This window comes from Sorghum bicolor, chromosome 2 (assembly GCF_000003195.3).
Source record: "Sorghum bicolor cultivar BTx623 chromosome 2, Sorghum_bicolor_NCBIv3, whole genome shotgun sequence".
Lineage (NCBI taxonomy): Eukaryota > Viridiplantae > Streptophyta > Magnoliopsida > Poales > Poaceae > Sorghum > Sorghum bicolor.
Genome location: NC_012871.2, coordinates 65,478,480 through 65,618,507, shown reverse-complemented (window position 1 = coordinate 65,618,507; position 140,028 = coordinate 65,478,480). Strand labels below are relative to the sequence as shown.

The following is a 140,028-nucleotide window of genomic DNA, read 5'->3' as shown; positions in this document are numbered from 1 at the left end:
CTCTGTCTGCCCCGCGACAGCGACGCGCGGGCGCGGGGCCGCGCGGCACAGCGCTCGCTCGCTAGCTAGCTATAGAGACCAGGGGGGGAGGAGACTGGAGAGGGACAGGCCGCGCGCGCGCACGCCACCGCGCTCCATTGGCCACGCCGTTGCCATCAAGGCGATTAAACTAGTCGATCTCGCCCAGCTCGCCTTCGCCTGTGATCGATCGGGCTAGCTGCTGCCTCCCTTCCGTTCCTCCTCCTCCTCGTCTTGCCCAGCAGGCAGCAGCCTACTACTAGCTACTTCAGCGAGCTAGCTCGAGCTGAGGGAGTGAGCTCGTGATCCGAGAGGCGTGCGTGCGTGGCCATGGACGGCGAGGACGACGTGCCGGAGTGGATGATGGAGGTGGGCGGCGCTGGAGGCAAGGGAGGCAAAGGCGGCGGCGGCGGCGCGCTGGACAAGAACAAGAAGCGCTTCAGCGAGGAGCAGATCAAGTCGCTGGAGTCCATGTTCGCGACGCAGACCAAGCTGGAGCCCCGGCAGAAGCTGCAGCTGGCGCGGGAGCTCGGCCTGCAGCCGCGCCAGGTCGCCATCTGGTTCCAGAACAAGCGCGCGCGCTGGAAGTCCAAGCAGCTGGAGCGCGAGTACTCGGCGCTCCGCGACGACTACGACGCGCTCCTCTGCAGCTACGAGTCCCTCAAGAAGGAGAAGCACGCGCTCCTCAAGCAGGTCAGGATCGATGGTGCCAACCTCGTCGTCACTCATCTCCCATCCCTCTTTCGCGCGCGCGCCCCCCGTGTTGATCCGTTGCATATATGCTCTCAGATGATCATACATACATGTCCTCAAGTTCATTTTTTCCCCTAACGATCGATCGGTTCTTGAATGCGTTGCGTGCAGCTGGAGAAGCTGGCCGAGATGCTGCACGAGCCGCGGGGCAAGTACGGAGGCAATGCGGACGCCGGCGCCGGGGACGACGTGCGCTCGGGCGTCGGCGGCATGAAGGAGGAGTTCACGGACGCCGCCGGGGCCGCGCTCTACTCGTCCGAGGGCGGTGGCGGTGGCAAGTTCGCACACTTCACGGACGACGACGTGGGAGCCCTCTTCCGGCCGTCCGCGCAGCCGACCGCAGCTGGCTTCACGTCGTCGTCGGGGCCGCCGGAGCACCAGCCGTTCCAGTTCCACTCCTCCAGCTGCTGGCCATCGTCGACGACGGAGCAGACCTGCAGCAGCTCGCAATGGTGGGAATTCGAGTCCCTCAGTGAGTGATCGATCATACGACGATCACAAGCGGGTCACTCGGTTCAATTCCGTCCAAGCACGTAATTAAGGACGAATACGAGTTCGTAGCAGATCATCAGCACAGAGCGACGATGTACATAGCTTCAGTAGATCAAGGTCCAGGTCTGTCCATCAAGCAGTTTCTTTCTTCGATCTCGTCATCGATCATCATGCATGCAAAAGAATTTTTCTCTCCCACACGTCTTCCATCCTTGTCGTCGCTGTCAGATCATGTAATCCAGGAACATGTAGAGAAAGATCAAACGAGCTTATAGAGAAGGTCACATGCGAGCTAGTCAATTTTATATATTCGCCAAGCATGTTCAATGGCTGCTTTCTTGGTCCGTTCTTTCGCCCAAAGATAGTAGCAGATGAACAGCTAGCTAGCTATTAGATAGAGAGAACATGAAAGTACAGGTTGCAAAAAAGATGCCGACGTGGATGGAGAGATTCTTAATCGAGCAGGAGAGGGAGGGGAAGGGAATCGAACAGCAAGGCTCAGTACAGTACGGGGGGAGGGTACAGGGTGGCACAGATCACACAAGTAACATGCATGCAGCCATTCTTTTATGCACATGATAAGGAAGGCGCGTTGTTTAGCTAGGTCAAGCCGAAATGCATTGTATATTTATTTTTAATTTGATTGGTAAGAGATCTCTAGCTAGTGTAGTTTAGTGAGTTTAGTCTGGATCGCACTCATGTTAAGGGACGGCAAACCAAGGTACAACTGCAAGCAAAATTTGAATGAGCGTTCATCGAAAAAGAGAGGGAGGATAAAATACATTTTCAACCTCGAACTATAGTAGTTCAATTTTCAACATTAACTACTCTAAAATAAAAGTTATTCTCGCTTCCTAAGAGCTTATGACCGACTGTAAACGGGTTGAATCCTAGCTGGCAGAGAGATTAAAGGAGAGAGAATGCGGAGCGGACATCTGGTAAAACGCCGGTAGAGAATGCGGAGCGGACGTCTGGTAAAACGCCGGCTTGAAATGAGCGGTATGCGCAGGCGTATGTTCCCATTTGTTGTTCTCCTGCTCCACTTATTCTCCATTGGCTGCATGTGACTCTGCATACCGATGGCGCATTAAATGAAATGCCACGATGGGGTTTATTTCGCCCGCAGCGACCTGTGTCATTGCCCTTGCTCAAAGTTAGTTTTTTTACTTTGACCAATTATATATAAAAGAGTAATAACATTTATAATACATAATTAGTATCATTAGATAAATCGTTAAATATACTATCATAATAAATTTATTTAAAGATAAAAATATTGCACATATTTTTTAAAAATTTAATCGAAGTAGAGAAAATTTAACCAGCATGTATCCTATAACGTCATCTTTTAGAGGGTGTACTCTAAGGCTCCAACTATAAAAATTAGATAAATTTAATCCTCTTGCTGGTATCAATGGTGATTTTCTATTTTATAAAAATAATATCTAATTTATTTTCTAAAAACCCACAAACAATTTATTTGAAATCAAAAATATGAAAATTGTACCAATTTGTTTTCCAAAATTATATATACCTATTTATGATTTTTATATATAGTTATTTGAACTGATTTATTCATATTTCTATTGTGTTATTGCTTGTAGTCGTGTTTATTATTTATTTCAATTAAATATAAGTCATAACTCTATACAAATCACTATTGAACTTTATGTGTCACTTGAAGGTTGAAAATGTATTTTACCTGAAGAAAATACCAAAACGACTTCGGAGTTGCGGCAAACATATAAATATATCATATCGTGCACTACTCCCTCTTGCAAGCAAATTAAAGGAGCCAAGGCACACTCAAATAATTTTGATTGAAATATGATAAAGTTTGGTTTGCCAAAAGAAATGATTCGATAATATCGTAACTTATTGTGTATGGAAATATATATGTTTGGTACATGCGAGTGAAGTTTCCCGTTGTTAATTTATGTCACTTCTCGTTGCATTGACTGAAATTCAGATCGTGTAACGATCAACGGCGGACATGCGCGCTCATCCTCGTACAACAATCCCTAAGGAAGGGTTATGTTTCCGTGATTGTACTTGAATAAGCTTATGATTCGAGGCCGTGTCGCATCGAACGAGGGAACTGATGTTAAGTAAAATCATGCATGCTGGTTGATGCACGAGCACGACTCTGCCAACTCCATGTTGGATAGTCAATTTTTATCAATTCTAAACTTGGAACCTCGACGACTCCGTTGCAAATGAAGTCAACGCGTGACGCTTGACACTAAGATCGACCTCATCTGGTCTACCCTAGCCCTAATTTACCGAGACGTACGTACTTATCCTAGGTAGAAGCGACAAAACTTTTACCCCACAATAGTTATCCTAGGAGTCCTCCTGTCAGCGACCAGTGTACACATGCAAACGTGGTAAAAAGAGCTCTCAGCATTTTTTTTTTCTTAAAATAAACGTGGTAACTGAGCCTATTTTGCCAATGCTGATTTCGCCTTCTTCGCGAACAAGGAACAGGTTACACACTCGAGCAAGTTACTGCCGGTAATTAATATAAGACCAAATCACCCGCTGTTTGTTCGGACGCATACGCAACCCGTCGAATTCAAGCTGATTTATTCGGCGAGGCGGTCTCTTTCTCTCGCCCTCAGCTGCTGCCGCGCCGGCCCCATGGCATATAGTGACATGTCACACGGTGACAATTTAGAGTACTTTGATACTAGAATTCCAGGACCTAAAAAAAAAAGAATCCAGAGAAGGGTCTATATACAGGTTATATATATATTTGTATGAGGGGAGGCTCCAGAATATCACAGGCGCTTGTCGTGTTATCGTGAGGGTGGTTAGCGTTGCTTCCATCTAACCGATATGGGTTCCACTCAAACGTGACAGCTCATGATCCACGTATTATAAGCAACGCGTCCCTGTCAAAGCGAAAGGCCCCCCATCGGAGAAGGGGAAGGCCAGGCGGGAGCGGGAGAGATAATTTAATGCAGATTAGTGGCATGGATTTCCTAATCCAGCGACAAATGGAGCCACATGTACAGCCTGCTCTTGATCGAGTGAAAAGGTTTCTGGCGTAATCAGATGTACACGCGGCCGCCTTGGGTAATATATATAGCTTTTTTATTTTATTTGTTGAACCCACGATAGTAATATGCCTTGTACAGCTAATAACATCTACAGACTATATAGAGATGAATTATTAATCAGAGGATGCTGCAATACATTCAAATCAGAGAGGCTCGAACACGCAATTAGTATGACTCTCCCATTATAATAAGAGTGTCATCAGATGGCAATAGGTGTCGACGCTAAACAAGTTACGGAGCACTCACACAAGTAATGGGCGCACATGGTACGGCAACGTACAAGTAACACTGTTACTGCGGAGTACAGTTTAGCAAGGCATCAAACAACTGCTACAAAATTTTCTCATTCGTAAGTGGATACGATTACCACCTTCGACTTGTTTAGTGATCCATTACTTGCTAATTTATTGGTCAGGAATTTGTTCACTGATTAGAAGCTCCAGCGCCTTCGCGTTTGGAACAATCAATTCAAAGTATCAGAATGATCTTATAAAAAAAGAAAAGAAAATGATCTCAGCTATCCATATTTGGATGTACCCACTGAATATCTTTCAAAACAAACCCATGTCATATGGTTGCTCATGAGTCTTTCATACGTCTAAAAGATCCTCTGCATCTTTGATAAGTTTTTATATAGACTATATCTATTCGCAGCAGACATCAATGTCAAGCTTACTTCATCAGCTAAGCACAGTGACTATCACATTTTTTTTTTGAAGGGATTGATTACTCTCGTACTCACAATGCATGACAAAGATAAATCATCAAAAGGCAAATCAACCACCTACCTAAGCATAATGGCAACCATTTTTCAGTTATATTATTCAGGTGAGAGTAAAGAAACAATCACGAAAAAGGAAATCTATCCTATGTAGTATATAGGGTATAGGCTAATTCATGGAATTAATCTAGGGACAACTGCCAACTGGCTTAGCATGTGAACAGAGTACAAATTTGTACCCTGTATGTCCATTCTCTTGGGCCTCCAACCAAAAGCCCCCATCATGATCTTAGTGGGCTAAAATTGTACTCTATGGGGTGTTTGTGAGGGTAGTCAGCCTAGCTTGCTCGCTAGGCCCAGGCCATGTTAGACCAGTCCTAAATACTGCAACAACCCATGTTTGTCTTCCATTATGCAAAAAGTCCGGTCCAGATGAGACTGTGTTTGTGAACTATGTTAGAGCCGGGCCAACACAAAATACAACTATCTTGCTCTCCACTTGCCCCCTGTTATGCGCCGCGAGGAGCCTGGCTCCAAAACAACGTCTATCCCAAGCGTATCTCTAGAGCCAGGCTAAGAGAGCTGTTTTGACTGCAGGGGGCCAGGCTACGCGCTGGGCCAAGAAGTGCGTAAACACGCGCACTTGCAGCCCGGAAGCGCAGAGCCCAACTGAGCCACCCTCACAAACACCCTCTATGTGTCCATTCTCTTCGGCTCCGGCCGAAAACCTAGCCACGATCCTATCATGATCTTAGTGGGCTGGTAGCCCGTTACTCCATCAAATTCCAACGGCTAAATTCAGCCTACCAACGGTTGACCCGACGCTCTGTGTGTTTACATAAAGCTGCTACTCGTTGATAAGTTCCCTATAGCGCTCCCAGAGAAGGACATGAAAAGAAAATTGCACCCATAGAGAGTGCTATGCAAGCAGTTGGATAGATATGAGTTATGATTAGTCTCGTGATTTTGCTTATCGATCTCTCTTCTGCTCGTTACTGTGATCCGACCGCATCAGACGACCTCATGGTGTCGCACGTCGGCATCCCTGCGACGCCGTCGCATAAAACCTTTTTCCCCAACACGCCCCCGGAATTAGCGCCTAGCGGAGTTCTCGTACGGAGCAGGTCAGCCCAAGCGCAGAAGCAGCGGAAGATGAACAGTTTTAAATATTAAGGAAAGTGTTTTACCTGATTTTAGAGTTCAGGAAAAAATAAAACAAACTTTCATGAAGGTTGAAGGAGGTAACATGAGTTTTTTCTCCGGAGAAAATCACATTGCCCGTCGTTAGGGTCCAGCCGGCCGGACATAACCCCGCGTCTCCGGGCATCCAGGGTTGGGGCTCCAACACCTTGGGGAACCAAAAGTGTTAATGAATTCGCCTTTCATACCCGTAAAGAAAACCGTTTAGAAAAACAACACGGTCTCCAAAGCTTAAATTTGAATGCTTATTTTTATAAAAATATTTATCAAAAAATGGCATTTATATATTTTTATGAAAATATTTTTCAAAACAAATCTATTCATATGATTTTCACATTTCCAAACTCAACAACTTAAAATTTATTCATGATTTATATTCCATGGGAGTATAATTTTTTTAATTGTGACTTGCATTATATCACTATTCACTACACTGAGTAATTATGCAGCACTCCCCAACCCTAAGAGTAGTTGTTCTTGAAAAAATCTACCAAAATAGAGCAAAACATTTAATTATATCCCGCACTGTCATGGTTCACATTTCTTTTCTCGAACACACAGGTAAAACCGTATGTATCCCTCTAGCTTCATATCGTATATTGAGCTAGCAGAGCACATAATGAACTAGATATGACAATGCAGCAGAAAGAAATTAATTTCAGTCATTGGTTAGTTTTTTTCTTCTTCTAAAAGTTATACGTTAAAGTTGAATACATTGTGCCACACTGCTATGATAATATGTACAGATTCACTGATCAATCGTATGAAGGGAAAGTGCAATAAAAAGTTATGCAAGTTTCTCGTTAACAAAGCCATCCCCAAACTAAACAGAGATAGTAAACTTGCCCTCTGTAGTCGTACCCTTCCCTCAATGCTCAGCTTTCACTTTGACATCTCCATTAGGCAGAGTACCCTGGGACTGAGCCAACCGTTTTGCCTCCTGCACATAAATGGGGTTTATGAAGTTATGCAACAAGAACAAATGAGGAACCACCGAAGCAACAGCTGAGGCACATCTGCGGATGTTACAATTACCAATGTTTGACAAAACTTGGTTTCTAGAAACCCAAACAAGCGGCAGGATATTATGAAGCCTAGATATTTCTCACAGAATCAATTGCTTTTCACCTTTCTTACAATACCAATTGCTAATTAATTTTTAAAAATACGACAAAATGGTAACTATCAGCTCCTGCAGTATCATGAAAACAGATACCAATTGGTCCAGTTTAGTTAGTTGAGTTTGTGGACATTTCAGGATAAAGAAAAGGCTCTACCTGCACAGGAACTGCGCAATACTAGCCAGCACCTGGCAATACTAGGCAGCTTCTTACGGATATAAGATGTTGAGAAAATCAAGTCTAGTTGATAGTGATACCAGATTATCTAACACTACCTCTGTTTTCTTTTATAAGGCACAACTTGACATGACACAGTCTCCCAAACTACACTTTTGACCACTTATTTATTTTATATTATATTGTTTATGCTTCCAAATTTATGATAATTGAATAGAACATTTGATTACAAATCTAACCGTATCAAATTTGTACTATGAATTCATAATAATTAGAAATTTAGCTAAATTATTAGTCAAAGATTTAAAGCTGAATCTTGGTATGTGTGTGCGCCTTATAAAAGAATATAGAGGGAGTTTCTGTAAAATTCAAAAATAATTATGTCATTTAATTCTCTGTTGAATCTTAACACTAACAGCATTGTTCTAAAAGACGGCCACCTACTCCTAGTTTGTACGCTTAGGGACTAGGAACCACCCTCCCGCCCCATCCCGCCTAAGAAAACTAGTAGCTCCAATTTGCACTAGGTATCACCCAGCCTACAGCAGAACCATGCCATCAAACATTTAAGGGGGATTAGTCTTCTTGCCCCTGCTCTGAAGTCTAAATGTTATTTTGCCTTTACTTCTTGAACTTTGTGATTTTGCCCCTGTATATTTAGGGCCTGTCGTTGAGCTGGCTTTTGAGGAAATGAACTAAAAGCTGAAAAGCACGCTGAGAGGAGCTTTTCTGGCTTTTGGTGTGTTGAGAAGCTAAAATATTATTACAAAAGCCAATAGCAAAAATCCAATAGCCACAAGGCAGAAAACCAGCTTTTGAGACAAAAGCCCAAAAGCTGCAGCTCAAAAAACAGGCCCAACCGAAGGCACCTTTGCTCTATTTTAGACTCTGTTAGTGGTAGGAGTCGGTTTAAACAAATGAAATGAAGAGAGGAAAATGGGGATGGTCTATGCTGTCCCTAGCCTTATCTAGAAGGCTATCTCACCCATGAGGCCATGATCCCCTATCCTCTCGGTCTTTCCTATGGCCTGCAGGCTGCAGGGTGCACGAGTAACTGGCTTAGCGGCAGTGCTGGAGACAGCTGTGGTAGTGCAGTGCGCAAGCAACGGCCAGGGCGTTGCAGGGCAAGATGCCAAGATCAGTCAGGCACAGAAGCACTTGCGGGTGGGTGGGTGGGTGTGTGTGTGGTGGCGGGGGGGTGAAGAAACTGCAATCACAACAGCAAGGATTGGACTACGATTCATTTGGCAGAGGCTGGGATCCATTGATCTGTGCTTCTGTTTTTATGTCTAGCCTTAGACTCCTGTCTTGATGTACAGATGCACTGTAAGTTTAAAACTGTACCAACAAGTTACTCCCTCCATTCCAAACTATAAGACATTTTGAAGAAACTGCAATCACAACAGCAAGGATCGACTACGGTTCATTTGGCAGGGGCTGGGATCCATTGATCTGTGCTTCTGTTTTTATGCCTAGCCTTAGACTCCTGCCTTGATGTACCGATGCACTGTAAGTTTAAAACTGTACAAACAAGTTACTCCCTCCATTCCGAACTATAAGACGTTTTGGCTTTTCCAGATACATTGCTTTTGCTATGAACTTAGATATACTCATATAAACTATGTCTAGATGCATATTAAAAGGTATGTATCTAGAAAAGCCAAAACGTCTTAAATTTGGAATAGAGGGAGTACATTACATTATGAGTTTGTTGTACTGAATACCGATACCCTGAAAGTTCAAACTGCAAACAAGTTCCATGTCTGATAGCCAGGTTCCATACAGACATGAAACAACTACTAAATTCAAATGGCTTGGTCTTTCATTAGACCATAACTGCAAAAGTTAACTGAATTTTGCCTGCAGATTCTGATCCATTAAATATCACAAGAAGACTTTACCTTGTACATCAAACAGACAACCTAAAGACATGCTCATTGTATGTTGCTACAGGTTGAGTAAAGTCATGCTTTTACCTAATACAAAAGAATTATATGCACACGATTGTTCTAATTACTCAGTTCCAAATTGTGAGTCGTTTTAGCTTTGTTCGAAGTCAAACTTCTCTAGCTTTGACCAAGTTTACAGAAAAAAGCATAAGCATCTACAACATCAAACAAGATTCATTAGCTACACCATGATATATATTTTGATAGTGCATTTACTTGATATTCGAGGTGTTAATATATTATTTCTATAAACTTGGTCATCTGGTCAAAGTTAGAAAAGTTGGACTTATGATAAAACTGAAAAGACTACAACTTGAAATAGAAGGATTATTTTAAAACAGTATGTCAAGAAATGAAGACACATGGAGCAAACCCTACGACACTGCCAATTACTAATGGGAAATAGACAGTCAAAATATCAGGAAATGGAGAATTGATCCAGGTAGTACTTGCACAACATTTATTATTATTTTTAATAATTTGTTAAATGATTCAGTAAAGAAAATATCCAGATAGATAGATATCAACACTGTTGTGGGCACACTAAAAACATGGTGATCAGTCACAAGATACCAGTCAGATATATAAATATTCAGATTTTGAGAAATAACCCTGGCATTATGACCGATTCTGTCATACTGCTGTCAAAATTTGCACTGATTTGAAATGTATGCATATTTGGTCGAGTCTTGTTGTCAAAACTGTTTACATATCTGCCAGAGTACTTTTGAAACATTATATGTTAAAACTAGGGTAAAATCACCATGAACTTAGAAAAAAAGGGCAAATTCGCATGAGCAAACTAGTCTTTTTAGTTTTTACACTTCAATTGACACTGTTAAAGCCCCATTAGGACACTGCTCAAGCCCCGTTAATGGAACAAGGGTATACTCTACCTCCATTTTGAAAACCAGAGGCAAAATCACCAAGTCAAAAATAATGAGGGCAAATTCACCATTGGACTTCAAAGTGAGGGCATGAAACAAATTGTCCTATAAACTTAAAATAGATTTTAAATTCACCTACAAACTTTCCCCTGCCAACATTTGAACTCATCGGAACATGCCTGAACGTATAAAGTTAAAATAGAAATTTAATATAAAGAATAAATTTCGTGCCAGTTAAATTAAACATTAAACACCAAGCATAGCTTTTAGAAGGCGACTTATAGATAAAGGTGTATAATGTTATCAGCAACCATCTGGGCCCTTTGGGCTGAGCCGCAAACCATAGCACACCTCCCTCAGGTTCAGGGTTAAGTAGAGATATGATCAAATTTGTTAGTAGTACATTGGATCTATTCTATAGGAGTCAAGTAATCCTCTCTATGTATGGAGAGGAGATGTATCACTCAAGGCAACCAAGAAACAATCAATCTAGTTCCAATGTTGTGTTCGTCCCTTTGATCTATAATCTAGACCTCACACCGATTCCACCAGGCCATCTTCCTGGTGGTGTTTATCCCGTCATGGCACTGGCCACGACATAGACATAGGTTCATTTCGTCCCTAATTAAGCTAGAAATATCATTTTATCAACAAAGGTAAAAAAATTATTAGGCTCAATAAACAGGAAAGTACATATTGTTTGGATGCTGTAGAAATATCAGACAAGGCCAATCGTGTTTCCACTTACAGCAGCGGACGTAGCACGTATCTCCCTGTATGCTTCTACGTCCTCCGGGAAAGCTTGTTCAAGCTCCTCAAGAAGATGCTTCCTTAGACTCTGAAATAAACCAACTTACAATTGAGCAAATTCATGTTTTTATAATTAGATGCAACATAAGTGAATTAACCCCCAGATCAAATGCGGAAAAAATAGAGTTGCTAATTTAGTTACAGATCATGAGAGTGTTCACATAAAACAGTGCCCATGTGATCACCAAAAAGTTCTCTGATCAATTTATAATTGTTTGTATGACTGATAACCATAAGATTAAACAAACTAGGACCTTGCAGCCACATATGCCTTGCACACATGATATACTTAGTGTCATGTAAGAAATTCCATATATCCAAATCAATAACTAATAAACCAAGATAATGCTACAGCATGAGCAGTAGTGTACTACAGAAACTTTTATGGTATGTTTCACCTAAATTTAATTAGAGAAGATAATAGGAAGTCATGAAAAAGGCTGAACAACTGTTAGAAAAAGATTATGTTTTTTAACAACTGACAGACTGTTTCTTATTGAGGAAGGCAAAAGAGAGACAACAAACCATAAAAAAATTCAGCAGAATGAAATAGGTGGTTCTAATGCCGATATACAAGTAAGATAAGTGATGTGCTGCTGAAATCCAAGATGAAAGGAACACATCCGTATTCCCTGACACTAGTAATTTCTTATATCAGAATTAAGTAAGCAACATAAGCATGATTCAACAACAAAAAAAACACTTAGGCAATTGTTGCGAAGTACATTACTCTCGTTACAAGAAACATGGGTTTCAAATAGCACGGATCGATCTAATCTTCCTTTCTGACAAAGAATTGTAACTAGTAACAAAAAAAAAGCACAGAATTGTCATTAATTGAAAGTCAGACAGCTGAACAGCTCCGTGGCTCCATAGCTAACTCCTAGTACAAAATTGTCTACATTGCATGTAAATGTGTATATGTCAACCGATCTCTGCAATGATTGAGAGGATCCAATGCATCCATACCTTGAAAGCGTCAGTCTTGCCCTTGGTGATCTGGTTCTTGGCGATGCAGCTGTTGAGAACGTCCCTAGTGAACTCGTCGGGATTCTTCCCATCGTCGATCAAACTAACAGCACACGAAACACTTATAACCATACCATAGAACAGGTCAAGATGAGTGAAGCTATGAAACCGAGGAGCTCACTTGACAACCTCCATGGGCACCTGGATGTTGCACCCCTCGGCGAGTTTCTGCATCGTGTCGAGCTCGGCCACGAGCGCGTTCCTGAGCCACGACGCACACAACAGTCAACAGCAACGCAAACCCTAAGAATGACAGCGCCCACACAAAGAAGCACGAGGCAAAGCCGCAGGACAGGGCGGGGGCGGAACTGAATAGAGTGATCTCCGGGCAACTCACAGGCGCTGGAGGAGGGGGAGCTGGGAGGCAGAGTTGAAGGAGGAGACTGTGAGGTTGAGCTGGTGGAGCAGGCCCAGCGTCTTCTGGATCGAGCTCGTCACCTGCGCCAGGTTCTGCTTCGACGCGTCCTCCGGCCGCTCCCCTCCGGCCCCCGATGCTTGGACGCCGTTCCCTGCCGCAGCGGCGGCCGCAGCGGAAGGGTTCGCGGCGGCGTTCTCCATGGTGCTTCCGGAGGTCAGAAGAGGAGGAAGGAGTCGGTCGGAGAGGAAGCGAGCCACCGGACTGGGTCACCGTCGACGGTTCTGGCCGAGCCGAACCGCTATGATGGTGACGACATGGGCTTGCTTGTCCAAAGTTCTCTCAATTGCTTTTCTTTCGATTTGGGCCCACGTCGCTTGGGTAGCTGCGTTATTCAGCCCGCTGCTGATTTCCGTACCACTATTGGGTCGCAAAGCGGGCTTGCAAAGTTTGGGCCAATGTTGAATCTTGGGCTGAGGCGGCCAACCTCCAAGAAGGCCAACTTTATACTCATCGACGTTTCACTCCATTATATTATAACTTACTTAATCGAAAAGGTACATTTATTCCACTAAACTATCATTTGTAGTCTGATTTTTATTTTTATTTTTCTAAAAAAGACAAACCGTATTCAAAACAACTTAAAAAACAAGACATTAGATAATTGGAACAATTTTAGAAGTTTAGGGGATAAAATGTCTTGTTTTAGAATTTGACGCGAAAGAAAAAAAAAACAAACTATATATAACGATAATTTAAGAAGTGAAATGAACTTTTTTCCTTGCACGTCGGTTTCGTTACAACAGACACAGCGAAGTGATGGAAAGTGTAAACTGGAGAGAGCGCAGAGCAGAGAACGGGAGACAGGGAGGGCTAGCTGTTTGATCTGGATCTGACTGAGCACAACAGAACCAGGTGAAGCCCATGCCGGTGCCAGTGCACGTCCCCTTCGTGCTATCACCAAGCGCTAGCCGGATAACGAGAGCCCATAATAATAATTTCACCGGTTGCGCCCTAATCAGTGTGCTGGAGCCGGGCCTCAGCTCAGACGTCCATCATGCATCACCCTACACCCCCCATCCCTCGCGGCGGCACCATGCGCCCGAGTCGGTACGTGCGAACTGGTCACCAGCAGTCGTCAGGTCACTGGTCACGTACCCGATCGCCATGCCACTTCGTACAGTCGTACAGGCTGTACCACAGCGCGCCCGTGTCGTGTCATCGGCAACCGGCCCAAAATAGGGCGTGTCCATCAGACGCCGACTCGCAACCTGAGAGTGCCGGCCTGATTGGTGTGCTCGTCGTTCGTTCGTACTACGTGTGCGTACCGACGAAACAGTGCGGGGGGACACCTCCTCCTCTCCCAATAATGCAATGCAGCATGTACATGCTCAGCATTGTTTATCTGGACCATCTAAATATGCTCTGAGATTCGTGCTGCTGCACTTCTCTCAACTATGTTCACATTTCTTCCCACTGTTTCACACATCTCGATGCATATTCAACGGTATAGATAAGCAATGTCCAACATGTACACCCTAAAAAACTGATGCTAGCTAGCTAGCGTGGTCCGCCGTGCATGCATGCGCAGGCATGGGCAGCTTGGTGCCGGCCATGCATGGCAGGCCCATGACAAGCAACCGTGCGCTGCAGCGCACTGCTTGCTAGCTAGCTCCCCGTGTTGCACCGTACGTACCTACCGAGAACGACAAAGGCGCCAACTCGATCGATCTCTCCAGCTACCATTCCCGCGCGCGAGAGAGAAGGCACCAGCAGAAACGTTACTAGTACGTACGTGGGGACACACGATGGGCGACCGTACTACGTGGCACCATCTCGTCGTCTGGCCAGGAGTGCAGCGGAGATCGTCGTCGAGCGCGCACTCGCCAGTCGCCACACTACTTTCTACGTACGCCGGATCGCCGGCCGTCCGGCTCCGGCCGGCGCACCGAGGCGATTCCCCCCGGCGTCGACTTCGCAACGCGCGCGCGCGGCCCAATCGGCCCCCAGATTCGCGGCTTTTCGCGCGCGCTCGTGGTACAATAATTTTACCACCGATCGTGCTGCCGGCGGTCACGTCGATGGCCACCGGCCGGCCCCCGGATAGCGCAGAATCTACTGATCCTCATCAGCTCGATCGTTCCTCGGTGGCCGGGCTCGATCGGGGATGCTCCGGAGCCCATCGTTTTACAGCGGCCGCGTCGCCGTCGGTCGGCCCGCGCGCACGATGGCATGTCCGCTTCCGCCGTGGCCTGGCCCGGCCAGCCAGATGCTTCGGTTCGCCACCTGCTGGCTGCTGCTGCGCCTGTGGACGTCACCGGCACTGCATGAGAGGTGAAGGCGCAACGAACGGGTACGGGCCGGGGGGCGCGGGGCTGCTGATCCCGGCGTGATGCGCGAGAACGAGAGATCGGAGGGATTGCCTGCCGCCGAGACGACACGGGTGACGTAAACATCGTGAAGCGACGTCAGGTGGGCATGTACCTTTTGACCGCGGCACATAATAGTACGTGTTACTCCACTCAGCTCTTCCTATAGTTGGTTTTGTATAGGTACGAGGGTGATCCTTGCGGTCAGAGAAATATCTTGAAGTCTAGTTGTTCCCAGAAAAATTTGATAGACGTTGCATGATCAGAACTTGAGATACACCAGAATTATTGCAGTCTGTTTCAGAAAACAGCAAAGGATAGAAACAGGATATAACCAAACCCAACTACTTATTTCACTACTCCTTATGCCTTAGGCCTATAAACTAAATGATATCGTGGAGAAAACCCACAAGATCATTGCACTCATTACAAAGATCCAAATCAATCATAAGCATAATAACAAACCAAACCAAGCATCAAAGGTTCACACTTCAAGCATTAACTCAACTTGCGGTACTATCGTTCTCTTCCTATTAAGGGCAAAGATCCTAAAACTTATATTTCAAGGACACAAGAAGGTGGTAAGAAAAGGTTCTAATAGCATACCAAATCAAGGAGTGAAGGTGAGAGCAAGTACTCTTAAAATAAGCAACAAGGTAGAGAAATAGCAAGGATAGGGATATAGTATGGATGAAAATATCAAGGTTTATAGAGCAAGGATTTTATGACAATTCCAAAACCTTAAGATGACCAATTTCTAACTAGGCTTGCGTCCTACAGTCAGCATTGCTTTGATACCACTTTGTAATACCCGATTTTAAGGACAAAACCAGATATGCACCATATGTGAGTTTTAGAAGTCAAATCTCACATATAGCTACAAATAAGGGGTAATATCAAAAGACAATGCATAAATATATAACGTACTTAATATAAAAGGAATAACCTTCAGTATCAAACAGCGGATAGACAACTCCAAACTTCGGGTATTAACTCCTCTCCACAGGATCAAACTGACTGGTTGATCACAAGCCCAAAATTTCTCCTGAGGTGTGGGGGAAATTGCAAGAGTGAGCACATATCGTACTCAACAAGTATAACCAGGAGTTCATGAGGCTCAATTAGCTGACACTGGTTTGACTGCATTTAGCTTTTATATGTAGATAGCATATTTAATTATTGGATAGCAAATATCAAGGTAGCATATTAAATCCCATAACCACATGATCAATTGTATACAAGAATTAAGAATAACACATATAAACAACATAATAAACCATCTTTTATCATCATTAATCATGTTCATCAGTGTCCATCTATTCCGTCAGTTTTCCGGGCCGCCCGTATCCGTGGGCACGGCTAGTATACCAGATTTAACACTCTGCAGAGGTTGCACATCCTTACCCATGAGTCGTGATTTACCCTTTCGCCCGAGGTCATGAGTCTCTTAACCCCCTTCCAAGGGAGGTCGGCAGGGATCACTATGAAGCCTTTCAAAGGTTTCGTCTAACAAGTTAGGGCCATTAGATTCACTCGGCAGGCAGATATAGAGCCCCCCTTCCATGGCACATAACTCGCAGCCTATACACATGGACAGAGGCCACACTATACCCAACGTGTCTAGCCATTCTTACGCCATTTAAGGTAACCGCTAACAAGCTAGAAAAAGGTCTTCATACTGAGCTAAAACCAGAGCCATATAGCCCTCATGGTTATACGAATTGTCCCAGCTTTTGCCAAGGGATAAGTCCTTATGGAGGGTCAAGATCAATCTAGCAAAAGCTAGAGTTCTTTCCACCCTTTATGTTCAAGTTGCTAGAAAGCTTATTTTATTGTTTATTGTATATCCAAATATTCATGTTACAAGATCATGGATTATTAATCAAGCACTAGCAAGAACTACCCAAATGCATATCCAAATAGGTAACAAGGAATTCAGGATAACAATCATCTATGATTTTGCTAAAGTCATCAAGGTGGACACATGCATATGATATATGTATTAAAAGTGTGTAGGTAACAAGGATAGTCCCAAGTTATACTTGCCTTGATCAAAGCTCTCCTGAGCCTGCTGGTCTTTAAAAGCTTGGTCTTGATCAACAACGCACGGCTCACCGTCTATTCCCAAACATCAATCAACAGCACGCAAACAATCGGAGACAAACATACACGAAGCAAACAAGCTACAATTAGAACAATACACCAAACAGTAGTAAAACAAATATAAAAGTTTATCAAAATATTCTACGCAGCGCTACGATCACATAAACGTAAAGTTCACGAAAATCGGAATTAAAACGGAGAAGTTATGAGTTTTCTACGATTTCCTATAGAGAAATAATTAATTAAATAGTACCAGGAAATTAAAAAGTTTCAAAACAGTAAAATAATACTTCTAACATGTAGAGCTCGTAAATACGAATCTAACGAAATTTGAATGGACAAAAACGGAGTTAAAATGAATATTTTATGAGCATTATAAAATCAGTGGCAATTCTGTAATTTCTGCAAAACGTATTTTAACTCGGCCGACAGAAAATACGCTTTCCCACTTCGAAAACGGAATCTTGCTCAGGGCGCCAAGGACCGCGGGGCAAATATGGAAAACTATCAGGGACTCTTTACGAAGAATTGCAGCGAAAGGGTATGTTTTAATCCTGGCCGTTGATCTTCGGTTGAACGGTTGGTAGCCTGGGCGCCTTCCTAGTCACCCACATCCGGCCGGAGTTGGGCACCGGTTCGGTGGCGCCATGGCCACCGCCCGGAAGCTCGCCGGCGTCCGCTGGCTTCTCGTTTCCGAGCACCGTTTCAAGAAAGAAAAACACCGGGATGAAGAGGAGCTCACCACGATCTCGTCTAAGCGCTTGGTTGGGTCCGAGAGAGAACGGAGAGGGCTTGCCGCGGAGAGGAACAAGATCGGCCACGCCGAGATCCGAACTCCAGAGAATACGGCGACTAGGGCTCGGTTTCACAACTTGGATGCAAAGAGGGAGCCGCGGGGTTTACCTAGGGCTTTATAGGGGTTTGATTTGCACAAAAGGCAAGAGAATCCCGCGGTTCCCGGGATTGAGTCGGCCGGTTCGTGAGTCCGGGTCGACTACGAACAGAGGTAGGGGACGAGCGCTGTCCCGCAGGCCCCACTTGTCATAGAAAGAAGGGTGGGACCCGACTGTCAGCGGGTCAAGAAGAGGGGAAGGAAAATCGCGCCTGGTAGCCTGACTGCTGGGCCGCGCAGCGCGTTGGGCTGGGGCGGAGGAATTGGGCCGGGCGAGGGAGAAGAATGGGGGAGTTCGGCCGGGGTTTTTTTTTCCTTTTCTTTTCTTTTGTTTTCTTATTATTCCAAAGCTATTTTCACATCATTTCAAAACATTTTGAATTATTTTAAAATTTTGAGTTCAAATATACTCATCACAATAAATAGAATGCAAAGGCATGCATGCTCAAGCATGTTTTCTACGTCCTATGATAAATTTTAGTTTAATGAAAAATATTATTTTCCTATGTTTCATGAGCACAAAAATTCATAATTAAATCATTTTAGCTCTATTTCCCAGAAAACAATTTTTAGGGTGTTACAAATCTACCCCCTTAAGATGAATCTCGTCCTCGAGATTCGGAAGATGGTGATCAAAGAGATGTAGATACTCCGCTTTTGAACCTTGTTCACTTCCTTGAGTAGCTCTTTCTTAGTAACCATTCTATGGCCTTTGTCACTCCAAACATCTCCATCAATGGTTTCCAAGAGTTCAGCAATGTAATTCGTATAGATAAGGTTTTTTTTTTACTCATAGCTTATCTGGGGTATATGTTCCTTGCCCATCCATTTAAAACCTGATGCATTTCCAACCATGATATACTCAACTTTCTCCTTATTACTTTCATCGTCCCATTTCACAATCATCCTTCTCCTTCTTCCAAAGTGAGCCCTATTAATTTCCAAATTTGTAGTGTTAGTAATATCACTCAACCTCCGCACACAAATCCTCAAATCTAGGTGTTGTCCAAACTTTTCCTAGCACACTCTTTATGATAAGAGCTTTGGCATCGACATATACTTCTCCATAATCCCACCACTAGAGACAACATATTCAATTTAGAGAACTTAGTTCACTCAAAACTTACTAGCCATGCATGGTGAAATAATAAGGTTTCATAACTCTCTGAAGAATCATCCGTAGATGTTCGATATCTCTTTCCAATATCATTAATGTCATCTTGTCTTGGGCATGTTGGAAGTTGAACCTCCATTTGATAATAGCTCAATGTGGAGACCAATCTTGACGAATACCTGAACTCATTGGTGCAAAGAGTAACCACTCTTGAGCAAAGATATTTGTGGTTGATAGGGAGTTGTCCACCAAAGGAATAACAGATCTTCCAAATAAAATACTTGAACACATAAAACCTTTGTCTTGCAACTTCTATAGCTTGGCTACCCCCCTTAAGATGAGATCAGCTAGGGGATACCAAGGATGGCTTGAACATTCTTATGAGTAGGTTAACTACCATAAAAGAGCTTCTTATATCCAAGAGAACTCATATACATAGACAAGAACAAGAAATCAGAAATTCCTCGCAAGATGAAAAACAGCAACTTAGTAAACCAGCTACAACTAATGTTCCGTCAACCTGATAGAGTGATGGTCTACACTGATGGAAAGCTTATCAAATTCTCCACAACTTTCTTGTTGATCACTTCCCCATATTCGGGCGTTAAAATAAGGTTTGATAATCCAACATAAAATCTGTCCAGGAAGTCTGACAACACAGACACAGCATCTTGAAACAGTCATATCATGAGCCATAGAAACCATATAATGACGATCCTTACAATGTTGAAAAGCTTATTAAATCCTCTGAAACTTTTGTATACAACTTTTTCCCAGATTATGAAGTTAATTTGGCTGAAATTAGGAAATACTAGGACTGTCCAGACTTTGAAATAGAACAGAAACATCCAATTGCATCTGTCATATCTCAGGTTCTACTTATCCAAATAAGTTCTAGATTACACCGTTGGAAAGCTTAGAAAATTGTCTACAACTCTTCTATAGAACACTTTTCCAAATTCTATAGTTATATTTGTCTAGAACAGTAGGCAACCGAACTGATCCAGATTCCTGACAGCACATATGTATCATCTTGTGATTTTTGTAACTTCCAAACCATAATAGATATGAGGGTGATCCTTGCGGTCAGAGAAATATCTTGAAGTCTAGTTGTTCCCAGAAAAATTTGATAGACGTTGCATGATCAGAACTTGAGATACACCAGAATTATTGCAGTCTGTTTCAGAAAACAGCAAAGGATAGAAACAGGATATAACCAAACCCAACTACTTATTTCACTACTCCTTATGCCTTAGGCCTATAAACTAAATGATATCGTGGAGAAAACCCACAAGATCATTGCACTCATTACAAAGATCCAAATCAATCATAAGCATAATAACAAACCAAACCAAGCATCAAAGGTTCACACTTCAAGCATTAACTCAACTTGCGGTACTATCGTTCTCTTCCTATTAAGGGCAAAGATCCTAAAACTTATATTTCAAGGACACAAGAAGGTGGTAAGAAAAGGTTCTAATAGCATACCAAATCAAGGAGTGAAGGTGAGAGCAAGTACTCTTAAAATAAGCAACAAGGTAGAGAAATAGCAAGGATAGGGATATAGTATGGATGAAAATATCAAGGTTTATAGAGCAAGGATTTTATGACAATTCCAAAACCTTAAGATGACCAATTTCTAACTAGGCTTGCGTCCTACAGTCAGCATTGCTTTGATACCACTTTGTAATACCCGATTTTAAGGACAAAACCAGATATGCACCATATGTGAGTTTTAGAAGTCAAATCTCACATATAGCTACAAATAAGGGGTAATATCAAAAGACAATGCATAAATATATAACGTACTTAATATAAAAGGAATAACCTTCAGTATCAAACAGCGGATAGACAACTCCAAACTTCGGGTATTAACTCCTCTCCACAGGATCAAACTGACTGGTTGATCACAAAGCCCAAAATTTCTCCTGAGGTGTGGGGGAAATTGCAAGAGTGAGCACATATCGTACTCAACAAGTATAACCAGGAGTTCATGAGGCTCAATTAGCTGACACTGGTTTGACTGCATTTAGCTTTTATATGTAGATAGCATATTTAATTATTGGATAGCAAATATCAAGGTAGCATATTAAATCCCATAACCACATGATCAATTGTATACAAGAATTAAGAATAACACATATAAACAACATAATAAACCATCTTTTATCATCATTAATCATGTTCATCAGTGTCCATCTATTCCGTCAGTTTTCCGGACCGCCCGTATCCGTGGGCACGGCTAGTATACCAGATTTAACACTCTGCAGAGGTTGTACATCTTTACCCATGAGTCGTGATTTACCCTTTCGCCCGAGGTCATGAGTCTCTTAACCCCCTTCCAAGGGAGGTCGGCAGGGATCACTATGAAGCCTTTCAAAGGTTTCGTCTAACAAGTTAGGGCCATTAGATTCACTCGGCAGGCAGATATAGAGCCCCCCTTCCATGGCACATAACTCGCAACCTATACACATGGACAGAGGCCACACTATACCCAACGTGTCTAGCCATTCTTACGCCATTTAAGGTAACCGCTAACAAGCTAGAAAAAGGTCCTCATACTGAGCTAAAACCAGAGCCATATAGCCCTCATGGTTGTACGAATTGTCCCAGCTTTTGCCAAGGGATAAGTCCTTATGGAGGGTCAAGATCAATCTAGCAAAAGCTAGAGTTCTTTCCACCCTTTATGTTCAAGTTGCTAGAAAGCTTATTTTATTGTTTATTGTATATCCAAATATTCATGTTACAAGATCATGGATTATTAATCAAGCACTAGCAAGAACTACCCAAATGCATATCCAAATAGGTAACAAGGAATTCAGGATAACAATCATCTATGATTTTGCTAAGGTCATCAAGGTGGACACATGCATATGATATATGTATTAAAAGTGTGTAGGTAACAAGGATAGTCCCAAGTTATACTTGCCTTGATCAAAGCTCTCCTGAGCCTGCTGGTCTTTAAAAGCTTGGTCTTGATCAACAACGCACGGCTCACCGTCTATTCTCAAACATCAATCAACAGCACGCAAACAATCGGAGACAAACATACACGAAGCAAACAAGCTACAATTAGAACAATACACCAAACAGTAGTAAAACAAATATAAAAGTTTATCAAAATATTCTACGCAGCGCTACGATCACATAAACGTAAAGTTCACGAAAATCGAAATTAAAACGGAGAAGTTATGAGTTTTCTACGATTTCCTATAGAGAAATAATTAATTAAATAGTACCAGGAAATTAAAAAGTTTCAAAACAGTAAAATAATACTTCTAACATGTAGAGCTCGTAAATACGAATCTAACGAAATTTGAATGGACAAAAACGGAGTTAAAATGAATATTTTATGAGCATTATAAAATCAGTGGCAATTCTGTAATTTCTGCAAAACGTATTTGAACTCGGCCGACAGAAAATACGCTTTCCCACTTCGAAAACGGAATCTTGCTCAGGGCGCCAAGGACCGCGGGGCAAATATGGAAAACTATCAGGGACTCTTTACGAAGAATTGCAACGAAAGGGTATGTTTTAATCCTGGCCGTTGATCTTCGGTTGAACGGTTGGTAGCCTGGGCGCCTTCCTAGTCACCCACATCCGGCCGGAGTTGGGCACCGGTTCGGTGGCGCCATGGCCACCGCCCGGAAGCTCGCCGGCGTCCGCTGGCTTCTCGTTTCCGAGCACCGTTTCAAGAAAGAAAAACACCGGGATGAAGAGGAGCTCACCACGATCTCGTCTAAGCGCTTGGTTGGGTCCGAGAGAGAACGGAGAGGGCTTGCCGCGGAGAGGAACAAGATCGGCCACACCGAGATCCGAACTCCAGAGAATACGGCGACTAGGGCTCGGTTTCACAACTTGGATGCAAAGAGGGAGCCGCGGGGTTTACCTAGGGCTTTATAGGGGTTTGATTTGCACAAAAGGCAAGAGAATCCCGCTGTTCCCGGGATTGAGTCGGCCGGTTCGTGAGTCCGGGTCGACTACGAACAGAGGTGGGGGACGAGCGCTGTCCCGCAGGCCCCACTTGTCATAGAAAGAAGGGTGGGACCCGACTGTCAGCGGGTCAAGAAGAGGGGAAGGAAAATCGCGCCTGGTAGCCTGACTGCTGGGCCGCGCAGCGCGTTGGGCTGGGGCGGAGGAATTGGGCCGGGCGAGGGAGAAGAATGGGGGAGTTCGGTCGGGGTTTTTTTTTCCTTTTCTTTTCTTTTGTTTTCTTATTATTCCAAAGCTATTTTCACATCATTTCAAAACATTTTGAATTATTTTAAAATTTTGAGTTCAAATACACTCATCACAATAAATAGAATGCAAAGGCATGCATGCTCAAGCATGTTTTCTACGTCCTATGATGAATTTTAGTTTAATGAAAAATATTATTTTCCTATGTTTCATGAGCACAAAAATTCATAATTAAATCATTTTAGCTCTATTTCCCAGAAAACAATTTTTAGGGTGTTACAGAGCGTCAAGATTTAAGATATGAAACTAGTGTCACTGATGAAATGTTTATTTTGTGTCATAAATATTTAGACTTTTTCCATAAATTTGGTCAAACATAAAAAGTTTGATTTAAAATAATTTTAGAAATTAATTTATTTAGAGACAGAGAGAATATATTATTATTTATTTATGATGTTGATATGACAGATTACTTGTCTCTCAAATTGGTACCTCATTTGGTTCCATGTACTAAGACGTCTCCATTTGAGAGTAGATATATTTATCCGATATGTTTGATTTGAGTCACCACTCTACCTTAATGTGTAAGATGGTCTATTGTGAGTTTATCTATAAATTATGTTACAATGGCTTACGTGCCTTGTGCTTATTAGTTTGTGAGTGATAATATGACAGAAATCAATCTATCATATTCCATAAACGGATAAAAATGTGATAAAAAAGAGCTTGTCTACTTTGTAGTCCAGTGTTTTAGAAGCTCCTGACACCCGAGTGTCAAGCGGCTAAAAACACTCGAAATTGGTCTGAGGACGTAATCAAGTGTTTCAAGGCCATGAAACATTAGATTTTCATAACCACAGAATCCAGATCAAGATTAATGCAAACAGATGGAACATATAAAATAAAAAAAAATACTTAGATTATTTCTATAAAAGCTAAATTGGAACACTTGAAAGGGAGACCAATAAACTATACAGACAAACCAAAAAAAGAGTAAAAAAAAAGACTAGAGAACTGTTCAGTAATCCAAAAAGTCATTCTCATTTGCAAACAATCAATTTACACGAACTGAACATAAAACTTACACCCACACAGAAAAATAGTAAATATGCTATAGTGATATGTAAACTACAACCTCTAATCAAGGAATGAATCAATTGCACAAGGTTGCGGTGGTGGTTGCTCGGCCCTAGCTGCAACGTGACCATGCCGGCAGCGGACAATTGAGAAGGGAGATGCTTCGGCTTGCACGGGGACATTACGACATCGCGGCTCGGATGCTCGGCGCGTGAGCGATGGCGGCGATGGACAGTAGGGCCATTGGGGCTCATGGTGCGTCGTCTGCGGCGGCTCGATGCTTAGGTGATGGCGGTGCTAGGACGGCAGGGTCACTGGGGCGTGTGGTGGCTCAGCGAGAAAAGCCGAGGCAGACAAGAATGAGGCATCCGATCGCAACCCCGCTTCACCGTATCATCGCCTTCGTCCTCACGGAAGATCCAACATACACGAAATCAAGAGCTTCGAGCACTAGAAGTGCTCGAGCGCCATATAAATTTAATGTAAAAAAAAAATTCCATATAAATTTAATGTAAAAAACAATTGAACATCACATCATTGCTCAAACCAAACAAACCTCATATCTTCTCCCATTCAAATGGGCGCTGCATATATACTGTGCTAGATTCCCTGTTTCACGTGGGGTTAGAAGAAGGATAGCAAAGGATTGGTCCAGAGCAAACAACATCGCAGGAGAAGATAATTTTAGCATCCAACCGATGGAGAAATTACCACAAGAGTCTAAGCTCAGTGATAGATCATGCACACACACACTTGCAGGTTGCACGGCGGCAAAGCTCAGTAGTCAAGACGGTGATGACTAGCAGACTATAGTCCATATATATTCCCATCGTCGAAAAAGAGTTGGGCGTCACAATTCCGGTGGTGGGTCTGCTGAATCGGCCGCCGTGTCGCGACGCGCGCGTACTGCTCGCTGCAAGGAGGCTTGCAACAGTTTGTCCCAGCCATGTCGACGACCATCAAGTTGGTGAGTGGGGGCCACAGCGATTAGTTAGATAAACTGTGAGGCACTGTCAGGACGAGCGAGCTCTCAAGCCGGGATGTGACGCAAGCACTGCCCACCTGTCCAGTGTGTTGTCAGCGTGCGTACTCGGTGATGCTGGACCACTCGCTTAGCAGTAGCAGCTGTCTCCTTCGCTACACCGTCGTCTGACGTAGGACTAAACTCGGGTTCTCGTCCTATTTCTAGTTGTCCTGCTGGTTCTTATTTCGTATCCTCCACCAGCCTCTATATATATCATGCATCATCCTTTAGTTTAGAGCCAGGCTATAGCATTTCTAGGACTAGGTCAAGACTATTTATTTTGAATAATAAAATGATTTCTTAACTTTTATCTTGTTCGATGTCGTCATGGTTGATCATCCTCTCTCGTGGGGTTAGTTTGCTTGAAAACATTGGTGATCGAGTAAGCAGCACGTCAATTGATCGTCTGGGTAAACTATTCACTTGCAAGGATAGCGTGCGGTGATTTTTAAAACGAGTAGATCTCTTCAAATTCAGATGGATGGGACAAAATCTTGACACCATCTGCGGCACTAAAAAAATGAGTGTTGAGAGGCTAAGAAAATCTTTGGTATTTTAAACTTTCCCATAGAAAAAATAAGGACACATGCACTCCGAAGTCTCCTGAACCTGAAACTTGTTGCTGACACAGCATTAGTTCAAAATTTATGTATCCGTTAGAACATGCATAGCTCATTGGTGCAATAATGGATACTAATCCATAGCTTAGAAGAGCTCATTTGTTTATGAGATAGACTAGTACTCTGTAGTAGAGAAGTTTCCAACAATAGATGCAATCAGTTAAGCTACCATGTTTTGTCCTCCAACAAAGATACAAGAATGGAAAGAGGACATCTAAGACAGAATCTTGAGTTGGTCACTACTTCTATATACTAAACTAGATATGTTCTGATCCATATCCACAAGTCATGGAAGTTTTAATGTACCATCTACTCATGGCCGTTGCTTACTGCATTAAATAATCCATGTGTTCAACGACATATTGTTATTTAAGGAAGCAATGTTCATCAAGTTGACCTGTGCCAGTCGTTTTCAAACTATTTTTATTCAAGTCGTTTTCAAACCAGTTTATATGAAATTTGGGATGTAGACGTTAACTAATCATGTCCCACATAATCAATGCAAGAAGAAAGCAGCCTTTGGCGTCTACAAGAGCTGACAGAGGTCCAGCGTGAGTCCTAAATTCAGGACTTCTTTTAGGACTTACATACTTTTTGAGGGTCTAGTTTGTAGACTCGACTATTGTAAAAACTCTAAAATTAAGGTTATATTTTCTTGACATATAAAATCCACTCGCAATTGACGTATCTTTTTCTTCTTTTTCATTTTCTTTGTTTTCTCCTTCCACACATCTCCTCTTTCTCTCTCTTTATATAACCCACAGTCGGCGGTGGCCAAACGAGGTTCTACCTCAAGGGAGACTAGTGGTCGGACATCGGCGTGCGGTGGGCAGAGCTTTGTGGACCTCGTACCTGAGGTTGGAGTGGTCGGAGACAAGGTGTAGGTACGGTTGGCTAGAGGTGATCAAGCTCAAATCAGCTCAGAACTAGGGTGGTTGTTGCTCAATGCTGATCGGAGCTTGAGCTTAGGGGAAGACGGAAGTATGGGGCAGTTATTGCTCAATGTCGATCGGAGGTTGAGCTCAGGAGAGATAGGAGGTAGAGGCTAGCGAGACTCAGAGGAGATGACCAAAGGCAACATTTCATCTAGGAGCCCAAATCGAATGGGAAGAGAGGGGGTAGGGCGCGAGAAAGATAGGAGAGCGGATTTGGTTGGTAGAGAACTTGGGTCCAACGCTCAAAATTGAAGTCGACGGCGGTGGGACAACACACGGGAGGGGGTACATGGCATGAGTCCATGCGTCAACAACAGGTGAAAAGACAATGACAATTTAAATTATGAATCTTCGGATGATCCCTTAGAAATGAACGCCTAAGAGGGAGATTTGGGGACTTGTATAAGCCTTCTTGGGGCTTGATTTTAGCCCCCCAACCCTAAAAATTAGGGGCCTAAATAGCTCTATCTAATTAAAATACCTCATCGGATTTTTTTCCATGATCAAATGACGTACATGCATCTATACCATCTCCCATACATTACTCTGTAGATTTACATCATATAATTTGAACATATAAAATTGTAATAAAAATCTAGTGACAATCCGATCCTATTGGTTTTTTTTGTGACTACTCAAAATCATAAGTCTAATCCTAATGATTAAATCATCAAATTTTGACCACCTGAAGATCGATAGTAATATCTGTAGGATATATGGATTACCTTCAAGGTCACCATATTGTAGTTGATCACACGATGGTGACTCTCTCCCTATATATGAAGAAAATATGGAGTAGAACTTTTTAAAATAAAGAGATTGTAATCATCGACTCATCGTCAAAGTCCGCTTCCGCTCCTTACAACTATGGAGTTTCATGACTTAGTTTCTAAGATTAGTTTCAATGGAGAGTTTCATGTCTTAGTTTTCAATATATCTGATTTTGGACAGTGCAGAAGAGTTTCATGAGGATGAAACTCTCTCTAATCCCATGAAACTCTTATCATATCTCACTTCAATAATACGGTGCCACATCAGCATATTTATTGCTCATGAGACTCTGATGAAATCACATTGAGACTGGCGTAATACATATATATTTTGTAAATAGTGCAGAAGAGTTTCATCCACTCTACTCTTATAAAACTCTTATCATCTTTCTCTTTATTAATATAGTATCATATTAATATATTTAATGCCTATAAAACTCTAATCAAACTTCATTGAGACTAACCTACATCACCAAACAGCAGCCGCCGCAGCCGGCAGCCGTTTTCCCAGTCCCCAGCGACCAGGAGTCCCACGGTACTGGAAACCCAATGACCTCTCCAAAGTCCAAACCCTTTTTCAGCACAACTGGAAAGAGGAAGGACTTCCAGCTGATTTCGGGTTCAGACTTGCCGTGGGCTTACGTGTCTTTGACAGGACTCGGGCTGTTTATTTTCTGGTTTTCTTAGGTGAAACACGGCAAAACACTAGTAACTCAAAAAATCTATCTAGACAGAAAAAATAGCTGTTTTTTGTACTATATATAAACGTGAAGCCGTATAAATTAAACGTGATTTCTGCTGTTCTTCTAACGCCCTAGGCTAAAACACATTAGTATAACTGTGTTTACTGGATTTGTTTGCTGCACTGCTAGTTTAATAGCCAATCCGAGAGGGGTGTTTTTCAGGCAAAATCTATGGTGAGAGCGGCGTAGAGTACCTGAACTGTGCAGTTTTGTGTGGCTGTGACGGCTGACGAGACAGGGCATCGTCGTTCAGTTATCACCGTCCTATTATTGCACTGGTTCGATGATGTAAATGGCAGGGAAAGATTGTGGACGTTCGGAAGCTGTTATGTCAGGAAATAGAAAACACAACAGTCTACCGGGCAGATCACCTGAAAACACAGCTCCAAGGCAAGTCTCTATCCAGACGTCCCGAACGCTGGCTGCAGTGTTGTCCTTGGGCGCGGCACCTCATTAGTCTCATGCTCTTATCACACTTAGGCATGTTTGACAGTTATGACTCCTAGATAGCCTTGCCAAACGTGTTGCCATACGTTATGTTTTTCTAGAGAAGTCGTTTTTAAGTTAAAAGCAGAGGAGCCGGAGCCTCTCGTTAGGAGTCATACCAAACACGTTCTTAGTACAACTCAACTTCATTAGTGAATTAATTTTTTTGATCTGCAGTTCTATAAGTGATTTTCACCCGTGAGGTTAAAAGTCATTTTCATATAAATTTGATAAAACAGCTTTTCAGGGTAGATAGTAGAAAGAAGGCTGGAAAAGATATTATTTTCATCTTCACGCAGTTTTACCTAAAGATACATGCATATAAGAGGAGCTGGAAAAAACTTTTAAGAAAACCTATTTTCGGACCTGTTTAGTGAAAACTATACAAAGCTAGAGTAAAAACTCTGCCAAACAGACACTTATTATGACTTATGAGTACGCGATCGGAAATCGAATCCAAGAAACTTTGAACGCAACTCACAACCTGACGGGCAGAACAGGGACTCTTGCATAAGAGCCGTACGTGAAATGTTATTTTACACTTGCTTGACGAACCACAGGTTTGATGGATGGATGGATCCATCTGGCCGTTTTGTTTACTGACTGAAATCGCTAGTATACATTTTCTATGAAGCGATCAAATCGCAAGTAAGTATTATATTAACATTATTAACTACCACATGTTTGGGAGGTCTGCGATCGCTCGTAGCACCTGATCCGCATCAAGGCTGCTGCTACGCACACGGACGAAATTTCGGGGCGAATGCGTAAGACTACACTCCAAATTTCGGAGTAGATTATTGCTCCTCCAAAGTCAGGAGCAATTTCTTGTTGGTATCGAAAGGCAGTAGTACGATCCAGCAACCCGCTTAGGACAATTTTTGTGATTACCCGTGCCATGTGGAAATGCTGGCGTTATGAAACAATCACATGCAAATTCTTAATCATCACCTGAAATTTACAGTTTATACAGGTTTTGAGATTTGACGGCCCCGAAGCTTGAAATCTCTGAAAAAACCCCATAGTTTTACAGGGACGGCAATAGCCGTTGTACTCCTGTGACAAACTCTGCGTGCACGTCAGGTTTGGAAGAACCGATAAGCGGATCACTGGTGCATGAGCAGCAGCCGCCGCCGAGCATCGTCGTCACTTGAATTCGTTTAACAACTACAGTATGCTCCCGGGGGACCGTCCCCAAGGCGCTAGCGGAGTAGCGCCGCCCTTCCGCCGCCCCGATCGCGCGCCCATCCGACCACACGTCTCGCATCTCTTGCTAGCTACTACCCGCCGCCGGGCGCCGCCGCGGCGCATGCTCTTGCATGCATGGCCATCACATGCCCGGCCACGCCCCTCGGCGCCACGAGGGAACCCCCTCCGTTCCCCTACCGCGCCGTCGTAGCTGTACGTGTCCCCGCCCCGCCCCGGCATAGCCTCCGGTCCCGTTACGCGTGCCGGCGGGCGGCGGCGTCTGCTGCGCCCACCTCCCCGTGCGGAGTAGTACAAATATCTCGCCTCATCATTAACCCGGCAGTTTAATGCCATTATTAGGGTATCCCTCGGCCCTTTGGGCGCCACACCACACAATTTAACCGCTCAGACTTTACACCTTTGTGTCCGTTACCGCCTCCTCGAGCCTATAAAAGCGCGCCTCGCCTCGCCCTTGCACCTCACTCAACCCGAGCGCCACTTCTCCAAAGCATCAGCGAACGAGCGAGCTGAGGGAGCGAGAGAGAGAAAAGGATAGTGAAACACGAGAGAGCTAGGAGCCATGGCGGTGGCGGCGACCCCCGATGACTGCGGCAGCTGGTTGCTGTACCTGTCCCTAGCCGCCAAATGCGCCGGCGGCGACCAGCCTCACCGCCTGGCCGGTTTCCTGGCGGTCTGCGCCGTGGCCTTCGTCGTCACTTGCCTCCTCCACTGGTGCTTCCCTGGAGGTCCGGCGTGGGGAAGGTGGTGGTGGACGACGCAGGCGCGGCGGGTCGCGGCGGCCGCCGTTCCGGGGCCGAGGGGCCTGCCCGTGGTCGGGAGCATGTGGCTCATGACGGGCCTGGCGCACCGCAAGCTGGCGGCGGCGGCGGACAGCCTCCGCGCCAGGCGCCTGATGGCGTTCTCCCTCGGCGGCACGCGGGTGGTGGTGGCCGCGCACCCGGACGTGGCGCGGGAGATCCTCAACAGCCCGGCGTTCGCGGACCGTCCCATCAAGGAGTCCGCGTACGGGCTCCTGTTCCACCGCGCCATCGGCTTCGCGCCCTACGGCGCCTACTGGCGCGCGCTCCGCCGCGTGGCGTCCACGCACCTCTTCTCCCCGTGGCAGGTCGCCGCCTCCGCCGCGCAGCGCGCCGTCATCGCGCGCCAGATGGTCGCCGCCATGAAGCAGGAGCTGTCGTCGTCGTCGTCGGCCTCGGCCGGCTTCGAGGTCCGCCGCGTCCTGCGCCGCGGGTCCCTGCACAACGTGATGTGGTCGGTGTTCGGCCGGCGGTACGACCTGGAGCTGGACCCGGCCAAGGAGAGCCCCGAGACGCGGGAGCTGAGGAGCCTCGTGGACGAAGGCTACGACCTGCTGGGCCAGCTCAACTGGTCCGACCACCTCCCCTGGCTCGCGCGCTTCGACCTGCAGAGCACCAGGTCCAGGTGCGACCGCCTCGTCCCGCTCGTGAACCGCTTCGTCGGCGGCATCATCGACGCGCACCGCGCCCGGAACGACCTCCGCTCCGCTCCACCACACGCCGTCATGGACTTCACCGACGTGCTCCTCTCGCTGCCGGCCGACGACAGGCTCACCGACTCTGACATGATCGCCGTCCTCTGGGTGCGTAACCGAGAACCCTCACTCTCCCTGCGTAATTAACCTCTATCTCCCGGCATCTTCGCATGCTTTTTTCAGTTTTTCTGACCGATGACACTTGACACGCGAACGTTACATCCTTTTTGCAGGAAATGGTGTTCCGTGGAACTGACACCGTTGCCGTGCTGATCGAGTGGGTGCTGGCGAGGCTCGTGCTGCACCCTGACGTGCAGGCCCGTGTCCACGACGAGCTGGACCGCGTGGTCGGGCGTGACCGGGCCGTGACCGAGTCCGACTCGGGGTCACTGGTCTACCTGCACGCCGTGATCAAGGAGGTGCTCAGGATGCACCCGCCGGGCCCACTGCTGTCGTGGGCGCGCCTGGCCACGTCGGACGTGCAGGTGGACGGGCACCTCATCCCCGCCGGCACCACCGCCATGGTGAACATGTGGGCCATAACGCACGACCCGGACGTGTGGGCGGAGCCGGCGGAGTTCCAGCCGGAGAGGTTCATGGGATCCACCACCGGCGGCGAGTTCCCGATAATGGGGTCGGACCTGAGGCTCGCGCCGTTCGGGGCGGGCCGGCGCAGCTGCCCCGGGAAGAGCCTCGCCATGGCCACCGTGGCTCTCTGGCTCGCGACGCTGCTGCACGAGTTCGAGCTGCTCCCGGCGCGCGGCGTCTACCTGTCGGAGGTGCTCAAGCTGTCGTGCGAGATGGCCGTCCCGCTGGCCGTGACGGCGAGGCCCCGGCAAGCGGTGTGATGACGCGTCACGGCGGCTGGGACGACGGAGCAGGCAGGCAGGCAGTCAGTTGGGGTATCAGTCTCACTGTGAGCATTATACCACAACTACTAGTAGTACTACTACTGTACACGGAATGGAAAAGCGCTTGTGCTTTTGGGAGACGTTGCTACCGGTCACAGCTTGCAAGTTGCTACTACTGGGTCGACATGGGGTATATGCTTTTCATGTTACTATCTTCGATATGTATCGAGATCAGGTTGCCGAATGTGATACTTTGGCTTGTACTGTTAGCTTTTGTCTGGGTGCTCTTTTATTGCTTTTTTTTTAAGTAGTAATCGCTGTAAGACTCGTAAAATGTATATGCTGGTTTGGATGGTTTTGGATTGTAGCTCACAAACTAGTATTACGCAGTTCAATGCCTTAATATGCTATCTGTTCAATCATTCCTGCTCATACCAGCTACGGCATTGTTTGGTGGTTATTGGATTCATGTTAATCCACACATGGTGGAGTGAATTAGAATGAACTTTAATTCAAGTTTTACTTTAATCCACCTCAATATATACATGTGGATTGATATGAATCCGACTGCATCTAAACAAGGCTTGCATGTATATAATTTTTGAATGCTTGCATGTACTATATTACAAGATGACGAAAATAATATATAACATATGTTTGGTATGACTCTAGCTCTATCTCCAACAGCAAATACTTTAGTAGTAGTAGTAGGAGGAGGAGGAGGAAGTGGTGGTGGAGGAGGAGGAGCCGTACGCTTTTGATTTGGACGAGGAGTTTGAACATTTGGCTCCTCCATAGATGTTTTGGCTCCTCTAGAGAAACACTTGCGAAGGAGTCTTGCCAAATAAAATCGTAGCATAGCAACATTCATAAAGCAACACTAACCCGTAGTCCAAGGCTTTAACCTACGCTGTACCTCTTTTTTTAGGAAAAACACCTAAAGATCTAAGATTGATCTTCAGCTTTCATTAGTGAAAAAAATAGCGAGGACTGATCTTATAGGGAAGCCGAGATACCTCCAACATATAAAATGTAATAATTTTTCTGTTTAACTGTTCTTAAATTAACAGTCCTATTTATTATTCCCACCATTATAAATTATAAGACATTCCAAGAATCTTGGAGAGTCAAAGTATCTTAAATTTGACTAAAATTATATAGAGAATTATAAAGATTTATGACATTAAATAGATATACTATGAAGATATAATTAATAAATAAATGTTATTATCTTATTATATACTCTCTCCATAACTATAAAGAAAGTCATTTTGGACAAGGTTTGAGTCAAATATTGAAAATATAAATCGTGAATAATTTTTAAGTTGTTGAGTTTGAAAATATGAAAACCACATGAATAGATTTGTCTTGAAAAATAGTTTTATAAAAATATACGTATATACCACTTTTCGATAAATATTTTTATAAAAAGAAGAAGTCAAAGTTAGTCTTCGGAGACCGTGTTGCTGTTCTAAACGACTTTCTTTATAGGTATGAAGAGAGTAAATTTTAGACAAACTTAAATTTTTTTAACTCTCTAAGATTCTTAGAATGTCTTATAATTTGAGATAGAAAGAGTAGATGATTGTGTATGACACATAACATGAATCTAAAGATAGTTCCTACCTTTGTTTTCTAATACGGCAATGACTTTGCGCTACCCTTGCTACTCTGTCCCTGCGTGCCACTTCCTAGTCTACTACATTACCATTTTCATTATACTATCTCCGTACTAAAAAATAATACAATTCTAACTATATTTCTCGGTTAAAATATCTAAAATTTAATCAAATATAGAAAAAATATTAATAATTAATTATGACATCAAATATATATTATATACAAAAGTATGTTTAATGATTAATCTAACAATTTTGTATGATAAATATATGTACTATTATATAGATTTGTTTAAACCTGATATACTAAAAATATAAAACTATTTTAGAATTGCGTATTTTTTTAAGGATGGAGGGAGTATTTTTGTTATATTTGTGTGTGTCTATATATATATATACACACACACACTTGGTGTTGACGAGAAGTTAGGATTGGTTAATCTGGATAAAGCCCCCTACTCGTGAGGTAGTAAGGTCTTGTTTGGCGTGACTTCTCCAACGTCTTCAGAAGTTGTTTGAAGTTGTTTTCTGCCAAACGAGGTAAAGTAGAATGACTCCATCAATGAAGTTTCTAAAACATATTCTAATAGAGTTTTGGGGCGTGAAGGAGCCAAAAATAGTGGCTCATTCCGACTTCACCTCATCCTACGTGGCATTCTGTGAGAGCATATTTTAAAAAAGAGTCGTTTTGCCAACGATTTACGCAAATGACTCTAACTTCACTAATAGAATTGTTCATGGAGCTGAAGCCTTAAAAAACCAGCTTTACTGGTCAAGTAAAACCGTGCCAAATGGGCCGAATGCTTGATTTAAAAGAAAAATGAAGAGTTGGTTTGGGTTGTTCCTAAAAAAACGGCGTCTGTCACACGGCCAACCCTCAACACCTTTGACTAGTCTAGCTCTAGCAAAAGCATACCCAGTACACCGGGTTGCATTCCTGGATCAGCTCCAAACAAAAGCAGTCATTTTTACAGCATCCTTCGTCAAGATTTTTACAGCACTCTTATCCAGCATTTACGCTGCCTCATGGAGCTGCAACCTCTTTTTTCCGCGGAGGGCAAGGCAGGGCATCGTATCACCCTTGCGCTCGCGCTGCTGCCGACCAGGAACTCTCCGAATTCCCTCGACCTCCCGTCCCGTACTCGCGGGCAAATCGGACAGCAACCTCGGGGGCGATCCTGCTCAGGCGCGTGCCTCTCTTATCCCCACCCCACCTGGCGAAAAGTTGCTGTGTGTGTGAGTGTGATGTGCCACTTCGAAGCTCAAGTTGCTCGCTACGCTACAACCCCTGGAGCAGTCGGCTGGGCCATGGGGTGATTTGCACTCGTGCGGAGAGGTCGCTGGACCTGAAGAAACTGATGTTTTGGTGAGTAGTAGTAGCTCGCAGTCGGCAGAATATCCTCCGCCTCTGCTTTAACTCCATTGTGCAAAAATGTCTGCGCTTCAGTAAAAAAAAAAAAGAAGAAAAGGTGTGGTATGGTCAGAAACATGCTATGGTCAGAATCAGATATTTACAGGGGCGGTGAGTGGTGACGTCAGATACTCCTAGATATGGATCATGGCAATGACATACATGGAGTCGTCAGCAAAAAATGCAAAATTACTTCAACCAACTGGTAATACTGGATTCTGAGAGGGTCTTTTAGCTTGTAAGTACTGCATATGAATGATTGAAGCTCTTTAATTTACACCCGCTAGATCGAACATAGCTGTCTCTCAAGCTGTTCTAGAGCAAACGTAGCTCATGATCTTTTACGTTTTGTACAATAATTTTGCTATTGTCGGCAGGTCTATGTTGTATGTGGTGTACTGGTGTGTTTCAGACAAAGTTTGCAGTTCAGAATCCGGAAAAGCGAAATGCAATAAAAAAAAAGATATTAGATCATTGTCCTGTGACTCAGATGTAGACCCCAAGAGCACAGCTCGAACATATCCTCATCATCAGCCTTGACTAACATTTATTGAAATGAGAACATTTCATTCTTTTCTAGTATCCCTCTTCTTGAAGAAAAATCGTTTATAAAGCAAGGGTGTGCGTTTCAGAAGGAACCACCCTCTATTACAAATTATAAGATATTTTAATTTTTTCGAAATATATAAAATTTGTTATGCACTTAGATATACATTATGTCTAGATACGTGTTAATGATAATTAGAAAACCAAAATATCTTATATTTAGAATAGAGGAAGTATCAAACAGTGAAGTTAAGAAATGTCCATAGCCACTAAAAACCCTATAATCAGGGTAGAAAGTTACAAAGATCAAGAACACCTTGTACACGTGAATATGTCCCAAACCAATTTTCTATTCACTATAACTCCATCTAGAAAAAGGTACAACTCTAGTTCTAACTCTAGTCAAACTATTTCAAGTTTGGCTAAATTCATAAAAAAAACATACCAATATTTATCCCAAATAGATATGCTATAAAAATATTTTTTATGATAAAAATATTTATTTGATATCATAAATATTAACTTTTTTTAATATGAATTTGGTCGAAACTGAAATGGTTTGACTGAGTGCTATGCTAGATTCTTTTTTCTTCGGATGGAAGTCAGCCAAAATCAGCCGTAGCAAACTTTGCGTAAAGGTGCTTGACGATGCGTTGCAAAAGGGCTTGTGAAAATGTTGAGGATAATACTGTCTCGATCTCTATAAATAAAAATAGATGTGTCGAAGGTGAACTCCACAAATAAATTATGGTAGTGCCAAATGCACGTGGTTTAGTAGTTACAAGAACTTTAGTAGCACCTCATGTCCTGGATTTATTTCCCTACGAAAGCGAATATTCTAGAATTTAATGATGTCTATAGTAACTTCGTCAGTTTCAAAAATGTATCAATCTAATCTTTAAAGATGCTTGTAAGAGTAAGGTTTTGGCCAACATATGTGCATGTCTCAATAATTTAATATAAGAGTTAAAGGCAGAGAGACAGAGGCATAGGCAGTTCCCACAAAGAGAATTTTGTTCTTACTTTTTTTTATGAGAATTTTTACAATGGTTATTAAAAAATAGACGGCTCACGAGGACCAATCCGACGGCTAAAAATACATAGGAACCAAGAGGAACTAATTAGAGATGCACCTGGTGCATATTAAATGGTGGGATCATATGCACCAAGTGTATACTAAAATTGATGGGATCAACCCTTTAAAAAAATTGAGATAATTCTTTTTGTGAAATTATTTTATGTAATTAAGGTTACAATAGTAAAATTTATAATGAAAAATAATGTTTGAGTAGTATAGAAACGATTGAAGTAGTATAGTTTGTCACATGTTTATTTCTCAAATTCAATCTTATCCACTCTCTTGTTTGTATGTTCTTTCTTTTCACCGAGAGTGTGTGTTGCGGCAGTGCCGGCTGCCAGGGCGAGGGTGAGGCAGGGCTGCGGCGGCGCCGGCTACCAGGGCGAGGGCGAGAGCGGACAGGAACGGGGGCATCGTGTAGATCTGGCGAAGGCGGTGTAGGAGGTGAGATCCGGGCCCGGCGGCGTACGCGCTCCTATTCACAGCGGCGACGGCTGTCCTAGCTGCCCGGAGGGTGCAAGCGGCGTGGTGCACGCGTCCGCGAACGCGGTGGTCCAAGGTCGGTTAAATCAGCCGCCACAAAGACGGTGGAATAGGGGAGATCCGGGCTCGGCGGCGTCCGTGCTCCTTGCCGAGGCGGCGGCTGTCCCCATTGCTAGGACTAGGAGGGTGCGGGCTGTCCATTGTGCGCTAGGAGGGCCGGTACGCGGTGGACATGGTGTTCGACGGCAGGAAGCTGGGGATCGAGCCGCAGGCCGTCCAGATCACCTCTGACGTGTTCGACAGTAGCAAGCTAGGGATGGGGCTATGAGCTTGTTACCAGTTTAGCACCCACGGGTATTCTCAGAACCAAATAATTATTTGGAGATATCCAACAATGTCGAAGGTATGGTGCAAGATTATTATTCTAAAATTATGCTATACTTGCCTACCTGTATTAATCCCATTCCCCTTTGTTATTTGCAGCTTGCCACTTCGAAGGAACTTGCATATCAGATGTCTGCAGGTGGCTGCTGGCCTTCAACTGGAAATTAATATTCTTTAGTCATTGATATAGGAACTCTACTCATTGATATACGATGGGCAGCAAATGAGCAAAAGGTTCAGATCATCAGACGAACCATTCCTCTTAGTTGTGTATACCTTCAGTTTAAGTTGATGTCTGCTTGTAATTTTTGCTGAGTTACTCCCCAATCTACCAATGTTTGAGGTAATGTGAAATGAATGCAAAAACAAATTGTTCAAGTCTATCATGTCTCAGGTCCAGAAACAATTCTCGTGCTTATGATTTTTGACATAAAAAATGTGACCACATTCCTGTAATACGTGGGCAACCATATATAACTCCCTTCTGCAATTCAACAACTCGAACTCACTAAGATATAGTCCATACAACCAGAGAGAAATTTTTGTGAACTTAATGTGTGACCTCAACCACAGTAACAGCTCATAGGGAGACACAAATTTGATCCATAATTACCTGTCCTCTATAGCCGGTCCCTCCAAGATCACGTATACTCAACCACCTAGCTGATTCCTTGATCGGAGTAACCGGCTTGTTGTCAGGCGGAGACACGAGATTGTGTCCTTCAGGTGCGTGTGGGCGAGGCGTGCGTGGGGAAGGGGTGGAGGAGGAGCCGCAATTACCATGTTAACCTTCCACTCATAAAAATAATTAGTACTAATTAATTACTTAGGAAAGAGCTCTTTTTTTATTTCTCATATCTGGCAGTAAAGTTGTATCAGAAAGTACAAATAATTAAACACACGCACACACACCGACTTGACACACACCAACACACGCTGCTTCGCAACTGGCTGGTAGGAAGCCAGCCACCGGCCCCTACCACCCGCGCTACGCGCGGTTCTCTGAATGCTGTTCTTACTGCTCCAGCAAACAATTGGGTTGAAAATGGCCGTGAAATGACCAGAGACTGATGGAACACCACTGCAACAACTTGGTGAGATTGTTCCTTGAACCCCCAGCATCCGCAACCGTTCCCCGGCTGGGTGTTCCATCTTTGTCACAGGTTTTTTCCACAGTTTCGGTCCACCTGAAGTTGTTGCCAAGCACACTTGCCTGTCATCTCCATGCCGGTGGCGACTGCACATTCAGTGCACTTCGGCCACTGATTTGTGCAAGCAAAGCACGGACGCTCCCTCTCTCCACACTAGCAAAGAAAGATTCATCATCGTCCAGCTGCAAGCTGCAACCATGCATCTATCTCATCACAAGGATTGGGCGACGACGATCTGCAAAGCTAGGGGATACAATGCACGAGGGCTTCAGATTATTATATAATCAACATTTTGAATGTACGGGTGATCGATCAGACCTGATGATACAATGGTGTCTCAGGAGTCAGGTGCTCTGAATGTTCCGACAAGCGAATCAAACTTGTACTGGACAGAAAACTTTTGGAGAAGACGGTACGGTTGAGGAATGGCCAGCCAGCAGACTGATGGAACACCACCACAGCAACTTGTGTGTGAGATCGTAGGACAGCATGCATGCACAACCGTACATGTCCCTGGTGCTCTGCGCACAGCAGGACTCGTAACAACGTACGCATCCAACCGACTCAAAAGTTCGGCACTTTTTTTCTTTGCCCGTCGACTCCAAAGCTGGTGGTGAGTGGCGACGCGCGCTCATTCACTGCACGAAGGATATGACTATTGTATCCATATCGTCGTCCAACAGCTAGACAGTTTATTTTGCAACCATCTCATTCGCAAAGGGACTGGATGGATGACGATCAGCAGAGAGGAATCCAATGCACAATAGTTTGAGATATTACTAGTAATCTGCCACTATCAGGACAGGACATGGAGCTTACTCCTGCACTGCATGTCTAACTACATTCCCAGTATGTATAAAGATCTCAGGTCCATGTCGCATGAGCTTAGCACACCGGTGTAGAAAAATGCTCTCTCGTATGATGCTGTGCAGGGAACATATATATGCTCTCTTTTGGGCGTATCTCAGCAGAAGCATTATCAAGTTCTACTCAGGCACTAGTGCCAGCTAGAGCACTATATATTATTTGGATGACGCACTAGTGCTGCTGCTGCTGCTATTTTTCTGAAGATAAGTCTAAACATCTGTGGACTGTTGGAGCAAGTAGCATTGTGATTTGTGTGAGTGTGTGGACAGCACTGTCGGAACGAGATTACCGGTATGAACTAGCCAGTGCTCGATCGACACGTGTGTTGAGCTGAGAGATAACAGTGAGAGGGGTCAAATTCCTCCATTGCTAAAAACACACGTGGCCATATCGATGGCCAATACAATACACGCATCAGAAGATAATTAAGAACACACTGTATCTCTTACCATGGAGGGAGCTATCTGGGGGAGCAAGTGACATGCATGACTAGGGTTGTGAAAAGGATTTCCTACCAACTCCATCCAAAGATAAGACCAAATTACTTTAGCAAATGGATCACCGTGTTATAGTGAAAAATAATTAATGCTACTCCACTAGCTAGTAGCTTAATTAGTTGGTTTAGTTCTTCAACAAGCTAACAAGAAACAAAGACTAAGGAATGATCTCACTCACATCAAGCGCTTCACCTTCTTGTTCGCTTGAACTTATCAGTCAGAATTACACGTACTTTTTCAGCCATTAATTGAACAATGTTTTTCTCTCACAACAAATAACATCAGCATCATTGAGTCTAGGCGTCCAAAAATTTACGCTTTCCTTTATTATTTCCACACATGTCCCATGAAATTAGCTAGTATAAGGGACCATACTCCCTCTGATTCGAAGCCTTGTAGCAGTCTCCAGTCTCCACCTATGCCAGCATTTCTGAGACCGAGTGGTTGAAAACTTTGTAAGTTGCCATTAGCCCAAGCTCGTATATGAGAATAAATATTAAATGAATCATGACTTATCGCTTAATGTTTTTGACATGGGTAGACTTTTACATTGCAGCAGCATACTACTAGCTAGCGTGCAAATGTACGGATATATTTTGATCATATTCAAGTTTAATCTTTTAGAATGGTTCAAATCCGTCTATATAATTTGGATATTCAATATTCGATATCATATCCATAGCTGAATACTCAAAGTGCATATAAATAATCACACTATCCGTATTTGAATCTAAATTTAAAAAATATTGTGACGCAGGTATCCAACCGTTTGGATCCCTAAAAAAAAGGGCAGATCCGGTGCTGGAGGCTCCCACATGAGTGGGGTCTGAGGAAGGAAAAAACCGAGGCAATACCAAAAAAAAAACAGACATGGGTGAAGTGCTCAAAATGAAAAATCATTAGCTCTAAAAATGGCCACCAAACATAAACGATGATTTGATCTTACTCAAAATCTCGGTTGGTCATTTTTTATCTGTTTGGTATAACTTATAAACGGTTTCGTATAACTTATAAACTGTTTATATGTTCCAAATAAGCTGAAACTAACATCAAAACGTCACGCGTTTCTAGAACCTTTTTTTTGTGTAAGTTTCTATAGTTTATTTTAGCAATGTAATTTATTCCTACCATCCTCATTTGTACTTAAAAAAGTAGAAGCAGTCATACATATGCTTATTGTGACCGCACTTTGAATCCAATTGCGTAGAAGTTGTACCTTTTTGTTCAACGAATGGAATAAAAAACCCTGCGCGTTGCAATTTTTTAGGCTACATCTGCAACCTATAAAAAGTGCAAATAGAGAACTGCTATGTACTGTAGCCAGTACATCAAACAGCCTGCAACGAGCAAGCTGAAATTTTTTGTATGATGTGTGGCGGCATCCAAAAATGACACCACGGTTTCTGACGAGAATTCTCTCTGCTGCAACCGCAGATTGTGGTGACTGCCTACATTAAGGCTTCACCTAAAACCCCAAAAATTTTCAAGATTTCCCGTCACATCGAATCTTGCGGTACATGCATGGAGCATTAAATATAGATAAAAATAAAAACTAATTACACAGTTTGCCTGTAAACCGCGAGATGAATCTTTTGAGTCTAGTTACTCCATGATTGGATAATGTTTGTCAAATAAAAACGAAAGTGCTACAGTACCCGAACCAAAATTTTTTGCCAACTAAACAAGGCCTAAATGATGAACTAAACCGCTATGAAAAACTCGGTGACACGCCGACGTGGCTTTTGGACATTTTGTGGCTATGGGAACCAAACACACCCCGATCTGGCTCCCTCGTGCGTTCTCGTTGATTTAAAAAGTTATAACTAAAATTATTATTGACTGATTTATTATTAAAGAAAAATATTTTTAGTTGATAAAAAAATGCTACTGATGAGATAAGTAAACGGGCTCTTGTCTCCAGCTGCATCCTGCTGCACCATTTGCGTACGGAGACTGGAGCGGTAGGCTGCGCAGTGACTCGTATACAGGCATTCAACCTGCAAGTTGCAGCAGAGATCATTAGTATTAGTCTATTAGAACAACCGTTATCACGCCGCCGTCCAGCCAGACAAAGGGTGCCGTCGCGTCACTCATCCGATCGACAACCGCACGGAACAATCGGCGTCTAGCTAGTTTCCTGATTTCTCCCGCTCATGCACGCAAGTACTACTGTGGCCTTGTTTAGGACTTGTTTAGACCTTGTTTATGTTCACCCCGAAATCCAAAAAGTTTTCAAGATTTCCTGTCACATCAAATTTTACGGCACATGCATGAAATATTAAATATAGACGAAAATAAAAACTAATCACACGGTTTGACTGTAAATCGCAAGACGAATCTTTTGACTTTAGTTAATCTATGATTGGACAATATTTACCACAAACAAACGAAAGTGCTACAGTTCCGAAAACTTTTCAGTTTTCGGAACTAAACAAGGCCTTAGGCCTTGAGCCTTGTTTAGTTCCCAAAAAATTTTGTAAAATTTTTTAGATTTCTCGTCACATCGAATCTTTAGACGCATATATGAAGTATTAATTATAGATGAAAATAAAAACTAATTGCACAGTTTGGTCGGAATTGATGAAACAAATCTTTTAAGCCTAATTAATTCATAATTGAAAAATATTTGTCAAATACAAACGAAAGTGCTACACTGTCGATTTCCCAAAAATTTTTGGAACTAAACAAGGCCTTGTTCAGTTGTAATTTTTTTTAGATTTTGCTACTGTAATATTTTCGTTTTTATTTAACAAACATTGTCCAATCATGAAGTAACAAGACTTAAAAGATTCGTCTCGCGATTTACAGGCAAACTGCGTAATTATTTTTTATTTTTATCTATATTTAATGCTGTATGCATGTGTCGTAAGATTCGATGTGACGGAGAATCTTGAAAAGTTTTTGATTTTTTATGGGAATTAAGGCCTTGTTTAGTTCTATTTTTTTTTTGGATTTTGACAGTAGCACTTTCGTTTTTATTTGACAAACATTGTCAATCATGAAGTAACTAGGCTTAAAAGATTCGTCTCGCGTTTTACAGTCAAACTGTGCAATTAGTTTTTATTTTCATCTATATTTAATGTTCTATGCATGTGCCTCAAGATTTACAAGGCCGTAGTTCACCTAAAAACCAAAAAATTTTCAACACATCACATCGAATCTTACGGCACATGCATCGAACATTAAATATAGATAAAAAATAATTGTATAGTTTGTCTGTAAATCGCGAGATAAATCTTTTATGTCTAGTGACTCTATGATTGGATAATGTTTGTTAAATAAAAACGAAAGTGCTACAGTGTAAAAATCAAAAAACTTTTTGATTCTAAACAAGACCTTAGTTCCTAAAAAATTTTACAAAGTTTTTCAGCACATGAATGAAACATTAAATATATATTAAAAAAGTAACTAATTGTACTATTTACCTATAATTTATGAGACACATCTTTTGAGCATAGAAAGTGTTACAATGTCTATTTTTCAAAAAAATTGCAACTAAGGCTTTGTTTAGTTTACACCAAGAATCAAAAACTTTTCAAGGTTCCCCGTCACATCGAATCTTACGTCACATGTTTAGGACACTAAATATAGATGGAAATAAAAACTAATTACACAGTTTAATTGTAAATCGCGAGATGAATTTTTTAAGCCTAATTACTTTATGATTAGATAATGTTTATCATAAACAAATGAAAGTGCTACACTTTGAAAACCAAAAAAATTTCAGAACTAAACAATGCCTAAACCCTAGTGGCACTGGCTGGCAGTCGCAGTATGCTCACTGTCACTGCTCAGTGTTCTCTGTCGTGGCACAGTCCACCACTCCACCTGCAGGGCGTCCGGACATGGCGCACGGCGTCTTGTCGGGCTGGCTGTCTGGCGTCGCCGTCGCCGTCGGCATCCGCAGGCCGCTTCCTCCAATGGTTTGGAGTTGAGTTCCGCGGACGCCGAACCCTGGCTGGCGTGGTGGCTGGCAGCCAGATCTCGGCGCTCTGGGGAAAAAAATCGTGGATGTCGATCCGTTGCGCCTGTGGCAACTTTCTTTTGCTGATCAGGACGGACTGGCGGAGCGATAGGTGATGAAATGTTGGAGGCTGGACCGTTTTATAGAAATCAGTTTAATTTTAGAGAAAAAAATACGTAGGATATATAAATAAGTTATCTGAACTTACAAAGGTTCATTTCTTATATTGGGAGCTACACAATTCTTCTTCTTCTTCTTCTTCTTCTTCTTTCTTCTTCTTCTTCTTCTTCTTCTTCTTCTTCTTTTTTGTCAAAGTTGTATGATTAATTGGAATTCGAAATAGCTTGGTATCTTTTGCAAGCTAATGAAACAAGAGCCAAGCTTCCCGGCATTCCAAACACGAATGCGACAATATATAAGCTACAATGCCCTATGGCCTATGGGCTATGGAAACTTTTGTAGAAGCGGACCCATGGCGGATGGTGGCATACTGCCATAGTGCCATCTGCCGAGCCGTACCAGGCAAGATCACATCAGAATCTCCCTTCATCGTACCATCAGATTTATGTGTTGCTCGCCTTGTCATTCTGGGTATGATCCACATCCCGCAAGTTGGTACCCAAAAAAGCAGATCAAACAGAAGCCCTTTTGGTAGTACTGGTAGGCTAGGAACAAAATGCATCTAGGCTCTTTGATCTACAGACCTGAACAAGATGATTGCTAGGCTAGGAACAAAATGCATCTAGGCACATACGGCCTCTGTTTCAGAATAGTTATCACTTTAGCCATGAATCTGGATAAACATTCGTTTAAATTTATAGCTAAAGTAACAACTATTTTGGGAGATCCATAGCTAATAGTATCAACTATTTTTGGATAGAGGAAGTAATGTTGGGGCAACGTGGTAAGGAAGAGTTTTCCTCGGGTTTTGTTTGTGTAGGTTTTTCAGTCTGCATGCTGGCAATGGCAGCATTAGATTTTGATCGTAAACACACGCCTTAATTAATGTAAGCTCTCTCCTTTCAAAAAAAAAAGAAAAATCCTACTACCTCCTTTTTAAATTATAAGTCATTCTATCATTTCTAGCTTTTTTTTTTGCTATGCATCTAGATATAAGCTATATTTAGATACGTAATAAAAAAATATCTAAATAAACCAGAACAACTTATTATAATTTATAATTTTAAATGGAGGAAGTATTAATCAAATCCAGCACTCATTCAGTTTGGTGCCACAATTTCAGCAATGTTTTCCTGGTAATTGCACAACGAAATTGGTGGCAGGATCTGGAGGTGACAACTTAACACCAGCCAAACACATGAGAAACAAATTCGTACATTGAGAAACCATACTACCTTGCACATCTCAACTAGTTAACTTGAGCGCGGATGCATAAAATTGATGAAGTGCCATCCCAGGAAACTCTGTTTTTGCCTATAACAAGTTAAACAACGAACAGTTCACAGTGCCTCACTAACACCAAACAATCTTTCAGCCTTTTCTTTGCGAGGACACTCGAGTCCTCACTCTAAGTTACAACATTCTCTATACCTAGAAGTTGGTTCTGTCTGGGAACAAATAGCAGATAATAGAATTCTTTCAGTAGGTGGTAAAGGAACCACCTTTTTTTCTTCTTCTGTTGAGGTTGAGGCTTACACCTGTTCTGCCATTAGAGCGGAGAACAGCACTCACCACCAGATCAGATTTTATCATGAAGGTTAACAACCAGGTCATGTGCATCATCTAGCAGCCTCCAGACATCTAGTTGCCCGGCCATGCTGTTGCATTCTCGCAGTATCTCATCCATGCTGCTATACTTCTCAATTATTAGCTTCCTCCTCTGCAGGACACAAGCGGCGATGGCATAAAGTAACAAGTCGTCAGTTGGAGGAGCACGCAGTCTTATCCTTCCCCAGGTGGACCTCCCAATCCCAGCTCGTATAGCTGCCTGGTCAGCCCACATAACCTCCCACAGGCACACAGTTTGCTCAAAAGTGAGCTCTCTCCTGAAGAGAACTACCACCATTCTGTACACAAAGAAACAGTCCTCAGCCTGCAGCTTCTGCAGATGCCTATACAGGTGCGAATCTTTGCGCTTGATAATCTGAGAGACAATCTTCAACTGCCTTCTTATTCCAACCTCATCGAGCCTGAAGTTGTGCCTTGCTTTCCTCATGAAACCAACGAAACACCAAAACGCTTCATCATCCTCTTCCATCACCGCAATGATAGGTGACAACAGATCACTCATACCTTGGCAGTAGCCAATCTCTGGATCATAGACCGCATAGGCCTCAAGCAACCCAACTAATCGAGCAGCATGATAAATCATATTGGGCTCTAAGTGATCATAATCTTTCAACCCAACAGATGCTGCAGACTGCAATGCTCTCTCCTTGGGAACTTCAGCTTGGTTGCGAGAGAACAAAATCCATTCACTGTTTGACCGGATAGCATCCAACCTTATAATGCGCTGCCATGTGGCAAAGTCCTCTGAGGTTCTGCTAGACCTAAAAAAATCTGCCTTGAATGAAGTGCTCCTGGTATATTTAGGATCTGGATCACAGTTCTCCTCGCCAGATACAGATATCCTTCCAGGGTCATCCTCATCGGATGATTCAGAATCAGATGATTCTGACTCTGCTATGCATGGATATGCATAAGCTAACTCATCTGCATCTTCTTCCATACATTCAACGACAGCACAGGGAATGCTCTCTGGTTGGTCAGCTTCATTCTGTTCAGGTTTCAGCTCTTCGAGTGAAACAGGAGCAGGTATAGCATTGCCATCTTCGAAACAAGGTGATTCTGATCCTTCGGCAGTACCTTCTAAACTAGAACACTCATTATTAACTTCAGTTATTGCCTTCAACCCATTTCCCTTGCACCCATTCAGAATTTGTTGGCACTGCCTCCTCAGCTTTTCATACTCTTTCCTGTACCAAAATCATACAAATTAAAAATTGCAAACAGATCATATAAGAAATAAAGAAATAAACAGTACATGAATGGCAATATGATATCCTAGTTCCATTTCCTTTCAAACTTACAATATCAACCTCTTCTGAATTTACTAAAGAGACTAAGAAGTCAATGGATGCTGCTCAAGTGCTACATGATATTTCTTAGTCTTGCACTCTTGCTTCATAGGAAATGTGGACATGGTAAATTGAGCCGAATGAACACTTGCAGCGTAAACCAAGTACCCAAACAGATTTATAAACACGTGCCAGTTATCACCAAAGAAAAGCCTTCAAAATGGTGAATGTTACCTTTTCTTGATCTTGACAGAGTTCCTTTCCTCTTCAGAGCTATTCAGATCATAGCTGCAGATAAAACACAGAAGGTCAATCTCCATGAACAAAAGTTCACCAAGCATAACATAGTAAGCACATAAACAAAACTTTACTTTCAGGTAAATGGGCAAATATGAACAGGCTTGACACCATACTGTGCTGATAATACTAAATGTATGATGTGTTGATAATTAGAGCATTCAGCAGCAGCCATAAACTAAGGCTATCTTGCAAAATCACATTCCTACAAGATAGATTATTCATATTCCGCAGAGCACACTAATTGCTTGTTCTGAATTTCGTTATCAACTAATAAGAAAATGGGGGAAGGAAAAGGTCCACATTACACACCTGAACATTTATATTCTTCTCATCTATGCACTATGCAACCCTACATTTTACAAGCCTCAAATAAGAAAACTGTTTACAAACTCTGTAGTTCAGAATCCACAAAGGTTTTCATTAACTTGGAAGTGGCTTTTACATAGTTAATTACTTCAACTGATGAATGAACAGCTGACAGAGTACTTGCATGTTAAAACCACTAGGGCTGGACAAAATACTCGTGGCTCGCCAGGTCGCTCGACTTGTGACCAGCTCAGCTCGGCTCGACTTGTTAACATAATGAGCTAGCTCGAGTTGGAATTTCAGCTTGTTACATTAACGAGCCAGCTCACGAGCCACACAAGCCTCGCATAAATATACACATCACTAGATACCCTCTGCTCTCTCACGCGCGAACATGTTACATGTGCTATACTTGTGCTTTTTTTACTTAACTAGCATCTAGCAAGCCTCCCTCCATCCATCCTTCACAGCCACAGGACTCCGTCGAACCATCCCCATCCAGCACCTCCAAAATCCCAATCATCCACCTTAGCTTGAACCATCCCCATTGAGCGCCTCCCAACCATCGCACCAGCCTGCCTATGCGCCGGCGTCCAAGCCAGCGCCTCCCAATCATTGCACCAGCCTGCCTACGCGCCGGCGTCCAAGCTAGCGCCTCTCAACATCACACCAGCCGCTAGATTACTGCTTCCAAGCGCCTCCGCTGCCTACTCGCCGTCGTCCAAGCTAGAGCTGCCGAGCATGAAGACTAGAGGGCAGATACACTTCATTAGCGTGCAGGAGGTGAAGCCTAGTGTCACGACCTCGCTGCACGTTGGAGTCCTGCATTTGGATTGAAAGATTTGATTTTTTTTTTCCAGCTGATTTGTGTTCTACTTCAGTGATTTCATTGATTTATGGCACGTTTGGATGTTTGGCTTCAATTGTTTGCTCAATTAGTGTTAGAATCTGGGGATTTGTGTTCTATTCCTTCTGGATTTTGGTTCGGTTATGGTTCAATTTCACTATTGGATGTGTATTATTGTGCAACCTGAGCTTTGGGATTTGTTTAACATGGCATCGTCGTTGAGCTCGCGAGCTGAACGAGCCAGCAAGAGCTGGCAAACAAATCGAGTCGAACCAGCTCGTTAGGATAATGAGCCAACTTGAGCTGATCTGAGCCGAGCAGGCTTGATATCCACCCCTAAAAACCACCACCAAATCACCAAAAACCGCGGGGTTTCAGGGATAGGGGTGAAGTAGACGGTTTTGATAATTGAGGGTCATAAAGTATGCGGGTTCATAGCGCAGGTGGTTTAGTAGTTAATACTTAGGGTCTGTTTGGCTTAGCTATGGGCTGTAAAAAAGCTGCTCTGAGCTGTGGAAAAGCTGCTGTGAATTATGTGCTGTGAAAAAGTTGTAGGTTGTTTGGTTAAAATAACTATAAAACCTACCCCCATATCTTTATCCCCCTTGAAACAGTTGTAACATCTATCTATCTCCACCTATTTGGAAAAGCGGAAAGTTGAAAGCGAAAAGCAAGGTTCAAGGTGCTGCAAAAATTGTACTACGCAAAAAACAGCTTCCAGTTTTACTCGTTTGGTTGGCTTTCTGTTTGGCAGCAGAAGCAGTTTCCAGAAGCTAACCAAACACAGCCTTAATAAGCCATCTTCCTGATATAAACCTACAAAATTCCTAGCTTTCCAGTGACAAAGATAAGAGTTGTAGATGTAGCAACGACCACTGTAGGCAAAGCCATATGTACGAATACCAGTTGCCTGTGCACATGCACAGCAGAAACATCGCATGAGAGAACTGTAAGCATACATTTAGTAGCATTCTATTTAAGTTATATTTCTAAAAAGGATAGTATTTAACTGTCAGATTTAAACGTTTAGGGTTTCTAAAAAGAAAAACCTGCCACACAAACAAGTACTTTTCACCTTGAAATTTATTTACTCAGAGTTCAAGATTGATCTAGTTAAAAACAATTAGTAAATACCACTTATACAGCTAGTTTGGCATTAGCCAGTAATGCATTGAGGATCATAAAAACTGAACTGATACCGATTCATAGAACACAGTTATTAATCAGCCCGGATTCCAATTCGAAGGACAAAAAAACCGAGGGAATTGACACTAGGCCAATATTTAACGAAACGATATCTTAATCAAATAAGTAACATGATGCTTTGGAAGGTATTGACAAGCATAGGTATGATATTAAACTTGGACAAAAAAATCAGCAGTTATAAACTTATAGGATGGGTAAAAGAGATCAAGTAACTCACACTCCTAGTAGGAAGGGCCAAACTTCAGCCCTAATGCTTGGTTCAATGCCCTGGTACAAAAATGAGGGGCATTTATGTCAGTAATGCAGTTGGACTCTAAGATACAAAACATTACCGTAAAAGAAGAGATATAGACATGACTGTGTACTTAACTACATACAACGGATACCTAACTCTGATGCAACCAATATCTGGATGATATGGATGGAAAATGAATAAACACTGTACTTACACCACTGCGAACTTTCTTGAGAAACTTCTTTCCACCATCACGAAGCTTCCCATTTGCTGAAAACAGACTCTCCCACTGTTCACGTAAAAGTGCTCGTTTTCTTTTCCTTCGGGACCATGGAGATTTAATACCACCCCTGTAACCATAGAGGGCATATATTCAGCAAATGGTATAACCAGTCAGATAGATCAATGACAATAATGTCGGTATATCAACTGAGAGATTAAATGTACAGTAGCATGCTTCAGTATTACATGACGCACATACTGCATCCATTGGTCTATCTAAAGCTCAAGTCCTCATTATGACACCTTAAACAAGATTTGAACATACAATACTAAACTCAATACAGCATGTACAAGAAATAGATCGAGTTACAAAAAGAAATAATTGACAGTCTTATCAAATGAACCCAACATGGAAACAACTTCATGTTGTTGCTTGTAAATAACTGGGCACTGCTTATGACAGTCTTATTGTCCCTCAATGAACTAACTTGAAACAGGTTAGCCATAAACAACCAGATATGACATGCAAGTCTAACATTATGATGTAACGCTTGAGAAGACTGCATAAGCTGTGACCTTACTCCCTAGAGGTGTCACTGATCTAAAAGTAAAGCCACGCAGACCTTAATTAGATTCAGAAACACATAACAGAAGCATCATGTCACTGAAACTGAAAATAAACACACTGAAGTTACTAGTCCATGGCCTTTGCAACCGATTGATGGCAAAGTGGATTCACACATGTGTTGAAGTGCACGGAGCCATCAATCCACGCACACCTCTACTCTATTCTGCAATCTAAACTATTACCATAGCAGAGCAGAGCACATAAAACACCCTAATCTGAGTATCTAGGTCGCATACAGACCACTAATTACAACACAGCAAGCTCGAGCAGGATCCACAGAACCAGATCAGCAGCAGCCAAATGATTGAAATGAACCTCATGTAACAAGAACCGGATATGAGGCATTTCAAGTCCTAAAGGCAGCGCCTTTCGCCAATCCGAAGGTAGAAACCCACCGATCCGAGTGCGGCGAGGACGACGCCGGCGAGGAAGAAGACGAGACGGCCGCCGCAGCCGACACCACAGCCACTGCGCTCCCCGCCGCGGCGGAGGCCGACGACGACGAGGAGGAGGACGAGGACGCGGCGGCGACGAGGAGCGAGCGGATGTGGATCCACGACGAGGACGGCGGGGAGGACGCGGCCGTCGGAGAGGACGACGACGACGGCGAGGACGAGGTGCTGGATCGCCGCAGCGCCTTCATGTCCCTCTCACCCACCTACCCCGAAACCCCCCACACCACCCACCCAACAGCTCTGCTGCCCTCCGCCGCTAGCGCCACCACCACTCCGCCGTGCCCCGCCTCCCCGCCGCCATCCCCCGCCCGCCACCGCCGCAGGATCTCGCCTCGCCGCCGGCGTACGCTCGCCCGCCCGCCCCCACCCCGCGCGCTGCTTGGCCACCACAGTACTGTCCGATTTGGTTTTCTCTCTTTAAGCTTTTAGCAACGGGACACGGGGGAGAAAGTGTAGGACGAGAGCATGTGACGCCAATAAGACCCCCCCGACCCCGACCCGAGCCACAAGGAAGGGAGAGCCGGAGAGTGGGTGCCGTGCGCGTTTGAACGGGCCCCGTTCGGACCTGCCATGTGGGGCCCTTTCTCGGCCGTGTCGCTGAAGGACCCACAGGTCAGTGACGAGGGCAATAGACGATAGACCTACCCCGTCCCGGCGGGGGGACCTTTGCATTGTAGGACACACAACGTTCCAGCATTGAATTATCGACAAAAAAAACGTTCCAGCATTTAATATTGCCTTCCTGGAATTGTAGACGGCTTTCAAGGTCAACTATCGGTGAAGCTAGTTTCAAAAAAAAAAAAAACGATTGGTGAAGCTTATCCGATTGGGATGCGATTTTCGGTGACCTTCTTCTACAAAGCAGCAGGCAGATCTTTGATTCTGAAAAGATTTTCGTCCTGGAAAATAAAATAGCAGGAGAATTCATGCGACCACTAGGCATACATTATCAGCCTTATTATCTTGGCCTATCATGACCATTTCTATACACGCTGTGAGGTACTGAGGTCACATAGCAAAGGTATGGACGTAAACGAGACGATTGACTTCCTAGACGACACGTTTAGCTCGTGGAAAATCGCAATCGCAACATGCCATTGCCTCTCAGATGTGCGCCACACAACCCGAAAATATTTTTTGCTTGCGAAAACACGAAAAGCTTCTACTTGCCGTGGACCGACGACGCTTTGAACTGGTCGTTCGCTTCTTGAGGCAACACGGCTTCTGTAAACATCGTCACACTGAAACGACCAGAGAATAGTCCATAATGCATGCACAAATTATACTCCGTAGTGAAAACGAATAGCAAATAAGGCCTTGTTTAGTTTCGAAAAATGAAAAGTTTTCAATACTGTAGCAATTTCGTTTGTTTGTGACAAATATTATCCAATCATAGACTAACTAGGATCAGAAGATTCGTCTCGTGATTTACAGCTAAACTGTGTAATTAATTTTTGTTTTCGTCTATATTTAATGTTTCATGCATGTGACACAAGATTCGATGTGACGGAGAATCTTGAAAACTTTTTGGTTTTCAGGGTGAACTAAACAAGGCCTAAATATAATGTTGACAGGGATCGGAGTGCTGCATGTAATTTCTATGAAATTGGACCCATTTGGCAAACTTCAGCTTTAATTCCAAGACAGTAGATATATATGGAGTTTGTAAGTAATTTAAATATCTATATCTCCAAATAAATAAAATCAAATCATCTAAATGCTATTAACATGTCATGCACTAATTTCATATCTAAGATTTCTTGGAGCCATATATTTAGTCCAACAATTAATAATTAGCTCCAGCTAACAATTAAATATGCACTATATATAGTTACTCATTAGTTGCTAATCCAATCTTAATCAGGTTAGCTATCTCAATCTATTAGTTGCTAATTTTTAGCTAGCTAACAATTAATCTTAGATCTTGTTTGGGTCCACTAGTATCTAATAGTTATTTGGCTAATTCATTTTTTTTGGATCACCAGCTAAAAAAATAGGTGTATAGGGTGATTTTGTCTATAATAATTTTACTTTTAAATTTATTATTGGGACAGCACAAAATAGAGGTACGTGGGAGGACAAAAGTGTCTTTTGCGATCTGTTAGCTAGGTTGAGAAAACTACCTTAGGGCACTCTCAATGGTATAAGTCAGTTTCTAGCTCTAAGCTAACTTTTCCAATAATGCTAGCTCTTAACTATGGCCCATAGTATGATATCCACATGACACTCTCACATGATCTTGGAATGTGTATATGAGCCTAAAACTTGATCAAGAGCTAGCTTTTGTTTCTCTTCTATTAAAATGAAAAAAAAATGTTAAAGTTAGCTTATAAGTCAGCAGGTGCCCTTGGTTGTGTCCATTTGGATCCACCGAGACGAACGGATGGCTTATAGCTGATCAAAATATATATACCCTACTGTGTTAAAATGCTGCTAACCTCCTCCCAAATACAACCATGATTATTTAACCCACACAAATTTGCATATCGTTCGATCGGTGCAGACAAGGCAGGCAAATTATTTCAGAGGTCCCTCAGCAGCAGCGACATGCATGCAAATGAGCGACGTGTCTCCTGTTCCAAAGACCAGGTCATGCGACCTGCACTTTATTATGAACAAACAGAAGAATCTCTGGCCGGAACACATGACGCCGATGCTAATTATTTTTGTCTCTGACGAAGAGAAAATTTAACATTGCGGTCCTGGCGATGCTGCTGCCGCTAGTGGGAATGGTGAGGGTCCTAGGGAGAGTGCCCTACAATCTAGGCCATGTACCATGCATGTTCTTGGTTGATGCTCATGTCATGTGAGGCCTTGGCGAGAGCCACATGAACCCGGAGCATCATGTGTTCGAGTTTCGGTGTTCAAACTCGAGAGATCGCACGTTGCCTGCGGCTGCATTGCATTGGCAGATGGCGCCGACGACGCACGAAGACCGTGGCTGCAAAATGCAGTGGCCAAACTAAACTGGGTCGTCGGCGGGAGCGGCCGGCCGGCCGGCCAGCAAGACCGTGGCAGCATGAGCGTGGTTATGACCTGTCGACGTCCAGTCGTCCATGCATTGAATATTTTGGTTTGAATCCTCGGCACGCACATTGGTTGGACCGCCAGCGAATTCGCCAGTTTGTGATTTATCACCAAAAATATTGTCCACATTTTTTTCTTTATTTGATACGTTACGGATTTTGTTACTCGATCATTAGCAAACAATACTGGTAACATAATAGCATATGGTGGGAAATGTTATCAAGCCTGCGTTCCAAAGCAACAAACAGACATAATTAAGGCTTACTCATAAGTAGAAGTTACCATTTTAGTTCAGATTTTTATTAGCTAAAACAACCGTGCGACTCGGAAATTCATTTCAAGGAGACCTTTTAGCTAGCCAATCTCTAGAATCTCGAACTCCAGTTCATAACCCAACTAGGAGAGATGTTTCTAGCAGAGCTTTACCATGTACTAGCTGTAATTAAACTATTGAAAAAAAAGTCGATTGAGAACCCCTTTGCCAAGTTGTGTGCCCTTGTGCGCTTATGATAAGCATATGCATACTTGGCACCTAATGCTTGCCAATGGTCCATCGATTCTATGTTACGTATGGTAATTTGGTTTCCTTATGGTTGCGCAAATTCTTGGTGTATATATAGACATGGTGGTTGGCCTCTAGTGTAGTGTTGTACTTTGCATCTTGCAGCAAATTATCTCGACTGTCTATTTGCAGCTAGTTACCTTGTTCATGATCCTACTCATCATGATGATAGACACCACAATTATATTGTCTATGGCTTGACCCTCGCGAAGGATGTAGGTGTACAATAAATAATATTGAACATGTGATCATTTCTTGCTTTCCATAAAACCACATAATAGATAGAATCAAACCTATTTGCATATGAGGATCCTTGATATAGCATTGTGGCAATCTGACGATGGAGGCCACGACCTAGGCAGTGTATCGAGGATCCAAACCAAACAACCCTAGCAAAGTTACAATAAAAAAAGATATGTACCTTATTTTCTATAGAATCACAGCGTGAACAAGTTTCATTGACACTGGTAATTAATTAATTATACAATGGACTCTATTAGTTGTAGCAAGAGCAAGTCTTAGTCATCTCCATGTAAAAGCCATGACCCTAGGTTGGATGGTCTACTAGCCCACACTTTGTGCAAAAGCCAGGAATTAATATTTTTGTGGGAGTATATATATGTAGATGTAGCTTACATGCGCTCTTGGTTGTACATATGTGTGATGTCATGAAACCACTGGCTAGTAACTTTACGTGATTAAGCGTTTAGGCTTACATACTATTTCAGGCAAAAGTCCATAGTCCAATCACAGTGTTGTTGTGCTACCCGCTATTTTGATTAGTTTATGTAGGGGTTACAAACGGGTGAGACAGGAAGAAGGCTCTCAAGTCTCTATGTGGTGTGTGCGGTCAGTGTTATGTGTTGTTGAACTTGAAAAGTTCAGAGAGCTTGCCCTAGAATGGCGTCAAGATCTTCCTTTCATGTTGCCTTCTGATGGAAGCCATATGACATGACAGTAAGGGATTGCTTTTGTTCATGGGCAGTCCGTTGGCGTCACCTTGCCTAGAGGTTCGTTGTTTGGTAGTGCCAAGGTTTCTCAGTTCACCGAATAATCTTGGCTGCCAGAGCGAGGAAAAGCTTAGGCCATCTCAACACTACAACACCCAAGACCCTAGCATGTGCCTCCATCTTCCACGTTAGTTGCAAAGAGTCCATCAACTAGATTGTTACCTATGCAACGTGTTAGAGGGGCTTGCAGAAGCAACCGCCGCTTCGTCCATCAAAAAACAGAAGCCATAGCTTAAGCGCGTGTTGTGGCCAAAAGCAAATATTCTCGCGTGTTTTCTTCTTGACCAACAATATGTGAAACTATGACAGGAGGGGCAGTAGAGCAGAGCAAGCGTCTTAGGGCTTCGCGAACACTGCTTTTTGAGTAGTAGCTCCAAGGGCCATATAGGATCGGATAAGGTCTTGTTTAGACACCCAAAATCTAAAAACTTTTCAGGATTCCTCATCACATCAATCTTGCGGCATATGTATGAAGCATTAAATATAGATAAAAAAATAACTAATTGCAAAGTTTACATGTAATTTGCGAGATGAATCTTTTGAGCCTAGTTAATCCATGGTTGGACAATATATTGCCAAATACAAACAAAAGTGCTACAGTACTTAAATCCAAAAAGGTTTTGGATCTAAACAAGGTCTAAAAAAAGTAGGTGCTCTAAGCAGAAGCTACGTATGCTTGGGAGAGAGAGTGTGATCTATGCTAAAAAGAGAGATAGGAAATAAAGGTGAAGCATGATGAAAGGGAAAAAAAGTTTGTTTCAATTGTTGGATTTATTATGGGTTAGACCCATTTAGATTTAATAAATCAATAAACTCTATGGTGTGTAATTATGGACAATATATACATTGTACCAAATAGGAGCAAGTCCAAGGGTTGGAGTGGCTGGCTGATGGTACGGGAGTTTCAACTCAATTATGTGGGAGTTTCAACTCATTATCTGCGGGTGTTTCGATAATTAATTGAGGGAGTTTCAGCTCCGCGTGAAAACCCTGATGATGCCCGTCTCTTCAGCCGCCAGCAGGGGAGTCCCTTCCCCTCCTCTCCTCTCCAGCCACAAGGATAAATAGGAGACTCATCTCCTTGGTACAAGGAGAGAGAACACACAGATCACAGTTCCGTTGCAAAGTAGGAATCCCCATCTCGTAACTTCGCGCGCACGGAGCAGCGAGAGGGCAGGTGCCTCCGGAGCCCTTGCCGTTCGAGACCTTGCACGGGGGATCGGCAATTAGGTTTTTGGGGAGCGTCTACGCGACTGCCCAACTCCATTGCTGTTGTTCATCTTCTTCCCGGAGGTCTCTTGGTGTTGCCGGTCGCCGTCTTCTCCTTCCCGGTGATTGGTTCGTCGTCTTCACCTTCGTCTCTACTCCATGGCGATCGAGGAAGGACAAAGCTCTGGAAATCTGAATGCGCGAGTCTCAGGGTATGATCTGTTCGTCTTCCCTCAGTTTTACGTCGCTCTGTCTCTGTTTGTTTCAGTAGCTCTGTCGTGTAGGTTCAGTAGATGTGTCATATCTGTTTCAGTAGGTTTGTTTCATCGTTTCACAAAATATCCGTTGTCTGTTCCTGCTATGTTTAAGTTCTGCGTGTATGCCTCTGTTCTACAGTTTCATTGTTTCGCTAGTATCTGCTTGTCTGTTTTAGTACATCTGTTTATCTGTTTCGATAGCTATATTATGTTTGGTACTGTTACAGAAAGTTATATACCATGCCATGTTTTGATGTTTGATATGCTTTATGGATCATATTTACATGTCGTAATTATGATTCATGCCATGTTTATATTTATCAATAATATCATATATGTCATCATCATACTGTTAATTTATGGAATTAAAATGACATGGAAATTGCCTAATATCCTAACACAAACTACAAGTAATGATAGTTTGCATTGTATGAATAGTAGTCTCAATATTTCCTAGTCTACATGGATCACTTTATTTGTACTAAAACCACTAAGAGTGTTAGCCTCCATTGGTGGTGCCCTTAGGCCTCCCCCCAATGCTGCTTTTTTACTAGTAGCCCTAAGAGCTATGTAGGATCGGTTAAAAAAAAAGTAGGTGTTGTATACTTGTTATAGTGGCTTGCAAAAGTTTACATATGCTTAGGGAAAGAGAAGATGGTCGATACTAAAAAAGAAGAGGAAGATGTCACACCCATATTTTAAGAACAAAATAGGATGCATAAAAGACTCATATGTGCCCCAGAAACAGTCGCACACATAAGTAGACAAATCTCAAATGTACCATCGCAGTGTTTATTACATAGCGGAATATAAAATATCACATAGCCTCATACAAAAATGATAGCATAAAGTAAACAACGCTCTTGACGGAAGCTCCACACAGGGACACTGTTGACTGGTTGACTCCAAACCTAGTACTCATAACGATAATCCTCATTCCAGTCATCTTCATTATCATTTCCTGAGGTGTTGGGAAATTGCAAGAGTGAGCACATATCGTACTCAACAAGTATAACCAGGGGTTCATGAGGCTCAAATAGCTGACACTGGTTTGACTGCAATTAGTTTTTAATAGTGGATAGCATGTTCATAATTAATGAGCAATTGTCAAGGTAACATAAATAATCCATTAATCCCATGATCAAGTGTAAGCATAATTAATCTCATAGCATAAACGATAATCAAATGAACATAATAACATTACAAGCTCATCATCTTAATGTAGATGTCCCCAAGGCCGCTCCTGACCGTGAGCTCGGCTAGTATACTAGTTTTAAACACTCTGCAGAGGTTGTACATCTTTACCCATGAGTCATGATTTACCCTTTCGCCCGAGGCCCGTCGACCTCTTAACCCACTACCAAGGAAGGTCGGCAGGGATCACTATGAAGCCTTTCAAAAGTTCGTCTAACATGTTAGGGCCGCAAGGATTCCTTCGCGAGCAGATATAGATACCCCCCTTCCGAATGGCACAATGACGCGCAGCCTATACACATAGGGACAGGGGCTCGCACTATACCCGTGTCGGTTCAGCCCCTCTAGCGCCCTTTCGGGTAACCTCTAACAAGCTAGAAAAGGTCTTCATACTGAGCTAAAGCCAGAGCCATAATAGCCCTCATGGTTGCACTGTTATCCCGGGTGATCACGTACAGACAAGATCTCATATAGTTATTTGTCATTCTTTTATGTTCATTGCACAACTATTAATCATCTTACAAGATCATGGATTATATCAAGCACTAGCACATCTACACCAAATGCATATCAAGTAGGTAGCAAGGAATCCAGGTAACAATCATCTATGATTTTGCTAAGGTCGACAAGGTGAAAGCATGCATATGATATATATGTGTATTTATAAGTGAGTAGGTAACAAGGATGATCCCAAGTTATACTTGCCTTGATCAAAACTCTCCTGAGCCTGCTGGTCTTCAAAAACTTGATCTTGCTCACCAATGTATCGCTCACCGTCTATACCCGATCATCAATCAACAACACGCAATCCAATGTAGGCAATCATACACGAAGCAAACAAGATATAATTAGAACAATACACCAAACAGTGGTAAATAAAAGATAAAAGTTTATAAAAATATGCTACGCAGCGCTACGATCACACAAACGTAAAGTTCACGAAAATCGGAATTAAAACGTGAAAGATATGAATTTTCTAAGATTTGCTATAAAGAAATAAATAATTAAATGCTACTGCAGAATTAAAAAGTTTCAAAACAGTAAACTAATATTTCTAACATGTAGAGATCGTAAATACGAATCCAACGGAATTTGAATGGACAAAAACGGAGTTAAAATGAGTATTTTATGAGCAAACTAAATCCAATGGCTATTCTGTAATTTCTAGAAAACGTATTTTACTCAAGCTGTTACGAAATACGCTTTCGGAGTTGAGTAACGGAATCGTCTCAGGGCGCCAAGGACTGCGGAGCAAATATGAAAAAGTTCAAGGACTCTTTATATAGTTTCGCAGCTGAAGGGGTAACTTCTATTTCTGTCCCTTGATCTTGCATCTAACGGCTGGTGTTCCATCCAGGCCAAGCCTGGCCGGCCGACCGGAGCTCCGCACGGTGGCGCCATGGCCACCGTTAGAAAGCTCGCCGGCGTTCGCGGGTTTCTCGTTTCCGAGCACCGTTTCAAGAAAGAAAAACACCATCGGAACGAGGAGCTCACCGCGAACTCGAGGAGGTGCTTTGCTGGGGCCGAGGAGTAGCGAGAGAGGCGCGCGGCGTGCGGTGGCGGAGTTAGCTTTCGGCAAGATCCAAAACCGCGCGTGGGCTGGCGTCTAGGGCTTGGTTTCCGCGGCGAGGGTGGAAAACAACGCGCGGGGCGATGCTGGGGTTAAATACGGGTCGGTTTTCACGTTTGGCAAGGAATCGCGAATCCCGGGATCGAATCTGTTTTCCGGCTGAGTCCCGTTCGAAGACGACCGGAGGTAGAAGGAAGGCCGCTGACATGTGGGGCCCGATTGTCGGTCAAAGAAGGAGAGGGAGGGGAGGGTCGGTGCGCAGCTGGGCTAAGGTGGCGTCTTGGGTGGTTCTGGGCCAACAGGCCGAGAGCGCAGGTGAGTTTTTTTTCTTTTCTTTATTCTATTTCTTTTCAAAGTATTTTCTAAAAGAGCTTTTGAGCATAAAGTAAATAAAATAAAATAAAATCAGCACAAAAATTATTATGCATCCAGCATGAATGCACAGGCATGTTTCTAAACTTATGATAATTTTTTTTATTTTCAACAAAAATTTATTTATTTACTACGTTAAATGGTCATAAAAAAATACTTAATTACTTCACATTAATTCCTATTAATTGAAATCAAAATTTTGGGTGTTACAAACTCTACCCCCCTTAAAAGAATCTCGTCCTCGAGATTGAGCAGTGTATAAACAAACCACTGTGGATATGTCCTTCTCCAAACATTCTCTTTTTTTTTCAAGTTGCTTGTGTCTCTAAATACCAATTCCAATGTACTAGCAACTTCAATGTCTCTAACCAGGTAACATACCTCGTAACTTATCTGAAAATTTATTCCCTACACAGTCCTGAAGATCAACACCATCATCATCTAAATGATTCACTGTGGCTGTGGGTGGAGCTTGTACTGCTACGTCCACACTGATTCTCTCTCCCTTGGGTGTGGTCACAACTACTACTTTCTCCTTGCACTTAATTTCCGCAGCATATTTCTTCATCCAATCCAAACCCAATATCACATCTATGCCTGAGGTTCTCATAACCATGGGACTAACAGGGAAATCTACCCCCCTTAAAGAAAGACTTGCTGAGGGGCAACAATATGAAACTGGTATAGTCCCTCCCGGTGAGTTTACTAGCATATGGGTTTTCAGGGCAACTAGTGGTATGCTATGAGCTCTAACAAATGCTTGTGATATGAATGTATGCGAAGCTCCAGAATCAAATAAAACTGTAGCGGGAATAGAGTTGATACTGAACGTACCCATCATAATCTCCGGTCCCTCTTGTACTGTCTCTGCAGCCACATGGTTCACCTTTGCTCCATGAGAATTAGACTTTTGATTGTTGTTCCGCTGGTTGAATCTCTCCGGGCAATCATATGACATATGACCTTCTTTCCCACAACGAAAACACCTAGTAGGGGTATTGGGAGCACTTCTCTTCATAGAGGTGGCATTTGAATCTCCGGAGCGGGAAGTCTGCTGTCCACTCTGTTGATGATTAGGATTACGCTGAGATTGTTGGTTGCGATCCCATTGACTAACTGGTCCCTGGAACCTCTGTTGATTGCTCTGCTGAGAATTGAAACGTTGGCGGTTGTTGCCTCCAGACCCTAGTGCTAGCATCCTCCTCTTCTTATCCTGACCTTTGCGCATGTTATCCAACACAATGGCACGGTTCACCAGAGCCTGGAATGTAGGGTAGGTATTTCCAGCCAGTTGCAATCTGAGTTCATAGTAAAGACCTTTCATGAAGAGACGTTGTTTGTCAGCATCTTCTCTGACTTCGTTTGGAGCATAGCGAGCCAACTGCTCAAACATGTCATGATACTCAGCCACAGACATAGAACCCATCCTAAGAGATCTGAATTCTTCCTGCTTGAGCTCCATCATTCCTTCATTGATGTGTCGCGCTCGGAAGTCTCTGCAAAATTCTAACCAAGTGACAGGAGGAGCATTGTTGGGACGAGCAGCTTGATATGACTCCCACCATGTCTGGGCTGCTCCCTGAAGCTGTCCAGATGCATACAACACCTTCTCCAAATCATTGCACTGTGCTATGTTCAGTTGCCTCTCCACAGCACGTAACCAATCATCTGCCTCCATGGGATCCGCTGAGTGTGTAAATACTGGAGGTCTTCCCTTCATGAATTCCCCCCGCTTATCTCTCACATGAACAGGTGGTGGTGTTGGTGGAGGTTGTTGTTGTAGGTGTTGCATGAAGACGTGCATCATCTGATTCTGAGTTTGCATAAGTTCCTCCACAGTAATTGGGGCATTGTCACCATTGCCACGGCCTCTACCTCTGCCTCTTCCCCTTGCTGCCATCTGCATTCCAAGGTATATAAACACATCTTAGTAATGTCCAACATGACAATTACAAGAGTTAACCGAATCTGAAATTTTCTGGGTAACATCCAACATCAGCAGATCAGAAAATCAGTAATATCTCGAGTTCCAGAATTCAAAAGGATACATGCTGTACACCGTTGGAAAGATAAAGAAATTGTCTACAACTTTCATTTAGATCATATTACCAGATTCCAACGTGAGGTTAACCAAAAACTGGGTACAACCGAAACTGTTCCAGAATTCCAGACTGCGCAGAAACCTCAACTTGAAACAGTCATAACTCTCAGCTCATAATCGATGATATGGTCATTCTTGCGGCATTGGAAAGATATGGAAGTCTACTTGTTCCCAGAAAAATTTGATGGACATTGCATGAACAGATTTTGAGATGTACCAGATTTATTGCAGACTGCTCCATAAAACAGCAAAGGACAGAAACAGAATTTTAACCAACCCCAACTATTTAGTTCATTAATCCTTATGCCTTAAGCCTATAAACTAAATGAAATTGTAGAGGAAATCCACAAGATCATTGCACTCATTACAAAGATCCAAATCAAGCATAAGCATAATAACAAACCAAACCAAGCATCAAAGGTTCACATTTCAAGCGTTAACTCAACTTGCGGTACTATCGTTCTCTTCCTATTAAGGGCAAAGATTCCTAAAATTCTCTTTCAACTATGTAAGCAGGTGGTAAGAGAAGGTTCTAAAAGCATATTCAAAGCAAGGAGTGGGGATGAGAACAAGTCTTTAAGATAAGCAACAAGGTGAAGATGAATAGGATATAGTGTAGAAGAAAATATCAAGGTTTATAGAACAAGGATTTTATAGCAATTTCAAAACCTTATGACGGCCAATTTCTAACTAGGCTTGCGTCCTACAGTCAACAAGGCTCTGATACCAATTTGTCACACCCATATTTTAAGAACAAAATAGGATGCATAAAAGACTCATATGTGCCCCAGAAACAGTCGCACACATAAGTAGACAAATCTCAAATGTACCATCGCAGTGTTTATTACATAGCGGAATATAAAATATCACATAGCCTCATACAAAAATGATAGCATAAAGTAAACAACGCTCTTGACGGAAGCTCCACACAGGGACACTGTTGACTGGTTGACTCCAAACCTAGTACTCATAACGATAATCCTCATTCCAGTCATCTTCATTATCATTTCCTGAGGTGTTGGGAAATTGCAAGAGTGAGCACATATCGTACTCAACAAGTATAACCAGGGGTTCATGAGGCTCAAATAGCTGACACTGGTTTGACTGCAATTAGTTTTTAATAGTGGATAGCATGTTCATAATTAATGAGCAATTGTCAAGGTAACATAAATAATCCATTAATCCCATGATCAAGTGTAAGCATAATTAATCTCATAGCATAAACGATAATCAAATGAACATAATAACATTACAAGCTCATCATCTTAATGTAGATGTCCCCAAGGCCGCTCCTGACCGTGAGCTCGGCTAGTATACTAGTTTTAAACACTCTGCAGAGGTTGTACATCTTTACCCATGAGTCATGATTTACCCTTTCGCCCGAGGCCCGTCGACCTCTTAACCCACTACCAAGGAAGGTCGGCAGGGATCACTATGAAGCCTTTCAAAAGTTCGTCTAACATGTTAGGGCCGCAAGGATTCCTTCGCGAGCAGATATAGATACCCCCCTTCCGAATGGCACAATGACGCGCAGCCTATACACATAGGGACAGGGGCTCGCACTATACCCGTGTCGGTTCAGCCCCTCTAGCGCCCTTTCGGGTAACCTCTAACAAGCTAGAAAAGGTCTTCATACTGAGCTAAAGCCAGAGCCATAATAGCCCTCATGGTTGCACTGTTATCCCGGGTGATCACGTACAGACAAGATCTCATATAGTTATTTGTCATTCTTTTATGTTCATTGCACAACTATTAATCATCTTACAAGATCATGGATTATATCAAGCACTAGCACATCTACACCAAATGCATATCAAGTAGGTAGCAAGGAATCCAGGTAACAATCATCTATGATTTTGCTAAGGTCGACAAGGTGAAAGCATGCATATGATATATATGTGTATTTATAAGTGAGTAGGTAACAAGGATGATCCCAAGTTATACTTGCCTTGATCAAAACTCTCCTGAGCCTGCTGGTCTTCAAAAACTTGATCTTGCTCACCAATGTATCGCTCACCGTCTATACCCGATCATCAATCAACAACACGCAATCCAATGTAGGCAATCATACACGAAGCAAACAAGATATAATTAGAACAATACACCAAACAGTGGTAAATAAAAGATAAAAGTTTATAAAAATATGCTACGCAGCGCTACGATCACACAAACGTAAAGTTCACGAAAATCGGAATTAAAACGTGAAAGATATGAATTTTCTAAGATTTGCTATAAAGAAATAAATAATTAAATGCTACTGCAGAATTAAAAAGTTTCAAAACAGTAAACTAATATTTCTAACATGTAGAGATCGTAAATACGAATCCAACGGAATTTGAATGGACAAAAACGGAGTTAAAATGAGTATTTTATGAGCAAACTAAATCCAATGGCTATTCTGTAATTTCTAGAAAACGTATTTTACTCAAGCTGTTACGAAATACGCTTTCGGAGTTGAGTAACGGAATCGTCTCAGGGCGCCAAGGACTGCGGAGCAAATATGAAAAAGTTCAAGGACTCTTTATATAGTTTCGCAGCTGAAGGGGTAACTTCTATTTCTGTCCCTTGATCTTGCATCTAACGGCTGGTGTTCCATCCAGGCCAAGCCTGGCCGGCCGACCGGAGCTCCGCACGGTGGCGCCATGGCCACCGTTAGAAAGCTCGCCGGCGTTCGCGGGTTTCTCGTTTCCGAGCACCGTTTCAAGAAAGAAAAACACCATCGGAACGAGGAGCTCACCGCGAACTCGAGGAGGTGCTTTGCTGGGGTCGAGGAGTAGCGAGAGAGGCGCGCGGCGTGCGGTGGCGGAGTTAGCTTTCGGCAAGATCCAAAACCGCGCGTGGGCTGGCGTCTAGGGCTTGGTTTCCGCGGCGAGGGTGGAAAACAACGCGCGGGGCGATGCTGGGGTTAAATACGGGTCGGTTTTCACGTTTGGCAAGGAATCGCGAATCCCGGGATCGAATCTGTTTTCCGGCTGAGTCCCGTTCGAAGACGACCGGAGGTAGAAGGAAGGCCGCTGACATGTGGGGCCCGATTGTCGGTCAAAGAAGGAGAGGGAGGGGAGGGTCGGTGCGCAGCTGGGCTAAGGTGGCGTCTTGGGTGGTTCTGGGCCAACAGGCCGAGAGCGCAGGTGAGTTTTTTTTTTCTTTTCTTTATTCTATTTCTTTTCAAAGTATTTTCTAAAAGAGCTTTTGAGCATAAAGTAAATAAAATAAAATAAAATCAGCACAAAAATTATTATGCATCCAGCATGAATGCACAGCCATGTTTCTAAACTTATGATAATTTTTTTTATTTTCAACAAAAATTTATTTATTTACTACGTTAAATGGTCATAAAAAAATACTTAATTACTTCACATTAATTCCTATTAATTGAAATCAAAATTTTGGGTGTTACAGAAGAGAAAATAAAAGTGAGGCATAAGAAAAGCAAAAAAAAAAATCTTTGCAAACTACAAGTAGCTATAGTTTATATTGTGTGAATAGTAGTATCAATATTTCCTAGACTATATGGATCACTTTATCTACGTGGAAGTGCCTTCAACGTGAGACCATCAGTGAGAACAGCCCCAATGCACCATGCTGGCTATATGCCCCCAAAGCTTCCATGTCTAGGCTGGTCCTCTGTAGAGGTTCTGAGTGGCTTACCAATCGAACACGCATTATATGCATTAACTAGCAGAGGTTCAGAGTGCTCTGAATCAGCAACTTCATCTAACACACTAGAGAAGCACCCATTCGAACATGCTACATGCATTGTGAGGGAAAGCTCAATGCACAGTTTGGTTGTTGGGGACCATTTGTTTGCAAATAAAGATATAGAGAGGGAAAAGAAAGGTCAAAGTGATGGGTATGCACAATGGAAAAACAGAGAGTTTTGTCCTGCATTGCGACCCACTTAGCTTCATCTAGTGATTCTCTAGGTGGAGTGCATCTTTTTCTCGAGGCTAATGCCAGGATTAGGCATATAATATGCTCTGAGTATTAGCCGGCATTGCCCTTTGTTGGCTCGCCTACACTAGCAAGGTCTGGAATGACGCTGCTTTCTGTTTTTTCCTTGTTGCCATCCTCTTAGTTTACTTCTCTGGATATCTAAATCTGGCTTCTCTGATCACCAAATTGCCAATCAAACCCCTACCTTCTCAAACCGAGCTCATATGCAGCTACGCAGCTAATAGAAAACTAAGCTCAAATTCAAAATAAGATGACTATAAATAATGCCAAAAATTGAAGTCCAATCCTTGGGGGCACTCTGCAGCTCTGTGGCCTCAATCACCATCCTAACGCCACAAACCGCCACCTGTGCTTTTGAATTAACTAGCAAACATGCTCACTGCTCATGCTCACTCTCTACTTCTGAATTAACTAGCAAACGTACCCATAGACCGTAGTCCCGTATGTTGCAACAAACATACATTTTATTCCACTATCATTTGAACGAGTCCCGAATGTTGCAACAAACATACCTTTTATTACATGATCATATAAACGACTTGTGGTTCAGAGATTTATGTAACATTTGCATAATCTATTCTAATATATATTAGAACCACTCTATACCATTGTTGGATGCACAAATGCATACAGTTCTAACCGGTATATGCACGGACCATGAGTCTGATAAGGAGGGACACAAGGGTACTTTAAAAAGTTTAAGACAGACAAAAGATTACTTTGCTCTTTAATACTGGGTGTAAATGCGGACGAGCTTTAGCTCGAGTGATTCCATCCGTGGGAAGGCTTGATCGGGGGTTTTGTATGAAAAAAAGCTCCCTCACCTGTCTCGCGGACGAGTCTTAGCTCGAGTGGTTCTACCCCTGTCGTGGGAAGGCTCGGTCGGGAGTTCAACTCCCAGCTATCGCAGACACAGTTGCGGTTATTCAAAGTTTTTGTAGGAAAAAAACTCCCTCACCTATCCCGCGGACGAGCCTTAGCTCGAGTGGTTCGTTCCTGTCGTGGGAAGGCTCGGTCGGGAGTTTAACTTCCGGCTGTCACACACACAGTTGCAGTTATACATAGTTTTTGTAAGAAAAAACTCCCTCACCTGTCCCACTCGGTCGGGAGTTCAACTCCCAGCTATCGCAGACACAGTTGCGGTTATTCAAAGTTTTTGCAAGAAAAAAACTCCCTCACCTATCCCGCGGACGAGCCTTAGCTCGAGTGGTTCGTTCCTGTCGTGGGAAGGCTCGGTCGGGAGTTTAACTTCCGGCTGTCACGCGCACAGTTGCAGTTATACATAGTTTTTGTAAGAAAAAAACTCCCTCACCTGTCCCGCGTCGTAAAGCACAAGCAAAAGAACTAGCCCACTCGGTTACGAGCCCCTATGTGAGGGTGGGACATGGGGTTTAGGGGTTTTCTTAGCCTACGTGAGAGCTCTTAGGTCAGTCTCAGTGGGGATTTTATCATGATGTCATACCCATTTATTATAGCGTCATGTCAGCAAAATTGCACTTTTTGCATGAAACGAAGAGGAGAGAGAACGAAGTAGTTTCACCATAGCGAAACCCTATGGGCGTTGTTTTCCATGCGGTGAAACATGATGAAATCTCCACTGAGAGCTAAATCGTTTCACCATCTTGCATGTGATCCAATCATTTTGTAGTAATTAAATGTTTTGCTTAGCATTGGAAATAACAAAGTGAAATGCTTTATTGCTGGGGTTATTTCATAGATGATTTCATTTCAATCTTGATAACGTGTTGGTATGTGAAAACGTACAGTGACACTATCCATTGAGACTCTTGATAACGTGTTGGTATGTGAAACCGTACAGTGACACTATCCATTGAGACTGGCCTTAGGTCAGTCTTAATAGGAGTTTTATGTAAATTTTATTTGTATTAAATAGGTTGCCACATAGGCTTTTTTGATGACATAGCGGTGTATTTAAGAAGAGAGAGAAGAAATAGGTTTCATCTAGATGAAACTCTCTTGACACGATCACCAAGGCCTTGTTTAGTTCACCCCAAAAACTAAAAAGTTTTCAAGATTCCCCGTCACATCGATTCTTGCGGCACATGCATGAAGCATTAAATATAGATAAAAATAAAAACTAATTACACAGTTTACCTGTAAATCATGAGACGAATCTTTTGATCCTAGTTAGTTCATGATTGGATAATATTTGCCACAAACAAACGAATGTTCTACAGTATCGAAATCCAAAAACTTTTCGCATCTAAACAAGGCCCAACTCTCTATGAGTCCTAAAATTAAATGTCTATGAAACTATAAAATAAAACTCTCCATTGGAAATGAGTGTTTCATCCAAGTTTTATTGTCATAAAACCCTCCACTGACACTGACCTTCTACCTTAAGCACAAAGTTGTGGGGCTGTCTGCCCACCGCTGACGAGTTTTGTATACTGGGTGTAAATGTAGATGTACATATTGATAAGATAAATGATGAGCGTTGGGCTATTAGTGCTCACTGATGAGGATATTAAGCTCGGATGTGATGCTTGCGTTTTGCTGCGTACAATTTGATTGCCGACGAACTGGAGATCTGCTCGTTCTGAATCAAAATTTGATTAGGAAGGGGAACACATGAGGGGAGGGAAAGAAATGCGATTAAGCAGTGAGGAACCAAACACCACAAATTATTTGTTGCCTTCCGTTGCGAGGCTAGGCAATCCTGGCCTAGCTAGTTTGGGCCGGCAAAACAACCAAACAGCCCCTTGCAGGCCCAGACTCCTGACAGCTTATGCAAATATTTTCACCACAATTGCCCCCAAAAAGCTTCTTTGATGCTCAACTGAAAGCTAGTGCAGGTAAGGGAACTGCAATGAAGGAATTTATCACTGAGAATGCACGAACACTGAAAACCACTTAAAACTGGGACATGCCAGTAACGGCAAGCCTGGACGAAAATGCAGCCACATTTCCTATCCATGCTTCTAGCACGGAACAGTGAACTAAGTACTAAACCAAACACTTATTGAGCAGTGTTTCAGAAAAGCTGGAAGCCAAATGAGTTTTTGAAACATTATTCGAAACAATATCTACTACATCAAAGGCTCAAGTCTCCCTTACATGAAATCCTGGAGGACGAATGCAACTATGCAGGCCCCTGGATCTTTTATTTATGAGCTAAACTTCGAGCTAAGATTACCATGGATTTTAATTGTTCTGCAGCATGGACACTGCTGGCTTGTCAGAGAACCAAGTGAATTCTCCATCTTGCAGTACAGCCATCTCAACAGGCAGCAGATCCGATGATGTTTGCTTGTCTGAAAGTGCTTTCTGCACTGCTCCAGCCTTTCCAACTCCAGTTACCACCATTGCAACATATGCAGATGAGTTGATTACTGGAAATGTAAATGTGATTCTCTCTGGTGGTGGTTTTGGAGAATCCTTAATGTATGTGACCCACCTCTCTTTCTCATTAACAAGAGGGTGACCAGGGAAGAGAGATGCAATGTGGCCATCAGGTCCCATTCCCAGAAGCTGGAGATCAAACCTGGGAAATCCAGTCGCTGCTGACATGGAAATCACACCATTCTTAACAAGCTGCTTCAAGCACGCTTCATAGTCATCTGCTGCTCCCTCAGCTGACAAGGCATCATTTATAGCATAAACTTGTCCAGGAGGAATCGGCACCTACAAAATTGAAAGACAGCACCAAGTTACTCTTACAGATTGCAGAGAACATAAAAACTGCTGAAATGGAATGACTGCACATAAAAAATATATGTTTCATATAACTTCCACACAACTGATGCTGTTACAAATCCCTCTGGGCCTCCATAAACATCAAGTAATTGACAAGATTGTTTAGAGCTCCATCAGCATTTGAGCGTTGACAAAAAAGCATATAAAACTCATCACTGAGTAAAACCCAAACCAGAAACTGTATTCTTTTATTGCTAATGACTCACCTAAACTGTTGGCCTCGCTATTGGTAAACCTGAAAAATCTTATTCTAGTTTTAGAATATCATTTTGAAAAAATGTTAAAGCAGATCCAAGAGCCTGTACTAGACTGTATGTAAAGAACCACAACATTAGTTAAACAATATAAATCACTAGATTATAAAAGGCTACCTAAAAATGCCAAAGTTGATGAACCAGCCATAAATGCAAGATCGAACATCGCCAGAGTACAAGACAGTAGTATCATGAAGTCAACTAAGTTTGGTTTAAGCTCCAGCATACCATGACCTGTTTCATTCTGAAAGACCATATGGTGACCTATTTCACATTTGCATATGATTCCAAAACTGAAATTTAACACAAAACATGAAGCAAAGCTACACATGAAAATGATTTTGTGTATCACTGCAATATACAGGAATGATTTAGATAATAGAGTTTATTTAAGCAAAGTTGTCGCACATAAATTGAATACCATCAGCAGAGTATAGCAGGGTTAGTTTCAGAGAAATCGAGTATAGGAGGGACATGGACATCAAATGCTTTAAGACACCAGCATATCCCATGAGGCATGAAGGAAGACAAATTATTCAAAAATCATAATACATCGCAGAAAAGCTACCACCACCTGTTGGTATGCTCCTAAATGATGACTAACCACCATCATCAGTACAATAGGTTGTCACTACAATTTGCATCCATCTACTACTATAGAGATCCCCACTAGCAGATTTCTCTGCAATTTGGTGAAGCCATGTCACCAAGGGCTAGCAGGTCTACATGGAGTTTGTTATCATTAGCTTAGTAGTTAGTATTTTAGATTTCTGTACTTCTTGCTATCAAATTTTAATCTAATTTTTTCCTCATTTGAGCCCTTTTCGGTCATCAGATCAGTCCGTGGATGATTTTTGTGACACTAATGATTCCTCAAAAGAAGTTCATAGGTCACAACATATTCTGAAATTACTTACATAGGTGTGTTTTCCATGTAGTATTGTGCTACATTTTGCTTCTTTCTACTGGATAAGCTCCAGCACCTGGTGATGCCGAGGATTCTGCCTGTTGCTACTAGATAAGCTCTAGCAGGTGATGCTTCAATAATTAATCAATATTTATAATGGATTGCTATAGGAGTTACAGCTTCCGCTGGGGTATTTGGATCTTTTTTTCTTATGTCACATACATCATTTTTTAATCAAGAGATAAGCACTTCTAATTGAAGATGTTTTGTCAGGTTTATCAGTTAGTGAAGATGGATCATCATCTTCCATCATTTGGAAATTTCAAGACAAAATTAGGAATAAGCCAAGGACTGTTCCACAATGGGGTATTTCCCTCAGCATGTAGAGAAGATCGATTTCTTACTGAAGATGCCATTAGAAATTACCATTGCAGTATTTCACCAAGTTCAGTACTTAAGTAGTTAAGTGCTGGCAGCATAGACATTCAAAATTTCAAAATAGTCAGTATCTCACAAGCTCGTACAATTATTTATCTTGTCAATTAATACAACCATGTGTGACGCCATAGCCACATGTGCTGAATTTCCGAACATAACACTTTGTTTTGTAATTAAACCAGGATAATTTGCAGAACATTTTTTTAAAACAGTGAACCAATAAGATGATGTTATTATGTCATTTTATTTCACATTATTATCCATTATTTATCTGAAATTTCCCCTCAATCCCGCCACTACTCTCAAAGCTATCATGGTGGATGCTACATATAAGTTCTCAAATTCTTTAAACCCCCTTCCCCATGTACAGCGCTACAAATTCTAGCAGCAACGCGCTGGGTATCATCAAGTTTCATTTACACGAGAACTATTGGTTTCGTTTTGCACTATCCAAGTATAACCCAAACCTTGTTACAGCAGGTTATGTCTTCCATTCTTTTCCCGAAATAAACAGGAGGGACCCCTACTGAATAAATAATTTATATTAGAAAAAAAGATGTTAAACAGCTAAAAAAACTAAACAATAAGGAAGCTAGTTTTACACAAAAGCATCTAGCCAGTCACTTATAAGGGGGGAAATAATCCCCTTGGAATGATGCAAAAGCATCGTGAATTCATGAATGAACTTGGATTTGCAACATGTCTTCCAATTACCCAGTCAGGTAACAAGAAAGGCCGAAACGAGTACAGCCAGCTGTTGACAAAGGAACAAGAAATTGCGGAGAATACCTTGGAGAGAAACCCATCAAAGGCGAGCTTGTAGTTGCTATCCACATGGTCCTTGCGCACGACCCTCTCATCCACCCAGAAGACGTGCCACTTGCTCCAGTCAACCGAATCCAGGTACGGCGGCTCCGTCAGCTTCCTGCGAAACCAATAACGACGAGAGATATCTTCTTGGTCCCCGGATGACCCAAGAAAGCAGCTAATCTCTGAGGGTGCAAGGAAAGTTAAAGAACCTGAGCGCCTGGATGAGGGATCCGCCAGAGAGCACGGCGGTGAAGGCGCCCCTCTCGGCCGCGAACTTCTCCGACAGCTCCGCAGTGTACTTCGCCAGAGAAACCGCGAGATCCTCCTCGGAGTCGAAGATGAGCAGCTTCTTCTTGGACCCAGCATCAGAGGCGGCGCCGTCGGTGGCCATGGCAGCGGCGGGGACAATGGGGAAGGAGGGGGAGGAAGAAAAGGTACGGGGTTTGGATCGGATTCTTCTGCGGCAGATCTCCGGTATGCGAGATGCCGGCGCCGATCGGCGGCCGGTGAGGCGTGGGACGAGGGCGGCAGCGGCAGCGGCAGCTGCAACGGCGGCGGCGGAGACGGAGGTGTACATGGTGTGGTAGTTCGCTGTTATAAGAGGAGTGTGATGTGGGGCTGGTGGTAAGAGTGACAGGTGGATGGAGAGACGTGCAGTATTTTGTACCGTCCAGATCAAGATAGACGGCTATTCTTGGGGATCGACATTCGCCCTTGTGCAGGTTGTGCTCGTCGAACTTTTGATTCGACCATAATTTGAACACCTTTTTATTTTTCAGAACACAACTTCACACGTAATATTTCATTCACGAAAAGAAAAGTTTTCAGTACTATAGCATATTTATAATTATAATAATTACTGTCTAATCATGAATTAATTAGAATTAACAGATTTGTCTCCCAAAATACAATTAATTATTTTTTAATCTATGTTTATATGTATGTTTTCAGATATTTAATGTGATTGGATGAAATTTTTTTGGATGAAAACTAAATAGGGTCTAAGAAGTGCATTTGAACACTAGACTAGATCCGTAGACAGTGATTAAGGGTCAAGACCATAGTTGGGAGTTGGGACCTCGGTAGAAAGAAGCAACCCACCCGCTGTACGTGCATCAACGTCCTTCACTTTACTCGTAAAGACACCAAAATATTGTATGTTTGATGGCAATTGTAATTTTGCATTGCCTAAATGTTTTTTATAGGGGCGAGGCAAACCAAGATGCATATATATGCATCAAAGGATAGACTTCCTTAATTGTCGACTTTGGCGTCTAGGGTCAAGGAGGTGGCATTTTGGAGTCGATTTGAGAATGGATTTGGTACTTTCATTCAATTGGAATGGCGATGGCAGGACAACATAGATACTCCATTTACAATATGCACGCACACTGATCTCTATAAATATATTTACGTAAATCTTACTTATGTGAGCACTTTTTAAGGACTGAGCTGGCAGATCTTGAGGTTCATAAAGTCACCACAAGCATCTCATTATCGACAGAGACTTTGCCTACCACTGAAAGTGTAGTACCATTAAATCTTGAAATAGATCTAGAAAAATATGAGCACTTGTGTCAAGCCGAGAACTTAAACCAAATGAGTAGGTTCCACCATAAGGAATGCAAAGACACTAAGGATTTTTGCCATGAGGAGCACTTGTGCAAGGCGCGTGGACGCCAGAGAGTTGTGTACATGATTGCATGGTGCGAAGAAGGGCCATGGAAACATTGGTTACCGCTCAACACGGCCTAAGACTATTTTCATTGTACTTTGCTTTTTAATAGTTGTAGGGTACCTAAAGTATGTACAAAATACTTAATACATGTATTATATATTAGTATATACATGAAATACATATGTCAATATGTTATACAAGTCGATATGTTGGTTCTTATATAAACTCCGCACATTAAAAAATTTTCTTGCCTCCGCCACTAAATAGTTGCATATATATAGCACCTATTTAACTCCTGTTTTAAAAAAATGTAATTATGATATCCAAAATATAATATTTTGGGGAAGATGATAGTAGCAAATAAATAGATTTTTTTGGCTCAGCGTTCAAAAGCTTCATTTAATCATTTTCTTTGGAAGCTTCATTTAATCATTTTCTTTGGAACTATATCAATTACATATACAAAGCAGTGGAGTATGAAAGTATTTTGGAATATGTATCTTGTTGAAAATTGTAATCATTAAACATACTTATAGTTTGAGAAGTATGGGCTATTTTTTTTACTTTTTCCATAATAAATACCAAAACTAAGTTGCCTTCTGCGTCTTGTCACCAACATGTTCGCTTGGCTAAAAATATTGTTCGTTAATTTAACTGCTGAATGACGGGTAGATTTGGCAGATAATTTTAAGTGAATAGACTAAGTAGGAGAAGTTGATAAGTGCAGTGCAAGTGCACATCACACCATGCATCCATGCCAGTATGCAACAAAGTTGCCGATGCATGACAGCTTTGAGATTCTATTCCAGACACCAAAGGCGATCAAATGAGGGGCTATTTGGTTTGCAGCCCTCACACGCCATGCCACATTTGTCAGTTGTTTGGTTGAAGAGCTAACTTAGACAAACACAGTTCATGCAGAGCTAAAACTCGCCACATTCTGTGGCGGCTGATTTCCATACCACAAACTTTGGGGCCGCCGCAGTGCACCACACATCGGGTGGCAATGATGGCTGCCACCCAAACAGCCTCTCAGAACTTCCATTGCTAGTAGGATAGTGGGTTGAAGGTTATCGTGCTACGTGCTACCTATGCACAACCAGAATCTCCAATTTCTTAGCAACTCCAACATTTTTGCAAATTTTATTTGGCAAATATTGTTATTTGTCAACTCCCAAAATGATATGAGGAGAGAATAAAAAGGGACATCTCCAAGTGTTTGTCAATTTTGACTTGGCAAAAAAAAAAGATTCTACTGGTTCCGGAGATGAACGAAGAAACATCAAGTTGTCAGCTTGCTATAAAAACGCGCACATGCAGAATGCCAAGCCTATTCCAGGCGTGCATAAAATGTCAAAAAAGGAGAAGAATTTGCCAACTTGCTATAAATACCAAGCCCAATTGCCAAACCATTGGATATGAGATTTTGAGAGTTTTAGCAAAAGATAAGAATGCCAAACCTATTTGCAAAACTGTTGGAGTTGCTCAAGACGTGAGGTTCTCTTATAATGTTTTAGAAACATCTAGCATAAACTTCCTAACCAAATGCCTCTAAAGCGAGAATTTTTATATGTTATGACTAATAATAGTGTTTTACTACTACTTGAAAACACTAGTAGTGATGTATAGCTTTGTTTTTCCTATTGCAAAACGTTCGTGCTAACAATGGTGCTACACTTGCTCTTAATGCATGTTGCTACCACCGTGGCCATGCGGCCCATCCTGTGTCGCTCTCTCTCACACAACTCTGCTGGTCCGTGGGCCGTGGCCATCGGGCACCGTCCTCCTGCTGGTTGCACGTACACTGGACTCGCCAGAGTTTTAGGATCGGATCATATTGTGAGATTTAATCTAGTGGCCTAACCGTACCATAGTTCTATCCATATCGTCCTTCCTATTGTTAGCAAGCAAGTGTTATTGGCTATTAGATGTTTCTAACGAGACCAGCATGTTAGGAAGTAACTTACCGTACATGTCATCAATTGTCTTACATGAAGGAAGAGAGAGCAAGAGTCTCACGTTGCCTGTGCACGGAGATATGCTAATGGAATGATGTGTTGGTTGGATGAGAAGGTGGCCTCTAGGCTCAAATCGGCCTTAAATTGAACACGCCCTAATAAAGATAAAACATATCTAAGAGCTAATCGACATATAGCATATAGGCAATTATCACATCCACATACATATGCGAATATGGTGCTAATTAGATAAGTTAGTGTTAATGTAGATTATAGACATGTACTCCACACTTTTATAACTAGAAGTATCTACTCCTTCCGTCCCTGAAAGCTGCAATTTCTAGAGTTGTCTTAAGTCAATTTTTTTAAAACTTTGACCAAATTTATAGAAAAAAACACTAAGATTTATAGTACCAAATTAATACCATTAGATTTATCATTGAATATATTTTCATAAGGTACTCATTTTATGTTATACATATTGATGCTCTTTTCTATAAAGTTGGTCAAAGTTAAACAAGTTTGACTGACACGGATTCTAGGAATTGAAGCTTTCAGGGACGGAGGGAGTATATTAGGCCATCCTCAATGGGAGTTTCATAGCCCAGTTTCCAACACATCTATATTTTAAAAACAGTGCATTAGAGTTTCATGGGGATGAAACTCTCTCTACTCCCATAAAACTCTTATCATCTCTCTCTTCATTACTATAGCGCCACATCAGCATATTTAATGTGCATGAAACTCTCATGAAACTCCATTGAGACTGGCCTTAATAGTGGGAGATCTCTTATTCAATACAATGAATCTTCGCTTGATGATACTATATATAGCGCAACCCTACAAACACCTCTTCACAGCCATTAGTGGAAGCATTGTATTAGGCCAGTCTTAATGAGGGTTTCATTAGAGTTTCATGCACATTAAATATGCTGATGTGACGCTATATTAATGAAGAGAGAGATGATAAGAGTTTCATGAGAGTAGAGAGAGTTTTATCCCCATGAAACTTCTATGGACTGTTTCTAAAATATAAATGTGTTGGAAACTGTGTCATGAAACTTCCATTGAGGATGGCCTTATGACACCGGCGTCGAAATCTTATCCGATCCCAGACAACACAAAGTTGCTGTAGATTTCAATGCTTGAGCACTAACGATTATAATGGGCATTGCTTGGTTGACACATCCATCATGCGTCAGACACTTACTGCTGGTGCAGAGAATTAAGCACAGCTATCACAATGAAGGGATTCGGGTGTGGAACCTCTTATCCCTCCATAGGACCACGAAAACCCGACCAAAATCCAAGCGCTCAGAGCAAGTTCAGTAGTAACTACAGCAATCAGCTGTATAACAGTAGTACAGTAATAAACATCCAAATCCAAACAATTTTAGCGTGGATGAAAACGGCGAGGGATAGCTAGGTTCACCTCCTCTCGATGGAGAGACGGCGGCACGTCTTCACAGCACCATAGCCGCTAGATGCAAAGCGACGCCACCGACAGAGATGGGAGCACAAGCACATCGAATCAAATCACTTCGATTCAGACCCGGCATCATGGGGATGCCGCCGAATGCGAATGCGCGTCGACGACAGCGTACTGATGGGCAGGCACTGTTCCCGGCGATAGCGGCGAACCGGCGACCTGTCTGCCGTTCGGGCTCGTCCGCTTCCGCCCGTCGCGAGGCGCATCGGCGGGCGCGCAGGCGACGACGAGGAGATATTCACGGCTCACGCGCCGCTGCCCCCCCAGCTTTTCCGCTCGCAATGATCAGGTGCCATGCGGTTGCGCGTTGGCGCCATCAGGAGAGGGGACGTACCTGAGGCGTGCGCTGTGCTGTGCCGCAGCAGCTGCCGGCAGCGTCCTCAGGACATGGCCCTCATCTATGGCTTTATGCGCAGCGCAGCACGGCCATGAGCTAGCCATCGACGCGACGCGGATCGACACGGGCCTCCATGCATTACAGGGGAAACGATCACGCAAACGGATAAGCAGAGGTTTTATTAAATTTTTTTGGCATACCGCGACGACAAGACAGTGGCAGAGAATGGCAGCTTACAAGATCACACACACCCCAACAGTTGATTTATACATGCAAATAAGCAGGAGAATATAGGAAAAGCAGAATGCTATTCATGCTTCGGTGGCGACGAAACACAGCAACAAAAAAGGGAACTTCCACATTGTTGACGACGACGACTATCCATGGGTGCTTCTCTCTAGGAAGGAATCTGTGAGTCATAGGGATCCAATGAAACCTGCGGAATGTAACAGCATAGAATCATTCGATCAGATAAAATCGCCTCACAGCAACATAATTCAAATGTTGTTACCCTAATAGTCCATGAAGGCAGCATCTATACGTTAGTGTGCATCCTTGCGTGTTATTGATCGCAAAATCTTACGATCATCTTAAAGAACTGAGTGCAAAATATGAGGCATGAGTGCCACACCACTGCCTATGACCATGCAAAGGTCTAAGAGTTTCAAGGCTACATATAATTCTCCTTCACAATCTAAGCTTCAATTTGTCAAAAGTTTTTGGATACCAAGACCAAGTGTTAGTCACCTAAAATTGGACCTAGGCCATCCAAACAAGGGGACTAAGCACACCCAACTAACAACTAGGACTAAGCACACCCCAACTAACAACTAGTCCATTAGTTGACCATACCAGATTGAGAAATGAGGCCATGCCCTCCCACCTAACCTATGTTCCGCCTTTCTCTCTCCTCTCATGGGCATAAGAGTGTTTATCTAGGAACACTACTAGCTACTTAGCCCATGTATCCGAACAACATTGCCATCTAACTTTTAGTCACCTAAGGGCACCTCTAGTGGTCAACTTTAAGTTAGTATTACTGAAGCCAAAATACTTCGAGCTCGGGAGAAGAGAAGAGCTCAGATCTTTGTGCGTCCGAGAGACATAACTCCTCTCTCTCTCAACAGGAGTGAGAATATATGAATAAAGTTCATATATTATTGTAGGTGCACTAACAATTCGTTCTAGTAACTAGTAGACTAACAAATGTGTGAACCTACCGTTCTGCAACGAAAATGCAGAACCCATTGTATACCACAGATTGTAGTGATGACACAATGCATAGGAATAGCCTAAACTGTGATGATGTATCATGAGAGCGATGCAGCCAACTGATCCAAGGAGTTGGCCCACAATATACATAATACAGAGGGAGAATTGGAAGCTTGCTATTGTTGGACCGAATCCATCACCTGGCCAGGTTGATATCTCAAGGAATGAATGGTCTAGGGACATATTATCAGAACATGATTAGTTGCCTGTCGGCTAGCATTTTCCAGGACATGCTTTTCATTTTGCAGTTTCAATGCTAGGTGCAGGCAGTGGTACCACACCATATACTTATTTCGCTTCTAAGGAAGCTCTGCGACATGGCAGAGGGGAGTGCCTTCTAGTTGGACCCCATGCTTTCTAGCTACTCACTATGTGTTCATTTTGTGTCACTCTTCGAACTACAGAAAGTTCCATAGTAGGATTAGAGACACAATCATCAAAGAAACTGAATAATTCCTAAGCAATCGAATTTATGTTACACTGGTTTTTTCAGATTGCCATCAGTTTCATCATGAGATCCAAATGCACATGGAAAGGGTAATTATTCTGTAATAGATGAAAACACAGAACGAGTGTTACAGCTTTACATGAAAACAAAAGGACACATCAGATTTTGAATCATAGTGTACGCCACAAGCAGCAGTTAACAGACTGAGCTGTGAGCTCCTAATAAATGGAGGCAATATATGCTACATTTTTCTTGGGTGATGTGTTATATTTGGTGCAAGCAGCTGCTAGACTTTCTTGTGAGATCCAAGCAAATGGAGGCAGTGTAGACAATTTTATTTTCAGTACAATCTATTAAGAATCTAGGTTTGTTCAACAATATATGTAATTCAAAGAACAGTTGAAAGGACATTCCAGATTACCAAATAGAGAAGCAAATTTGTCGGCAAGAATAAACATCATGCAGTAAGGGGCCCCTCTGCATTGCTACGCCCATTGAGCTGCTCTGGGTGGATCTTCTTCCCCAACATCTTCCTCATGACCTACTTAGTTTCAAGACAACCAAAAGCAACAGATGAATTGCAGGTTAGTAGTCATTCAGCGTCAAGATAGGTTAGATACATCATGCTTGCTTAGCTAGCCATCATATTTGATCCAGAGTAAGAAGCTAAGTGGCATGGAATAAATAACTCAGACCACTTCTAGGATAGCAAGAGATGCATAATTATGAGGAGCTATGCAATTCTGCCAGTTTAGGACATATGGCACAACTTATTAGCCTATAACATATTCTTTTCATGAGCTTCTGTTCTTTCTGGACGAGTATGCCTTTAGGGTGTAATCATATGAGGGTTCTTATATCAGATGAGCCTGGGGTACTTAAAATTGCTACAGGGTGTAGATTAAGTTAGCAATCAATCGGAGTAGAAAGATTCTTGTCAATATTTGAAATATGATATTTGCAACGGACATAAGGTGTGGGTGAAGAAAGCAAGCCATACCCGACTTAATTTTCTTGTGGCTTTCAGTGGTTTTGGTGGTGGCTTCCTTGGTTTCTTTTGATGCATCTTGTCCATGCATGATGTATGCTTTGAAGTGGATGCCCCAGCAACATGGATGATATCCTGGCAACTATTCTCCCCTGGAGCACTTGATGAGAATACTTCTGCTGCAAATAAATCAGCAAGTGTAGTTCTTACTTTCTCCACCTTCTCTACCATCAGAAGTGGTCGCTCCTGGATATTAACAGCTCCCCCATCTTCCACCTCACGCATCAGGATTTCTTCTGTTACAAAGCATGTAAAGTTGTCTTCTTTCATTGACAATGAATGCATCTTAGCAGGCTCAACAATAGGCAATACTGGTTCACATGGCTCTGTTTCCAATGCAACGTCTTCTTTCACCTGATCATTCCTGGGTTCCTCATCATCTATATCTTCCTCAATTACTCTCTCATCACCCATGACGAGGAGATCTTCTTCTTCAATGCAAGCCTCAGGACAAAATGAGTCTACGTGATGTCCAAGTGTGCCAATTGCAAGTATACCATTAAGAAGCACATCACGGAGCAAAAGGGCTTCAGTGTCTTTCTCAACCACACTATGAGGCACAGAGTCCTCCCTATCCTCCATGGCTGTTGCATTATTCCAAAACAAAAGTCAACAAAAATGAGAACAAAGAAATGTATATTAGATCACACAAAAGAGAGGCATCCTAGGAACATGCTTACCCTTGTTACCATGGATGGTGCAGTACTCAGTATTAGGATGCATCCTCCAATTCAGCCAATGAAACACCTGGCAGTGTCATGACTCATGAGAACATGTAGATCATTAACAATATGGGCACTTAATACAGGAATAGCGACTTCAATATCATGGGTCAACAGGATAGAGAGAAACTGCAAAGACAACACACATCAAATATTGACAGAGGGTGCATCATAAGCGAAACTGAATTACCTTTAGGCCCATGTCTCTGGAACCAATCTGAAATCACAGGAGAGAGGCAGACAGTAGCATTGACGAGCCTCGGAGGCATGGCATGGTTTTATATGAAGAACTAGCCCCATAATTGAATGGTCCAGGAGACAAAAGATGGAGTTTTGGTTGCACTGGCTTGGCCTGACTCAAGTCAAGTAAATTCTTTCACTGAGGTTGATATGCGAATGTGAGATTCCCAGCTACATTCTATTCAAAGTAAGAAAAGGGCAGAGATTCACTGATCACAGCAGGAGAATGATTTAGAAAGACTCCAGCTGACTCAATCAGCCACCACAATGTGGCACACTGCATGTGCATGTTGTGGCCCCATTGACATAATGGATCATGCCTACGTGGTGACAGATACCATGCAAACTGCTAGCAAACTAAACAAAGAAGTAATCACAGAATCATGACATGGAATGAGCAGGTCCATCAACCTATAGGGACTAGAAAGAGAATAGTTTTCAACAGCTGACAAATTCCAGATTAAGCAGGTGTCGATAGTCAAGAATTATATTGAAATTTAATCAGTTCATCTGATACTTGACATATGTACAAATATGTTCACCATTCCAGCTTTCCCAAAAGATGTGATGCAGCACTGACTCTATCATTTAGCAGTAAACTGCACACGCTTTCATCCTCCTCTTATATATGATTTGATGCAGGAGCCACTTGAAATGGCGACAATGACATAAGCAGCTGCTGCCTGCTGGCAGCAGCCTGTAAGTTAGCACTTGACAACATGCTACTGTGCATCTAATGGCAGTATGGCACAGACAAGTGCCGACCACAGCTGCATGTGAACAAGTAAAGACTGGCAGCAGCACCGGTCTGCAAATTGTAGGCTCGTGTAGGCAAAAGTTTCCATTAGCAAAGCAGCTTCCAAAAATTCACTTCAGGGATCAGCCTCAGAACAAAATTACTTTTAGATCTTAACTAACAATGAATGTGAAATTAGTTTTCATTAATTCTCTTATCTCTGAATACCTTCCTGCATATAATACAGTTAAAACCAAGCATTGGGGATGAGAAAAGTAATACTACGTTGATCATGACTCATCAAATGATCGAAACAATAATAAAAGTGCATATGTGAAGGTAAAGTGGTAAACCTTGTCCAGGTAATGGTTCATGAGGCACTTTCCCAGCACCAACCTGCCACAACTAAGCATGGAGAGGAGACATGTGTCTTCTTCCTGAAGCCAGCAAGATCCTGTAAGCCATGTGCGTCCATCACGATTGATGGGTGAAGAATAAGCACCCTAGGTGCATGCTGTCGAGGCTCATAATAATGAAAATATCTGTTCTGCATCCTTCTGACTACAGAAGTACAGTAGCAACCAATCTGACGACACATGTTTGTTATGCAATGATGTCTCCCAGATCCATCTGGCTTGGCAATTTATGGAAGACCAAAATAGTAATGTTTCAGGTTACACACAGCTCAACTATTTACTGAATAAAGGTACCATAAAATGATTCTGTTATGTGACTACATCAGAATATAGAGAGTAGATCACTCTATATATAGGATGACAGCTGAATGGAGAATAACTAAGGCTGTGCAGCACTTCATCAAAAACTGCTTTTCATCCCAATGTGAAACGGGCATTCCGAAGCGTTGATCCAGGTTTATGTTTAAATCTTGGATGATTACGAATGATAGAGATCAAACACAAACAGATGTAATCTATGCCAGTCCTTATAAAGGGTATGAAACTAAAGCAGGAAGTGAAATTCATGCTCACAATGAATTCATGAGTTATGTATCCTACAAAAGATCAGCGTAAATAGGTGAAAACCAACCTATGGATTGGGAATAATTATTTTGGTGCATGTGATGAAACTTTGAATGCGCAGGAAGAAAAAATCTCTGATGAATCTAAGGTATCATTTGTATTGCATGTTACTCCAGAGCAAGCAATATAATTACTGATCTCATATATTCTTCACAGAAGCTATTATCCTGGTAGGAAAGAGACTCAAAAAACTCGCCTTAAAGTAGCATGCAGAGCTCCATGGACAAGGTGCCACCACCGCTTGATGAGGGTGACTCACGGCCTCATGGGAATAAGAGACCCGACCAACGGGTGGAGTGGGCATGGCTTTGCGTCACCACCAGCGACCAGTGGAGTTTTGATTCGCTAAATCTGTCCCCAAAACTGCTACTGTCTTCTATCAACACTTGGTTGCTCATCTGAACTTTATCAACAATCTGACATCAACATAAGAGCTTCAGCAAAGATGAGGTGAGGATAGATCGTGATGTCTGCATTCAGTTTCAGGCTTTCAGCGATCCAGCAGGTTAAGATAGAAAACCTGGAAGTCAATGATTATTAGAGATATGTATAGTCTTGTATCTTGACTATATATATGAAATCCACCCCTCCCTAATGGGTCTGAGGTGTTCCCCTAATTCTCTACAATGACAAAAGCAAGGGTTGAGCTCGTGGAATGCAAGCCTATGAACAGATATGAACATTCCAAGCTCAAAGTCGGCATGCCTGGATAATATGATAACTTGCAGGATTGTCCATTACAAGAAAGTGAAGAAACAAGGAAGCCACGGAGCTCTAGTCTAATACAGTGGGAGAATCTAATACATGGACTCATGCCTGTTTTCCTGTCAGATTATACTGACATCTCTCAATATCACCTACACAGAGGGATACAGAACCAAATAAGCAAGCAGTTCTCTTCCTCTGAAGAAAACAAGGTGAAGGATGCTTCTAAAATCAGCCCTATTGATAGAAATGGACCATGCCTATCTGATGACTGTTACCATGCAAACTGCTAATGCATCAAATGCTTGAGCAGCACCATATGCGTAAATTGCTGGAATGCAATATAACAGACACAGGACAAGCAACGCTCATTAGTTGCCAAGGCTGTCAAAACATTCCAGCACACACAGTCTATCAAATGGTCAAGTGAAGAAGGAAGGGCCATGCTCATATCACGTGTGGGACACCAAAAGGGCCTCTATTCCCTAGCATTTCAGACCATGAAAACAATTGTAACAGGACCAGAAAAGACAATCTATCATCTACATTTTACTCGACCAAAGGTGCAAACTAACCGGAACTGTCATACAAAGCCCATGTCAATCAAGTTCTGGTGATGCTCAGAACATACATTTTGGAGGAGTTTCAGCAGCAAATTTTCTCCCAGCTACAACAGCGGATTCGCCAAACATCCAAGGGCCAAAACAGCTTAGTAAGATTGCATCTACCCAGAACAACATGGTGCCCGTTCTTCGTGTTGGCGTGGGGTCTGCTCTCTGTGCAGCAGTGTGGGAGGCTGGCTGAACGCGAGTACATGCAGGACAGGACGGGATGCTCTACTGTGAGCAACCCACCAGCCATAGGAAACGAGTGCATGCAGTACAGGACAGGTCCGCTCTACTGTGAGCGACCCACCGGTAATGGAAACCATCACGGCATGGGCATCGTTCGCTGAGCAGGCAAAACATCGAACAGGCTGGAAACACCAAGCGCCTCGCAGTGGATAACAGCATGCCATCATACCTCATCGCGCTGCTTCTCGAGGCGGCGAACCTCCTCGCGGGGCGAGGCGTGCGGCGACCTCCTAGGCGCTCGATGTCGGCGAGCGCGGCGCGCGCGCGCGCTCAACGCGGCGCTCGGCGTCCTCGACGCCCTCGAGCAGGGCCCGGTTCTCTTCGCAGTGCAGAAGCTCCTCCACTTTCTCCCCCACCGCCGAGCTCAGCCAAGACGCCACGGCAACGGAGCCCTCGCCGCCCCCGCTTCCGCCTCCGGGCTCGCTCCTGAGTGCCGCCCTCCTCGGCTGAAGACCTCACGCGACGCGAGCACCCCCATGGAAGCGGCAGCGGCGCCGCACAGCAACCTGAGCAAGGGGACCCGTGGGTATGCATATATGCGTGATGGGCTGCTTCTGCACGTGCTTCAGTGGGCCATGGCCCGTCTGTCTAGCTGGACCACTTCATCTCCTGTTGCCTTTTTTTCTTATTTCCAGCCCATCCTATATCTGGGCCGTCATATTTTGAGGCCTCATTTCCTTCCAAGCCAGACCCGGGCCGAGGCTTAAGAGCATCTCCAGCTATCCTACCCATGGTGAAAAATGGAAGGGAAACGCGGGGGACGGGAGCGGGAACGGGGAGGACGACGGGCAGGTGAATGAACCGCGAACCATTCGATTCGGTCGGGTTCGGGTTGGGTTGGCGCCACTATTTGCCGTTTGCCGCGCGCGCCCTTCCCTCCCATCTTCTTCCCTCGTTTCGTTTTCTCCTCCACTTTCCCTCCATCCCCGCTTCACAAAATCACAGCCCCCAAACCTGCTTGGCCGCTGCTTCCTTCAGACGAGATCCCCAATCCACCACATCACTCGGATCCCGCAGCCTCCACATCCAATCCAACTGAAGAAGGCCACCCCCGCCCCGCACCACCAGCCATGGCGCCGCCGCCGCCCAATCCCAAGCCCGCCACTCCCCCCGACTCTTCCACCAGCAAGAAGAAGGTCACCCCCGCGGAGGTCGCATTCCTCGTCGACCGCTACCTCGCCGACAACGGCTTCAACGCCGCGCTCGCCGCATTCCGCTCCGACGCCGGGCGCATCTACAGCCCCACCAAGAAGACGCCCAAGAGGCCTCCCATCCCGCTCGCCGACATCCTTGACGAGTACATCGCCCTCAAGGGGGCCAGCGTCGCCATCGAATCCACCATGCGCGCCATGCAATCTCTCGTCTCCACATACTACGCCTCCTCCTCGTCCACTCCGCCGCCTGTTCCGCCCCACGTCAATATGAATATGAACATGATGATGATGCCTCCCCTTCCCCCGTCTCACGCCGTTACCGGTGCCCAGCCGTCATCGCCGCCGCTCTTCTTCGCGCCGAATTCTTCGTCGCCTCCGTCCCAAGGTATTGCGATTGCCGCGTTCGGCCTTTGCTTATGCTTTCTTCTATTATGCTTCATTTACTGTATGTACTGCGATGTGCTCTTCCTCAATTCATTCTTTGCTGCTGCTGCTGCTGCTGCAGGAACCGCCGGACATGCCTCGCCTCTCATTCATCACTACGCTCATGCATCCACCGCAGTCCTTGTCCACAACTCCTCCGCAGATCTGTCCACCCAAGCTCCCACCTCTCTGCCCACTAATAAAAAGAGGAAGGCTTCAAAGTCTTCAGGGAAGACCACCGCTTCAGCCTCCAAGAGATCCTGCATTGCTCCTGCTACAACCACAGATGCAAAAGGTACACATCTTTCTTTCACAACTTGTCACTTTCCGTTCTAGCTCCTTCAGACAGCCTTAGGTCTTGTTCGTTTCATCCCTAAACCATGGGGATTAGGAGGGGCTTGGACTAGAAACACAGGCGCGGCTTTGCTGCGCCCTCCTTGGACCTGTCCATATATATCCATGTTAACCACCGGAACTGGAGGAAGGAATGGAAGTGATTTGGAGGTATCTCCCTTTCTACAATTGAGAGAGAAAAAGAAAGGAAACACCAAGAAACGAACAGGGCTTTAAGCTGTTTGTATCTGTATCATTGACAATTGATGATGAAGCATTACTACCTGTGCTTCTCTGCTAATTCTCCATTGCACATTTGTTAATCCTAACAATCTTTCCTTCAAAGTTTCTTAAAAAAAAGGATTTCCTCTAGCACTGTATATATTTATCTATTTGAGAAATAAAAACCATTGCATTCTGCAGATATGTTTGTGCTAACATTCTAACTTCCTAATGCCAGGTAGAGCTGTACCTGTAGCCTCTCATCTGTCGAAGGATCAGAAGATGGCTTCTGCTGCCCATCCAACTTCTGTTCAACATTCAGCTATGACAAAACTTCCACTCCAAACTTCATCTGTTGCAAAGAGCTTATTCAGGCCACTTCCACCTCCAGCCCACTCTTCTCCATATACGCCGCAACAAAGCAACCCTGTACAAGATCAGCCTGCTGCTTATCCATCTGCAACTCCAGCGTCTGCCGTTGCAAATGCTCATGCCCAACAGGACATTGGCTCCTCCCAATGCTCTATAGTTTCTTCCAAGACTCTCATCGTCAGTCCTCTCAAAGGGAGCACGTACTATGCTGTTGAGAGGAGTTACCATGTCAGCTCCCCCTTGAAACCAACCATCCGCAGCTCCCCCTTGAAACCAACCACCTGCAGCTCCCCCTTGAAACCAACTACCCGCAAGTTGGACTTCGATTGTACTGAGCCAGGTCCCAGTGATCAGATTTATGACAAGACCTCTACCTCCTCTGACGAAGACAAGCAATATGACTTTGACATTGATTTCACAAATTTTGATATATGTGATGGTGAATTTTCGTTTTCTGAGCTGCTGCTTGACTTTGATCTTGACAACGAAGGTGTTCTGAACCCTTCCACAAGCGCTGAAGTTCAAAGGTATAGCATATCTGTTTTCTTTCTGTCAGTTTTCTTTCAATTTTTAGTGTTTGCAAAACTATGCATGCTAAGATGTGTTCCTTGTGCATGTTGAACAAATGCAGACTAGAGCCTGTTGGTCATATGGCAGAAGATCCTGTTCTACCTGATTCAGTGAAGCCAGTGGCAGCAGATTCTGCTGAAGATTTGAATCAACAAGGTTTTGACCTTTCTCTAATAAGATGCGCCAATGGCAATTGGCTGTTTCCTTTCTTGCCCTCTTATTCCTATCATCATTTTTTTTGTTATACTGACTAATCCATTTCTCAAGCAGGAGCAACCTCTGTTACTTCTGTCAGGGCTATTACAAAGAGGATAAAGATTGTCAGCCCTGGTATGTACTCATATGACTTGTGCTTCTCCAGTTCTCCTGCTTCTAAGCATCTGTTGCGATTGATTGTTAATTATGTATCGGTTGTTTCATTGCAGTCAAGGGCAGGCCAGCTTCTTAGAGCAGCAGGTAGAATTTCAGATCACCAAATCAGGTGCAACAGCACGTGACTAACCGACATTCCCTAGATGGTCTGATAATCCATGACAGTAGTTGTGCGTGACCAACTGCCCTGCATTGAGGGCATTTTCAGCACCGAAAGAACTAAGTGGTGCATCTGCTTACTGTAGCATGATTGTAATGTTATGTTGTTTTGCTGCGTCTGTTAGCGATTTATGTTCATGATGTAAAGGCTAATATTGCATTGCTACTTAGTTATCATAAGTTTGCTGCTCAGATCGTGCCCGTCTATTGACTACTAGATGTTCGGCCCAAGGCATTTCGTGCCTTGTGCTGCTGTTATTCAGAAGTTGTTTGCACATGTTAAGCAATGATGTCTCCCAGACCCGTCCGGCTTGGCAATTTATGGAACACCAAAATAGTATTGTATCAGGTTACATACAGCTCAACTGTTTACTGAATAAAAGTACCATAAAATGATTCTTTTACGTGACTACATCAGAATATAGAGAGTAGATCACATAATTTAGTAAATTCTCTATATAGATGACGGCTGAAACGGGCAGTCTGAAGCGTTGATCGAAGTGAATGTTCAAATCTTGGATGATTACCAATGACAGGTAGAACACAAACAGATGCAATGTACGCCAGTCCTTATAAAGTGTGAAACTAGCTAGGAAAATTTTTGGCTTTGACTACTGTAGCACTTTTGTTTGTATTTGGTAATTATTGTCTAATTATAGACTAATTAGGTTTAAAAGATTTGTCTCACAAATTATAGGTAGTCTGTATAATTAGTTATTTCTTTTATCTATATTTAATGTTCCATATATGCATCTAAAGATTTGATGTGATAGAGAATCTTGAATTTTTTTGAAAACTAAACAGGCCTTAAAGAAGGAAGTAAAATTCATGCTCACAATGAATTTATGAGTTATGTATCCCACAAAAGATCAGCGTAGATAGGAGAAAACCCAGCTATGGGTTGGGATAATAATTATTTGGTGCATGTGATGAAACTTTGAATGCACAGGGGGGGAAATAATTTCTGATGAATCTAAGGTACCATTTGTATTGCATGTTACTCCACAACAAGCAATATATAAATATATAATTACTGATCTCGTATATTCTTCACAGAAGCTAGGCCTTGTTTAGATCCGACTTTTTTTTGGATTTTAACATTGTAGCACTTTCGTTTTTATTTAATAAACGTTGTTCAATCATGGAGTAACTAGGCTTAAAAGATTCGTCTCACGATTTACAGGTAAACTGTGCAATTAGTTTTTGTTTTCAACTATATTTAATGCTCCGCAAGATTCGATATGACAGGGAATCTTAAAAAGTTTTTGGTTTTTGGGGTGAACTAAACAAGGCCCTATTATCCTGGTAGGAAAGAGACTAAAAAAACTCGCCTTAAATAGCAGTGTAGGACAACAAGAAAATGTAGAACCACACTATCAATATCAACTGATATTAAGGTACTCAAGGGTTCTACCATTCCAGCAGAGCAAGGCCTGCTGGCAGTATAGTTCTGGAATATGTGAAAAAGCTTTTAGAGACACATTGCCTGGTTTTACATTTAAATCTCACAAAAGCAAATGCAGCACCTTTTTTGGTTGGGCATTATCAAGATCTCTCCTAACAGTGTACCAGAATGTGATTCCAAACAAAGCCACCATATGAAACAACCGATAATTGAAGAATACTTGTGGCAAATTTCGACTCCATATCTTGTGCAAACTTTTGAACTCCACACAAAGATATGGAAACCTAGACAAAACACCAACTATAGAGGAATCTGCGCAGCTTTTACAGATTCTAGTTCCACATTATTTGACACTGCTTGTCCTGACACATCTCCAAGGCTTCCTTCCTAAAAACTTGAAGGAATGCTGAGTTTCATCAACCATTTCATTTTCTTGTAGCAAATTCCCGCTGGGACTCTGCAATATCATTTATGCAATGAAAAATTGTAACCACAAAAAAAAAAAAGAAGAAGAAGCATAAAGCAATACATAATCATGTCTTTCCCAGCATGTCAGGAATATATTTTGATGGAGGCGGAACTTTATTACTCCCTCCATCCCAAATTGTAAGTCATTCCAAGAATCTTGGAGAGTCAAAACATTTTTACGTTTGACCAAAATTATAGAGAGAAATACTAAGAATTGTAACGTAAAGTGAGTATACTATGAAAACATAATTAAGAAAGAATTTAATTATACTTAGTTGGTATCATAATAATAATTATTTTATCAAAAGTTTGACTCTCCAAGATTCTTGGAATGACTTACAATTTGGGATGGAGGGAGTACCATATAGAGTTGACAACACAACCAATAATCATTCTTCCTTCAATGTCATGGGGCCACATAACCAATGATACAGATACTGTGTGCTTGCTCAAAAGATAAGGTAAGCCTCATTTAAATTAATTTACCAGACTGAACGACATTATTGCAACAAGTTTTTTTTCTTTCTAAAAGAGATTAGAATGAATATCAACCTTGATGTGCACCACAAACGATGATGAAGAAAGCAAACAAGATGTAAATTCCAAGTTATATATATATATATATATATATATATATATATATATATATAAAATGTTTGGAGGATATGTTGAACAGTTGGACCCAAGAGGAACCAGTGGAAGGCAATAGAGCACATGACTTCTTTAAAATACCATTTTTTTTCATGGTGTATACATAACCAGACCTGAGCATGGACTCTTTAGCTGTCTAAATCACATGCACAGATAACACCAGACCTGAGCAAGATCCTATAGTCTGTCTATTAAACTCCCCCGAAGTCATTGGTACCACATTAGCTCAAATGCAACAGCGGCATCCACAAAACAACTAAGGGCCACACAGCCGCACTAGCTTAGCAACATCTCATCAGCTATGTCTTGGCTGCGGGTTCTGTGCAGCACTGTAGAGGCTGGAGGGCCAAGACAGGACATACATGCAGGCCAGGTTAGGTTGCTCTGCAGTGAATGATCCAACCGTGGGCATCGCTTGCTGATAAGGAGAATTCCAAACATGATGGAAGCAGCCAGCAAGCACTTCGTGTTAGATAGTGGCATACCTCGTCATGCTGCTTCTCAAGGCACACGGCAGCCTCCAGGTGTTCGATGTCGGTGGACACAGTTCATGTGCCATTTCCTTGAAGATCTCAAGCAGTGAATAGTACTGCCCACTCCACATGACCGTGCACCGCCAAACACAGCTACTCTGCTGAGCCGCCATGCCCCTCGCTCCCGCCCTCCTCGGATGTCAGGATGTGTACCACATGCAGAGCTCCATGGACAAGGCATGTGAATAAGAGACCCGACCAATGGGTGGAGCGGGCATGGCATTGCGTTGCCACCTGCTACAGTGGAGTTTTGATTCACTAAATCTGTCCCCAAAACTACTGCTGTCTCCTATCAACACTTGGTGGCTCATCTGAACTTTCTTAACCATCTGACGTCAACATAAGAGCATCAGCAAAGACGAGGTAAGGATATATCGTGGTGTCTGCATTCAGTTTCAGTAATCCAGCAGGTTAAGCTAAAAGAACCTGGAAGTCAATGATGAAAGCAAGGGTTGAGCTCATGGAATGCAAACCTATGAACAGATAAGAACATTCCAAGCACAAAGTCAGCATGTTGCAGGACCGTTTAGTACAAGAAAGTGAAGAGACAAACAAGGAAGCCACGGAGCTCTGGTCTGATACAGTATGAGAATCTAATACATGGACTCATGCCCGTTTTCCTGTCAGATTATACTGATATCTCTCAATATCACCTACACAGAAGGCTACAACAGGAACAGGAAAATTCCATCCAGATTCTAGAAACCCACACAACTGAGGGAATACAGAACCAAATAAGCAAGCAGTTCTCTTCCTCTGAGGAAAATATGATGAAGGACGCTTCAAATGATATATGAAGAATATAGTTCAGCTAAAATCGGCCCTATTGATAGAATGAACGATGCCTATCTGATGATTGTTATACCATGCAATTGCAAACTGCTAATAAGTTAGTCATCTCAGGATCATGGCATCAAATGAGAATCCTACCAGGATTAGAGTGAGAATGGTGTTTGACAGCTGTACAATTTCATATAAAAGACCACCATACGCATTAACTGCCTGAGCAACATCAGATGCGTTAGTTGCTGGAACACAATATAACAGACACAGGACAAGCAGCGCTCATCAGTTGCCAAGGCTGTTAAAATATTCCAGCACACACAGTCTATCGAATGGTCAACTGAAGCTCCATTCCCTAGCATTTCAGACCATGAAAACAATTGTAACAGGACCAGAAAAGACAATCTATCATCTACATTTTACTCGACCAAAGGTGCAAATTAGATGCTAACCGGAACTGTCATGCAAAGCCCATGTCAAGTTCTGGTAATGTTCAGAACATACATTCTGGAAGAGTTTCAACAACAAATTTTTCTCCCAGCTCATGGCCTGACAACTGACATGTAGTATGCATGCAAACATAAATAACTCTGACATGACCCTAGAGTGCCCTGACTCCCTGAGCAGGCGGGCCGGGTTTTCAAATAGAGAGCATGGTAGCCCCAATTTTTTATATTTTAGCCCTTTTTCTAAAATAATTTTACATTTAGCCCCTTATATGACATAAACTCGTTTTTGGACCTTAGGGGTCGGCGCCAGAACTCATGGCTCCGAGGTAACATATCTCGGCGCCATAAATCTTGGCTCCGAGGTATTTGACCATGCACAACAGAGCATCCTAGGTGGTACTGACGTGGCTGGTACCTCCGAGCCACAAATCTTGGCTCCGAGGTCGGAGCCACAGATCTTGGCGCCGAGCTTGGAGCCGAGATCTGTGGCTCCGACCTCGGAGCCATGGATCCTGGCGCCAAGCTTGGCTTCTACTTGTCCTTTTTACTATTTCAGCACTTCCATAACGTAAGAATAGCCAAGATAGAATTTAACTTTGTACTCGATAATTCTTCGCTACAAACGTTATCAAAATACATAAAGTGAAGGCTGGCATCAGCTTCGGCCTTCAGCATGTACACCAAACTAAGGTTTTTGGTAATTAGCATAAGCAGACATATATGTATATATTTACATAAGATTGTACAAAAATTATCATTGAATACAAGCACCCAAAGTTTCAGATTCAACATATTTTAAAATAATTTCAAGTAAAAAAACTCTAAATATTACACTGAGAAAAATAGCATCCTGTACTATTTGAGCACACAATCTTACAAGCTGGTAAGATTTTTTGAATTTAATGAAATTTAAGAAAAAAAAGTTGGCTCTAAACTAAAATTGCACTCTTTCTGTCCTAATTATAATACATTAATTTTGCTTTGTTCCAAATTTTAAATTATTTTCTGACGTTTTCGCAAAAGAAAACTATTGTTCTGACGGCCGTAGTAGATTTTTCTGATCGGTTGACCCGTAGAAAATTAGATTTGATAGGTAGTTAGACAATGTAGTTAGCAAATTATTTTATATAGGTAGATAGAAAATTTAGATAGATGTTTAGTTAGGTTACTAGGCAATGTAGTTAGACAATGTATTTGAACTGTATGAATTTTGCTTATTTTGGATGTTTAGATATTTCGACATTATGTAATTAATTCTATAAAGGGTAAGAATCCGAGAGGGAGGCAGAACAAATGAGAGTAAGTTCAGGCAGAATCCAAGCTCGGCGCCAGGATCCATGGCTCCGAGGTACCAGCCACGTCAATGCCACCTAGGATGCCCTGTTGTGCATGTCAAATACCTCGGAGCCAAGATTTATGGCGCCGAGATATGTTACCTCAGAGCCATGAGTTCTGGCGCCGACCCCTAAGGTCCAAAAACGAGTTTATGTCATATAAGGGGCTAAATGTAAAATTATTTCAGAAAAAGGGCTAAAATATAAAAAATTGGGCATGGTTGCTCCTTTAGTAATGATCTTGGGCAATTTGTTATTTAAGAACGTGCTACAGCAGTCCACTAAATGTATACTGAAACTGAATATCCACAGAACCAACATATTTTCATCAAGGCCAGACTTTCATACCTGGAATTTGTTAATAGAAAACCTGTCACGGTACAGAAAGAGCAAGCACAAAAATGTCACCCACTCACCCAGATCCATCCGCCTTGGCACTTTATGGAAGACCAGAAAAATACTGTATCAGGTTAACACTGTTCAGCAGCTAGTTGCTTCAAAGCAATTACGATTTGTGAATTGACTGGAAAACCACTAACAGACAAGCACAGCACAGCGAACATTAATTAATGTAAATGACAGACAAAACATATACTGAATATAGATACCATGCGATGCTTCTACGTGACCATATCAGAATGCTGACTCACTGAGACAGTAGATGATCACAGGGTGTAGCGAATTCAGTTTATACCAGGATGAGGATTGAATGAACAACAAACCAGGATGTACTGAATTCCATCTAAAATCCATCAAACTCCATGTGGAGCAGGTATTGTAAAGAGGCATTCCAGCATACGTCCATCTATTCTAGTCATAAAGAGCAGGACAGTCAAGAAGAAAGTGAAATTCACGTTCAAAGCAAAGTTATGAGTAGTCTTTGTTGAATAAGATCTTAGGAAGAAGATCAAGTAAAAATATTATTTGGACTTGACAGATCTATGAGCACAGGGGGGAATTTTTTTTCTTAATGAATTTAAGATATCATTTGCGTTACATATGACCATCTGAGCAATCAAGATTGTTATTGATCGTACATATTCCTCACAGAAGCTATTGTTTTCTTCTAGGAAAGGGACTCAAAAATCTCATCTTAAAACAGTAGTCCAATGCAACAGCAGCAGGCAGAAATATGAAAATGTTCTCAACCACACTGACTGCACCATCAAGAGTAACTGATATTAAGGTATCAGTACTCAGCTCGAGGGTTCTACCAGATTCCAGCAGAGCAAGGCCTGCAGATAGTTTAGTTCCAGTAAATAAAAGAACATTCTCAGGAATATGAGCTCTAACAAACCATGTTGCCTGGTTTTACCTCTAACAAAAGCAAATGCAGCAGGAGCCCCAGTTTTTAGTTGGATATTATCCAGATCTCTTCTAACAGCGTACCGGAATGTGACACCAAACAAAGCACAACATATGAAAACAATTGATGACCGAAGGAATAGTTGTGGCAGATCTTCAACTTCATAGAAAGATATGGGCAAACTAGCCAGGACACCAACTATAGAGGAAATTGCAGCAGCTTTTACAGATTCTATTCTCTCACTATCTTGATCAACATCACCACTTGACATATCTCCAAAGCTTCCTTCCTCAAGACTAGAAGACAAGGATCGCTGAGCTTCATCAATCATTTCTCTTGCTTGAAGCAATTCCCGCTGGGACTCTGCAATCTTGTTTATAAAAAGAAATTTATTAAAAAGAAATAAAAAGAAAGAGACCAAACAAAACATCACGCAATAAATATTCATGTTTTCCCAGCATGTCAGGAAGAAATTTGGATGATTGCAGAACTTCATTATCAAATACAGTTGACATCATCTCTGACAGTTGCATATAGCCAAAGCTACAACAGCAGCATTCGCAAAGGGCCACACAGCTTAGTAAGATTGCATCTCCCAGGAACAACATGGCACCCGTTCGTGCTTCGTGTTGGCCGTGGCCCGTGGGGGTCTGTTCTCTGTGCAGCAGTGTGGGAGGCTGAACGCTAGTGCATGCAGGACAGAACAGGACAGGACAGGTCGCTCTACTGTGAGCGACCCACGATCATGGATTCATGGGAAACCATCACGGCATGGGCATCGTTCACTGAGCAGGCAAAACATCGAACAAGCTGGAGTCACCAAGCGTGTCGCGGTGGATAGCAGAATGTCAGCATACCTCATCGCGCCGCTTCTCGAGGCGGCGAACCTCGTCGCGGGCGAAGCGCGCGGCGGCCTCCTGGCGCTCGATGTCGGCGAGCGCGGCGCGCGCGCGCTCAACGCGGCGCTCGGCGTCCTCGACGCCCTCGAGCAGGGCCCGGTTCTCTTCGCGGCGCAGAAGCTCGTCCACTTTCTCCCCCACCGCTGAGCTCAGCCAAGACGCCGCGGCACCGCCGCCCCCGCTTCCGCCTCCGGGCTCGCTCCCGTCCTCCCCGGTTGAGGACCTCACGCGGACACCCCCATGGAAGCGGCAGCGGCGCCGCACGGCAGGCTGAGCAAGGGGACCCGCGGGTACGAGAGGGGACCCGACGAGCGGGCGGAGGAGCAAGGCGCGTTGCATTCCCGCCCGACCTGCGTCGTGTGTGCTTACTGCTTAGCGGCGGCCGCTTGCTCCGGGTGGTTTGGATTGGAAGAGGACGGTGAGGAGTTCACTGTTCGCAACTTGCTGCTGGTGGAGTCTCTGACTCGCTGCAGATTGACCCCACCCCGATCTCCCAACCAATACGAACCCCATCGGACCAACTACTGGCCACGGATGCGCCAGGAAGGCAGGAAGCAAAAAGTTAGAAGTGCACGAGACAATCGCATGGCCTCTGCTACTACAAGGTCGAACTGATCAGACACATCTACGATCTGACTCTGCAATCTTAGGGTTTAGGGTTATGCAAAACAAAAGGGAAGAAGTTCAGAGTTCAGTTGCATACAAGAACCGCTACAGTAAACAAAAGGGCAATCAAAGAATCAGTGGCTCCTCTGAAGTTTCTGAACCAACTCATCCACCAGGTTATAAAAACAAAACGTCTGGAAATCGATGGCTAAGCTAGGATTGGGTTTATGAAATGAATATTGTTATAGCAAGTTAAGAAGATTTGGATCTGAAATTTGCCTAATTTGCATTAGTATCAGGACTTGAGCAGACTCAAAAATGCATAAACTGATCAAGGATGACAAGTAACTGAAAATTCGCAAAGCGAGCATAAGTGCATTGCCGGTTTCTGAGTTCTCAGTACTACTATAAGGGCAACACAGATCAGAGACCAGAAAATACCATGCACATGTGCGCAGGTCAGATATTGTAATAAGCACAAAATTTTACTCACCGTCCCAAAATAAGTGCACATCTCACTTCTCGATGAGTCAAACATCTTTATGTTTGATCAATTATAGAGAAAATAATAGCAATATTTGCATCTCCAAATAAACTTATTATGAAAGTATATTTCATCATCAATCTAATGATACATATTTGACTCCTCAAGAAGAGAGATGTGGACTTATTTGAGACAGAGAGAGTACATCTGAATGACTGCAGTAAGTTGTAGGATCTCCTACTGAAGTATTGTTCAATGTTCATGACAAGAAATCAACAGGGGCCATCTAATATGAGAATGAGCAAGTAATCCTAACCAATCTCCAGTGAGATGATACTGCTTTCTTTCATTATCCACTACAAGATACAAAATTCCAGATTCTCAAAATCTCCAGAAATGGAAGGTACAGAATTCTTGTGTGGAAAACATGGCAGAGATTTTTAACCACAAACCATCAGACAATTGGTGTAACCATTTACTCAGGCGGTCTGGCCTTCCAGGTTATTTAAAACGTGTAACTAGTATTTTTCATATTTCTTCAAGGGCACATGCTCTTTGAACTATAAATAAACTATGTCCTTTGCTGAGTTGAGCATAGCAGTCAGTCAGTCACATTGTTTAGCCAGGACAAAATAGCAATCAAGGGTGTAGAGCCTAAGTGGGAAAAGAAGTAAGTGTATCCACATAGATCATTCAGAAAATAGGCTTATGTAATGCAAACATCCTCAAGAATATCAGGTGTTGAGTTAAATCTTCTGCTATTCCTCAGGTTTGGTTCTACTATGTCATTGTAAGTAATTTTTTTTTCTCAAACACACCTCGTTGCAAGTAAATTGTTATGGTAGAAGAATGGTGGTAACCTTTAAAGTTTTTTTGTTATATGGATATCCTGACAACTTCCCCTAAACTAATTTTGTTCTCGAGAGGGAAAATTACATCTCCTGAACTAACTAATAATCATTTCTCTCAGCACCTGAACTATCTACTTCTAAAATTGAAAAGACATCCAACATGTTAAGACAATAAAGACCTTAGTAGTTTGAAGTTGGTTTCACACACCATGATAGATCAATACCAATGAGCAACTTTATGAATAGCTTGTTGGTTGAAGACAAACTCACCAGTACTATAAGATCAATCCATGATAAACTAAATTTGTAATTCCATACACAGAATTGTCCTCACTATTGTTGCGATGTCATGGTAATAATCATATACCAAGAAAGAAGCAAAATTAGATCAACCAAGGTCTAGAAAGGAGCATAGCGCATAGACAAACCATCCATAATCCCTTACGGGCAGGATGGGCACTATCTATTCTTATAGTAACACTTAACAAATGTATTCTATACCCCAATCAACATAACAAATAACTGGTAACATGCTGTGTTTCAATACTCATTGCTGAATAACATATTGTTTACAGAAACGAAATTAAGAAATAGCAGCCTCAGAAATCAAGCAAACCATGACTTATTTCAAGTCAGAGTCAGATATTCTACATGATTGGAAAGAATTCACAACCAGCATCAACACAGGCTGGGGAAGACCCAGACTGGAGGTCTGATAGGTGAATTGTTGTTCAGGGGTGGTGCACCTGGATAATCAGCATAGCGAACATCACAAGTTCCATCAGCCAAGGAGTACTCATGCCATTCACCCAAGCGCGGCCCAGCTGCATATAAGCAATCCCCTCGGATTCCTGGGTAATCTGGACCAATACAGGCTGCAAATCCGAAGAAACCAAGAAACAGAGTCCGCCCGCCTAAGCTCGTGATTGAAACCCACTTCCCCACCTCAAACACCCACCGATAAACATGGTACATCATCATCTCCGTGTGATCCTGACTGATGAGCAACACATCACCACCGCACTCGCCGAGCGTGAACTGTCCTCCCACCGGCTTGCTGTCGTCATCCACCTCCTCTCCTAGAATCGACAGTTCCAGCAAACTATCAGACAGTTCGACTGTGGCAAGACGGAGGCCATTTACCAGGGCGTAGAGGGTGCCATCGACGAAGAGCATATCGTCAACAACGTGGGGCGCGCCCGCGGTAGCCACGCGCCAGAGCGCGTCCCCAGGGTGGCAGTGCTGGACGTTGGCCCTGCCGGGCAGGAAGAGGACGGCAGCCAGGTCGTCGGAGATGATGACGCGGGTGAACGGCGCGGGGACCTTGGGGAGGCGGAGCTGCTCACCGGAGAAGAGGTGGAGGAGCAGGAGCCTCGGGGGGTAGTGGGAGGACGCGGTGGTCGCGGTGACGAGGTACCCGTGCGCGTAGTGGAGGGTGCGGCGGGAGGGGGGCAGGTGATGGCCCCAGGGGAGGCGGAAGCGGTGGAGGCGGCGGAGCGAGAGGTGGAATAACGCCTCGGAGAAGGAGGGGAAAAGGGCGACGAGGAGGAGCGGGGACTGGCAGGCGAGGGCCCCGCGGGACGGCGGGAGGACGGCGCGGTAGGCGCGGCAGGAGGCGCGCAGGGCGAAGAAGTCCTCGAGGGAGGTCAGGCGCGAGGTGATGTCGGGGATGAGGTCCAGCGGAGGGGAAGGTGAGTGCAATATAGAGGCTTCTGGATTTGAGGAGGACGTCGGCGAGGCGCTGGGCGTGGAGGCCGACGGTGAGTGTCGCCGCCGGCGCTTCTCGGTCGCCATTTCTGTCGCCTGTTTCGGCCTTTTCCCCCTTTCCTTTTCCCCTTTCCACAGTTCGTTTGAGAAAAGAAAAAGAACCGCCATGGTTGTCTTTTCCCCTTTACGCCATGGTGAAGACTAGTCAACGAACCGCGGGCAATCGACAGCCCATGGGTCGACAGCACTAGAACGGCCTCCACAGGCTAGTATTGGCCTATGGGCCTTGACCTTGCACTTACTATTTTGGGTGCCACTAATGGCCTTTTTATCTCACTGCAAGAATTTTAGTACGTTACTAATATTGGGCATCCTCCAAGAAATAGAAGCCACAAACATTCTGCCAGCCTACAAACTCCAGAAGGCCAGAATTATCTGAACTCTAAATATTGTTTTTAAAAAACTGAATTCTGAATAAGAATCCTGTAACCTTTCATATTCAAAAAGTGAGATCTTACACCTGAATTCATACACACAGGTGTACTGGACATACCAAACATTTACACACAATATTGCAAGTGCCAGAGGCAAAACAAAAAAAGCAAAAAGAATGTCATTCTTCACTTTTCAGTGCTACTAGTTGTTCCACCTCATGGAGACATGGACACATTGTGGAATTGACATATTGGGGGTCATGACTTGGCTTCAACAGCAGCTGTGTCGGAGCTGACAGTAACGCATGGGAACCAATATCTTCGTTTGCCGTCCCTATGGCCATCATCGATCATAGCAAGCCCCTCCTGCTCAATTAGGAAGGTTGAAATCGGATAATTTTCATATTGTCATGTAATCCAACAAGGAATTTTATGCTTGCTTCAAATGTCCACAGGCATGCACGGATGCATTTATGTATCTACATAGATGACTCCAACAAATTGCAAAGATCGACTATGGGTGGATTCATCGCCACAAAACATGTATTAACAATAACTGATAGCTTTTTTCTTTAGCACAGAAAAGATCCATACAGGATGCTGTTGTCATAAGGAAACTCAGGACGAAGTATTACCTTCAGCAAAGTTTCAAGAGCATCAATTGCACGCCCAGTAGACCATGAGAATTCCCTTTCGACTTGTTCTACCGTGACATAGCCCTCAGCCTACATGCCAATGATGTTATAAGCAGAGAGGAACCTAATAAGAAATTTAAAGCTTCAAACCTACTCTTGTTTACTAATATTTACAGCTGCTATAAATGGGCCTTTGTTAGCCAACATCATAATTGGCATTGCTTCTATATACTGACATCAAATATTACAAGCACAAACCTGAGCTAGCCCAAGTATCCCACTGTGGTCTTTATTTAATTCGGTAGGAACCGAACGCACAAGCTTCCTCCTCCCGACAGAAATTACTTCAAAACCACTGCCAAGGACCTGTCAATCCACAAAGGATCAGATGAGATATATATCTTACTGAGTATATCAAATTCGTCTGTACTGAACTAACATCTGTTAATTAAAGGACAAACTCATTGAAACAACCTACATGCAATTTCAAAGTTCCAAGATAAATCATAAATGGATCACTGAAGCTTCATAGTCTTACTTTTAGCTTGCTTATAGCACGTAAACAGTCATCTTCAGATAATGATTCCAGGGTAGCTTTTCTCTTCTGACCAAGCAGTTTGCGGAGATCCAATAAATCAATCAGGCCACCATTATGCGATCTGGTTGCAATGCATATGTCAACTATCTGAACTCCTGCCACGATAGGCATCAATGGTAAGCATACAAGATTTACTTTCATAACCAGAAGAACGCTCAACAAAGCTTAAAGTGAGTATGCCAACCAAGTTCATAGTAGAAGTCACCAATCCCTAGAAGTTCTGCCCAGACTCCTTTATTGGATGCCAATGGATCTACTCCAACTTTTGCGCACATCTCATGAAACTGCTGTCTAAATACCGGGTTTTTACGGATGTCACTCTGCAATAGCACAATATGAACATGTAACATTACCAGAGAGAATCAGAGTCCACTTTGCCATTTGAACTTTGAGGTGAGTTAATAGAGCCATGTCAGAGGAAAATACTATTTCTTCCATTGACTTCTTTTGTGAGAATGGGGATTGTTGACTGAATTGACATTACTCCCTCCGTCCATTTATCGGCGTCGTTTGAGCAAAATCACGATTTCCAGGAGTCGGCATCGTCTAAGCTGGCCCCTCCCATTTTTTCTTGGGTTCTTGCGCACGAGACGCTTCGTATGACATGCGGAGTTACTACGCTGCCGCGCTCCTGTAATCCTCATATACGACTCGTCCGCTCTGTTTTCTCATCCTCACGTACTGCAAGTCGCTCCACCTCATGGTGGTACATACCACACTGCCGCTTAGCTCTGTTGCCTATTTTTTGTTATCTCTGGTGCTTGCAGAAATTAGTTTGCATCATGGCTGACGTTGCCTAATTTCTGCAAGTCGCTCAGTTGCCTAATTTTTTATGTCTGGTGGCGAAATTTTTGGTATGGAAGGCATTTGATGGAACGTCCATCACGGCGCAGGAACACAGGATGCATGAGCGCACGGTCGCTGCATGCAGAAATTAGTTTCCGCGGCCGCACGTGCCTTCCTACTTGAGCACACAATTATGGCCGGGATAATGGCGTTTTTTCGGCAACGTGAGCGCGGGTTAATCGGCAAGTGGAACAGACGCCGGAGAGTAAACAACAGCACAGCAATTAATTGCAAATCGGCGTGGCTTTGGTGCTCCTTGGTCAACGTGTCAGAAGCTAAAACGATGCCGATTTATGGACGGAGGTATATAAGTTACTCTCCTGGCCTATTAGAAAACTCTCACTTAAAATCTACGGGTTGTCATATTTGATTGCTTCATTTTTCAGATATGTATTGTGTTTCTGTTAACACTTGATTGGTCTTGGATCTAAGAAGACCATGTTTAATACAATAGCAGTTGCTGCAGCATCTACATATTTTCTAAGTACAACCATTTCATTTCTAGTTAAGGAAGCAGATAATACATACAAGCATAAATAATGTTTTTTGAAGGAATATTGGCAGGAGAGCTGCTCATTCATTTAGCAGATGAGTTTAAAACAGAGAGTTTGCAAACCTCATGGATTCTCCCAATCCCAGCAGGCCATGAGGTTTACTGTTTGATCCTACACTTAATTACATAAAAGATGGGTAATCCAAACCTATATCATCATTCAAGAAGCCAACGGATAATTTGCAGTTTTAGGCATATAACAATTGTCATTAGACTTTCTTTCTCCTTCGACATCCAACTAAATACAGGAGAGTGAATTACCTTATGCTTGCGAGCAAATTCCTCGAGCTGTGACCGGAACGTCGCAAGCTGCTCCTTCATGACATCGGTCCTGACCTTGGCCACATTCTCCCCGACCAGCCGGAATTGGTCCTGGAAGTTCCGAGAATATCCCTCATCTCATCTTCCAACCAGGGGGAAAAAAGAGCACAGATTCTCTTACTTAAAACGAGCATAAGAACTGCACATACGCGAGTAGCCGCCGCATTCTGCAAGCCAGCGATCCCAGGCCTCCTCCTCATGCTTCCCCGTGGTGACCACGGCAGCGAGGACACGAGCTCGAGGCGCCGAGACGGCGCGAGCTTGGGCGGAGATGGAGGTCGAGCTCGGGGCCGTCAGGGAGGGCTTGGGAGGCCCAAGAGCCGCCGGAAACGGCCGGGTGAGGCGTGGGGGAGAGCGGATCGTTTGTGGCGGTGCTCCTTCGGGCGGGCAGAGTGGGCGGCGGCGCTGGAGAGAACGGGAGGGCGGGGCGGGGCGGGGCGGGGCGGGCTCGAGCTGGGCACGCCGCACGCGTGGAGATTGGGGAAGGAGGCTGCGCGGGGGCCTGACCGCCCGAGGAGCCCTCCTCGTGAGTTCTAGCGTGCCCACGTTCCAGAGACGCGAAAAAGAGCTATGCCACGGTTAGTTCCACGTCGGCAAGCGCACGGCACGGCACGGCACGGCACCGCAGCACGTGACACGACAGACGACACAGTCACTCCCACAGCCGCCGGACTCGCAGTCGCAGATCCCACCCCCGCCGACCGGCCGGCTTCGCTCGCCATGGCCGCCACTGCCTCCTCCCTCTCCCACCTCCTCCTCGCCCCCAAGCCCAGACCCAAAGCTCAACCAAACCCCTCGCATCTCCGCTCCCACAGCATCACGAGCCCGCTCCCCTGCCGTGGGCGGCGCTCCTCCCTCGGGGTCTCCGCCGCGGCATCCGACCTCCTCTCTCCCGCGCCCTCCCTCAAGTCCCGCCTCGCCGCCGGGGACACCCTCTACGGCCTGTTCCTCCTCTCCTTCTCCCCGACCCTCGCCGAGCTCGCCGCCCTCGCCGGCTACGACTACGTCGTCGTCGACATGGAGCACGGGCCCGGCGGGATCCCCGAGGCGCTCGCCTGCCTCCGCGCGCTCGACGCCGCGCGCACCCCCGCCGTCCTCCGCCTCCCGGAGGCTAGCGCCGTCTGGGCCAAGAAGGCGCTGGACCTCGGCCCCGCGGGCCTCATGCTCCCCGCCATCGAGTCCCCCGCGGCCGCCGCCGAGGCGGTCTCCCACTGCCGCTACCCGCCGCGCGGGGTCCGCGGCGCCGCGCACCCCATCGTCCGCGCCTCCGCCTACGGCTTCGACGACTCCTACATCTCCCGCTGCGAGGACGATACGCTCGTCATCTGCCAGGTCGAGACCGCCACCGGGATCGCGGAGATCGACGCCATCGCCGCCATCGACGGCGTGGACGTCGTGCAGATGGGCCCGCTCGACCTGTCGGCTAGCATGGGATACCTGTGGGACCCTGGGAACAGGAAGGTCCGGGCGGCGCTGAGGGAGGCCGAGAGGAAGGTGCTGGAGGCCAGGAAGAAGAAGGTGGCAGCGGCCTCGGATGGCAATGCTGCTTACTTGGGTGGGTTTGCAATGCAGAATGACCCGCCAGAGCAGCTCAAGTTGAGGGGTTACCATATGGTGGCTGGCGCAGTGGACATTGCCATGTTCCGCAAGGCGGCATTGGATGATGTCAAGCGGTTTCGAGAGGCAGTGATGGAGATCGGCGAGGAAGGTGATGAGGATGAGAAGGATGAGAAGGAAAATGACGGGTACTGGAGTGAGTGAGTGAGCAGTGTAGAACAAAGCTGAGCTGAAGCATGGAGAGAACTGGCTGTGGGGTTTTGTTCTGGTGATATGTTTTTGTTCTGGGTTCAGAGGGTCTAAGCGAGATCTTACGCCTTGTTTAGTTCGCAAAAAATTTTGGTTTTGACCACTGTAGTACTTTCATTTTTATTTGACAAATATTGTCCAATCACGAAGTAACTAGACTCAAAAGATTCATCTCACAAATTACAGGTAAACTGTGCAATTAGTTTTTATTTTTATCTATATTTAATGCTCCATGCATGCGACCAAAGATTCGATGTGACGAAGAATCTTGAAAATTTTTGCAAACTAAACAAGGCCTTAAGGAGCCCAAGAATCTCTGGCTTTAGCTGTACTCTTGTTTATTAGTTCATCATTTAATTTTCAGGTGAACAATCTGTTTGGGCATCTTAAGTATCCCCGTTTGTAGGATGAAACTTGGAACTGGTGGCTACCAATAAAGTGCTGTTCTTTTTCCTCCCCCAGTTCTTTTTAACGTCTGGAGAAGTCTGGATCGTTTCGTCCAAACGTTTGAAATTATATCATGGGATGGGAAACACACAGGTAATTTTCCAGGTTGTTGGTGTGGTGGGGTCCGGGCAAGCTACACGCCCAGAATCCAGATTGTCCATCTCAACACTTGCTCAACCTCCACCACAGGTTCAGATATGCAGCTACATCCAATCCAAAACCAGTGGGTCCTTTGGACATTTCTGCTTCTAAAAAGATCTCCTTCCAGTAATAGTATGCAGCCTTAGGAGAAGCGAAGCTGTCTTCTAATTCTCTCGAGTCCATAGCTTTTGCTCTTCATCTCTCATGATCACAATGCTTGCAGCTAGTTCTGTAGTGAACAGCAACCTTGCTTGCTCATCAAGGATATCATCCTGTTCGGATTTCACATCTGGCCATTCATGGCGTCCCATAGAGGCTGTGAAACTCCATCGTCGTGCTGTGAGCTCAATACGTATAAGTTGTGCTGCTACTAAACCTGCAAAGACTCCTGGTACTTTGATTATGCTCTCCAACTGTTTTGGTTGTATGCAACTGTTAGTTTATTCCGATGTCGCTGTTTGTTTTTCCTTACAGCTGAAGAAGAATGGAAAGTTAAGCGGCAACTTCTAGCGGAAAAGCGGGTAACTTGCATCACTCTACCATGTGTTTCCTTTGTAAATATCTTTGGGAATTTATTATGAAATACTTAATCTTTAGTTCTACGATGAGGTGGGTTTGAACTACATGTGACATGTGTGCAGGTTGAAAAAAAAAATTCTATGTGATGTCCTTCTTTGTAATTTAGAGGAACATATCTACCTTAGTTCTATTAATTCACTGTTGGCTTATGGTGAGCCTACCATGCTTAGCATATTTCATTTGCAGGTACGCAGTGTTGATGTGAAGGAAGCACTGCGCCTTCAAAAGGAAAACAACTTTGTAATTCTTGATGTCAGGCCAGAAGCAGAGTTTAAAGAGGTCTATATTTTTATGCTGTTTATAGTTACTCTATATTTTTATGCCACAGTTTTAGGTCTCCGGTTTAGGGTAATAACATATCAACATGTATTTTGCCATTTCTTAGGTAAAAATACCACCGTTAGGAATTTTTTGCAATAGTGATCACATGCTGGACAGTTCTAAAGTCTAAACTTCTGATTGAATATATTTTCTGCCAACTTAACACTTCTTTTTTTTTTACGGAGGAAAACCCTGCTTTTATAGAAAGCAACCAGTCTTTACAGCAAAAGAAAAGAAAAGAAAGAGACCAAAGGAACCGCTGGAAACACCAGCAACCAGGTTTGAACCAAAGACTGACCAAACTGGAACATCACAGCCCTCACAGCAGCAAAGAGGCTTGCACAGGAAGAAACTAAAACACTAACTAGACCTCACTCCAGATAACTCCAAAACACCTTAAAGAACTCCTTCACTCTCCATGTCAGCTGTGCGCTTCCAGAAAACCGTCAACCAGGACTTCATTCTTCCAAGCCTGTCATCCAAGAACCTAGCACCACCCTCCTTCAAAAGGATACGCCATTTCTGAGTAAAAGAGAATATTTTATAGAAAACCTCAATAGAAGACCTTGAAACTTTTTCTCTATCCCCAATTTTATTTCTAACGTTCCACAAACCCCAAAGGACTATCATGAAGATAAACAACTTGATATGGTAATCTCCCCCCCCCCCCCCACACACACACACCCCACTAGGAATCCAATAATAAAAAAAACATCTTCCATGCTCTGTGGAGTTCTATCCCAACCTAGTGCTTCTTTAAAAGAGAACCAGATAGTTCGAGCAATGTGGCATTGAAAAATTATATGACCATTTGTTTCAATTACCCCACATAAGCAACAAGTTGACACTTCTTGCTCTTTACTATCTGTTGTTTGCTTCATGTCATGGGTTTCATTACTCTACTCCAAGATTTATTTTTCTGTGGCAGACTGGCAGTTGTATAACTTTTATGGTTTTTTATCCATATGTAGGCTCATCCACCTGGTGCCATCAATGTACAAATATACAGATTAATCAAGGAATGGACAGCATGGGATATTGCAAGGCGTGCGGCGTTTGCGTTTTTTGGCATATTTGCTGGAACAGAAGAGAATCCTGAATTCATACAGAGTATGGTAGCAAACATTGTTGCTGCTGTTTGATTACTCATCAATGACACAGTAACCAGAAAAGCACGCGTTGCCTTTGTGCAGGTGTTGATGTGAAGGTTGGGAAAAATGCGAAGATAATTGTGGCATGTTCTACAGGAGGGACACTGAAGCCAACGCAAAATTTCCCTGATGGGAAGCAATCTCGGTATGTTTATGTTCTGTAATTCACACTGCAAGCTTGACAATAGCATGTGTAGTCGATCATTCTCAGTATCTGTATATTCTTTCAATAAAAATGATGGTTCTCTGAGAGACAGGTGCACACATATGTTTGGCAGTGGGGGGAAAGACTGCCCCCATGGTATTTCTTGGAAGAAGAAACCTTAGCTTTCAACCGATCAGAAAACCTCCCAAACCCGTGCAGGCCCTATAGCATGGCACCATAACCAAGACTGGCAACCACCACCCCTGGTAGGACTGCACCGCTCACACAGGCCGACCACCACCGTAACCATAAGCCAGTACCCTAGGTGCAGCGATAACCAATCGAGTTACTTAGACAATGAAATTAAGAAACTATTGGAGAATCCTCTTGATGGATGGGTTCTTTTTCAAACAATGCAAGAGAGTTGCGTATCATTTCATAAAGAAGGGAGAGACAAAAGGCGAACAAGGAAATGGGAGAGCTAAGGTACAAAACACGACCACAACTTGTCCACCTTCGACCATCCTCAAGGGTTAGGCTAGCAACATAATGAGGAGCTCATGGAGGGTTGAGGCACCAGGCCTCCAGCAAAACACCACAAGCTGCTTTCATTAGCCACTGTGAAGAGAGCCTGAATGTTTGGCCTGGCCCCTTCAAGACAAGGGCATTCCTATGTTCTAAATCTCCCAGGCAACAAGGGCAAGTCTAGTGCCAACAACCACGGTAATTCCAGCTCCAATAGTGTATATTTAAGTTGTTGTGGTTACCTGGGGTCAGGTTGGCTGGTCCAAATTATGGCGAGAACCAACCTACTCGGCCCTTCTGCCCGTGATGTGCTTCTGTCCTTAATTGGCTGGGTAATGCCTCCAGCGCCGTTACTTTGAAGAAATTAAAGTTCTCAAAGCAAACCATCACTTTAGATACATTAGCATGGGATAACATCATAGGATTCTTGTCCTATTGTGTTGAACTTCGGGATCGGAAATGATTAATAGGGACACGATTAGAGAGTTAAGGCCTTTGTGCATCTCCTTAGAGCCAGCATTAAAAAAATCAATCTCTGGGGGAAAGACTGCCTCTGTGGCATTGTCGTGCGCAGGCCGAGAAACACCCCCAAAGGCTTTGGCTACCCTGGACGTGCCATTGAGTGCCTAGAACACATGCCAACCACGAGCATCTCGCTAAAAACGACTCGGAAGCTGTTGAATTTACTTTCAAGCAGGACCTAGTATGTCTACAACCATGTTACACAGATTTATTTTACCACCTGTCTTTTTTTCTTCAGATAGACTTGTTCGAAATATTGTGCTATTTTCTCGAGAGCAAATATCAGCGTTGGAGCTTATGGCCTTATCCTCTGTTCCGGTTGATTTTGGCAGGTCCTTGATAGCTGCGTACCTGTTGGTCCTGAATGGATACAGCAATGTGTACCATCTGGAAGGAGGGCTTTACACATGGTTCAAAGAAGGGCTACCTGCTGTTGAAGGAGAAGAATGAGAAGGGAGACTTATTACGACATAGTGTTCACATGCTGGTGACTGGAGTTGCGAGGAGATTTCTCCTGCCAATGCGATGACCTGCCAGTGTGATGATGTCCTAGATTTCTCGTGGCGCCTTTGTTGCCCGAACTGTCAGTGTTTTATACTTGAGTATGACAATTCGATGACTATTAGCTTTGACCAATAAAGTGAGCAGAAGCATAGTTTCGTTTGGATCTCGAGCTTAAACTATCTTCTTCTAGTGATAGAGCTGCTGAATGAGATTTTCTTTGGGTTTTGTTTGTCCCACCAATGATGTTTTGCTAGTTTGTTGAAATCTTCGTTCAAGATCATAGTGATCTGCTAATTAGATCCGTCCCATTGTTATCACAATTTCTGTTTATGATGCCATGTGTGTAGTATCTTTATTTGTACGATGTACTCCGTACTGGAGAACATGGATCATGGTGTTCCTAGGATTTGGATCTGTCCAGAGGGTTGGAAAGGGCAAACATCCTTGTGAAAAACGAGTTTGTTGACACAAATCCGCATATTCTTTGCATCAAAAAATCGAAGGAAAAAAATGATGAATGACAGATGGATCAGATACACGTACAAAGCTTTACATGGTAACATTGCCTAATAAACCATGAAGAGTGTAATAATCTGCATCTTGTAAATGTGAAGTTCTTAGAAAAGGTATATTTTTAAATAATAATATCTCCTACATGTGCACTAAAGACGCATCATGAGCAAGCGCACTGCGAGCTCCTCTTCATGGCGCTGGTCTCCATGATGGAGCCCACATCCACGGCGGTCCCCTTGAGCGACAGCACCTCGCCGCCTCGGCCGCCATCGCCCTGGCCCTGGTCGCCGCGCATCCGGCGTGCCTCGTCGAGCTCCAGCGCCCTGCGCGACACGACGGCGAAGACCTCCTCGAGGAGCGTGAGGAAGGCGCGCTCCACGTTGTCGCCCGTGAGCGCGGACGCCTCGGAGAAGAAGAGCCCCTGCTCCTCGGCGAGGCGCGCGGCCTCGTCGGCGGCCACCTCGCGCCTCCCCGCGGGCATGTCGGCCTTGTTCCCGATGAGCGCCACGACGGTGGAGGAGCCGTCGGCGTGCGCGCGGAGCTCCTCCACCCACCGCGCCACGTGCTCGAACGTGGCGCGCCGGGTCACGTCGTACACCACCATGGCGCCCAGCGCGCCCCGGTAGTAGGCGCTCGTCACCGCCCTGTACCTGCGCTTTGCGTGCGTGCACGCGCCAGAGAATGGCTAAATCAAAACCAAAGCAATGTTTGATGTTTCTGTCGCGCCATTTACGTGTTACGCCCATCCCATCGAATCTTTAGACACATACATGAAACATTAAATGTACATAAAAAATAAACTAATTACACAGTTTGATTGAAAAACGTGAGACGAATTTTTTAAGCCTAGTTACTCTATGATTAGCCTTAAGTGCTACAGTAACTCCTATGTGCTAATGATAGATTAATTATGCTTAATAGATTTGTCTTGTAGTTTCCTGATGAGCTATGTAATTTGTATTTTTATTAGTTTCTAAAAACCTCTCCCGACATCCTTCCGACATATGTGATGTGACACCTAACAAATTTTCATCTCCAATCTAAACATGGCCTTAACTAACATTTGGATTTTGGAGGCCGAAATACTGGAGAACCAGACAAAAATTTACTGCTGCTGGGATCATTCGGAAGAGCAATTTCACTGTAATAAGTTAGGCCTTCTTTAGTTCACCAAAAAACCCAAAAACTTTTTAAGATTTCTCGTTATATCGAATCTTGCGGCACATGCATGAAGTATTAAATATAGATAAAAATAAAAACTAATTGCACAATTTGTTTGTAAATCGCGAGATGAATCTTTTAAGCCTAGTTACTTTATAATTAGAAACTAATTGCACAATTTGTTTGTAAATCGCGAGATGAATCTTTTAAGCCTAGTTACTTTATAATTAGACAATGTTTATCAAATAAAAACGAAAATGCTACGGTGCTCGAACCCAAAAATTTTTGGAACTAAACAAGGCCTTAATTAAATTTTGTTTTCTGCTTCCTGCAAGGTTCTGAAGCTGCTCTGGCTACAGGGGATTGAACAGAGAACCAATTTGACAGAAATAGAGAGGTACTGCCTAATCCAGATGCAAGACAAGATATGTATGATATTGACTCGAGATTGTTTTGAAATAGTAATGGACACGAAGGTCTGCCAAGTCTTCTCCTACACGTGTTATAAGAAATGCCGAAATTAATGGTGGCCCTGTATGTCCACTGATGGAGAGACCGAGAGATCATTTTCAGCGTGGTCGGCATGCTTAGGGACTTATCTACTCAAAATGTTTTCTTTTAAAAAAAAATTGCTAACATGTAGTATCTTCCAGTCGCTTTGAATTTTGCATTGTTATACTTTCTGCCCACCATTGTGCGTGCTTATCTAATGTTTTTTCTTTTATTATTCAAGTGTAACACTCTAATTTCTGGGATCATCCTAGCGTCACTCCGGATAGACACCACACACACACCGGCCCATGGACCTGCTCCATTCCTATGTTGCTAAACTTAATTAACACACACCATGGCCGTTTCTTAAAAAACGATGGCGGCGTAGAATCTCTGACATCATCACCACCTTTGGAAGCAACTTAATTATCATCACTTACCGAATCCCCCTCTCAAAAAACAAACGGCTACTATGACGTGAAGTTAGGCAGTATACTCTTGTCATACGCCCAGCCAAATCGAGTGAAACCAAAAAGGAAGTATTGGGAAAAAAATTTACAAAAACTAAAGCGTTTTTCAAAACGGTTTTTGTTTGTTTGTTTGTTGGTACTGTCTTAGTTTCGAAGGAAGCAAAAGCCAAAGCTTCAAATGCACACGTGTAGTGTAGCGACACCAAAAATTCCTTGGAGTAGAATACAATCCAAACGACGCACGGCTACAACACAAATGCCTATCTATATATTATCCACTGAGAATGAAGAGAAAATGCCCTCGCGGATGGAACTGGAAGGTCACATGGGATGATCTGATCCTGATGGCGAGTTGTGCGCGGCGTATCAGTATTATGACTGCAAGTATTGATTACAGCAACTGAAAAAGAATCAAGCCGTGTACGTATGCAGCACAAGAACAGCGCCGCCCGCGTTGCACCCCGGTGCCCGAAACACTGATGCAATGCAATGGCGGCGGCGGCGGCGCGGGAACGAACGTGTACGGTGCGTACCTCTCCTGCCCGGCGGTGTCCCAGATCTGCGCCTTGACGCGCTTGCGGTGGAGCGTGAGGGTGCGCGTCTGGAACTCGACGCCGATGGTGGACTTGGAGTCGAGCGCGAACTCGTCCCGGGTGAAGCGCGCCAGCAGCTGCGTCTTGCCCACCGCCGAGTCGCCCACCACCACCACCTTGAACACGTAGTCGATCTCCGCCTCCTTCTCGCTCTCCCACCGCGCCGCCGCCTCCTCCTCCGCCTCCTTCGTCCTGTTCCCCCCCTGCCCGAGCGCCACCATGGTCGACGTCCACCACCAGCAGTGCCCTGGCCCGCCTTGGACTAGCTAGCTAGATCGGCGGTCTATCTCGCTCCCCGGTCGAGCTTTGCAACCGATCATGCGAGCTGCGGTCTATGCCGGCGAGCAAGAAGGCGAGAAGAATAACATAGGCAGGAGCTGGCCGTGGTTGTCTCTCGTGTCGCTCGCAGCTGGGGTGGTGTCTGCGTAGCAGGGGCAGGGGCGCACGGCGATATGATACGCAGCGCAGCGCAGCGCTTTTGAGGTTTGCTTGTGCTGGTCAGCTTGGGGTGTGGGTGGTGGTGTCTGGGGGTGTCCGCGTGCCCTGCTTTTGGAGAGGAGGATTGCCGCGCAAAGGGCAGGGCCGGCCGGCGGCCATCATCCTGCTCCGTGTTACGCTGGAGCCTGGACTCGGCCACACTATACACTTCGCCTTGTCTCGTTCATCCTTTTCGTTTGGATTCAGCCTTTTCTTTAGATGCCTCTACTATATGGTGTTGTCTTTTGCTTCAGCCTTTCTTGCAGACGCAGCATGGCTTGAAAGGCATTGATCCGACGCAGAGCACAAGGCCACAAAAGTGAAAAATGTGAATGGGGGACGACGTTGCTTTCTGCTCGAGAAAAAGTAAAGTCACACTACTTATACATATCTTATATCTATGAACATTCTTACGAGAGAGAACCTGCAGCCTATACTTGTATTCTAGTACTGTATTTCTCTCCCAACAAAACAGGGCGAAACACACAAGGATGCATTAGAGGTCAGAAGTGCATCAGTCTCGTGACAAAATGCCGGGAATCCTGCATCGTGCGTGCCCTACCTAAGGTCTTTACAAATTGGTTGGGGGAGGAACTGGTTTAATTGACCAAGACCAACTCTGCTCATGGGGCTGGTGACGTGGTGTCACTGTCAGTCACCGGGCCATAGAATTCATTCAGAGATCATCCGATTGCAAACTCCAGAACACCGTGTCAGCGAAAGATTGACGAATCTTCATCAGGTGCTAAAATATCCCTGACGGATTTTTGATCGTAATATGGCGACCATCCAGAACCATAAGAAATATCCAGGTCCAGACGACTCCAGAGTCCAGACGCCACGCCGTTCCCGGATACATACACTGAACAAAACGTCAAGATCATGGTGGGCGGTGCGCAACTGCTACACGGATCGGATCGGATCGGATCAGTCCGCCCGGCCCCGCGTCAGGTCTCCGTCATGGCGTTGCCTCCATAGGCTAAGCAATCACGCTAGCCCTCGTTGTAATCCATACCATATACATGATCTTGTATAGTTGTATGCATGTGAATGCTGGTCTTGTGCATTCAAGAGCGCACAAGCTAGCATTACTTGAACAAGCATTTTATTACAAAGAGCCTTGTTCGTTGAAAAACTATAACTAAAAATATTATTCGTAATTTATCAGGAGAGAAAAATACTATTGACTAACAGAAAAAGTACGATTGATAAGACAAACGAACAAACTCAAAATCCCGGATTTGCAGGGCACGGGTACACATGCCAGAGCGAGGTTACTATCGTTTTACAAGGATTAAGGCCTTGTTTAGTTCATGAAAAATTTTGGTTTTCGCTAATATATTATTTTCGTTTGTATTTGACAAATATTATCTAATTATAGACTAACTAGGCTCAAAAGATTCGTCTCGCAAATTACAGACAAATTGTACAATTAGTTTTTGTTTTCGTCTATATTTAATGCTTCATGCATGCGTCTAAACATTCGATGTGATGAAAAATCTTGAAAATTTTTGAGTTTTTGGGAGGGTCTAAGGGCCCTCCCATAGTTTCTATACCTATTAATTTCTATAGACACTATGTATAAAAACTATGGCCCAATAGATCTTTTATACAATAACTTTTTATCCAATGACATTCCTTCTTGTAACATCCCTGATGTTACGAATACTAAAACTGGATCATGTCATCATAAGTATTGCAAAGCATAATTGTTGAGCACATCATTATGCATCAACTTAAAAATAAGTTTATTTTGGTTGATTGTGCTTAGGGAATTAAAGTGTGTTTATCATGCTTGTGATGGTTGTTTAATCCCTAGCTAAGGAGGGTGGTAAGGGAATAGCTAAGAAAAACCCCTAATTTCAACCCCAGTTTTTGCCCCCTTTGGTGCAATTTGAAAACTAAGCAAAATTTGAGGTTGAGTTCAATAGCAAAGTTGTAGATCTTGTCAAGATGTACAACTTTGGTGTTTTGAGTTTTTAAAGTTTTAATACATAATTCAAAGTAATTTTGAAAATACAGATTTCCAGAAAATGTCCACCTTTCCAATTTGAATCCCCAATTCAAAATATATTTGGAATCTTGAAAAGTGGCCAACATAAAAGTTGTAGAGCTCAAAAAGTTGAACAACTTTGATGTTGGGAATTTTTCAAGTTGTTTTGGAAAATCAAAAGTAATTTTGGAATTTCTAATCTGCCCCAATTCAAAATTGGAATTTTTCCCAATTTGAGATTTGAAATTCAAACTGTTTTGCTAAATTCAAGTTTTTCCACTCAGAATTAGCTTTGGTCACTTAAAGATGTTTTGTGGCTTTTAAAATTCTGAACAACTTTCATTTTGGTTGAAAATTGACTGCAGTTCGAATTTTGGGAGAATTTTGCAAAACAACAAAATAATTGGATATGGCCTGCTACAGTGTCGAGATGAGGATGGCCAGGCTCCAGTCCTGCGCGCCAGCAGGCCGTGCAGCGCCGCGTGCGCGCCTCGCCGCCACGCAGCTGCTTGCCGGCCGCGTCACCGCGCGACGTGGACGCCCGCGACCCCTGCGCATCGCCCCCTTGAGCGTCCGCGCGGCCGACCTCGAGCTCAGTCGCTCCGGCGACCAAAAGCATCAGAGAAGCTCCACCATCCATTACCCTCTACACGCAACTCCTCCGACCAATTCGAGTTCTCCAACACCTTCGCCATATCCTTGCGAACCCAGTGTACGCCCAGGAACCCTCCCTGCCCCTCTCAATCGCCCGGGAGCCGTCTTTCTTCCTCAACTCCGGCCGAAAGCGCCGCCGTGGGCGCTTCACGTGGCCAGCCCTCCTCCGTGCTTCTCCACCACTTCTGAGAAGCTTGAAGAAGTCGTGATGAGCCCCTGATGCTCCCCGACTCTTCCCCTCGTCTCCAACAAACGTCAACAGGCCGGAAATCGAGTTTCCTCCGACGTCCTCTGTTTTCAATTCGCGCCAGGGACTTCGCATTGGAATTCGACACAAGGCAAGGGTCTAACTGCGAAGTTCGTGACTCAGGTGAATAGTGCTATAAGGACTTGTTTGTAGATGTTTTGTTGAATGTTTGAAAATTCATATCTAGAGTTTGGTAGCTCCAATTTTGGTGAACCAAATTTTGTTGTGCTCCTTGAGATGTCTAGTTTTTATTAAAAATATGAAAATGTCCATGTTTTGTAGTAAAAGAATTAGTTATGATTTATGCCTTTTAATTATGTTTAAAAGGGAGAAATTCATATCTCATTCTGTGTAGCTCCTATGGGCCTGAAATTTTTATGGTGTTCTCATGATGTTATTTGAATGTTGTAGTAAAAATTTCATGTTCAGTAGATGATATATGGTTAAGTTATTAATTTATCTTGTTTAATGCTTATTAAATAGTTTACAATTAAAGTAAAAATAAATAAATATAAAATATGGTTCCTCTGCCGTTATATGAAATTGTTATATCATATAGATACATAATTTAGCTATGTGTTTGTATAAAATATCGAGTTTCTTATTTATCTTGCTGTTACAAGCGTTCTTATGATGAAAATTTATCTTTTTCATGGAAATTGCTATACTTATCCAAATGGCATGAAACTTATACAGTAGACTTTGGAGAGCATATATGAGCTGCTGTAGTTTTCTCAGAATTTACTGTGTACTTTTGATATATGGTTATTGCTTTGTCTATTTACCTAAATAAATTAATAAAAACATGAAAGGAATTTATTTAGGGATGACCATGATATTTTCTAGTATCTCTTTGATGTATTTCAACTATTGGTGAGCTGGGTTTTGCCCAGGTCCAAGTTTGAAACATAAATGAAATGTTATTTGTCTATAATTAAATTATTAGTGATTTCTGGGCAGTTTCTGGAACCTTATGAATTGCTCTAGGTAGATAATGATGGATGTGAAACTTGTCTATAACAAAGTTGTATATAATTCATGTATCTACCTGGTGTTAAATTTTAGTGGCATTTGGCCCTATAGTTTCTGAGTTATGCCTGTTTAAATTTAAGTTTCAGAAATGGTTCCTCTCTGTCAAATTCTGGATCAGTTTCTGTAGTTGTGCAATTTCAACCTACTAAACTTATGAATCATGCTTTCATGATAAAAGATGAATTGTAGTAATGTTCATAAGCTTTCCAAAATATTATGGATCATGAATTTTGGTGATCTAGAACTCTGGTTATAGATGTATGAAGCTTAATGTCTGATTCTGTCCAAGGTCTGGACAGAATTGTTTATTCATACTGTTTGGCCATTTTATCTTTCAAATCAGTTCTCGAAGATAATAACAAAGTTGTAGAAACTTATCTAAGCTTTCCAGAAAGTCTAATATCACTTTTATTGGATGTTTGGATCTCTAATTATGGTTGAATGAAGTTGTGTATATGCTGCTGTCCTGGTTATGTGTGCAAATAGAGTTGTTTGTTTTTAGCTAGCCTTTACTTAAATAATGAGTTGCTTAATTTCCAAATTAGAATTTGAGTGCTTTTGGGATTGTGTGATGACCTAAGGTCATTAACATTAATGACCTTTGGCACTTAATTATTGTTTGATGCTAATACTTAATTACTGCCATTAATATTTAATTAAGAATTGATTAAGATAAATAGAAAACCTAATCATTTTAGGTTTTGATTGGTCTTTGGGATTGATTGACAACTAGTGGTTACTTGGCATGAGATCTACACAACCTTGCTTAATGAAGATGATAAAATTTGCTTAGTAGTAATCTATGTTTTGATAACTAAGTTAGTTTGTTTCTATACCGTGAAGGTAAGTTGTACTCGAGGTAGTTATGTTTGTTGTTATCATCCAAGAACTTGTAACCTGTCTTTATCATGTCATGAACATCTCATTGATCATGCATATGCACCTCTACGTGTAGACTACGCTCTGGAGGAATCTAATCCTCAGTGGGTTGCTTCCGAGTTTGTGGATCCATCTGGTTTTGCTGAGTTGTCGGACTTCCCTTCCGACCAAGGCAAGCCCCGGACATTAAACCCTATCCTTGTATTTTCATAAAGTTATTTATATCACTTGAGTTAATATAATGCATTAGGTGAATAGGAGTTGAGTGAATCCTATTTGCTGCATTATCTACCTTGATGATTTCAATATTAACCTTGATACTTGTTTTATGTAAATACTTAGTATGCTTAGCATTGCTTATTAGATAGGTTTTCCAATGAGAAAGTTTGAAGGGTTGTTGTGGAATACTTTTATGGTTAATAATGTTTCAACTTGAGACCGGTCGGTGGACTTGCTTTAAGAATGGAGTCTTAAAGTAGTGTCTCCAACTGTGTCGATTAAGGACCGTTCCGTTGGTGGCCTGCTGTGATTGAGACCTTTGAGTACAGCCCACATGCGGTGGTAAGCCTTACCTATAGCTATTCCGATACTTGAGAACGGCTAACCGCGTACTGGGAGTGGAGAGATGGCGAGAGTAGCGTGTACCCACCTTACGGATCTGAGATGACCGGAAAACATCTAGATTGGCTGTAGGATGGTGGTGTACTGTACTCTCGGGTGACGCTGGACCCGTTCTTGTATGGGAGGATCTATAGAAAAGGTTGACATATGCAAGATTAAGTTCTACATATGTCGTGTGGTACTGAATCCCCAGCTGGGTTTAATCGATTCGAATCGCCGTGTTTCCTCGGATATGTTGCCTCAATCCTCACACAATCATCGTAGTAATAAGTGAATCTTTGGTATAAGAAAGATATGGTTTGCTTATGAAAGTTTGATAATAATTTGGTTAGTCATAAATGATAACCTCGAGTTAAAACTTGAAAGTAGGTTTTAATCTTAGTAAGCTTCTATGCAAAAGAAATGCTTTGATCTTGCTAAAGCTTTACCTTGAATCCCTATAGCCTGCATACCTGAGTCTTCACCTCTTTTATAGTCGGTTAAGTCTTGTTGAGTACTTTTGTACTCAGGGTTTATTAACCCATGTTGCAGGTGAACCTTTTGATCAACCTTTTGATGGTCGTTGTTTCTTCACTCTTGTGGAGGAGAGTGATGATGATGAATCTGATGTGTGACCTTGGGCAAGTAAAACTTGTTGTGTGGCTTATGGTTTATGTAATATAAAGTTCCGAACCTTTTATGTACTAAATACTTATGGTTTGTAACCGTTGGACTTAAGTTTCAATCTATGTTATGTAACTTTTCCGCTTTTACTCTGATTTCTCTTATCTATGAAATGTTGATCCTATATGAGTTAAAACGTGGATGATTCGGGTTTCCCGAGGACACCCGACAGACTTCTTGAGTCATTTGGAACTCGTGTACACCGATCAGAAGTCTTTGAGACAATGATAGGTGCATGTGGGCCACTTAATTCAGGAGGTTCTGCCACACTTCTCTCTCTATTCTCAACCAATCATATCATTTCATATCTTAGATCTCGTGGAGACATAGTTTCTAACTTAGACCCAGTTTCTATGATTTTTGCCTTCTCTCTTTAATAATTAACTTACGACATCAGCAAAATATTTATATGACACCATAATTAATGTTTATAGAAAACTCAACCAATCATATCATTTCATATCTTAGATCTCGTGTAGACATAGTTTCTAACTTAGACCCAGTTTATATGATTTTTGTCCTCTCTCTTTAATAATTAACTTACGACATCAGCAAAATATTTATATGACATCATAATTAATGTTTATAGAAATTATGATAGTTTCTATGCCCTAATGCTAACGACTAGGGGCCTGTTTGGTTCCACCAACTAAATTTTAGCTAGCTAAACTTTAGTCACTTTAGTAGCTAAAGTTCCAAACACATTGACTAAAAAGGGCTAAAATAGTTTAGTTCCATTAGTCACCCAAGAGTAGCTAAAATAATTTTAACTAGCTAAAAATTAGTTGGTGGAACCAAACAGGACCTAGGACTCGGACCAACAGCCGCATCATGCACTGTTGGTGCTGATGAGGAGCCAGAGCGAGCAAAGATCTCATCACGTAAAGGCACAGCGTCTCCAGGCAGGCAAAAGTTATGAAATCAATGCGACTTTGCGACGTCTAAAGCTCACCAGCCTACACAGACAGTACCACTCGAGATGAAAGATTTGTACGTAAATGAGCTTCGATCGATCGTTTGCTGCAGCTGTGGCGAGGACAGAGGAGTTAAGCTCGTCTGCTTACGATTCCGACGGGTAGTCGCCGTCGTCGTCTCGGTGCGTGCGTCCGTGCTTGGATCGGAGATGAGATGAATGCACGCTCTGGTCAGTTCTGGATCCTGATTTTTCTGATCGACGGCAACAAGGACGTGTGCGCAGCAATGGCTTTATGTATCGGCGCCAAGCGTGTGTACGGGTGAGTACGACGACGATGCCTTGTGCGTGCAAGCCTTCTCGCTTCGCCTCCCTGAATTGCTGTCCTCGCAGAGCATTGCTTGCATCGACGACCACCGCTGGCCAGTAGAGTGCCAAAGTCATGTACTGTTGCAGTAGAGTCTTGCTATCGTCATGTTCGTTTGAGTCTTCTGCTAAATCTACCGGTCATTCAACAATATTTTTATCTTAGAACAAATCAACGAATAATACTTTCAGCCATGACTTTTGTATATCATAAAATGATGTGTGTGCTCTCAAATGGTTAATGTAGTTGCAGTTTGGTGGAAAAACAGCTGGAATAGTATTAAGTCAAATTAGCAAAAATAATTGTGTGTTACAACGGGAGAAAAAAAAGCTATCAAATCTATATCTATATCTCTATTACCTAATTATATATATCTATACCTAATAATAAAGAGGCAAATTTTCACACTCTTTTTTTCGTCCATCTATTTTTTTTATCTGTCTTCGTCTAACTACTGAACGATGGAGAGTTTCTTTTATCTGAACTTATATATATAATTTGTGCTCATACAAGTTAGAATAATTTGCGTCTAAACCAATATAGAGTAGGAGTCCTAATATAAATAGATTCCTCACATCCTAAGTCTTCTAAATAGAACTCTTCATAATTAAATAGAAAAGGATAGGAATTACTATTTAGTTAGTTAGATTTCAATTGGAGGCAAAATAAAAATCAACTTCTTCTTCTCTAATAATAAAAAGATAAATTTTTTGGCTATTTTAGATTTTGGTCGAGCCCAACTATTTACTTGTTTCGGTCTAAAAATGGTTTAAACTCGTGTTAGGCTTCTGAGTTAGATTCAGTCCATAACTTTCTTTTTTCTCTAACCCATTGGACCAGGGGTCCTCGTGCCATAAACAAAAAAAATAAGCTAAAAAGAGTAGGAAACTAGATTCGAGAGGAGCATCGTTTAATTAATCTTTAGACCGGCGGACATATAAAGATATGGTGGACTGAATTTTTTATAATTATATATTAAGGAAAGACTTCTCTACCATAGGTCATGTTTTTGTCACCTTCATTTCTGTTAGCTCGCTGAATTTGAAAAATATGATTTCTTTCTTGAAAATTAGTGATAATAAGTTCAAGGGAATAGGGTGACTGTTGAAATATATTTCATAAAGAATTCAGTGGAAATAATTTGGTGTGATAATCACAAAACACAAGTCGTGGACGGATTCATAAGCTACATTGTGCACATAGAATTTGAGGGAACAGTGAGCACATAGTACAAAATAATAGCAAAGGGGTAATTAATTAGCCACAAAGTGGACCATGGCTAAGAACAATTATAATAATTGACTTATAGCTAAGAAAAAGCCGATGTGAAGGAGAGAACAGATAAAAGAGAAGAATTTGGCCCTCATGCAATTCAAGCAACAAGCTAGACATGGAAACATATACAGTGGTAAGCCCATACTTTAAGTGATGAGAAGGATGTGAAAGAGAAGATGACACATGAATAAAACAATAAAAAAGTTGCTCATATATCAAATAAGAGACTAATATCATATAGTTTAGCTAATATAGCTAAACACTTGGATTTATTAGGGCAGTCCCAATGCTAGAAACTACATATAGTCTACATATAGTTTCTATATCTATTAATTTCTATAGACACTATGTATAGAAATTATGGTCCCAATAGATAATTCTATACAATAATTTGTTATCAAATCATATTCATTCTCTCTCCATTCTCAACCAATCATATCACTTCATGCATTGGATCTCGTGTAGACATGATTTCTAACTTAGACCCAGTTTCTATGATTTTTGCTTTCTTTCTTTAATAACTACCTTGCCACATCGGTAAAATGTTTAGGTGGCACTGCAATTAATGTCTATAAAAATTATGATAGTTTCTGCATTTGAAGTGCTCTTAGTAGACTTATTCTAAGGTGCAGGTGCGGCAACATAATTTTATTGTGAGCGACAATTTAAGAGAACGTGGACAAATGAAAATGTATGTGTGGACAACTAATATTTACGCGCACAATGCAACTCACCGTACGAGGATCCTGCTCATGCACGTTTTGATTGAATCCGGTTTAAGTTTAACCAATGAAAAGACGATTGAAACACAAACCTCAGAGCATGAAATCACCAAGGGGGCCGGCGCGTATACAAAAAAATAAAAAAAACATAGACACAAGCACACAACTATATATTTATTGCTTTAATAAAAAAACACACAACTTAAAGTTCAGGCCTAATTCGATATATGATACTGCGTCGCATTGCACACTGTTTTATGTAGAACCTGTTCGTAAAAAGCATGAAGACGGTATATTTATATAAACCCAGGAGCAGCAGGACCAAACTCTAATAATGATCTTTAAAAAGTTGAGGCAGTACACTACAAACTAAAATTCGTAAGCCTGGAACTGGAAGAAGTGTATTATAAAAGCCTGCAAGTCTGAAGGACCTGTTTGTAACATATCCAAGGACTAGGAGGACCTGTCTGTAGGCAGGCACCGGCGCTTAAGCGGTAAGGACCTATTTGTAACATACCAGGAGGATGTATGGACGTATCTGTAAGATGGCAGGGACTGGCGCGCGAGCCATAAGGACATGTTTGTAACATATCCTTGGATCAGGAGGACCTATCTGTAACATGGCAGGGACCGGCGCGCAAAATCTCAAAAAAATTTGGACCATTTCTCGATTTGTGCGTGTCACTCTTGCGCAGGGGCCATGCTAATCTTCTCTGTATCGTTCCAATTTTATCGGATGTCTCCGAAGAGACGACGTAGCTGGTGCGCTCGCGCCTATAAGCTGGTGTTCGCGTCGCTGTGCTTTCGAGGTGGTGCTAAACGACGTTGCCCCTATCGCTCCGGAGCCGCGCCGCGCCCTCTCGCGTCGCAACGCACGGCCCCGAGCGGAGGCGTCCGTGGGCTGGTTTGATTCCAGCGGCCCGCTCACAGGTTCCACATGGGCCTCTTTGTTGTTCTGCCTTGCCTCGTGTTTGGGGTTCTCCATTTATGTTTCCCCCACTTTAGTAACCTTGTAATAGAAGTACGTACGACGTACGTATACAAGTTAGGGCAAGCATAATGCAGTATGTATGTACTAAAGTTGAGCTTAGTTTAAAATCCAGGGCGATAAGCTTTAGTTTATTTATTTTAGTTTCAGATTAAACTGCCCAAATTCAACAAAACTCCATCCAGTGGTACTGAAATATAAGCTCCAATTTCAGAACATGTACGTACATCCATGCCAGCTTCACGTCAAACAACAAGATAACTCCAGATCCACACATTTCTAGAGCAATCAATCAAAATGAGCTCAAACAAGTGGCACATTATTCGTCCTGAAATTGGAACCCCGACCCCCGAAGCACTTCCCTGCTGCAAAGACTGCAGGGCGTACACGGCCACTGGTGAATCCAGCAGCCCCAGAGGCAGGCAGTGGCCATGAACCGCACCCGGTTTCCGCCCAGCTCTCCCGCGGCACACGGCGCCGGGCAAACTCCACTAGCGGCGGCGGCGCCAGAGCGACAGCCCCGCGCCGGAAGCCGGAAGTCGGTTCCAGAATCCATGACACGAGTCGAAGCACGCGCACCTGTTGGTGTTCTTGAAGTCAACAGGTACGCGGAGAAGCACGCGTGCAGCTTCGACTTCAAGACGGCGGCCCGGGAGAAGATCGCCAGGAACAACCCGCTCGTCGTGGCAGCCAAGATCAACAAGATCTAATGCAGAGCAAGCAACTATGCAGCAAGAGCGCGCAAGGCTCCCTCTAGCGCTAGGACCATCGCCTTTTGTACGCAGTTTTGGTTTAGGCGACCATCATGTATCTGGATGCACTGGAGTACTGTAGCAGCAAGTGAGAACCAGATCGTTGTGTCACTGATGTACTCCGTAACATTCCTGACAAGTTTGAAACTGTGCAACGCTTTGAATGATGAATGCTCTTTGTTTTGATGCTCCTGTTCCTGTAGTTATTATTTTTTTCCCCGCTAATGGATAGTGTTGCAGTCGTAGGTAATTAGGTGGTTAGCAGGCCTTGCTTGGGCTAGCCTATTTGTAAGAGTAGGAATAAAATGGCGATTGAGATGAAATTCCCTAGCCAACTGATATGTGTCATGAAGAATTAATTCAGATGTTAATATTTTTTTAGAAAAAATAAACTTGATGAAAACTAGAGAAGTTTTACTTACAAGTTAAGATAAAATTAAAAGTAGACTGTAGCTTGGATGGATGTCATTTAAGTTTGAAAAATAAAAAGAAAAATCTATTAAGGGTCCTTTTCGCATAGCTTTGGCTTTGGTTTGTTATGGCTCGCAGAGGAGCCAGAGCAGTTTTTGGACTCAGGCCTTGTTTAGATCTATTTTTTTTTTAATTTTGACACCGTAGCACTTTTGTTTTTATTTGACAAATATTGTCCAATCATGGAGTAACTAGGCTTAAAAGATTTGTCTCGTGCCAAATGTTCATCCAAGAAATGGCTCTAGTTATTACTTTAAGGGGTGTTTGGTTAGAGTTATTAAAGTTTAACCGTTACTGTAGCATTTTTGTTTTATTTAGTAATTAGTGTCTAATCATGAACTAATTAGTCTCAAAAGATTCGTCTCGTAAATTACTCTCTAGCCATGTTTTTAGTTTCGTAAATAGTCTACATTTAGTATTTTATGCATATGTTCCAAACATTTAATGTAACGGACGGTAAACTTTACCGCCTCAAACGAAACAGTCCTAAGAGGTTTGTTCTATGGGATCCTACCACTACAAACATACAACTTTTTTTTTATCTCCACCTATGAATTTTTTTATTGTTCTTTTTACCTCCAACTTATCGTATGTTGTATTTCTTTCCACCAAACTTGCTTCTTATGTATCACCTTTATACCTCAATTTTTTTACAACAGATTTGTCATGAATACTGCTAGTACAGATATATACAACATTGTGATTTCTGCTCCGCTACAGATGCTTACGATGGTGAAAGAAATATGTATTTTTTGTACAATTTTTACCTCTTGTTTACAAATCCATTTCTAAACTTGTTTTCTGGTTGCTTACAATTTAAAACGGAGAGAATATAAATTTTGGTTGCTTATTGACAAACAATATTTTTTTTTGGTAAATAACCAAGTTTGAATAGAAAACGTGTTTGTGACAACTGAATCGAAAACAAAATCCTAGCATCGCCACAACTTATTTATATACCCATCCAAATAACCAACCCTGATGAAATAATACTCAGCTAACTCTGATTTGGACAATGAACCAAGACTCAATCAGCAACAAAAATACTTCGACATCCAACCACAAAAACCAACTAGCACCGGTGGATTAACATGTTCCTAAGCACAAAGCATCATCAGGTACAGGATCCATGTAAACTATGCTGTAATCCAAATTCTCATGAATTCATTTACATCAAAATGAGCATGGCAACCATGCAAACCAATGTGTTCAAAAACAGGCTGGAACCACCAAGACACCTGCAAATTGTGGCTCACGTCCCTCAATAGATAATCAGAGTCCCATTTACCAGCTGACGACATCAATCAATGAAGTGGATGACCCAAGACCATCAGCACCAAGTAGAGAATGAAATCCACAATAACATGCTTGTCACATTGCACCATTATATAACAAAAACATATCATACAGCAAGGCAACCTCCAATAGTTAAGTACCATTAGTTGCAACAATTGTTCGTCACAGACTAGCTAAAGCCTCACAAACTCAAGACCAAGGTTGCCAAGTCAAGATATCAGGAATTCAAGGCGGTGTAGAAGGAAACTAGATCCACGCAATTCAGTGCCTAGGACCCACCATGTGAGCCCATACGAGGAGAGTGAGAGAACTGCAGTTTCAAAATGCGTGAGTGAGGGTCCTGTTCATCAAATCTATAGCCTGCAAAATAAAGTAATTTGTCCAAAGATGCAGTCAATCAAGCAATGACCCCATGCTACAAAACAGGCATATTTGAAAATATAAGATGTGACAAGTTTACACAAAAAATAAAGTATTAAAGGGTACAAAAAGTCAGTGGATTATGCTATCGTAGAGATCTAAACTGATTAATGAATTAGACAGATATTGGTATTGAAGTGGACAAAATGAACACGTGTTGACAAATCAAGTGTAAGAAGCTGTTGCCAGCCACAGTACACAAATGTCGTGACAGAGAAGGGTTGTCTTTTCTTAGATTATTAGAATCTAACTGATTGATCAAGCTGCCATAGAATCATTTCTATACTTTACCACTTTTTTCCTTTTGTGCTCAAAGCGTACATCAGAATTATCAGTTATAACAACTGCTGTCTTATATCTTCAGCAAATGAGATAGCCTAACAAAAGTCAAGACTCGAGAAGTTTGAACCATTGCTTAGTCTTAAAGTAGAAATATTGCTTAGCGCCATTCATAATCACTACAGAGTTGGAAAATACCATCCCGCACCACATGTTTTAGTTTAAACAGAACATAATGTACTAAGATAGTTTTCTCCAAGGACAAAATGGCTCAGTAACATCACAAATGCAGCTAAAGATAGAAAACTGTATAAGAACAATATTCACCTTGAAGAGTTCTCATGGCGAGAAAAGCTTGTGCAGGGGTTGCAAAATCAACAAAGCACAAATGTCTATTAGATCCTTTATTGACCAGTCTCATTCCAAGGAACCCCATATATTGGCGAAATATATCTAAGCAAAAGTTAATGGGCCCAAAGACCTCAACGTTGAAGGATGGAACACAAAAAAAAAACATATGGATTGACAACACCTGATGTAAATTATAGTTGATTGGTGGAAAAAAGAATGGCAAACAGACTCATAAGAAGATCAGAAAGAGCAATCATCATCCACAAAAGGATACGCGCTACTTCCCGTCTAGTACAGTTGGTAGGGAGACCTTCAACATAAATGGTGCTTGTTGCATCTCGAGGAAGGGAGGGCTCAGGTGCACCAAAATATGGAAACTGTAATCATTCACCAAGTAGAAGTAAAAAAACAGCACTTTAACATTTAGTAACAGTTGTCACTCTGGATTAAGAAACAAAATAATCATTATGTACCCCATCGTGTAAGTTAGGACCACAAGATTGTCCCATTGCAGCATTCATTATTGCTGTTTCCTGCTGATGGCCAGTCATATGCTGTTCATGAGTGTTGTCTGCAAAATGTAAAGAACACTAAATTAGTTTCATGTACACATCACAAGGCATAGATTTATAGAAGTCATTCAGGGGTACATGAAGTATGATTTCCTCAACCTCAAATTGTGTTTTACTTCCATTTAAGAAGCAAGCCCAAATAAAAGAAATCTAGGAACAGAAACAAACACGTGAAGCTATCACCTAATTGTCACTGATACACAATACAACGATACAGGTACAGTATGGCAATATGCAATTCTAAAAAAACGAATACACTACTACGGGAAATATATATATTTATAAATAACTAAACTTTAAAAATTATGAAAATAATTGAACTTTATGGTTACCAAGAAAGAAGTTAATTAGAGCATCATAAAAAATAATGAAATGCTCATGCTGAATGCATTATCTATCTTAAGATGAACGGGAAAAAGGAAAGAAAAGATAGAACAAGGAAAGTATGAGATGGACTTCTATTTTCTGGGCAGCTGGCCCACTCAGCCCATATAAGGACCTCAAACTTAACCGTAAAATTTTCTCTCGTCTTGCACATAAGCCAGCCAGCCACTGCCGCTGCTCTGCTTTCTTCCTGTTGCAGTTCTCTTTTTCGCCAAACGCAGCTTTGGCACCACAGGTCAACATTTCACAGCAATGACTAGCAAAATGGGTTGCCCATGCTCTTCTCGTCTCTTCAAGAATGCTCAGACTTTGTGCTCTTCCCAGACCTAGCAGACCAGCTGCCTCCAGACTCTCTCCATTTCTCCATCTCTACGTGACTATGCATGGACAGGAAGAGAACTATCGGACTGAGGTATCGTCGAGTATCCGAAACCATATCGGCAATTAAATTCTTCATTTTACATTGCAATGTTCTGATGCTTCGCAGTATGCCTATCTGTACCGTGCCGTATTGGATACAGGTATGGTGGTGTACATGATGATCGGTGAACGTTGATACATAGCTATCACAACATCCGTCGAGAAAACAACATCTGAACTTGGAGCAGAACCATGAATCAATCTTCCAAACTTAACGCTGAAGTGTAGGGGTTTAAAAAGTCCCAAGAATTGGCAATCCCATCAGCACTAAGAGGAAAAAATAGAAGCTTAATTGCATGTTTAATAGCTGCAGAAGTAAGGGCACCCAACAAAGTGGGTGAGTGCAAATCCTAAGCTGAACCTAGTAGATGCACATCAACATTTTTGGCTTTACTCGGTAGTGGCTGTTAATATTTGCATGAAGTGCATTAAACGACACGAGTGCAAACCCTAAGCCAAACAGTCTAAACACACAGAAACTCTATTGACTAATTCTAAACTCAGGATTTATAATCACGGTGATCATCAAAAAAGCATTCAAAAGTTCTTTACAACAAAATTGGAACCTAAAATCTGAAATTTGGCCTAAAAATGCAGATGTGCTACACTGACATGTATCTCCTAATTGTTTTTTTTTCAAAAAATCAGAAAGATAGGCTCCCTAATCTCAATGCTTAAGAAGCTACAACACAGAGTAGCATGGAAATTTCATACTGGGAACTACTATTCCCATGATTACTTCAAAGATTTAGCATGAAAAGTTATCCAAAAAAAAAGTTACCAAAAAAAGAGTTAGCATGAAACACAGGCTTGAAGTTAACTACATATGTTTATGATATGACTTATAGATTTATACAACAAAAGTAAATCTAGTCTACACCAACTTGAATACATCTATGGTAGAACATTTATTAGTCACACCCATGATACTGTTACCAATTACCACTTAAGTAAAACAGTAATAAGGTATAACTAGAAGTTGATCACAAACCATATTGGTCAAGACGCTGGCGCTTGCATGGTAGAGCAGCAAATTGTGGCTGTGCCATCATCACCTGGTTGCCCTGTGAATTTTGCTGCAGTGTCACTGATGGAGGGTTGAATGGCAGAGGTGGCTGTGGCATCATCATCGTGGCCCCTTGCCGAGGCTGTTGCTGAAGCATCGCAGGTGGAGGGCCGAGAGGAAGAGGCGGTTGCGCCATTATCACTGTATCAGCTTGTGAAGGTTGTCGCTGGTGCTGGTGCTGCTGCTGCTGCATCAATGGCAGAGGGTCGAGTGGCAGTGGTGGTGGTGTCGTCATGTGTCCGGCTTGAGCTTGCTGCATCTCCATCATGGGCGGATGGCACGTGGGCAGGGATTGCGATGGCGCCATACCTTGAGCGGGTTGGTGAGCAGCCATGGGCTGGGCTTGGGCTTGCTGGGGCATCGAGGCCAACAACATGCCCATGGGCGCAGCTTGAAGGAGCATCTGCATAAGTTGCTGGGAGGTAGGCACCACCGCAGGCGCGAAATGCTGCTGTTGCGGAGCCATCATGGTTGCGCTCTGCGGCGGCGCCATCACCGGAGCACCTTGCTGTGGCGCGGGCCCGGGCTGCTCAGGCGCCACCCAAAACCCCGGAGGGCCTTGCGGGGACGCGGGAGCCGCCACGTTCTCGACCCCCTGAGGCACCACCGCGAACCCGGGACCGCCCTGCGGGGACGACAGCGCAACCATGGCTGCGCCCTGCTTCGGCGCCGCCACCGCAAAAAACCCGAGAGCGCCTCCGTGCGGCTGCGGCGCGGTCACCGCGGCTTGATGCTGGGTCGCCGGAACATCCTTCGTAGCGGCGGCGAGCCGCTGGGAGTTCGGGTCGGCCATCTCTCCTCAGGACCGGCGAGCGTCGTCTCTGATGGTGGATCTGCGCGCCGGAGACGGCTAGGGTTTAGCTGAACGGGGAATGCGGGTGGAAGGCGTCGGCTAGCGCAGGGGCGCATCCTTTTATTGGAATGGCGTTGCCAGTTTTGGCTGGCGTCCGCGGAGAGAGAGAGGGATCGCCGTGGAAGGAAAGGCAGCGGCGGTGTGAACAGGAGTGGCCAGCCGGCCGGCGTGATGCCGCGCGTGAGCGAGGGAGCTGCGAAAAACTGGCAGGTGAGTGGTGGAGTGGAGGTTTTGCGTGCTGGGCTTTACTAGATGGGTCGTCTCTCTCCATGGCGCAGTCGCCTGTGCTGAGGCCCATCGATTGATCGATGGCAATTGGCAAATGCTTGGGCCATGGGAATGTCGGTCCGGTTCCGCCCAGAACGAAAGTGATCTTCAAAATTATGTCTTCCAACTTTTCGAAATTACGAGAGACGAGCCAATGCTGTACATGACTGAGATGTGTCTTGGTGACAACGAATAGGTTCCTGACCATCGTCTCAAATTGCCGCTACAAATATGTCTACTAGTCAGGTTAGAAAGATGGCATCGACCCGTTATGCTCTCGTCATTGGCTGCGACACACCTTCTCCTTTGAAAATGTTACTATCACCACCTATCGGTGACAATCATCATCCAATGAAGGTTTAGAATAGTACTCCCTCCGTCCTAATTTATAACTCATTCTAAAAATTTTAAAGAGTTAAAATATCTCAAGTTTGACCAACATTATAGAAAAATTAGAAAAATCTATAACATCAAAAGATATTACTATAAACATATAAGTAATGAATAATCTAATGATAGTTACTTGGTATTCTAAATATTATTATGTTATTATATAAATTTGGTTAAACTTGAGATGTTTTAACTCTCCAAAAATTTTAGAATAATTTATAATTTAATTTAGGATCGAAGGAGCATAATAACGAAGCACGGAGCAAAATGAAGGCTAGTCTAAAAAAGCGAGTGGCGCCACCATCAACATCAGGTGACCGGCACGACGGGAGTTCGTGCCACGCAGGGGACGGCCCGGTTAGGTGCGCGACCGCAGTTGGTGGCCGGTCCTGTGCTGTACGGTCATACCCTCTACGGAGTACAGTAGGCTCTAGCCACCCCCCGCGCGTCCTACCTGCACCTTTGCACCAGGGCTCGCCGGTCTCACCGTCGTCGCCGCTCTCCACACATGCTCTCGGATGCTCCCCGTCACCGGCCCCAGTTCACCTATACTAGTGCAGTTGCGCTCGTGCAGTTGTGCTGCAGTAAAAAAAAACGCAGCAACGTGATGTGCAGGAAGCGCAACGCGGGGGCACGGTAGAAAAAGGAACAGAGTCCACGGCGACACACGATCCGAGGCGTTGTCGCCGCTGTCCCGCTGCGACGTGCCGATCCCGATTCGCGATTCCCCCGGTCCGCCTCCTCTGCCCTACTCCTCCGGGTCCTCCTCCCTCACCAACTTCGCCGAATCACCGCATGTGAACCCTGGTACGGGGAAATGCCCCCGCGCCCCAACCCGTTTTTTTCTCGCTTGTTTCCGCCTCGAGCCGGACGGAGGCTCCAGCAGAAGCCCAGCGACCGAGGGAAGGGGGATCGGCGGTGGCGAGTGGTACGTGACAGCGACATTCTTTTCTTTTCCCTGGCCGTCTCCCCAAGCACCACGCCGACGCCCCCTCTCGCCCCTACAGCTCCACTACCCCTCCGCGGCTCGGCCTCCCTTTGCCTCGGCTACCCTTCTATATAGGCCGGCAGTCCGCTCGCCCGCAACCACTCTCCATGACTTCTCCATCCGCCTGCTACCCCGTGCTGGCTTCAATGGACGGGGTAATTGCAGTAGAGCTGTAGAGGCGGCGGGGGTGCGAGTGCGGCCGCACCGACACGCTCGGCGGCGGCGGGGGGTTGGGATGGGGCTGCTGTCGAACCGGGTGGAGCGGTCGGAGATCAGGCCCGGCGACCACATCTACACCTGGCGGGCCGTTTACGCCTACTCCCACCACGGTACGCTCATCGATCCCCTACCGATGGTGCCTCACGAGTTCTAGCAGCGAATTGCCGCCGCCGATGGCGCGGATCACGGATTCTCGTAGTGTGCAAGTTAGCTGTTCACCGGAATTCTGGGCCGAGCCGGCTCGGTAATCGTGGTGATTTTGATTTCTGTGTGCGTCAAATGTGAATGCATCTGCGCTTCGCCGTCTCAATTGGCTAATCTGTGAGTGAGGTTTTCCTTCTGTTTCGTCGATCGTCGTCCTCCTATTTGCAGAATTTCCCTGCAAAAGCCATGCCAATTCTGATGCACTCCCCTATTTACTCGGGAGATTTTGATGGCATCAGTTTGGTGGCAGCGGACGACTGTAACAAGTCTGCAACCGTCACACAAACGATGCCATGTTCCTACTTTCTACTCCATCTCGCCCATCTCACCCCGCCTTGTTAGGCATGGAGTTGAGGCTTCAACTGAAGATACCGTACTCTGTAATAAACCCTTCCAGATGGCTAGGAGGCCACATGCTGTGCCCTACTGTCCTCTGCTTACCATGTAGAACAAATGGCACTTGTTGCTGCTCACCTACTGCTAACCAACGTGTATGTCTGTTTCTGTGCTCTGCTGTTTTTCTAGTGTGGAGCAGCCTTATTGTTAACTCGAGGTTGCTTGCAGGAAAGAAACACTGCAGGTTGACCCATGCTTTACTGTGCTTGATAAGTGACTAGTTTAGGTCTACTTGCTGTAAACTCTGATCACCAAAGTATCCTATGTTAATTAAGTTCTTGAACTATTCAGTCACTTCTACTAGTTGAGGTAATGAACTTTATGTACCACAGTTTTTTTTTTTTACTTTTCATCTCTTTACTTTCAGATAATAGAGGTTTTTTTATCTTCATTTAGGAAGCTTAGATAGACGACCCCTATACAGTGTCACAATTGTGCTATAGGGACAGTGTGTCTCCACAATCGGTGCCTATTAGCATGTTGTTCACAACAGGGCAATATGTAAAGCAATCATATATCATTAACTACTGTTTTGATATTTCTTTCCATTGCTTCTCAAGCAATTTTCTTGTTTATGTTCAGGTATTTATGTTGGAGGAAGCAAAGTGGTCCATTTTACACGAAAGAAAGAAACTGAAAGTTCAGATTCATCAGACTCCGCCTCCAGCCTGATCTCAGAGATTCCATCAGAGTGCCAAACATTCCCTGATTGTGGATTCCAGCTGCCCAATAGTGGTGTTGTCCTCACTTGCTTGGACTGTTTCCTTCGCAATGGCTCTCTCTATTGCTTCGAGTATGGAGTGCCATCTGCGGTTTTCCTTGCAAAGCTTCGTGGGGGGACCTGCACCATTGCCGAATCAGACCCACCAGAGGTTGTGGTCCATCGAGCGATGTACTTGCTTCAGAATGGTTTTGGAAATTACGACATGTTTGAGAAGAACTGTGAAGACTTTGCACTCTACTGCAAGACTGGGCTTCTGCCAGTTGAGGAACCTGGCATTGGGACTAGTGGGCAAGCTTCTTCTGCCATTGGTGTGCCTTTGGCTGCTCTTCTTTCCACTCCGTTTAAGCTTCTGGCGGCTGGTCCGCTTGGAATGGCCACTGTCACAGCTGGGATGTACTGTGCTGGCAGATACATTACTGACATAGGAGTAAGGAAGGACGTAGCAAAAGTTGAAGTGGAGAAATTGTCATCGCACCCCGGGTTCCACCTTATTGAAGACGAAGGATCAGTTAACAAGCCATCAGAAAAACCGAAGACCTTGCTCCCTATGAAGAGGAAACGAGAAAGGTGACTGCGAAACGCAGCTTAGCAGGATGAACTTCTCTGCCCTTCAATTGGTGCCGAATTGTGGATAATTTGGGATATAGTATATGATGCTCCACTGTAATAAGACTGGATGGTATAGATATGTGCCTTCAGAATGTGCCCTGATTGGATTAGGCGCACACCTCACATGGTCAATTGTAACTGCCTTACAAATTGAATCACCAAATCACTATATAATGTAGATTTTCTTCTATGTTGTTTTCAGTCTTCTGCTGCAACTAATAACATTTATACTATTCATCAGTGATCTGCGAGATCACCTTACCTGTAGTTACTCGGTAGGGCAAACTGTCGGCAATGTTGTTTTCATCAGGTATCCTGTACGAGTAGATCTTTCGTCCTTACGACCTTACCTCATGATTGCTGTATGACTACTTGTTCAGATTACTAGTCTACTTTACATGTTATAGTCACGGCCGAAACTTGAGCGCCTTTTTGAGCAGGGCGAAGATGCTTGTTGTTTACTTTGGTACCTCCATGGCTGCATCCGTAGGCCGAAACTTGAGCGCCTTTTTCTTTATGTTCTGCCTTTAATCATTGACAACACCTACCCCTGTTTTTCCGTTATTTTTCACTGATCTGGATCAAAAGGTTCTACAAGCTATGTACTGAGATCTGGGCGTGGATTTGACTAAAGAAAAGTGCCGGTGCCTTCCTGGACTGCTGGACAAAGATGCTCAGAAAAAACACCCATCTGCAACTGCGGTGTGCTTCCTTGTCAATTTGATTTGTTTGACTTGCACTTTTCATTTGTACTGGTGTCTACGTATACTTCTCGGCACGTGAGTGTTTTTCTGTAATGAACTAGCACTGATATAGAAGAAAATACACGTATAGTCTTGGGACGGCCAACAAAGCACGTGAGTGTTGTCATGCATTTTTATGGTTGAACATGTAGCAATACTCTAAAAGATTATGCACTCCTTTTTTTGCCAAAGACTTTTTTTTACCTGTTCCTTCTTCCTTGTATATTTTTTAGTGCTAATTCAGATCACGGAGAGTCACTATCACAAGCTAACATTAGAAAACAATTCATATAGGTGAAGCAGGTCAGAAGTACAATTTCCTAGTTACCGAACCAGACTTCGCTGCTCTGTTTTACCTCAGAAAATTTTTAGCTCGAAAATTGTACTATGGACGAGCAAACGGTGACAGAAATGAACGATATCTTCGTTTCATTTTTTTTAGCAACATATCTTCGCTTCACTTATTCAGTTTTTCTCCAGGCCCAAATGAAAAGCTGATCGCTATACCCGCCACTAGCACATCAATAACCGGCCTTCCCGTCTGTGCTGCTGGAATCGGCCCAAATGCTTTGGTCAATCCCAGCAAAGTGGCATATGCCTGAACGCCCAAGAGTATCTACCTTCTTATTTTTCTTATTGGGCTGCTTTGACACTTTTAGCCTTTATGTAGGGACTGAAGAATTTCTCTTTTTTGCATTCTTCTTACCTATTCGCAAATTGAGATAATATATTTTTGAGAACTTCAATTATTGTAAGAGACTGGCAGCATGCGCCATTTTGCAGCTCGTGTTCTATCCTATGCGGGAAGCCAGCAAAAGAGCTAGTTCAGCCGTGCAAGAAAGCGAGAGAGGATAAGGACAATAATGAAGAATGAGAATGACATGCCGGCAATTAGGGTCCATTTAACCACAATAGAATGAGTGGGATAATAATTGAATGTATCGCATTGGATCTCATGGGCTGATTGTATAAGAGCACTCCTAATGCAGAAACCATCATAGTTTCTATAGATATTAATTGCAGTGCCACCTAAGTATTTTGCTAATGTGGCAAGAGAGTTATTGAAGAGAGAGAGAGCAAAAATTATAGAAACTGGGTCTAACTTAAAAACCACGTCTACACAAAATCCAAGACATGAAGTGATATAATTGGCTAATAATGGAGAGAGAATAAATATGATTGGATAAAAGATATTCTATAGAAACTATCCATTGGGACCATAGTTTCTGTATAGTGTCTATAAAAATTAATAGGTATAAAAACTACATGTAGTTTCTAGCATTGGGAGTGCCCTAAGGGCAGTCCCAATGGTGTATTTATAGTAGTTTCTATGTATATTTATTACTTGGACAGCTCACATTTTTGCTGACGTGGCACATGAATTAAAGAAGAGAGAGAGGGTGCAAGGGAGAAACGATTTCTCTGGGACGAAACCACGTCTACGCGAGAATCGAAGGAGCTAGACACCACAAAATCGCCGTTGGGGAGAAACTAATGGTTTCTAGCATTGAAGACGGAGGATCACCTGCGCCGGCTCCGCCGCGCCGTTCCCCCCTCCCACGCGCGCGGCCGCGCGCCCGCCTTCACTCCGCGCGCTTGCCCTACGCTTCCCGCGCGCTCGACTCCGCTTCCCGCGCACTCGCCATCCCTCCGCGCGCTCGGACTCCCGCTGCCGGCAGCGATTTCTTTGCGCTCGCTCGCCCTGGCCACCCCGTGAATCGCCCTCCCTCCACGAGCTCTCCTCCGCTCGCCGCCAGCAAAGGTTCCCGCGCAAGCTCGCCCTGGTTTCCCCCCGTGCGCTCGCCCTTCTTCCCCCGCGCGCTCTCCTAGCCCCCCCCCCCAAATACCAATCATCTGAACCCTAATCCATCCAAATCTGTCTCAATCGCTTCCAAAATGAATCCTCTTCGGCCACCATCCTCAAGCTCCAGGCAAGGCAGGGCAGGGCAGGGCAGGGTAGGACAAGGCAAGGGCGCTGCAAGACTTGCTCCAGTCAATGCTGCTGCCGCCGCTCGTACTGATGGAGATGGTTCGGCCGCCAGTGAACCAGCCGCGCGGACAGCAGCAGCTTCTCCAGTGTTCACAAGTCTCCAAGACACCGGTTTCCCTGCGTGGTGGACAAGTTCATCTCCGTTGGGCTTAAGTGAAGGGTATGTTTACTTAATAATCAGAGTTCAATTTTATTCACCATAAACCAGTCTGTTGCCATGTATGTACAGTGCCTAAAATAGTTTACCTATTTGTTATCTGAGAAAAAAAGCGCTTGATTTGTTACATATCTTGTTTGCTAAATAGTTTACCTATCTGTTATCTGAGAAAAAAAGCACTTGATTTGTTATACATCTTGTTTGCTACATAGTTTACAGAGGTTTATCTGAGAAAAAATACTTGATTTGTTATACATCTTGTTTGCTAAATAGTTGACCTATTTGTTATCTGAGAAAAAAAAATACTTGATCCCAGTGTCATTACTGTTTACCTCTATTGTAGGGTTAACTGATATTCAAGTTAGGAATGCAGATCGGTGAGCGTCGTGGGTTCCCAGGAATACTAGGGAGCATAGATTGTATGCATTGGCATTGGGAAAAATGCCCTTATGCATGGAAGGGTATGTATACCCGCGGCGATCATGGTGTTCCTACTATCATTCTAGAGGCAGTTGCTTCGCATGATCGTTGGATATGGCACGCCTTCTTTGGTGTCGCTGGATCCAACAATGATATTAACGTGCTTAACCAGTCACATTTGTTTGTCGAGCAACTGAGAGGAGAGTCTCCTAAGGTGCAGTACGTTATCAATGGAAGAGAATATGATATGGCCTATTACCTAGCTGATGGCATATATCCAGAGTGGCCTGTTTTTGTAAAGTCTATACGTGAACCACAATCAGACAAGCATAGATTGTTTGCACAGAAGCAAGAAGGGGCAAGGAAGGATGTAGAATGTGCTTTTGGCATTTTGCAGTCTCGATTTTGTATTTTGCGTCGGCCAGCACGTTTGTATGAGCAAGGTGACCTTGAGAATGTCATGCTTGCTTGTATCATTCTCCACAACATGATCATTGAAGACGAGAAGGATGTAGAGGAGGTTCTACTTGATTTGAATGAGGAGGGCAGCACATATACGGTCACTGGTGCTACAATCTCTCATGGACAAAATCCAGAGATGGAAGAAGTACTTAACAGAAATAATGCCTTACATAATCGTGAGTCGTACAAGCAACTTCAGACTGATTTGATTGATCATATTTGGGAAAAGTTTGGTGATTCATATAGGCAAAATAATTAGGTACATATCTAACAGTAGTTCAGTTTGCATCAAATACATATGTCTCTATGTTTGTGTTTGATTTCTTTTCATACATTGTTTCTCATTTTTTTTCACTTGTAGATGATGCTGCGAACCTGATGGCTTCTGGAGGACTGCTGCAATCTGAGATGATGGGTGTATCTTGGCTGATGTCGTGCAAACCGATGACCTGCAACCTGATGATGGCAGCTTACTATTTTATCTACTATAATATATCATATATCATGAACTTTAGTTATTTTGTTGCGCTACTGTATGCAATCGCCTGTCCATGGATGATGCCATCTGTTATGCAACTTTAGTTGTTTTGTTGCCCAACTGAACTACTATTTCGTTTGCAATTCGAAGCTGTTCTGGGAACGCCTCCGTTTTATTTGAAATCTGAGATGTTAAGATTGATCGCTGCACAATTGTGGCTGCGTGTTTCTCTGCCACAGCTGATCCGTCTCTTCTAAATGCTGCATTTAATTCATTCTTTGTATTACCACTGCTATGGAAACTATGGGTTGGGAAGGAGTTGTTTCTTGATGCGGTATCCTAAACTATAGAAACTACTTGGTTTCTTCCATTGGGACTGCCCTAAGAGCACTCTCAATGTAGAAACTATCATAATTTCTATAGACATTAATTGCAGTGTCACCTAAGCATTTTGCTGATGTGGTAAAATAGTTATTGAAGAGAGAGTAAAAATCATAGAAACTGGGTCTAAGTTAGAAACCATGTCTACACGAGATCCAAGGGATGAAGTGACATGATTGGTTGAGAATGGAGAGAGAACGAATATGATTGGATAACAAATTATTGTATAGAAACTATCCATTGGGACCATAGTTTCTATACGTAGTGTCTATAGAAATTAATAGGTATAGAAACTATATGTAGTTTATAGCATTGGGAGTGCCCTAAGTTACATAGGACTAATGCCTCACGCGGATATACAATATTGTACTATTCATATTTACTATAACAGATGGTTTGAAATTCGAAGTTTAAGTTGATTAGCTAATGACAAAAGGCACATAAGTTTTGTGCTTTGCCTCTATATGTCACTCAAATATTGAA

At 43.2% G+C, this 140,028-nt stretch overlaps 17 protein-coding genes across 23 annotated transcripts in view; 8 read left to right on the top strand and 9 right to left on the bottom strand.

Moving 5' to 3' along the window:
- Positions 1–1,590, top strand: part of LOC8062073 (homeobox-leucine zipper protein HOX6) — a 1,688-nt gene extending 98 nt beyond the window's left edge. The window contains exons 1-2 of the mRNA XM_002462665.2: positions 1–711; positions 883–1,590. The exon at positions 1–711 is cut by the window's left edge and continues 98 nt beyond it. Of these exons, the coding sequence (XP_002462710.1) occupies positions 349–711; positions 883–1,251 (732 nt within the window). The 5' untranslated portion in view covers positions 1–348 and the 3' untranslated portion in view covers positions 1,252–1,590. The remainder of the gene's footprint in view (positions 712–882) is intronic.
- On the bottom strand, positions 6,195–12,880 carry LOC8054888 (mediator of RNA polymerase II transcription subunit 10b). Of its 2 annotated transcripts, XM_021454910.1 has the most exons (6): positions 12,557–12,864; positions 12,341–12,421; positions 12,160–12,262; positions 11,129–11,218; positions 7,093–7,186; positions 6,195–6,394 (listed from the first exon to the last, which is right to left on the bottom strand). In XM_021454910.1, exons 1-5 carry the CDS (start codon positions 12,775–12,777, stop codon positions 7,115–7,117), a joined length of 567 nt encoding a protein of 188 aa, XP_021310585.1. In that variant the 5' UTR covers positions 12,778–12,864; the 3' UTR covers positions 6,195–6,394; positions 7,093–7,114. The 2 variants fall into 2 exon arrangements, with proteins under 2 accessions (XP_021310585.1, XP_002460557.1); XM_002460512.2 differs by lacking the exon at positions 6,195–6,394 and having other exon boundaries at positions 6,891–7,186; positions 12,557–12,880.
- LOC8062072 (cytochrome P450 78A9) lies at positions 30,538–32,860 on the top strand. The gene is made up of 2 exons (XM_002462664.2): positions 30,538–31,695; positions 31,821–32,860. Exons 1-2 carry the CDS (start codon positions 30,655–30,657, stop codon positions 32,433–32,435), a joined length of 1,656 nt encoding a protein of 551 aa, XP_002462709.1. The 5' UTR covers positions 30,538–30,654; the 3' UTR covers positions 32,436–32,860.
- On the bottom strand, positions 45,638–51,916 carry LOC8062071 (GTPase-activating protein gyp7). The gene is made up of 5 exons (XM_002460511.2): positions 51,616–51,916; positions 50,585–50,720; positions 50,353–50,402; positions 47,711–47,764; positions 45,638–47,374 (listed from the first exon to the last, which is right to left on the bottom strand). The coding sequence occupies exons 1-5, from the start codon at positions 51,861–51,863 to the stop codon at positions 46,138–46,140; spliced, it is 1,725 nt and encodes a 574-aa protein (XP_002460556.1). The 5' UTR covers positions 51,864–51,916; the 3' UTR covers positions 45,638–46,137.
- On the bottom strand, positions 69,787–73,687 carry LOC8054887 (probable 6-phosphogluconolactonase 4, chloroplastic). Its single transcript, XM_002460510.2, has 3 exons — positions 73,267–73,687; positions 73,037–73,172; positions 69,787–70,576 (listed from the first exon to the last, which is right to left on the bottom strand). The coding sequence occupies exons 1-3, from the start codon at positions 73,632–73,634 to the stop codon at positions 70,097–70,099; spliced, it is 984 nt and encodes a 327-aa protein (XP_002460555.1). The 5' UTR covers positions 73,635–73,687; the 3' UTR covers positions 69,787–70,096.
- Positions 78,679–86,073, bottom strand: LOC110432961. 4 transcript variants are annotated; one of them, XM_021454309.1, is made up of 6 exons: positions 85,754–86,073; positions 82,200–84,441; positions 81,968–82,034; positions 81,240–81,871; positions 80,661–80,780; positions 78,679–78,955 (listed from the first exon to the last, which is right to left on the bottom strand). In XM_021454309.1, exons 2-5 carry the CDS (start codon positions 82,209–82,211, stop codon positions 80,697–80,699), a joined length of 795 nt encoding a protein of 264 aa, XP_021309984.1. In that variant the 5' UTR covers positions 82,212–84,441; positions 85,754–86,073; the 3' UTR covers positions 78,679–78,955; positions 80,661–80,696. The 4 variants fall into 4 exon arrangements, with proteins under 4 accessions (XP_021309984.1, XP_021309985.1, XP_021309986.1 ...); XM_021454310.1 differs by lacking the exon at positions 85,754–86,073 and having other exon boundaries at positions 82,200–82,427; positions 83,339–85,683; XM_021454311.1 differs by lacking the exon at positions 85,754–86,073 and having other exon boundaries at positions 82,200–82,361; positions 83,339–85,683.
- On the top strand, positions 86,482–89,466 carry LOC8062070 (uncharacterized protein PB18E9.04c). 2 transcript variants are annotated; one of them, XM_021452796.1, is made up of 6 exons: positions 86,482–87,123; positions 87,244–87,456; positions 87,955–88,615; positions 88,720–88,814; positions 88,926–88,988; positions 89,084–89,466. In XM_021452796.1, exons 1-6 carry the CDS (start codon positions 86,655–86,657, stop codon positions 89,104–89,106), a joined length of 1,524 nt encoding a protein of 507 aa, XP_021308471.1. In that variant the 5' UTR covers positions 86,482–86,654; the 3' UTR covers positions 89,107–89,466. The 2 variants fall into 2 exon arrangements, with proteins under 2 accessions (XP_021308471.1, XP_002462708.1); XM_002462663.2 differs by having other exon boundaries at positions 86,486–87,123; positions 88,929–88,988.
- On the bottom strand, positions 95,708–98,007 carry LOC8062069. Its single transcript, XM_002460509.2, has 3 exons — positions 96,976–98,007; positions 96,128–96,488; positions 95,708–96,047 (listed from the first exon to the last, which is right to left on the bottom strand). Exons 1-3 carry the CDS (start codon positions 97,354–97,356, stop codon positions 95,866–95,868), a joined length of 924 nt encoding a protein of 307 aa, XP_002460554.1. The 5' UTR covers positions 97,357–98,007; the 3' UTR covers positions 95,708–95,865.
- On the bottom strand, positions 99,448–100,825 carry LOC8054886. The gene has a single exon (XM_002460508.2). The coding sequence runs from the start codon at positions 100,750–100,752 to the stop codon at positions 99,637–99,639; it is 1,116 nt and encodes a 371-aa protein (XP_002460553.2). The 5' UTR covers positions 100,753–100,825; the 3' UTR covers positions 99,448–99,636.
- LOC110432926 (vacuolar protein sorting-associated protein 22 homolog 1-like) lies at positions 101,097–104,395 on the bottom strand. The gene is made up of 7 exons (XM_021454165.1): positions 104,202–104,395; positions 103,993–104,103; positions 102,517–102,652; positions 102,273–102,427; positions 101,993–102,100; positions 101,735–101,824; positions 101,097–101,465 (listed from the first exon to the last, which is right to left on the bottom strand). The coding sequence occupies exons 1-7, from the start codon at positions 104,250–104,252 to the stop codon at positions 101,358–101,360; spliced, it is 759 nt and encodes a 252-aa protein (XP_021309840.1). The 5' UTR covers positions 104,253–104,395; the 3' UTR covers positions 101,097–101,357.
- Positions 104,604–110,356, top strand: LOC8054885 (4-hydroxy-2-oxovalerate aldolase). 2 transcript variants are annotated; one of them, XM_021454164.1, is made up of 7 exons: positions 104,604–106,044; positions 106,223–106,398; positions 106,495–106,837; positions 106,921–106,967; positions 107,212–107,304; positions 108,318–108,642; positions 110,022–110,356. In XM_021454164.1, exon 1 carries the CDS (start codon positions 104,623–104,625, stop codon positions 105,811–105,813), a length of 1,191 nt encoding a protein of 396 aa, XP_021309839.1. In that variant the 5' UTR covers positions 104,604–104,622; the 3' UTR covers positions 105,814–106,044; positions 106,223–106,398; positions 106,495–106,837; positions 106,921–106,967; positions 107,212–107,304; positions 108,318–108,642; positions 110,022–110,356. The 2 variants fall into 2 exon arrangements, with proteins under 2 accessions (XP_021309839.1, XP_021309838.1); XM_021454163.1 differs by having other exon boundaries at positions 106,223–106,837.
- On the top strand, positions 106,507–110,433 carry LOC8061342 (rhodanese-like domain-containing protein 14, chloroplastic). The gene is made up of 6 exons (XM_002462661.2): positions 106,507–106,837; positions 106,921–106,967; positions 107,212–107,304; positions 108,318–108,456; positions 108,540–108,642; positions 110,022–110,433. Exons 1-6 carry the CDS (start codon positions 106,651–106,653, stop codon positions 110,137–110,139), a joined length of 687 nt encoding a protein of 228 aa, XP_002462706.1. The 5' UTR covers positions 106,507–106,650; the 3' UTR covers positions 110,140–110,433.
- On the bottom strand, positions 110,638–114,160 carry LOC8054884 (ras-related protein RABA3). Its single transcript, XM_002460507.2, has 2 exons — positions 113,363–114,160; positions 110,638–111,356 (listed from the first exon to the last, which is right to left on the bottom strand). Exons 1-2 carry the CDS (start codon positions 113,641–113,643, stop codon positions 110,867–110,869), a joined length of 771 nt encoding a protein of 256 aa, XP_002460552.1. The 5' UTR covers positions 113,644–114,160; the 3' UTR covers positions 110,638–110,866.
- On the top strand, positions 124,685–124,963 carry LOC110432763 (zinc finger A20 and AN1 domain-containing stress-associated protein 9-like). Its single transcript, XM_021453571.1, has one exon. It carries the CDS (start codon positions 124,685–124,687, stop codon positions 124,961–124,963), a length of 279 nt encoding a protein of 92 aa, XP_021309246.1.
- Positions 126,571–131,351, bottom strand: LOC8059031 (protein transport protein sec31). The gene is made up of 5 exons (XM_002460506.2): positions 130,190–131,351; positions 128,296–128,393; positions 128,097–128,199; positions 127,799–127,924; positions 126,571–127,132 (listed from the first exon to the last, which is right to left on the bottom strand). The coding sequence occupies exons 1-5, from the start codon at positions 131,055–131,057 to the stop codon at positions 127,041–127,043; spliced, it is 1,287 nt and encodes a 428-aa protein (XP_002460551.2). The 5' UTR covers positions 131,058–131,351; the 3' UTR covers positions 126,571–127,040.
- LOC8054882 lies at positions 132,617–135,154 on the top strand. Its single transcript, XM_002462659.2, has 2 exons — positions 132,617–133,091; positions 134,164–135,154. The coding sequence occupies exons 1-2, from the start codon at positions 132,998–133,000 to the stop codon at positions 134,874–134,876; spliced, it is 807 nt and encodes a 268-aa protein (XP_002462704.1). The 5' UTR covers positions 132,617–132,997; the 3' UTR covers positions 134,877–135,154.
- Positions 138,172–138,945, top strand: LOC110432762. The gene has a single exon (XM_021453570.1). The coding sequence runs from the start codon at positions 138,172–138,174 to the stop codon at positions 138,943–138,945; it is 774 nt and encodes a 257-aa protein (XP_021309245.1).

Bases quoted from the DNA above. Each gene is read 5' to 3' on its own strand.
- LOC8054888 (XM_002460512.2), bottom strand. From the start codon at position 12,777: ATGGAGAACGCCGCCGCGAACCCTTCCGCTGCGGCCGCCGCTGCGGCA. The intron at 12,422-12,556 runs GTGAGTTGCCCG...GTCGTGGCTCAG, and splicing joins CTCCCCCTCCTCCAGCGCCT to GAACGCGCTCGTGGCCGAGC. The intron at 12,263-12,340 runs GTGAGCTCCTCG...GTGTGCTGTTAG, and splicing joins GTGCCCATGGAGGTTGTCAA to TTTGATCGACGATGGGAAGA.
- LOC8062072 (XM_002462664.2), top strand. From the start codon at position 30,655: ATGGCGGTGGCGGCGACCCCCGATGACTGCGGCAGCTGGTTGCTGTAC. The intron at 31,696-31,820 runs GTGCGTAACCGA...TCCTTTTTGCAG, and splicing joins ACATGATCGCCGTCCTCTGG to GAAATGGTGTTCCGTGGAAC.
- LOC8062071 (XM_002460511.2), bottom strand. From the start codon at position 51,863: ATGAAGGCGCTGCGGCGATCCAGCACCTCGTCCTCGCCGTCGTCGTCG. The intron at 50,403-50,584 runs GTAAGTACAGTG...TTTTTGTACCAG, and splicing joins TCAAGAAAGTTCGCAGTGGT to GGCATTGAACCAAGCATTAG. The intron at 47,765-50,352 runs GTGAGTTACTTG...TTTTATCTGCAG, and splicing joins TGGCCCTTCCTACTAGGAGT to CTATGATCTGAATAGCTCTG.
- LOC8054887 (XM_002460510.2), bottom strand. From the start codon at position 73,634: ATGTACACCTCCGTCTCCGCCGCCGCCGTTGCAGCTGCCGCTGCCGCT. The intron at 73,173-73,266 runs GTTCTTTAACTT...TTGGTTTCGCAG, and splicing joins TCCCTCATCCAGGCGCTCAG to GAAGCTGACGGAGCCGCCGT. The intron at 70,577-73,036 runs GTATTCTCCGCA...TCAATTTTGTAG, and splicing joins TTGATGGGTTTCTCTCCAAG to GTGCCGATTCCTCCTGGACA.
- LOC110432961 (XM_021454309.1), bottom strand. The intron at 81,872-81,967 runs GTAAGCATGTTC...ATAATGCAACAG, and splicing joins CACCATCCATGGTAACAAGG to CCATGGAGGATAGGGAGGAC. The intron at 80,781-81,239 runs GTATGGCTTGCT...GAAACTAAGTAG, and splicing joins CCACAAGAAAATTAAGTCGG to GTCATGAGGAAGATGTTGGG.
- LOC8062070 (XM_021452796.1), top strand. From the start codon at position 86,655: ATGGCGCCGCCGCCGCCCAATCCCAAGCCCGCCACTCCCCCCGACTCT. The intron at 87,457-87,954 runs GTACACATCTTT...TCCTAATGCCAG, and splicing joins TACAACCACAGATGCAAAAG to GTAGAGCTGTACCTGTAGCC. The intron at 88,616-88,719 runs GTATAGCATATC...GAACAAATGCAG, and splicing joins ACAAGCGCTGAAGTTCAAAG to ACTAGAGCCTGTTGGTCATA.
- LOC8062069 (XM_002460509.2), bottom strand. From the start codon at position 97,356: ATGCAACGCGCCTTGCTCCTCCGCCCGCTCGTCGGGTCCCCTCTCGTA. The intron at 96,489-96,975 runs GTATGCTGACAT...TTTATAAACAAG, and splicing joins TCGAGAAGCGGCGCGATGAG to ATTGCAGAGTCCCAGCGGGA. The intron at 96,048-96,127 runs GTAAAACCAGGC...AACTATCTGCAG, and splicing joins TGCATTTGCTTTTGTTAGAG to GCCTTGCTCTGCTGGAATCT.
- LOC8054886 (XM_002460508.2), bottom strand. From the start codon at position 100,752: ATGGCGACCGAGAAGCGCCGGCGGCGACACTCACCGTCGGCCTCCACG.
- LOC110432926 (XM_021454165.1), bottom strand. From the start codon at position 104,252: ATGAGGAGGAGGCCTGGGATCGCTGGCTTGCAGAATGCGGCGGCTACT. The intron at 102,101-102,272 runs GTAAGACTATGA...GTGGATTGACAG, and splicing joins GTGCTATAAGCAAGCTAAAA to GTCCTTGGCAGTGGTTTTGA. The intron at 101,466-101,734 runs GTAATACTTCGT...CTAATTGAGCAG, and splicing joins CTCTTGAAACTTTGCTGAAG to GAGGGGCTTGCTATGATCGA.
- LOC8054885 (XM_021454164.1), top strand. From the start codon at position 104,623: ATGCCACGGTTAGTTCCACGTCGGCAAGCGCACGGCACGGCACGGCAC.
- LOC8061342 (XM_002462661.2), top strand. From the start codon at position 106,651: ATGATCACAATGCTTGCAGCTAGTTCTGTAGTGAACAGCAACCTTGCT. The intron at 106,968-107,211 runs GTAACTTGCATC...TTTCATTTGCAG, and splicing joins AACTTCTAGCGGAAAAGCGG to GTACGCAGTGTTGATGTGAA. The intron at 108,643-110,021 runs GTATGTTTATGT...TGATTTTGGCAG, and splicing joins CCTGATGGGAAGCAATCTCG to GTCCTTGATAGCTGCGTACC.
- LOC8054884 (XM_002460507.2), bottom strand. From the start codon at position 113,643: ATGGTGGCGCTCGGGCAGGGGGGGAACAGGACGAAGGAGGCGGAGGAG. The intron at 111,357-113,362 runs GTACGCACCGTA...CGCAAAGCGCAG, and splicing joins GACACCGCCGGGCAGGAGAG to GTACAGGGCGGTGACGAGCG.
- LOC110432763 (XM_021453571.1), top strand. From the start codon at position 124,685: ATGAACCGCACCCGGTTTCCGCCCAGCTCTCCCGCGGCACACGGCGCC.
- LOC8059031 (XM_002460506.2), bottom strand. From the start codon at position 131,057: ATGGCCGACCCGAACTCCCAGCGGCTCGCCGCCGCTACGAAGGATGTT. The intron at 128,394-130,189 runs GTTTGTGATCAA...TACATTTTGCAG, and splicing joins CCAGCGTCTTGACCAATATG to ACAACACTCATGAACAGCAT. The intron at 127,133-127,798 runs GTGAATATTGTT...TTTATTTTGCAG, and splicing joins CGCCATGAGAACTCTTCAAG to GCTATAGATTTGATGAACAG.
- LOC8054882 (XM_002462659.2), top strand. From the start codon at position 132,998: ATGGGGCTGCTGTCGAACCGGGTGGAGCGGTCGGAGATCAGGCCCGGC. The intron at 133,092-134,163 runs GTACGCTCATCG...GTTTATGTTCAG, and splicing joins TTACGCCTACTCCCACCACG to GTATTTATGTTGGAGGAAGC.
- LOC110432762 (XM_021453570.1), top strand. From the start codon at position 138,172: ATGCAGATCGGTGAGCGTCGTGGGTTCCCAGGAATACTAGGGAGCATA.